This window comes from Mustela nigripes, chromosome 3 (assembly GCF_022355385.1).
Source record: "Mustela nigripes isolate SB6536 chromosome 3, MUSNIG.SB6536, whole genome shotgun sequence".
Taxonomy (NCBI): Eukaryota; Metazoa; Chordata; class Mammalia; order Carnivora; family Mustelidae; genus Mustela; species Mustela nigripes.
This window is the reverse complement of record NC_081559.1, coordinates 18,038,739-18,182,917: the sequence shown is the minus strand read 5'-3', so window position 1 is coordinate 18,182,917 and position 144,179 is coordinate 18,038,739. Positions and strand designations below refer to the sequence as shown.

Here is a 144,179-nt window from a genome sequence, read left to right as displayed (position 1 = left end):
GCTCAATCTACTGAGCCACCCAGGCTCCCCTTGAATGACTTCTTAAATAACTTTAGATATAATCCCTAAAATTAATCATTAGAAAAAAATGGAGTAACTGGCATGAAAGATCAGCATCAGAATAAGAAGAAGAGGTCCTGTTTACTCAAATATAACCCAAAATCATCAAGGAAGAATTCCAAAATAGACACCATTGAGAGCAATGACAATGCCCATAAAGGAGCAATATGAGATGGATATAGACTCCAGAATATAGTTAAATTAGATCTACGTCAAATCAAAATTATCTTAGAAACCTGGGTTCATTGCCCTATGACTCCCTTTATAGTCAGTAAATGCATGCTTATATATTCAAATCCTATACCTACCTATAACTACAGTTTGCAAGTTGTAAGTGAGTTATAAGATAACTGTTAGAATATTGTTAACTTCTTGGGGCCTCAGATTCCTCATTTTGCAGGAGAGTTGGTGCTCATCATCTGAATTTCAATCTTCCAGGTTTTAAAGGATATGTGGAGGTCCTCACATTCTTTCCAACTTCACACTTCCTAAGTGTTTTCTTTGTCCATGGCCTCATTTGTAATTCTGAAACCCCCCAAATTTGAAAAAAAAAAAAAAGTTTCCTTTGTTTTAAATTGGTTTCAGAACTCATATGGTGGCAAACCCAAACCTGAACAATATGAGGTTATTTATTGGTTCCATTTAATCCCATTTAGTGTGATCTGCTGAAGAAATATTAATGCATTATACTTAATTTAATTGGCATATCGAAAATAAAAAAATCTGAATTCCAGAATGCATCTAGGGCTAAAGGGTTTAGACAGGGGACTCTAGGTTTGTATAATGAGGATGAAGATGATAGTCCTAACAGTTTTGCTTCTTGTTAGCTATCTTCTTTCTCCTAGTTATGATAATTGGTTCTGGATTTTTGGCATCTTTATCTCCCAGAGACTTGCCTGTATTGTCTCTTTGCTGCCACTATGACTCAGTTTCTGAGAAGAACGTACTACACTTTCTGCTGGCTCCTGGTACTGCTCTGTACACTCTTGGTTTTGATTTTGTTCACCCTCTGGTGCTCTGGGCCAACTGTCAGTGCCTTCTGGGAATGAAAAATTTGGCTTTAGACTTGTCAAATGGATCGGACAAAGATTTTGTTGTTCAATCTGGCTGGGAAAAACAGATGGCTTGCTTAGTAAGGATCGAGGAAGGACATGGCGGGTGAGGACAATTCATCTCCTTATAAAATAGAATCCATTCACACACTGGTACCTTATCTATTTTTTATTTGTTATGATTCATTGTATACAAAAAAAGACTCCATTCAAACAATATGCTTTGTGGTATGAATTCCATTATCAAGAACAAGAGTACCATCCCTTGGATGTTGTCTAGGTTGGCGTTCCCTCCTTCTGGCCCCTCACCATGTGAGGTGGGCTATGGTTTTTTGGTCTCTGCTCCAAGAGGTGAAGATTCTACATCTATCCATTGACATATGGATGTAGCCCAAGAAACCTTTCCTTGTCTCAAGGGACTTACCTTGGGCATCTGGAGGGAAAACCTTCCTCTGTCTTGAAGAAGGGCTTCTCCCTCAAATAGTCACTGCTGACTTCACCTCAGCTACTACCAAGCAAGCATCGAGGATATTGAAATCTTCTTAGTCCTTTCCGGGTCCAAGTTTAAATGTTTAAAGGCATTTTCCTTCAAACTTTATCACCCTATGTCCCATGTATACATACATCTAAGATTTATATATTTTGGATTTCCAAAAGAAATTAGTTACTAAAAAGTCAAAGGGCTTAGTTCTAAGACAATTTTACCTGTAAGATGGTCCGTTAACTTGGAACTGAAAGATATTCTCATTTAATTACACAAATAGGACAGATATACACAAAAAAGGAGTTCAAGGTTGGCATTATATATTTTTCAACATAAATGACATAGGAAATAGGTGTCAACTACGGAGTTTGGTGAAGAAAGGAGACTTGTTTAGGGTGAAGTATCAAGAAGATATTCATGAAGGACGCTGGAGTTAAAGTAGACCCTGACATTGGGAGGATGGAGATGGGGTGGAGATGTAGGGGGAAAGAATGGTAGGACCTGTGAGCAGTAATGAACCACATGGGAAGGTAACTCAGGGTCTGGTAGTCAAAGGCCCTGAATGAGAGAGTATTTGTTTTATATGCTGGGGAATCTCTCTTTTGTTTGGGAACAGAAGTTGCCTTTGTTGCTGCTTTATTTTAGTAAGAGCAACTTGAAGTAGGTGGATAGAGTGAAATAAAGAGGAAAGAAACTGGTTATGCAAAACAGTTAAAAAATAACACAAGTACTTTGCTCACATCATCTTGATCATTACGGCAACCCTGGAGGTAGTTACTTATTGTTATCTCTGCTTTTCAGAGGAGGCCTGGAAATATTAAGTAACTCCTCCAAGGTCACACAGCTAGCAAGTGGCTGGTCCAGAAAGTGAACTTAGATTTGTTTGCCTCCAGAGGTGAATACTTATCTACTTTCTGACAAACCAATGAGTGCGATAATACAGTTGTGAAGTTATAATGACCTCTAATGAAGCGGTAGCAGTGGGGATGGAAATGAAGGTTGGAGGTGAGAGATAATGTAAAGGAAGCATCCACAGACCTAGTGACTATGGGTGAGTGGTAAAGTGAGGATAGGCAGAGGTTTAGTTTCACTGCTTTAAGCCTAGATATTTAGGAGAATTATGGTAATATTGGTGGAGAAAGGAAGTTAGGAGGAAGCCTTGGCAGATTATGAATTATTAACAAAGCTGCGTTCAACACTGGCTTCCAGTTCTTTCTTTTCCTATCTTTCTCGATCTTATCCCCACGATCTCTCTTTATTACCAGCATCAATGGAAGGCAGTAGGATGCTTGCTTCAGTCTTACACAGAGTTCTTTAAGATAAGGCTTATATAATACGTGAGAGGGTGGGGTGGGGGCAGGGGGGAGAGGGGAGAATTAGTATTTAATGAGGATCCTAAACAGAATTTATTCTCAGTCCTCAGGATTTATTGTAAGTAGATTTCACTGTAAAAATACTATTATACTTACTTTGCACTATTCTCTCAGTAATGGCACTGGGCCCACAGTGCAGTTACAGGACCAAATCACAGTAGGCATTTAAAATTCATGATCTTGCTGCTGCATGGCAGAACAATATAAATTGAAAGGCACAGCCTGGATACCATCTTGTGGTCTTTATAAGGGGAAAATTAGTGGCACTTTGATCCACGGAAGGCTTATGACAGGTCTGGGCCTGTGGTGGCACTAATATAGCCATCACTGGAATGCCAAGAGGTGGCCTGCTGTGTTAACAGCTGTCATTTTGTGCCAAACTCACATAACTAAAAGGTTATGGGCCAATAAAAAAAATTAAAGAAAAAAAATGCTGCTCTTCTCCTTTGGTTATGAGATGCAGGAGTGAGCACTTGGGAAAGCAAGCTACCTTGTTTCCTGCTAAAATATGCCTGTCAAAGTGGCCAGTATCCTGGTGAAAGACATTCTGTAAACATGTTTAGTTGAGGAGCCTCGCTAAAGTTTTGTCCTCAGAGCTGAGTCCTGGGCCTCGGGGGAAACTGATTTCAGATGGAGTTGCTTTAACATTTCAGTCGGGATGGTGGCTTGTATGGGGGCCAAAGAGACTCTGGCAGTCAGAGTAGTGCAGAACCTCTGAATTCCAGGGTCAGAGAGCCCTGGTTCTGCTACTTGCTAGCTCTTCCATTTGGTGCGAATCACGTGGCTGTTGACCCATACCATCTCTTTTGAAGCATTGTTTGAAAGGTCAGAAATAACATATATTAGATGCTTTAAAATAATAACAAACTTGAGTTCTTACTCTGCCAGACTCCATGCTAGGCAGTTCAATATTCATTTTATCATTTGATTCTCATAATTGCCCAAGGAGGTAAATCATAATTTAATTTCCTATTTGACAGATAAGGAAACTTAGTCTTAAAGAAATAATTTGCTGAAGCGATTTCCTTAGCTAGTAAATGGGAAAATAAGGATTTAAACTCTAAGTTGTTGGCCCAAGGTCCTGTATTACTAAAGACTAAGTTGTAAGAGTGAGTCAAATGGCAATCATGTTTGTGATTTAGATTTGGTCTCATGTTGTATCATTCTACTGTAAGGAATTATAGAAGAGTATATCTCATCTGTTACCTGTTTTCCTGTAGGTTTGATTGAATTTTTGTCATACTCTGGAGTTGTAGTTCTACTAGCCTGAATATTTATTTATTTAAGTAGTCATAGTTATTGGGAATAGAAAGCAGTTTTGAGAAGTGGGGCCAGGTATTGTGATTCCTTTTTCTTAGGAATAAAATAAACAAAAATGTATTATGTGTCTTATCTCAACAATTAGAAGTTCTATATTGGGGTTAGCCAACAGGAAAATGCAAATAATGGCTTCACCTAGGAAATGTTTCAAGGAATCAATTAAAGTACAAAATAGTCCCATTAATCTCCCTTCTGAGGTTGTGCTGGTGCCAATACAATGATCCTGAGGTGTTGAAGATTATTATACAATGTATGGTACGCAAAACACAAGGCATCTTTAATTTCCAACATGCTTCATCAGAGAGAAAACTTCATTTCCCTTCAGTGTAAATAGCTTCTAAGATGTTTTGCACTTTTTCCACCCTTGTGGAATCACCTAGTGATTATAGTGTTTGCAGAATGCATGGGTAACCTCTAAGAATTTATTGTTTAATAAAAATTCACTTCACTATTACAATGCCTATAGTTCTGAATTAAACTAACTTAGGCTGTAGAGGCTTCTTTGAAGTAGGTGATTGGATGGTTGAAGTCAAGATGGGGTTCTGTATCTATGAATACTTTCCAACATCAAAGTGGTAGACTATTTTCTTATAAAGGAATTTGGGTACTTATTCTGACTCTCATTGTAGTACTCAGTTTTGTCCTATGTCTTATGACAGGTCTGTGTGGCAGACACTGTATTTCTACATGTTATAGATAAGGAAACTGAGTTTCAGGAAAATTGAGATCACCAATTTGACAGGCATATGTCAAGACTGGACTTCAAATATCGTCTTGAAATTCCAAAGCACAAGCTACTACTAATCTTGTAGCCTCTTTTGAAGGTTTTCATTTCAGCTTTGACTAAGTATTGGCTCTACTCACAGGCAGTGAGGTGCTTTCTGGGAACCGGGTGTGATAACTATTGAGCAAAGTACTGGGGTTGAGAAGGGGCTCTGACTGCTTTGAATTGAGACTTGATTTTACTGTATAGCTATGTAAACTGGCAAATTACATACTTTCATTGTGCCTCATTCTTAGGAAGAAATACCTCGTAGAATTGGTGTAAAGGTTATTTAACTTCTCAAGGTTATTTAACCTTTCATGAGCCTGGTGGAAATATACCAGAGGTGCTTTGAACTCAGTTAAAAAAAAAAGCCTTTAAAAAAAATTACCTTTTCATAGTTCTCCACAGAAGGAGGGAAACAGTAGAAAAAGAAGAACCATCTCCTTTTTGAAGCTATTGGTTAATGTGAAAGAGAATCTCCATAATGTTTGTGATATAAATATGCTTTTCAGCTCTGGTTCCTAGCTTTGGATTTGGGCATGGGTTGGGATCTGAACTCTGTAATTTTTCATCTTTATGACCTTGGACAAGGTTAACTTCTATGAGCCTGAGCATACCTCATCTATGAGGTTAGTTATCATACAGACTTAAAAAGTTGTCACGAGGAGAATTAAATGAGATGATGTGACTAGAGTACTTAGTACAGGGCCTGAGAACAGGCACAGAGAAAGTTCTGATTAGGCAGTAGTCACAATTGTGGATCATGTTGATATTTTTTTCCCTATGGAAGGTCTGACTTAGCTATTTCTTGTGGAGTTACCACCCTAGTGTAGTTCCTGGATCTACTTTTGGTCTAATATCTTGTATTTTTTGTTTCCTTTTCATGCCCTACTTCATATAGCTCCTAGCTTTGTTAAATACTCTCCCAAACTGTCCTTTGGTCCTAATGTTTTATTTCTACATAAAATCTAGACCTTCTGATTTGTTTTTAAAAATCCTCATCATAAGGTTTCCCTTTGCCTCTTATACCTCTCCTTACTACTCCTTCCCAAGTGTACTTTTCCATAGGACCATCTCTGCTCTGTCCGTGGTCCTGACTTCTCAGGTTCACATTCTTGGCTTTCCCCCTCTTTTAGGCTATCCAAAACCTCCTCATGTTTCAAGGAACAGCTGCAGTGCCTTCTCTGATTATTCCAGTCCTCATTGCGTTACTATTTTGAGTTCCAACAATGCTTTTGAAACCTGTTAGGATAGTGTCTGATTTTCACTGCAATGGGTGTCCATCAACTATTACTGAAAGTAAATTGTGTAAAGTTGTAAGTGCAATGTTATATTTGATAGTTGTATGTGATCAAGAACTACACCAGATATAGTATTTTAATACTAATCTATCATATTGGCATAATATGTGTCAATTACACAGACCAGTAGTAAATATCTGCATTAATTTCTATAAAATAGCACAGATGAACCCCTGATGTTAATTTGCTAAAAGGAGATCAAGGTATTTAAAAAGGTACATTTTTCTTACTAAAATAATCATGTAAAGGGGCAAAAGGGTACAAAGATGTTTTTGGTTAGGATATGAAAAGATATTTGCTTAAGATATGAAAACATTGAAAACACTAAATATATATCAAAAAGGCTTCAAGTTATGATATATCAACACACAGAATACCACGCACTTACTGAAAAGAACAAAATAGATATATTGACAAGGAATGATATCCTTGGCACATTAATTATAAACAGCAAGCTGTAGACTAGTACATATGACTAAATTTTGGTAAAACAAATACATATTTCAAATATATTTTATCTCCCTCTATGGATTAAAAAAACTAGATACACAATAAACTGTTAAAGGTGCTTATCTCTGAGAAGTTAGATATTGGAAATGGATTGGGGGAGCTGGAAGAATAGTTACTATGTTTTTAAAGTATCCATATGACAAATAAAAATCTAAGGTTTCTGTATCATAAGTTTAGAACAAAGCACAAACCAATTATGTAGGTATTAAAATTTTATATAAAACATTGCATTTGTTTTCTAATAATCTTAAGGGCACTTAAAAACATATAAAGTGTATGACTAAAAGAATTGACTTTTTTCTCAGTATAAATTTTCTCCTAGCAATAAGTGTTACTCATGTCACCTTCTTCTAACCTTAGAGCTGCCTTCAAATTTGACACTACTCTTCTCAAAAACCAATATTCAGTGTCCTCAAATTTCAGGGACCCATTGAGTAGTTAGGGGAGATGATATTTAAAAAATATGTCACGTCCTCAGTGACTTTTGAACTGATGAGTTAGGATGGATGCTGGCTGTTCATGCAGGACTGAGGCATCTGGCAGAATACCAGCCCTGGGCATAGATTTGTGAATTGGCAGAAGGTAGTCTCTTGAATCTTTTTTTTCACTTTTGTCTTCTTGTGTTTGATCTCTCCTTTTTCCATTCCAACCCAGAATCAGCGACTGTTTTGAAGAAGATTATTTTCAGGTAAGGTGGAAGTGACAGTGGTTTTGGCGTGATTTGGTCAAGATGATAGAAGGTATGATAGGGATAGTGACAGACTGAAAAGAGTGTGAGTTTTGGAGGAGACAAATCTGGGTTTGAGTCCTGGTTCACTCATTTCCTGGTTGTGTGGCCTGGGGAAAAACAGGTAATCTCTCAGAGCTGATATTTCTTTATGTATAAAATGATGATGTTGATCTCTACTTTATAGAGCCCTTGTTAAGGGAAAATGCAGAACCTGTGAAGTATCTGGGGACATATTTAGTATTTATAAATGTTAGTAATTCTCTATTTATTCTCCCCAGTCCTCTTTCTCATATCCCTTAATTTACTCTAAGAATGTAAGGTTCAGATTTTTTCAGCATCTGCTGATAAATCTACTCTTTCTCCTGCTGGGTACTACCTGAGTTATTGTTCAGTGTCACTTGTAATGATGAGTGAAGTAGAGGTGTCTATCAGATGCAATTCAATAATAAGTAACTATCAAACAGTACAGAGCACAGACTACACCCTCCTAGCAATTTAGCCATAAATACACATGAGTTCACATGGGTCAGTTTCACCTCTTCTAACTCAATCAGAAGCTCCTTGAGGGCAGAAGTCAATTATTATCCTATATCTACAAAAATGCTTTGTATAATTAGCACCTTTACCAATGATTTGTTGAGTGACTGGGTAACAGGGTCTCTTTAGTGTGGACAAAGCAGTTTTCAACGTGGTTAACAGGGCTTGATAAGAAATAAGGCCCAAATCAGACTGTGGGAGCTTAATTACACTTGATAAGGACACACATCTACACCTACATCATTGTAAATTGGAGAAAATGTTCCATCTGTATCTAGTACCTTCTTTTTTTCATTGGCTTTGCAGCAGCTCATTAGTGTAATGGATGCCTTAAGGCAAGCTTCGATAGTCTTAGAGCACGGGCAGACATCCCTGAGCTCAGGAAAGTACCTGGACAGGCCCTGAAAGCATGAGGGAGAGCTTTGGAGAAGGCAATTGAGAAACCTCCCGGCGAGACATTGTCTGCAGATCACTGGCCCGATATCATATAAAGGCCCCATCTGAGCCATTACAGCCTATTGTGTCAATGTGTTTTCTGGGAGGCTGTCATCCATAGATCACAGTCGGCAGTAGAGGTAATGCCTCCGCGGGAACTGTTGCTATTTCCCATCGGTGAATTCTATTAGAGGTCCATGGGTTACTGCCACTGGAGTTCATATTAGCTCGGTCAAAGGGATGGTGATTGATTCTGGGGAATTTTGTGAATACACACAAAATACATTTCATACTGTCATCTGGGTTTTGTATTGCACTTCCATGATCCCTGCTACATGGTAAATTCAATATCATCTACTCCAATTGCTACAGAGAAAAAAAAAAAACAAATTTCCCATGCCATTTTAAAGCTAAAATACCTGCCCATTTCTTTTCTTCTCCAGTCAGAAAAGATTTAGAACGGACTATAAACCACTGACTTCTCTTCTGACTTAACAACTTGATCTGATGGGGAGGGCATTTAGAGAATGTCCACTGTGTGCCAACAAATAGCAGTGGGTACTACAGGATGATGTCAGAAAATGAATACAGCAGGTTTGTGCCCCAGGGAACTTACAGCATAGTTAGACAGAAAGCACTTATAAATTGATTAAAGAATATAATTATGAAAAAATAACAGGAAGGACCAGATGATTACACATTGTATCACAGACATAGGGCGATATCCGTATTCCTGAAAAGATGAATGGTACTGAATCTTGTAAAGCACTGAAACAAAAAATAGTTATTTATAGGGGTCCCTTCTGGTAAATAGTGATTTTTTTATAGTCTAAGTTATTGATATTAAAATTTCTAAAGTTCACGAAACTCTCTGTTCCTTGAAGTAGGTTATATATGTTGGACTCCTGGGCCAGGAAAAACATCAATTATAGGAATAACGTTAGGAAGTTTCCTGGATAAATTGAATTTTAGATGAGATATTAAAAGTGAAGGAAATGAATGGGTAGTGATTTGAGAGAGGACCCACCTTCCCACATGCTCAAAGCAGAAAACTGTAGAGCTTTCCTTCCTGAATGGAAGTTGCTCAACATAGAGAGCTATTGCTAAAATTCTCATGTTGAACATGCTCATTGAACATTTTATCAAGAACCAATGATGTACTATACCTTGGCTAACTGAATCTAACTAAATAATAAATAAATAAATAAATAAATAATAAATAAATAAAAGGCTCCTGTTTTGTACAATGGAGTTTTGTCACTGATGTGTGAGTCCTTTCTTTCATGAGCCTTCCCGAACTGCATTCTGACACTTTTTAAAAAAGATTTTACTCCTTTATTATTTGAGAGAGAGAGTGAGCAAGCATGAGCAGGGGAGGGGCAGAGCAGCAAGGGAGAGAATCTCAAGCAGACTCAACCCTAAGTGCAGAGCTGGATGCAGGGTTTGATGTCATGACCCAAATATCATGACCTAAGCCAAAACTGAGTGAGAGGATTACCTGACTGAGCCACCTAGGCATCCTGCATTCTGACATGTTCTGTGTTCAGTGCCTCAACAGTCTGAGACCTTGTATGTACATATAGATACTTGGTGGTCCTCTGACCCCATATCTGACTCCTAGAGGAGAAGCAGGTACTCTCAAGGAATCCCGAGTTACTGCTGTCAGTGTCACACTGAATGGAAGGGCCCAAGGGTCTCATTTATTATGGAAATTCTTTTGGTGGTGCGACTATCCTCTCTGAAGGTCTTCAGAAACAGCAGTAATGGTGGAAGCTTCATTAGATTGAGGTCTCCATTTGGAAGATGGAGCAATGATCTGGATGGATAAATTCCTGCAATGTCCCTTGAGTTTGTGTCTCCCTCTAATTCTCAAACTCTCCTGGTTGCTTGGGTTCTCTTTGCCATAGATAAGTAGATAGATAGATAGATGATAGATAGGCGGTAAGTCAGTGATAGGTAGGTGATAAGTGAAAGGTAGGTAGGTAGATAGGTAGATAGATAGCAACAGCTCTTAGATTATTCTCATTTTCATCTCTCCTTAGTCTAACCTATTCTAAAGCCAGCTGGAATGCAGCTGTCTTTGAGTTCAGAAACCACAATTTTATCCCTCTGATCAAGAATTCCCTATTGCTTACCTCCATTGGTCCAAGTTCTTCTATCTCCAAGGTCCCTCAGAAACTCCCTCTCAGTGCAACTAAACTCCTCTTTCTATCCCTCTCTTTAATCACCAACTTTTTTCCTTCCTTTCTACTCTCTGCTGCCTCCTGAGGAAAGTTGGTTCCTTCCTCTTCTGTTGTTTTCTGTGAGGTGTCCCACTGCTCAAAAGCCCCATCCACTTCTCCATTCCAAGCCACACCCTTTGAGGCACAGTTTTTTTTAGCTTATATACTGAGTGTGGTTTAAAGACCCATCTAGCATGTAGACACCTTAGTTCCATGGTACAATGGTTGCGAAGCCTGGTAAGGCTCACAAAGGACTGAGGAGCACTTGTGCAGGAGTCCCAGACTTGGCAAGCAGAGAGCCCAATATGCAAATGCCCCCTTTGCGGAGAGCCATCACTGGCTGAATGTATACATTCATTCGGCAGGGCTGAGAAGGAGTAGGGGATGCCTACCTCAGGCAAGATCAAAAGCTGAGAACCATGAGCAGAGGAACAATTTAAGTTTGAAAATTACAGGGAAAGCTGAGGTTGAAGCTCCAGACAGACAAAATCCCAACAACCAGTTCTGAGGTCAGAAGATCAGCGTCATACAGCTGAGAGTTTGGAGGCAAGAGGAAGTCAGCCACAGAGGGTCTCTGAGAGCTATGGCATCCTTCCGTGGTGATGGTGGGGCCAGGGAAGTGGAGTGTTGGCAGGTATGTGGTATGGCAGAACCCACCTCCTCTGTCCCTAGGGCAATGGCAAAGAACACAGTGATGGGAAGCTCTTTCTCATTTGCTTAGCCTCTGGGGCCTGGAATGCTCCCTTGACGTAGACAACATTTTTGTCCAGGGCAGGTAAGCATTTATAATAGGCAGCATTACATCTACCTGTATATACCTAAGGGAGCTTAGGTCCATGAGAGTAAGGATAGATCTGTTTTGTTCACCGAGTTCAGATAGCCTAGCAGACTGCCTGGCACCATTTCTAGGTAGTATATTGCTGTCGAGTGGGTAGGGTTGTTGAGAAAATTAGAAGAAATTACAAATGGAAAGCAATAGGCTGAATGTTTGTGTCCCCTCAAAATCCATACTTTGAAGCCCTAACCCCTGCAATGTGTTGTTATTTAGAGATGGGGCTTATGGGAGGTAATTAGGTATGGATAAGGTCATGGGGCTAGAGCTCCCACAGGGGGATTAGTGCCCTTATAAAAAGGAGAAGAGTCCAGATCGCCTCTCCTCCATGTCTTTCTGCCTCTCTCTCTCTCTTATTCTCTTTCTCTCTCCATCTTTCCCCTTCTCTCCCTCTGCCATGTGAGGATAAAATAAGAAGGCAGTTGTCTACAAACCAGGAATCAAATTCTTACCAGATACCAGATCTGCCATGATTGTTATAGCAGCATGAACCAAGTCCGGAGGGCTTAGCCAAAAGTGAATCACATATTGAAGGACTGGTTTAATGATACTGATTAATTGGTGAACAGATCTAACCTGAAGTCCTGCATTCATATTTCAACACGTGGTAGCACTTCTGCTATAACATGATATGTGTATTCCTAAAAAAACAAACAAAAAACACCCCTTGTGTTCTGCAAAAGGCTACACCAAAAATAGCAGCACTTTTGGGAAAAATAATATTGAGGACCAACTAACAGTGAGACATTGTAAACAGAATACCAATAAAAAAAAAATCATTTCAATTAAATTCTGTTTTGTTTAAATCAAAGCCATGCAAATTTCTTTTTTTTTTTTTTAAGATTTTATTTATTTGACAGAGAGAAATCACAAGCAGGCAAAGAGGCAGGCAGAGAGAGAGGAAGAAGCAGGCTCCCTGCCAAGCAGAGAGCCCGATGCAGGACTCGATCCGAGGACCCTGAGATCATGACCTGAGCCGAAGGAAGAGGCTTAACCCACTGAGCCATCCAGGCGCCCCATGCTAATTTCTTAATAAATAAATCCTATGGTATTATCTATAAGACTTGAAAATGCAGGTAGCTTGATAAAACGGTTGTTAAAGGATGGAAAAAATGCCAACATCCAAAAAAATTGGGGAAAACTGTGTAAACCATCACTTCTCAGACAGAACGGGGTGAACACAACCGTGAGGCATTCCTCTGTGACTTGCTGCATTGAGCTAGGCTAATGTGCTTTGGATCCAGCTGCCATTGCTACATGACACAAAGAATTAATGTGTTGGCAGAAAACTCTGTGTGAACCAACGTGTCATTTATGTTAACACAGTTCCCTTATTTTCCAATCATAGATTAGCTCTTTTACATTCTGGAAACATGTTTAGAAGCAAAACAGACTAGATTTCACATTCTGAATAAAGATGATCTGGAGAATTATTCCTCTTGAATATCCCGAGCTTTCTGTTGAAGAAGGTTCATCATAACTTATAGAAGTCTTCTGTGGGACTTACACAGTATTTTTTAAAGAATTTTGAATTGGTGTGTTCAAGATTTAAATGTTCGGAGGTTTTTAATAAAAAAATTGTGGATTTGCTGCTCCTTATTACCATGTGGCAATAATGTGGTGGCCTGGGTAGTGGCTGACTCCATTTCGAGAGTGGTTGTATTCATTGATGCTACCTGCATGATCCTGTAGGCCTTGGGGTTGGCAAGACTGGTTTTATTTTTCATTCGTCAGGGCTCTGCTCCTATACATGTGTATTCATGTTGGATATTTGTAGTTTAGGGAATGCCTGTATTTTATTTATATCCACAGTCCTTTTGTGGACTTCTCATTACCCTAAAATGCATATTCTTCAATTTAAAAGTGACCCAGATCCATATTAAACAGGTCACAGGTAAGTGAGATAAATGAATCCCAGAAATAGAATAAGAAATAATGAGTTTTATGGGCAAATCAAATATTACCCTCCTAATTATCACAGCTAGATGCTTAAGGAAGATCTGTTGATCACCTTTGAATAGTGAGTATTTTAGTGCATTCTTCTAAATTTAATTCGATTTGATTGCTGTGGTTCTTGTGGAAAGACAAGTGTATATAATGTCAATGTAATTTTATTAGCTGCCTCCCACATAATTGCTTTAAAATAAGATAATTTTTCATTGCTACACCTTGAGGTCCTATTATTATTATTATAAACATAAACAAAATGTAAAACCTTTAATTTTTGTGTGACAACTATCTATTTTTTTTACTGTTGATCTTATTATTGATATGAAATCAATACATATTTACATATTAGGTCTTTATTATTTCAAACAAGATGATGAATACTTCTTTATATTGATCTAGAAAATAAAACTGGTATCAGGCTACTCCTCAATATAATTCTTACATTTAGAATGTTTTACTTTGGAATTTGGGATTTCTTTACATCTGATTCCCATGGTATATAATCACTCCTCCATGTACACTCCAAAGAAGTGAGTGAATAATTAAGAGCTTTGTTCCTGAGTTTGACCATGGAAGCGTTTGTATTATGTATAAGTTTTACTTCAAACATCTCATGTTCTTTGACTTGCATTTAATGGATGTGTGTTCACTGCCTCAAATTTACCCTGTCCTGTTCCAACAATGATTGATAGCCCTGATTTAAGACCAACAAGTTAAAGGCACATTGTTCAAAAGATGGCCACCATTCCCTTTTAGGATGTGAATGGTCTACAGATGACATACAATCCACAACCTTAGAGCCTTTTTAAAAAAATTTTTAAAATTGTTTAATTAACATATAATGTATTATTAGCCCCAGGAGTACAGGTCTGTGAATTGCCAGATTTACACACTTCACAGCACTCACCATAGCACATACCTTCCCTAATGTTAGCTAGAGATTTTTAAACAAAGAGTGGGAATAGAGAGATCATAGAAATAGAAATGTATTAAAATATAAATGTAATAGGTTTTCTTCTCCTTGTGATTTTATTTGGTTAAAAGATTATTGACACCAATCATGAGCAGTCATCTAGTGTGAGATAATTAAGTGATCTATAACTGAACTTTTACAAGTCACTGTTAATTTCATATCCTACCAGACCTGGAAGCTCAACTTATTGCTCCTTTTGGTGTTATTGCTAATTAATTGATTTTTCAGGGTCAGAAATAGTCAATGTATTTTTTTCCCTGTCCTTCCACCACTCAAGTGTTATATAGAAAAAGAATTTTTTGGACTTTAGTAGTTGATTCTCGAATCAGTCAAAGACCTTGTGATTTTCTACCTTCCTGTCTTTCTGATATCACAGTGTATTTTCATGGAAAAGTGAAATGATGTCAAAAATAGAAGATCGGGCTTATGTCCCGGAAAAGAATCTCTCTTACCTCCTGTGCATCACCTAGTATATCTGCTGCTGTTGCTGTCTCAGACCATCTTTACAAATGTTTCTTTTTTAGCTTTTATCTCTGATTTTTTTAATCTCTGAATTTTTAAGTCAGTACAAAACTACTTTACACAAATTCCCCTTCCCCCAAATAGGGGCTTATTTTTCATTTTTTGAAGCTCCAAATCATCATGGTTCCTAAGAATAACTTCTACTCCCACTTTTGGTAATTTTATTCATGATTATTAAATAAGTTACTGAATAAATACAGGGATTGCCTCTATTCTTACCTACAAAAACATTTTAAAAATTCATCTTCAAGGAACTTCCAATTAGAAAGGAAGCCTGTACGTGTGCACAGCATGCTGCCTCACTACTGCCATTCTTCATGTCCCTGGGGACACGGCAGATATTGTCAATGACCGTGAAGTTGCAGTGAGCCTCCAGCTTCTGACACGCCACCTTCTTCAGAAAGAGCACTTGAATCAGAGGTTACAAGAGCTGTTCTGACGTTTATAGTATAAATATTTAGTCCCCCATCTATCCCTACAGATGGTTTAAGACTACTTACAACAATATTGCAACAATAATAAAGCCATGAGTGGAAGTAATAAGCCAGGATAAAGGAAAGGAGAACCAGAAATGTGCCAAGTCTAGAGTCACCAGAGTTGCTGCTGAGCTGAGAACCAGGATGTGGTTACAGTCCAGGGTCTGCCTCTAGCGTATTGGTGACCTTGAGCAAGATGCCACATCTCTCTAGGCTGTGACTTCTTCAACAGGAAAGTGCAGGAATTACATTATCAGGTGATCTCTGAAACATCATCCGTCTTTGAAATTCTAGGTTTCTCCGATTTGGGGCTTTCATGAATCATTCAGCTGAATATAAAGAAAAAAAAAAGATGGGGTTTAGGGCTGAGGGAGTATCTAACAACTCTAGCCAGTTTTCTTGGAGAGGAGGCTACTGTTGTGTCATATAACAGTGCAAGAGAATGCAGAAAAGAGCAGCCTGTCTCCGCAGCAGGGGTGGGAGAAGGTTCTGATGTTTTTATTTCCAAAGGGATGTTATATGCAGTTAACTCTCAAAGTACCGTATCTTCTGCTGTAATGTCCTCTGCAAAGTCTCCTTTCAGCTTTGGACACAACCAATTTTTCAGATTTATTCATTCTTTCACTTAGAGGTGAATCTGAGTTATCTCTTTTAAAAGAAAATTACTTTATAGTTTGTATGCAGGACAAAGATATTTTAAGTGATGCAGAAGAGTGAAGGCAGAAACAAAACAAAACAAAAAACAGCAAAGAAAAGCCAAACTAAATCCTACAGCCCAGAAATCATAATCACTGATTGCTCAGGTTAAGTTACTTTGAGAGAATAGGTAAATAGAAATGTTTTTATACTACCAGGTCGTATTATACTTATGATTTTAAACACTTAGAATTGATTTTAATTTAATTCAAATTTACTACAAATAAATGTAAACTAAAATGAAACATAAGGAATTAGTGAGCTTAAAATAAATGCTTGCTCCCCATCTGCTGTGGGAAGATGACTTTTACCCTAGTTTGTCCCACACGTTTAGGTTCACTTATAAGGAGGTACAGAGACCAAAACATTTAATGCTGAGCTCATTCCCATAACTTTTTATCATTTTTTTCTACTGTTATAGTTAAGCGCAACATATGTCTCTACCTTAGAGCGTAATTCCAGTTAAACTTGAGTATTTGGACCAATGGTTCCATGGGGATAGATATTGCCTAGTCAAAAGAAAAGAAAAAAGCCCATATGTTTGTGTTTAATGGCTAATCTGCAGGGAGTTTCTAGAAAGATGATGCTGTGGCCCTGAATATGTACTGCACGGCATGCACCCCTTCTCACGTATGAAAGTATATACTTTTTAAACTGGAGAGAGGAGGGATGAGCAGAGAGATGTATGGAAGGGAGCCCAGGGATCTGGCCTCTGCTCCCACATCGGTCAATAATCCAGTGTTTCCCAAAACAAGAGAGAAGACAGGCTGATCCACGACAAGAGAACGAATTTTAAACTCGTCCTTTGTGAATCTCTATTTTTGGTGTATGCTTTACAGTGTATCTAATGTATGACTGCAGTAGTACAAGTTTATCACTTACAAAGAAATGAATAAAAAGATGTACTTTGGGCGTGCATGCTTACAATTTTCTTAGGAGCACCAGGTAATGACTCTGAGACCCTGCATTAAATGAAAGTGGAGCCAGCCTCTGTCTCTCCATTTGTAGACTGCAACTCCTCTCCCTGTTCTTTCCGCCACTCCCTTCCAGAGAAGTTGGGAGGTCCAGAGAGAACTCTGTTGCCCTAACGAGCAAAAATTCCATAAACATTCTGCACTAACTGGGGTAATTTAATTCAGATTAAAAAATTGCTTTATAGCACTTATTTTAGTTCGTATGTTAATGGTCTCCACTTCCTATGTTTAATTCATGTTTGTGGGCATTCTCCCAAATATATATTCTGAATTAAATTAAGAAACCAAAAAAAGAAAAATGTCTGGAAGAAGCTTTTGACTATACCTGACAGATTCATATTAAATCCCTGTCTTAATATACCACTGAAGGGGAGTAAAGTGAGTAGACTTGGAATTTCTCCCCTGTAGCTCATTAGAAAGAGTACCTTGGCTGCTAAGAATCTGCCTCTTGTTGGCCATTAGAACACTTACTGGAATATTTATTAGTTATTAACATGGAAACTGTGTTTGCATGTGTGTGGGCACATGCTGAAAGAAACATAGCTCTCTAGCTGCTTATTGTTTGGGCTAGTTTAGATTGTAGTATGCTGTATGTGGCTTAAAAAAAAAAAAAAAAAAAAAAGCCAGATCCAAGAGGGAATGGACCTGAGACTCTGGAGTGGAGGGTGTTGAGCTGAAGGGGTCAGGAGCAGAGAGAGCCTCACTGCCTAATGTAGCTGGTATTTCTGGGATTCGGAGATGCAATCCCCTGTAAATCCAGGCTGCAGTGCCATTACCTAACCCTGTGGGTGGACCAGTCTTCCAGGACTGCCATACAAAGCACCACAGACTGGGTGGCTTAAACATCAGAAATTTATATCCTCAGGGTTCTGGAGGCTAAAGGCCTGAGATCGGGGTGTCGGTAGGATCACTTTCTTCCAAAGCCTCTCTCCTAAATTTGTAGATGGCTACCATCTTCCTGTTTCTGTGCATTATCTTTACACTGTGTGTATCTGTGTTCTAATCTATCTGTGTCTTCTGATAAGGACAGATATAAGGACATACCAGTCATGGGGGGTAGGGTCCACCTTACTGACTTTCTCTCTCATTTTATCTCATGAAAGGCCATCTCTCTAAATATAGTCATTCTGAGACAGTGGTTGAGTTGAGACTTCAACGTATGAACTTCAACCCACAAATAGTGACATTCTCTAAGGTGATGGCTGGCCAGTCATGTCAACATTCCAGCATTCCTGGTAAGTTACAGGTAAATGCACACTGGACAGTAGCTGCTTTTGGTTTGGATTGTCTTTATTCATTATTCTGGAATGTTTTATTGTGTAGTTGTTAAATAAATTTTGTTGCTTCCCATGCCAGAAGTGGCTTCATTCCAGATATGAATGAAATGTTCCCTGTGCTTTTTCTGTAATGAGAGGGTGAGAAAAGAAAATTGGGGATATTAGTACTGCCAATTACTTTTATAAGGTATTCAGGAGTACAAGTTTTAATCTTATTTGTAGGTTTCATTTTCACTGAAAGAATATGATTTATAAATCAACATAAATTTGGTTTATTTTCCCTTGATTCAATTTCACTTGAAGGACTTGAACTTGAATTTTTCAGAATATAGAGAAGAGGGTCAAAATGCAGTTGATTGCTTAGCTGCCACACAAGATTCTCTTGCTAACATTTGCAGTATTTCCCTTAGCTGACCAAGCACTTTTCTCCGTGGAAAGTAAACAGCAAACAGCTATTTATGAAATGGGTCAGAGCAAATATATTTGGTCAGGTACAGGATAAATAGATCATAGATTGACTAAAATAGTCCTAAGCAAAACAAACCTCTAAGCCACACAGATCTAACCTGAAGGCTTTCAAAGGCAAAATAAGCAAATGAAACATCTAATATATTCATAATTAGTTCATATTTCTATTAAAGGTATGTTTCTGAAAGCTTTATTCTGATATTATAGATGAGCAAAGCACCAACCAACCAACCAACCAAAAACCATAAGCTTGACAGAATTTTTGCAAACTATGGTATCTCATGATGTCGTAGACCAGAGACGTTGTCTAGAGATTCTGGAGTCCTCAAAATCATAGAGAATGGGATGATTACTGCCTCAAGAGATAGGAGAATATAAGAGGTTATAACCAAGTCTGATACACCAGATAAGGATGAATATTCTTTTAATCATCAGGAAAGAATATAAAAAACCACATAGACAGAATGTATAGAAAACTAAAATACTCAACTTGTAAAGCAAACTGAACAAAATTAACCACCTCCACCAAAAATCACACAAAACAATTCAGACAATGAGAAGCTTAACAAATCTATTAGTATCAACTTCTAAAGACTTGTAGATTTTCCCCAGTCTATTTCAAGTGTATCAGTCCCTCAGCAAACCCAGTATCATTACAACTTTCAGTGGGATCCTGGGATTCTGGTTTTCACTGGGAAGTTAGAGATATTCCTTCCTTGAAACTCACTTGGTTTTGACAATATTACTCTATCATGGCTTTTCTACTTTTCTAGTTTTTTTCTTAGTCTTCTGTGCAAACTCTTCATTCTCTGTCCATCCTCAGATATTGGTGGTTTTGTTTTTTGTGTTTTTCTCACTCCATCTTTGTGCTCTTATTCACTCTCATATGTTCAGCTGCCATCTATGTGCTGATGACACCCAGGGCATATCTCTTTTCTGCATCACAATTCACAAATGCAACTCTCTGCTGTCTACCTCCAGTCACCTTGATACTATATAAATACTTCATGTTCACACCTGAACATCCCAGACAGAAGCCTTCACCATCCCCTGTTGTGATAGCCAGCTGGCAGGATGACCCCCCCCCCCCACCATGAACCCTGCCTCTTGGTTTTTATGCCCTGTTTTATCCCTTCCCATATGAGATAGGGCTAACCTGTGTAACCAAGTCGGCATTGTGGAAATGATGAAGTGTGCATTTCAAGGCTTGCTTATAAAACTGTGGCTTCTTTATTGCTCTCTCCGGTCACTTGCTCTAGGGGAAGCCTGCTGCTATGTCATGAGGACACTCAACAACCCTATGAAGAGGACCGTGTGGCATAGAAGATGCCTCCTACCAACAATCAACACTAACTTACTAGGTCTCTGAGTAAGTCAAACTGGAAGCAATTCTCCAGCCCTAGTCATGCTTTTGGACAACTGCAGCCCCAGTCAGCATCTTCACAGACACCTCATGAGAGACCCTGAATCAGAACCATCTAGCTCAGTCGCTCTTGAACATTGCACCACAGAAATAGTGTGAAATAATGTGTACTGTTGTTTTGGCTGTTATGCAGCAAATGTATAACCAATATTACAACAAAACCTAAAACTCTTCCTGTGTTTTCTTCCTCGGACGTGTACACCACAATCCAATTTCAACAAATCATGCAGGAATAATGAGGATCTGGTTTAAGGTAGTGGGAACAGATGTGGCAAGAGCTGAGTGGACTACATAGACATTAAGGAAGCATTTGATAGACTTGGTGCACAAGGTAGAGAGTAAGAGAGTGAGAGGAGTTTAGGATGAGGGGTTTGTTCACTTGGTTTTATGTTTTGCTGAGCTCAGTTCCAAAAGGAATGGAAGAAAAATTCAGTCAAATAACATTTAATGAGTTAGGACTTTTTTCATCCATCAGTTTGTACAATTTCTTCATAAAAATCAGATTTTAAACATTGTGATTGAAGAGAAAAAATGGCCAGAGGAGGCTACCTTTATGGTAGATCAACAATAATCTTTTATGTTTTCATATTTGTTTATACTCTTGAAGTTTCCTTTATATGCATTAGCTCATTTGCTGTTTAAAGCAATATTATATATTAGCTCAGCCAGTGTTTATGCAAATATAAGCAGTGAGAAAAAAATGAGATAATATGCCAGTTAGTGCATTTCTTATTGAAATTGTGACAGAAGACTCAACTCAAACAGGTTTAAGCTAAAAAGGGATTTGGTTACTAGACATGTAGGCATAGGTACAGCTTCACATCAGTGAGATTCCATCCTCAACCAAACCACTAGCATCCAGTTTTGGGGCTCTACTTTATTTCTTCCTTTGGGCTGGCTCTTTCTTAGGCTCTATATGGTGTGGCTTGGTGGCTTAGGCTCCCAACACCTCAGAGGGATAGAGCTAGAACAAGTCTCTTCAGGTCACATCTGGTAAAGTCCTGAGATTCACTTGGATTTGTGTTTACCCTGAATCATCCTCATAATCCAGGGAAATAATGGGCCAGGCTTAGTGCACACGCTTCATGCCTAGAGCTGAAAAGGGATCGACCCCACTCTAAAGCTCAGAGGAAAACCAGAGTAGGGTTACCAAAGCAGGCAACTCAGGATGCTAGACCAGAAACCAATAACTGTTCAATAGTTGTATTGTAGGTAAAAGCAGGGAATACATTCCCAATGCACTGGGTCATTACTGGGAAAAAAAGCTGTTAGGTCTAAATGTGAAAATTGAAGCAAAGAATGTGCCTAAGTAAAACTGGAACCCAGCGAGCCCAAGTGTTAGATTGATTTGTGCCACTTGTACCGGGCTATGGCTAAGGTGAGTCGTTAGCTGTCTCTCACATTGTGCATAGTGGATGTCTGCCTTCAAGTCTGCAGTCCCCTCCACCTTCTCATTTCATGGCTGGGCTGAGTCATCCCATATTCTAAATGCTGACAGTGGAGGTCATGGCCATGCCCATATATTATCTCTGAGCCTCCTGTGACTACAAAGATCCCTGAGACTTGCAGAACAGAACCAAAGTTGGAGGTGGGGAGGGAGTTGGCTCCAATGAATCAAGCCACAAACTGGAGAGAGGGGGCCCCTCTACCTAGGGCAGTAATTTGGAATGGATGGCCAAGAAACAGTCATATCGTGCGTCCTTCATTAGCATGGAGACCACTTCCAGCTCGGAGTCCTGGGGAAGGGGAATTTGCCTCTAACCCCACAGCAGACAGCACAGTGTCAAGTGGGGACATTGCAGCGGCAGGGGGAACTGCGACAAAAACTCTGAAGTACTGTGGGAAAGTATGCTTCCAAGGAGGGGCCAGCGTGATTCCTCCTAAGCAAAGTGCTGGGAAAATGTGAGTAAGAGGTACATGAAGCAGTCAAGGCATGATCACTTAGTCATAGCATCATAAGAATTCTACTCAGAGTCCTTAAAAGGTTGTCCGGTAAATTCCCTGAATCAGGTGGGTCAGCTTTGAAACCATCTAAATACGCAGTCCTGTGTACTATATTTAAAGGCATTTGGAAAGGAAGATCGCTAGTTTGGAAATGTATTCTTATGCTGAAACCCTCTTTCAATTGAAAATTCTTTTTTCTATATTACTATACTCCATTTTCTATCTTTAAAGAGAGCGAAGTAATTTGAATCGAGGAAGTGAGTTAAAGGACGAATTTTTCATGACCGTTTGACCTTGCATTTTGTCATCTTGCTTTTCAGTGCCATAATTTTTAGATCTATAAATCAGAAATTATAAGTAACCTCCTTTATAGGAACATAATGAAGATGAGAAGATATAATACTAAAAAATATATTGAGCCAGAAATACAAAAAGCTCTATTTAAACAAGCCTATTATTATAAACTGAATTTCTACTAACAATGACAGTTGTTGTAATATGTCTATTTGAAGAAAAAAAGAGAATAGAGTAATTTCTGGTTTGAATAAAGAGATATACTTGAATTAAGAGAAGATGAGTAGTGACATTTGCCTATCACTTGATTTTCCATTTGTTATAAGAAAACAATTGAGAATTTCTATCTTTGAAAGAGAGAGGGAGAGAGACGGGGAGTGTGTGTATGTGTGTGTGTGTGTGTGTATGTGTCAACTGTACAAAGAATAAACAATATTTCGCATTTGAGGCCAAAACTGAAAATCAGTATGACTCCAAGTTTTGTTCATTAATTTTCATACCTTTCTACAATAGCCGCCAGATATGTTAAAATCAATTTTTTACTTTCTAATTTGGGGGCATTTTCTGGTGTGGATGGTCATAAATCTTGAAAGGAGTACTGTCTACTTCTTGTAAGAATTAATGGTAATTTCTAGGTGGGAGTATGCAGTCATGTATCATACCCATGAGCTTTGGGATTTTCCCAGCAGACATGCTCAATAGAAGTCTGGCAGCTTTTATGGTTGCCAGCAATTTCACGGTTACTGTCCGAAGCAGAAAGGGCTCATCATTGTATTCTTCCTTCTAATGCAATCTTCTCTTCCTGGAATTTGTAATATTTTTCTAATATGAATAGGGAATATTTTTTTGAGAGTGCACAGTCATGTTAAAGTAAATACCCTGGAGAAATACTTTCAATTAAAATTCAGAAGGTTTAAAAATCCAGGCTAGAAAGGATTTCCCTGACCTACAAAACCTAATAAGATTTTTCCTTTCCATTTTCTCCCTCCTCCTCCCCTCTAAAGTGTGTGGAGCCGTCCTGCTTTCTTACCTGGTGGCCCCATTTAGCTCTGCCCTCTAGACATTTAAGTCAGAAAATGGCTTTAAAGAATGTTTTGAGAAAACTTGACATACTGATCTACTCTCAAACTCAATGAATTTTTTTTTTTAAGCTGGAAAAGATCAAGAAACCGCAAAAGCAAAGCAATAATGATATCTTTTAGTTAAGTAAGAGAAATCTGACTGAGAGATGAAGAGGTAGAATTTGTGGGGATTGAGGGAATTAAAACAAGAAATGCTGAGAAAGCAGGGATTTCCCAGCCTCAAGGGAGGGCAGGATGCAGGCAGAGGGGATGGGAATGGAAAAGGTAGACACCTGTTAGCGTGGCCCTGTCTTCTGTGGGGCCAAGGGGCCAGCCACTGAATCTCTCTTGGTCTCAGCTACAAAGTGGGATCCAGACGGTGCCTACATTGCAGAATTTCTTAGTGTTACAGATAGTATAAATACAATATCTTTTAAGTTTCAGTGCATAGGTACTCGTTCATTTGAATTACCACTGTAAAAAGTTAAATGTCTGGGTATTTACCCCAAAGATACAGATATAGTGAAAAGAAGAGCCATCTGTACCCCAATGTTTATAGCAGCAATGGCCATGGTTGCCAAACTATGGAAAGAACCAAGATGCCCTTCAATGGACGAATGGATAAGGAAGATGTGGTCCATATACACTACCGAGTATTATGCCTCCATCAGAAAGGATGAATACCCAACTTTTGTAGCAACATGGCGGGACTGGAAGAGATTATGCTGAGTGAAATAAGTCAAGCAGAGAGAGTCAATTATCATATGGTTTCACTTATTTGTGGAGCATAACAAATAGCATGGAGGACATGGGGAGATGGAGAGGAGAAGGGAGTTGAGGGAAATTGGAAGGGGAGATGAATCATGAGAGACTGTGGACTCTGAAAAACAATCTGAGGGTTTTGAAAGGGCGGGGGTGGTTGGAGGTTGGGGGAGCCAGGTGCTGGGTATTAAGGAAGGTAAGTATTGCATGGAGTGCTGGATGTGGTGCATAAACAATGAATTCTGTGACACTGAAAAGAAATAAATAAAAAATAATAAAATAAAATCTTTTTTAAAAAAGTTAAATGTCTGGATATGAGGAAGAAAGATTCTCTTTTTTTCTGCGAATGTGTTTTTAGGAGTACAGTGATTCCACTGAAAGTAATAAAACATAAGAATGTCCCTTGGAGATCATTCTTACTTGAAGGCAGGAGAAAATGCCCAGGGTGAACATTAAGAAGTGCTGGCTATGTTCCATGCAGTGTTGAAAGTGAGCGCCTCCTTAAATTTTGCTTGTGAGATGCCTCTCCTGCCTTATCTGTTGGAGCCCCTGTCCTGTACAGAGGACATCCTGCCTGGCTCATTGGCAATGGACTTGTTTCTCCCCAGCACTTCCTCCTTACAATATCTGGAGTCATGACCACCACTAGTTGTCAGACTCCTTTAGCTCTGCAAAGAATCCCAAAAGAGATCATGACAGGGCACAGCATGTGAAAGGGAACAGAAGTTCATTTAAGACTGTAAATTGTAACTGCAGAGATGATCTCATGGGCAGTCGTCAAAGAAGTACTTGGAGCGACTTACTAAAATGTCCACTGTTGAGGGTAACAAGTCATGACCTCATCCTCTCACACCAGAGCCTTGGTATAAATGCTAAGAATAACAGGCAGGATCTTTTTTTATTGGCTTGTCGAGAACAACACTGGGGGATGGAAGATATCAGTCACCTTCAAGAACTAGCAACAAAGGTGAGTTTGAAGGCCATGGGTGGACAGCCTCCAAGGTACATATTTTTCATAAACATTGTTTTCAAAATGTCTGTCAAGGTATGATACTTTCATTATCCGGTTTCTTCAACCTCTTTCTCAATCTAAGTCATTTGTAAACATAGCCTGACCATAACTAGCTCTTTTACTCTGGATTACTGTATCATTTGATAAACTGCTATAAAGCCAGTTATTTGAGAATGGCAAAATATATTAGGAATGTGTTTGGCTATAAGTCATGGGAAACCTCATTGCGAGGACTTTTGCAAAAGCAGTAATTTTCCTCATGTAACAGATACAAAGAGTCAGGCATTTCTTCATGCTGGCTCAACTCCTTAACCCTTTTGGTCTTTCCTTCCTAATCCCAATAAAGCCAAGCGGGTCCAGCTATGGAGGCAGAATATAAAACACAAAGGAAGGACAGTGGGAGGACATCACACCATGGCTATCCTCTTTTGTGAGGAAAGCAAAAGCACACCCCAAAATCCGTACTCCTCTCATGTTATGGGTTGAATTGTGTCTCCCCATCCCTCCAAGAATATGTTGGAGTATTAATCCCCAGGACCTCAGAAAGTGATTTATTTGGAGATAGGATATTTACAGAGGTAATCAAGTTAAAATTTCATCACTCGTGTGGGTCCTAACCCAGTATGACTTGTGTCATACTGGACACATTTGGACACAGAAATGTGCAGACAGGGGGAACACCTTGTGAGCGGGGCACTCATCTGCAAGTCGAGATATTGGGAGCAGATTTTTCCCTCATAGTACTTGGAGGGAACAGACCTTGCTCACACCTTGATTTCAGACTTCTAGCCTCCTGAGCTGCGAGACAATACATTTCTGGTTTTTAAGCCATTGTCAATGGCACGTTGTTATGATAGCCCTAGCAAACTCATACAGCCCACGAAACTACCATTTACACCTCACTTGCCAGAATAGTGCCCTTGAACATCCCCTAACTACAAGAAGTAAATATGCAGGTAGCTGAACATACTCTAATGGAGGCATTAAGTTTCTGGTAGCAAATTTAAAAAGCAGTTGGCTGGAAAACTGAAAGCATTCTCCACAGGGGAGAGAGTGTTTGTGCTTGGTAAGTGGTGCTAGGGTGGGTAACTCTGCCTTCAACACTGCTCAGATGTTTGAAGCAATACTTTGGAGATACAGTTGTGCAGTGACAAGGAAGCAAGGGGTCTGGATATTTGCACTGATGTTGCCCCTACTTGCTATATGGTTTCAGAAGAACTGCTTTAACCTCTAAGCCTCAGCCTTCTTATCTGACAAATGGGAATAATTAGCAGCGCTCTGAACATTTTAAGACTAGCTACATCATAGGACTGCTGTGAGGACCAAGTACAATATCAGAGATGAAAATGTACTTGAATGTATGATTGTCTATTCAGATGTGAAAATATGATTAAAGAGGAGACATTTCAGCTTCCTCATCTTGGAAATAAAGGAGAGTTGGAACAAAATAGACTTCTCTTAGAAGTTTGGGGAAATGAAAGGGGAACAGTTGTTCCTCTGAATCTAAATCTTACTGGCAAGAAGACACCAACTGATAAAGTGGAAGTGCCACTAGAGGAGAAAAACCCATGATCTCAGAATAAATAGGAGGCAGGTTGGTGGGTGTGGCCCTAGGGAAATGGGTGCTTTAGGAAGTCATTTACCACAAGTTCAGAAAAAGAGAGGACATAAGTCCTTGACCTATAACAACACTTCTCAAACTTTGTGTGTACACAGATAACATGGGCATTTTGTTAAAATGTATATTGCAATTCGGTAGGTCTGGGGTGTGGTTTGCCAATGTGCAATTCTAACAAATGTCAGCTATGTCAATGCTGCTGGTCCAAGGATCATAATCCATCTTATTATTTTTTTAAAGGATTTTATTTATTTATTTATTTATTTGAGAGAGAGATTAAGAGTGAGAGCAGGGGGAGGAGCACAGGGAGAAAGACAAGAAGAATCCATGCTGAGTGCAGAGCCCAGTGTTGAGTCCAATTCAGGGTTCCAACTCATGACCCTGAGATTATGACCTGAGTGGAAATCAAGAGTCAGACACTTAACTGACTGAGTCACCCAGGTGTCCCAGGAACATACTGTTAGTAGCAAGGTCTCTATTATTGAAAGAGAAGCTGAACCCAAGAGGAATAGGACACTTTCAAAACTGAAATTCTGACAATATATCAATGAGTGACTCTACTGATGAGATTATGTAAAAATACCTAAAGATTCTGCCCTATCTTGGGGATATCTTCAATAAGCTCAGCTTCTAAAAGGATGTGTAGAAGTTGGAAGGAAAGACATATAACCAGGGACAATTACAGGCAGAGTGTAGACTTACCTAGAAGACATTAGAACTGAGTGAGCTATGATCTAAGAATTAACTAAATCTATAAAACAGTGTTAGGGGTACCCAGGAAGTAGACTCATGGCCAAGAATCCTTTTTTCTTAGTAACATGGGTATTCTTATAACAATCTATTTAGAGACCCACCAAAGTCCCCTCCTGGGTCAGATTATATTTTTCTTCTTCTTTTTTAAAATGAGTTATTATTTCTTTTAGAGAGAGCATCTGGGAGAGCATCCAGCCAGAGGGAGAAGGAGGAAGAATTTCAAGTCAAGTCCATGCTCAGTGTGGAGCCCAACTTGGAGCTCAATCTCGCCACTCTGAGATCATGACCAGAGCCAAAACCAAGAATCAGACGTTTTATCAACTGTGCCACCCAATGACCCCAGATTATATTTTGATTCTAGACATCATTTCTTGGCAAAATTTTGGAATCAGTTATTAAACTTATGGCTTCCATAGTCCCCAAAAAGGAAGCCATTATCTTCAGAAACTAGCATCTATGCCCCAAATGGAGTCAGGCCCAAATAGCACAATATCCCTATTTGAGGATGACCTAGTCAGGCATCAGGGTTGTGGACATGGTATATCTAAACAAAGTAGCCAGTGAAATCCTTCATTGTGCCCTCATACACAAGATGACAAGCTATAGAACGTGATAAATGGTCCATTGGCTTTATAGTTCCCCCCAGCAGAGTCTCAGTTTGGAGGATAGTCTTTAAAAGGGTTCAGCATTTTTGTCTTGTCTGTATAAGTTGCCCTCAGAGATCTGAGGGGGCAAAGCATAGGGTAGAGACTAAGCATGCAGGCTGTGGATTCAGCTCATACATAGAAACTATGTGGCCCACAGCTTCACTTCCCTGTGCCTCAGCTTTTAAATATGCATAATGGGTGTATGATTAGTACCTGACTCAGAGGGTTGTTGTGAGCATGATATAACACATGTAAACACTCAGAACAGTGCTTGGTACCTAGGAGTCTTTATATAGTTAGCTGCTATTATTAGGCCTATCCAATTTGTAGGTGACATGTAATTCTAAGTGTTATACTACAAAATCAAGAACCTAAAAAGATTTTTGACACAAAGGAAATTTGAACTGAAAGCAACAAAATTTCCCAGTGAATAACCATACACTCACCATCCATATTCTATCACTAGCATTTTACTATCCTTGCTTGCATATCTGTCTATATATCATGTTTAAGTAGTTCAAAAAAAATTTTTTTCTGTGATATTGTCTTTAACTCATAGGTTATTTAGTAGTGTATTTCCTAATTTCCAAATACATGAGGACTCTACAGTTATCTTTTTATTATTTATTTCTGGCTTAAATATCATTGTGGTGAGATCATCTATTCTGTATAGTTTTCACTCTTTGAAATTTGCTGAGACTTGTATATGGCACAATATATGGTCTATTTTGGTAACTTTTCTGCATGCAGTTGAAAGTGTTTTTTCTATGAGCATTAAGTGCCAGGTTCTATTTGGTAATTAGGTAGAGAGACATCTTTATGCTCAAGTATTTGTATCTTTACTGATTTTTGTCTGTTTGTTCTATCAGTTATCAAAAAAAAATTAAACTCTATCAGTGTGACTGTAGATTTTTCTATTTTTTCTCTACTTTTTCCAGTTTACTTAATCATTTTGAGTCTGTATCAATAGATCTAGAAATGCTGTATCTTTAAGTGGACTATTGTATTATAAGGTACCTTTCTATGTCTACTTTGTTTACTAACCTAAAATCTGATTTGCTGAATATTCTTAGAGCTAAGACAACCTTGTTTTAGTTAAATTTGCATGGTCTATCATTTTTCTTCCTTTCATTCTCAACCTTTCCCCTCATGTTTAACAAATATCTTTTATAAATAGCATCCATTTCTGATAGAAGTACTTAGAACTGTCAATATTAGACCATTTCAAACTACAAAAATGGAAATTTCATTATACTTGAGTTTTATTTTTTACTTAGTTAGACACTGTCTTTTAATTGGATATTTTAATCTATTTGCAATGATTGAAATAACTGAAATTTTGGGATTTAAATATACCATCTTCCTTTTTTTTTCTATTTTTACTACTTACCTTATTTCTTTTGGCCTCCTTTCCTGAATTAATCATTTTATTTCTTCCCTTTTATTAGCTTGTTATGTAAAATTCTTAAATTTTTTTTTAGGTTACCTTAGAAATTATAGCATTTCTCTTTGATTTGTTGAAGTCTAATACACATTAGTACTTTTTCTATGCCCTGAGATGACTGGGATGATGCAAGGGTATTAGACTATTTTAACTTCATTTACTCCTCTACTTTTGTGCTATTTTAATTTCATGTAATTTAAAACCTCATAGACCTAATTACTATTGTTTTAAACAAGCATTTACATTCCTCCCTCCCTCCCCCACAACCATTCATCATATCTTCATCTGGTACCTTATCCTTGTGATGAAGAACTGTCCTTAGTATTACTTTAGAGAAGATCTGCCCCCAGCAATTTTTGGAGGATGTTTTCCATTTTTAGTGGGTATAGAAATCTAAATTGGCAGCTATTTTCTTGTAGGACTTTGAATATGCCATTCCATTGTCTTTTCTTCCAATGCTTCTGTTGCGAGTGAAGAATGAAGTCCTATCTTTGTACTCTTGAAAATGAAGTGTCTCTTATGTAAATGCTTTTCAGATTTTCTCTTTGATAGAAATTTCCCCATGAATTGCTTAGCAATAGTTTAGTTGTATTATCCAACTTGGGGATGGATATCCATGGATTTAGATGTTTTTTGTTCAATATTGGAAAATTCTCAGTCTTTAAGCCCTCACATGTTGCTTGTCTCCCAGTCTTTCTATCCATTTTTATGGAATCCAGTGATATAGATGGGAGAATGTTTCACCTTGCCCCATTTACCTTTTGCACTTTTTTCCCTTTTCATCACCTTTTGCATCCCTATCCTTTTACCTGAATATTTCTTGCTTACCAACTTCCAATTATCTCACCTGTGTTTAATATATTGTTAAACTCTGTATTAGTCAGGGCTCTCTAGAGAAACAGCACCAATAGTTTGTATCTATATATCTATACATCTAGATACATACCGATGTATGTATCTAGATGTATAGATATCAATAGGAGCTTTATATGAAGAAATTTATTATAAAGAATTGGTTCACACAATTATGAAGGCTGAAAAGTCCCATAATTTGCCATCTCCAAGCTGGAGACCCAGGAAAGCCGGTAGTGTAATTCAGTTCAAGTCCAAAGGCCCGAGATGCAGGGAAACCAATGATGTAGATTCCAAGCTGGATCAATGTCCCAGCTCAAGCAGTCAGGCAGAAAAGGCCAAATTCTTTCTTTTTCTTTTTGTTCTCAGACCTTCAAGGGATTGGATAGTGCCCAATCCACACGGGACGGGCAAACTGCTTACCAGGTCCACTGATTCAAATGCTGAACTCATCCTGAATCACCTTCACAGACACATTCAGAAATACCTGGGCACAATGTGATCCAGTTAAGTTGAAACACCTCAAACCCTTCCATTAAATTTTTATTTCCAATTGTGATTTTTAGTTCCAGAAATTCATTTTTTGTTATAGTCTCCAATTCTAGGCTAAAATCCCCCTTCTTATCTTTCAATTTCTTGTTTATGTTAATGACAGTTGTTTCAAAGGGCAAGTCTAATAATAACAATATTTAGATTTCCTATGGGCCTGTTTTTATTAAATTTTTTAAATCTTGGTTTGGAGAATTTTTACCTTTTTATGTTTTTAAAGAGTATTGGACGTTGAGTATAAAAAATTGTAGAGTGAGTTCCAGTTCTGGATTAATTTTTAAAGAGAGGATTTATTTTCTTCTTCTGAAGGCAGCTTGATGAAAGGGGATTACTTTGCTCCAATCAGGTATTGTTATAGCTCAAAGTCAGACTTCATTCCTGGTAAGGGATAGTTTTTTTCTGCCCCTCACATTTCTTCAACCTCTTGGCTAAACTCTAATACTTATACCCCCAGACTTTTGGATTTCGTAAAACCTTTGCTTACCTTCCTTTTCACTATATTTTCTGCTCAGCTTCATAGCTCAACTTTCTCTTAGGCAATTACTGCAATGGCATAAAACCATGCTGATTTGGGGGCTTATCTCTTTGGCATCTTTTCTTTTCAGGATCTGGGCTTGGTGAGTTCATGCTCCATTGTTACTTCTACAGTACCATCACCATGTAATTTTTAAATTTTTTCTAGATTTCCCAGTTGCTTTTAGAAGTTGAGGATGGGGATTGGTGCTCAACCAACACTAGCTAGTACAAGTTTGCTAGAAGCCACATCACTCACTGGTATTTTTTAAGCTCTATTTAATATACAGCCAGGGCTTGTAATATTGAGTTTAAGAGTGTTCTATGCCAGAAACTATGTTGAATCTCACTTTCATTTAGATTTTAGCTCAATTATTCCTTATTATCTTGTCAGCTCATCAATGCTTATGTCCTAGAATTTTGGTTATTTTTACATAGAGAAAGTCTGTCCCAATTATCTAGTCTGCCATATTATCCATATTAGTTTTTATTTGTATCTTTCTTTGTTTAACACGTCAGTTCTGGAAAGGTAAGAATCATATCTCAGTCCTCATTATAGACCAACCACCAGTCTAGTGTTTGACAGAACAGGTGCTCAATAACTGTTGAGTAAATGAAATTATATGTCTTTAAATAAGACTACTTGGTCATCTCAGTGGAGTCAACAGAATTGAAAAATATGAAGCTCAGTTTTGCCAACTTATACCAAATAATTAACTTCATAGAGGTGAGACTCTGTGCTCTAGGGGTATGGGTTCACATTAGGCAAATTTACAAGGAAATAATTTATAAGTAACAACATAGCTTGGACAGTTTTAATAGGAGACACAGCTGAAATGGTAATGGATCCTTATCACTTTTCTTCTTCCCTCTCCCTTTAGTACTCGACTCCTGTCTTTTAGTTAATGCTAACGGTTTTTTGTATTATCATTTCAATGTTTTATTGTCTTTATTCATACTTCCTCTCTGAAAATAGAAAAATAATAAAATATGTATGTAAATAAAAATAGACACTACAAGTTTACAAAAGGCAATATCATATAAGTAAGTCCACTCAGAAGACCAAATTATAGGTCAGAAGGTTGCTATGGTAAAGACAAAACAAAGAGGAAATTCAGGGTTGTCAAATACTTATTTTCAAGTCTGCTAACATAGATCTCTTTATATTCTGTGTAAGTGATCTTTAAAGGCCATTTAGCATCAGGACATTCTTTATTCCAGGTCTGCGTGAAAAAAACTTAAATTTAACAAATTCTTGTTCTCTAGCTTTCCTTTTGCTGAACTTGTTACTAGTTACCAGAAAAGTCTGTTATTACACCACTTTGTGAAATGTTCTAATATTCAAGATTACAATCTCTCTTAAAATGTAACAAATGTAATAGCCACTGTTTCCTGATAGACTGGGACACACCTTATTTTAAAAAATATATCATCTCTGGGGCACCCCAGTGGTTCAGTTGGTTGAGCATCCAACTCTTGGTTTTGGCTCAGGTCATGGTCTCAGAGTTATGGGACTGAGCTCTGTGTTGGGCTCTGGGCTCAGCATGGAGTTTGCTTGTTCCTCTCCCTCTGCTCCTTCCCCACCCCTCGTGTGCTCTCTCTCTCTCTCAAATAAATAAATAAAAATAAATAAATAAAAATAAATAAATAAATAAAAATAAATAAATAAATAAATAAATAAATAAAATCTTAAATATATATATATATATATATATATATATATATATATATATTCTCCAAATCACTCTGTGAGGTGGGTTCTTTGACAGTGTGTCTCATGTACTTTATGCAGATGTTGGTAATTTTAATTACAGCCATTTTTGCTAAGTGCCTTAGATCTTCTATTTTCTTTTAACCACATTTGACATCATTTGAGGTAAAGCCATTTCCTCCTATTTAGGCTAACTTAACAGAAGCCAGCACAAACAACACAGTGTCCAAACAGTACTAGAGAAAGAGGAATATTATTTTAAAATTTTATTAACAACATTTTGTGTGATCTCTTTTAAGTTGGGTTTTAAAAAGTTTATGTGTACTATAACAGATATTAGATTCTCTGTAGGGTGAGCAAACAAATGTTCCCTAGAAATGTTTCTTCTCGGGGCACCTGGGTGGCTTAGTGGGTTAAGCCTCTGCCTTCGACTCAGGTCATGATCTCAGGGTCCTGGGATTGAGCCCGAATTGGACTTTCTGCAAAGCAGGGAGCCTGCTTCCCCCCCCGCCCCGCCTGCCTCTCTGCCTACTTGTGATCTCTCTCTCTCTCTCTCTCTCTCTCTGTTAAATAAATAAATAAAATCTTAAAAGAAAAGAAAAGAAAAGAAATGTCTCATTTCTAAAGAGATCAATGCTCATGAACATGTGGAAAGGACATTTACACTCGGCATCAATTTAACACAGACAAACCTCAACACTCAAGAATCGGTATTACAGAAAGACCATGGACAGATTAATGTGTGGCACAGAGAGAGCTGGGTAGAATTTCACATTTGGACACACAGGGTGGAGGGAGAGAACCTCTTGGAGTTATGCTGCCTTTTGGTCTTCATCAGTAGGACTGCCCTACCTTCTCAAGTAATGATCAACCACTGAAGCAAAGCAAAGACCCAGCCTGCTTGAGAGGCCAAGATGAAGTGACTCTCTGTAAAACATGACCACATTTGCTTAGGACGGTCTGTGAGCATTGCAGAGCAGTAGGGAGAGCTGAGAGCTGACAGAGGGACGTGGAGCTATGGTGGACATTGAAGCAAACCTCCCAACCCCCCATTTAGATCACCTAAGTGGAAGGCCAGGGCATTCGCCTTGCTAACTCCTGGAAAGAGCAGTAACCAATATTAAACACTGTGACTCAGCGGACTGTTCTAACCATTCAAATGAGCATCCTTCTGGTAAAGAAAATTCAGGGAAATTCAAATCAGCAACCAGTCAGCAAAAAACTGCTGCTGACATTATTAATCTTTCCAACTACCCAGATCTATCATACACATAAAAACTCATCATTGGGCACTTGTGGAATAGGTATCTCTCACTTAAAGGAATGGCCACTGTCAGCAAAGTTTGCGGCACAGAGACTTTCTATCAAATCAATCCTATTCCCCCATTGATTTCTATTACAAAATCTGAGATACTTGCTGTTAAATCCCATTAAGTGTGTACTAAACCTTTGGAAATGGCATGTTCAAAAGAAAAATGATAATACTCTGATAAAATATTGACAGTGATATATAACATATTAATAGCAATGCTGGGTTGTATTCAACATGTCTCAACAACAAAAAAATACCCAGGATGAAATATCACACAATTGTACAAACTGTGCCTCACATGCTGCAAAGGGTTATTACTAATCCCGAAAACATTAGCAACTTAATTTCTCACTAGCTCCACAACTGTCTTGGCATTTCTATCATTACATAGCCAAAGGAATTCTTTTTATTATTTAAAAATCTTTTCTCATCTTCTACTGGCCTTTTTCCCTAAATCTTTGTCCAGAGCCCCCTGAGTAGCTTGTGAGGCTATTCTTAGAGGAAGAAAATGAGCTAGGGTTAGTCATAGTGGTTTATCCCAGTGCCTGCTGGGATTTCCCCATCTTTGGAGCAACTGGGCATCTCCTGGAAGGAATGTTGCAGAAGGAAGTAGTGGTCTGTGAAAGTTGGACTAGATATTTCCAATGCTTTTTCAAACTTCCGAGATATAATACCACTAATGTTGGTAATGTGTCTTTGCTTATACCTCTGCTTTCAATGTATGCATTCTGCAGCATGTTAAATGACCGAATGTTTTGGATAATATGAATGTTTTACATAATATATATTGAATAACTCATTGAATTTAGATGATGATTTTGTCTTTCATTAGAGGATACTGACACTTCTAAGTCCTGGTGGCTCAAGCTGGAAAAGTGACTACAGATATTGCTCTCCATAGGAATTATGCACCACAGGTCATAATGACATTAACTGTCGAGGTCTAAGCTCTGGGCAGAGCATTTCTGACAATAAACTTTTAAAGAAATTCCTGCTTTCCTTACCTTTATCACTATAGTGAGTCAATTTTTGCTAAGCAACAGACAACTTGAATCAGAGCAACATGCCATCACCAGCAGTGCACCTTAGGTCCTCTCTTTACCCCATTAGTGTGATCCAATATGATGAAGAATTCAACATTCAAGGTTGGCTTTAATATTCCATTAAAATTTTTTTAAATTAAGCTATAATATACCTAAAGAATTCTGAAAAGCCAATAGCCACAGTAACAACAATAAACTATCTGCCAAGAAATTTTGGTTAATTCATTAAGACCAAGATTTTCCTCCCACTCTCCATTTCTCCCCCTCCCTTCTTCCTTCCTTTCCTTCTTTCCTTCTTCCCTCTCTCTTTCTTTCTGCCCATCATGTCCAGAAACCTCAACATGTCAGAGTCTCAATATTGAACACATCCAGGGAGCCAGACCCATGCTAACTACACTCACAAAAAATACAATTATAACTAAAATGTCTTTGTATTGACAAAACAACTGAAACTGTCACAACGAGCACCAGGCTCCTCTGGTTGTAGCCAGTACATTCTTTCCCTGCAGGCAGAACAAGTGGGGAAACCAAATTATGAGCAGAAAGTGAGTACAGAATAAAAACAAAAGGAGAGATCTATCCTTGAGGAATATTTTATCTAAGATATGAAAGGCCTGAAGAAGATGCCATCTTTTTTTTTCAAGCATGAAACAACTCTCTGGTTATATGTACATATGTACATCATTTATTGTATGGCACATTTGCACATACTTTTTCTTCCAGACTCAAACTGTTTCTCTCAGTCTTGTTTACTAACCTCCACCTCTTTGACAGTCAGGCTCCCTAAGTTCACACTTTCTTTCACTGTAGTGAGATTGTAAAGGGAAGCAAAAGTCATAAGTAGATCAAAATATTTATTAATGATATGGCGAACTATAAATTAGTTCCCTGTCCAAAAATCTTTTAAACATTAGACTCCCCTCCTTCACTCCCCATTGTGGTAACCATTTATGACTCAATGCAAATATTCAGTTCTATTGTGAAGTGAAATTGCAAATCTTGCAAAAGGTGTAAGGTTTCATGGTATCAATGGAAGTGAGGTTGGTGAAGGAACTGGCAAACAAGGTTCTACGGAGTAAAACAAACAAGTGAAGGTAAAGTCAACAGGGATGATGACTATATTGATGTTTCCGAAGAAATGAAGAGAATATTGCGAATATCAAAAAATTAAGTGAGATCCCTGGGAAAACGGATGAAGCCCTCAAACATTTTCACAAAACAACCCTCTTTTTTATTATGGCCTAAAAGTCAAATATGAAATAAAGCATGTTGTAAGGTGATTCATATCTGTTAGAAAAAAATTAAGCCAGCAATAATCTTCTTGATTTATTGTTTACTCATTCCATAATTAGCACATAGTTGTACTTACAACATAAATTTTGTTCCATAGAAGATAGGTTAAATATATTTTAATAACACTGAGTTTTATTTTCAAATAAAGTCCACTTTTCACCAATTTCTCTGAAATTTAGTCCCTGTTTTAAATAGAATTATTTTAAAGAGGCTTTACCAATGCTAATCACACAATGCTAATAAGGACTTCCTGTACTAATGAATCAGACTTTTCTAGTAGAAATAGTCTGATATCTTGGTTGTGCTTATTTACATACTACATTTTTACTGTGTTGTTCATAAAATAGTTTCATTTCTTAGTTTTGCTGGGGGAGACAGGTTAATATTATTTACTCTTAACTGTTTCCTATGGGATAACTTCCAGAAGGTGATATTATTAAAAGTAGTATTAGTGTCTTGTAAGATAACATATGCAGAGGACACAGACTTTGGAGTCATCTTGGATTCAGACCTTTATTTGAATCTTCTTCTGTCACTTAACAGACTTACAGTAATGGGCAAATTGTGTGCCCTCTCTGAACTTTGAGATGTTCATCTGTGAAAATCAAGCAATGACCACTCCATCACAAGATTGTGGTGAACACCAGATGAGAAGAACATGTATAATATGCCAGGTACAGAGAAAGCATTCAGTATGTGGTACTTATAGACATGCTGTTCATTACTGGTTTGTTTGACTGCCAAAGTTCCCTTGTGATCTTAATTTGTTGATTATTTTATACATTCAGATTCTTTGCATGTGTTTTACAATGTGAACCTAGGGTCTCAAGGCCATAAAAGTAGATAAATATGACTGATATTAAAAATGTGACTTTAGGAGTGCCTCATTGCATAAATCTCTTAGAATGCATTCTAAAATATTCTATAAAGCTTTGAAAAAAGTCATAATGAGGTCTTCAGAATTTTTAAGATTTTGGTTGAGTTCTTCTGTCTACTGGATGACTGATATTTACATGGAGAAAAAAACCTCAAAGGAAGCCCCCCTTCTCTATGCCCAAGCATTTTAATAAACAAATCTTGACTTGAAACAAGACACTTAAAGGCTTTCCCCACCCAGAGATCCCCATAAAGTACAGCCTTGAAAGTTAGATGCTTCTGGATTTGAATCCCTGCTCAGTCGCTTCCTAGCTGTGTGACCTTGACCAACTTGATATTTCTAAGCCTGGGTATTCTCATTCATAAAGCTGGAGATAAAAAAAAAAAGTATCTACCTCACGTTGTCCTGAGGATGAAATGAGACATTGCATGTAAAAAACGTTTATGCTTTTTAAACAGCCTGGCACACTGGAAGTGTTTAGCTAACTATTATCTGTAAAATCTTCAAACTTAAAAGTTAAGAAGAATATCATATTTTGTTAAAAATGGTAATGGTGTAATACGAAAAACAGAAATTAAGTTCACTTGAGTTCAAACATCAAATTACATGCTTTGGTTTTGCCTTGCCTTCTGCCTCTTGAGTTCCCTATGTCTAAATTCCTTTCCTTCCCCTATTCACTGAAGAACTTGTTTTCTACCCCAGCATTTTTCAGTGGCCTCTTCCCCATCCCCCCACACAACAGGAACATTACATTTGTAATACTTATAACAACTGACAAGGGGCTTCTACCTCTCCTCTTTCTCTAAGACTCTGGTATGTCCCCGCATGGGTCTGATTAGTTCAGATATATTATTTAGTTTATTTAGCTAAAACCAGGAGATAATGATAGCTAACATTTAGAATCTACCCAAAAGCCCCATATACAATGCTAGGTGAGTTACAAATGTTACTTTGATTCTTCCTAACAACCAGGCAAGGCAGATACCACCCTCTAGATTTCTGAGATGGGTAATTAGAGCCGGTAAGCTCAAAGTCACATGGCTAGCAAGCAGCACCAGTGACCATAAGGATCAAGTTAATGCATTAATTGGGATGTGATGGCTCTAAGTGGTTTTCTACTTCTGGGAAGGGCCCATCTGGCCTTTCAAAGAGAGGCCTTCTCATACTGGTGCTAACACATATGTATGCTAGCATGATATCACCCTATTCATGTATGGCGTTTAACCTTTTTATGCCATTTATGCCCTAGCACCACAAATGCGTATATATCATATTAAATGCGCTAACATCTTTGCACATCCCATGCACATAAACTCCAGCAAATATGCCGATTAAATTCCTACAATAGATGCTGTAGATCTGACCAACAGAATTCCAGACATCACAAAGTAAATAAACTAGACTTTCCTCAAATCCAGTAATTCCTGTTTGATTTTCCCTGGCAAGTACTGAATTTCGAATTGTGCTAATTCTATAAAGCAGAGTTTCGTAAATATTATGATATGGAGTCCCACATATTCAGAAGGAGGGAAAGCCGAGAAGGGCGATTAAAGTGGACGTGTTTCTTTCCTTACGTGCAGAATTAAGTTTCTCATCTGAGTAAGTACCGAATTCTGCAGTCATTCCAAAAATGTAAGCTCAGCTCACAGAGCATTTTGGGGGAAACCTGAATGACACTAACCACATAAGGTCAAACAACTAGTCGACCCTTAAAAAAAAAAAAAAAAAAAGTGTGTTGTGCAAAGTTTTCATGTAAGAGATAAAAGTATCTCCATCTATATATTTCTATCCGCCAGCTCCAGAGTCCGATCCGGTTCCGCCTGTCACCACCGCAGCTCGGCAGACACTTCTCCCGAAGCCACTTCGGGGAGCTTCAGGTTTGAACACCATCCCCCCATCCCCAAGCGGCCGGCTCCTGCGAGCGCTCCGCGTCTACCCGGGCGTCTTCCATTCTCTGTGACTCACACTCCAGCGAAACGTCCCCTTTCGATCAACCCTAACTGGGAGACTGGCTCCCGGCGCGGAACCCCCGCGGGGTCCCAGCGCAGTGCCGGCGGGCGGGGGGCGGCGGCGGCGCGCACCGTGGCGCGGGTGGGGCGGGGCGGGGCGGGGCGGGGCGGGGCGGGGACTGCGCGCTGCGCGCGGGGGGCGGGCGCAGGTTGCTCGCTCGACGCTGTTCCCCTTTGTTCGGTTCCATTGTGTGCCACTTCCTCCTCGGGCGCTTTTTCCAGCGTCCGGGCAGGTTGTGGGCAATTTGTGAGGGGGCTTTTGGTGCCTTTTGCTTTTTTTTCCCCCCTCGGTTTGTTTTCTATTAAGTGAGGCCCTCCTTTGCACGCCACTCCCTCGCGGCTCTCCGCCCCCGGGCCCCGGAGGGAGGCAGAGTAGGAAGTGTCAGGGCCTCCTCCCCCACCCCCGACGGCGGCTCCGCCGGGCTCCCGCCCCGCTCCTCCTCCAGGAGGCATCCTAACCCCGCATTCTGGACTTTCACCTCCTGACCGGCCGCGTCACCGCCAGGACGGCGACACGCGACCCCACCCCTCCGAGAGGCGCAGGCTCCGGGCGCCCAGGGCTCCGCCAGGCACCGGAGCGAGGGTCGGAGGCCGCCGCGTGGCCCCAGCCCGGCCGCCTCGGCGTCCCGGGAGCCGGCGTGAGTGTCGCCGCGGCCCTCCCCGTCCCTCGCGCTCGCGCTCCCGGGCCGCCGCGCAGCCGCCTCAGCCCCCTTATATAGCCCTCTAAAAATAGCTCGCCTCGCACCGCCTTGTAAGGCAGCAGGGAGATCCGCAGTCTGCCAATCGGCGCTCGCCGCCCGAGCCAAGCCCCGCCCCGGACCCCGCTCCGCGCTCCCCATTGGTCCTCAGTGACTTCATGAGCCCCCTGTTTACCTTACATGGTCACACGCGGCCTAATGGACGCCCTCCTCCGAGATCCCACGGCTGCGCGGAGCGCCGGGCGGAGGGGGGGGGTAGTTTGGGGAGGGGGAAGAGCAGGAGGAGGAGAAAAGGAGGGGGGGGGGAGAGACTACAAACTAGCAAGGAGGGGGGGGGGGGGGGGGGGGGAGGGGGGGAAGGGGGGGGGGGGGGGGAAGAAGAGGGGAGGGGAGGGGGGGAAGAGAAGCGATCGCGAGAAAAAAAAAAAAATGCAACCTCCCAAAATAAAGAGCAAAGATTGCATTAGGAGCGAACAGCGCTGCAGAAATAGATGGCAGCTTCGTGTCAGTGAGTTTGCATCCCCCTTCCTGATCCACGAGCTGGAGTGATTAGAGCCCTGGAAGGGAATTGTTACTCCCGTGGAGAAGTCCCCTTTTCCTGGCAGCCGTCTGCACTTGTACATGCTGGATGCCTCTCTCCATCCACCCCACTCACTCTCTCCTCTCTCACCTCCTCTCTTCCTCTCTCCTGCATTGATTTTTTTTTTTTCCTTTTTAGTTGACTGAAACAAAACAAAACAAAAGGGCCACTGGATGTCTGCCTTCTTGGGGGGTGAGCCAGACAGACTGACAAACAAACAGACCCAACTGTGTTCGGGGGAGGGTTTCTCCTCCCGTTTTGCCCGGCAGCAGCAGCATGGACGTGTTGGCTAGTTATAGTATATTCCAGGAGCTACAACTTGTCCACGACACCGGCTACTTCTCAGCTTTGCCATCCCTGGAGGAGACCTGGCAGCAGGTGAATGATTTAAATTACTTGTGTAAATCGTGTGGTGGCGGCGGAGACGCAGGGGCTGCGTTGGTGTGGGCTTGGGGTTGAATTTTTTTTTTGTTTGTTTGTTTGTTTTATTTTTTACCCCCTTTTTTGGCTGTTTGTTGTCTGAAATGTTTTCGGAAACAGTCCTCTGCGCTTACCTCTCCACCCACCCTCTAACCCCTTAGTGTGCTGAGCTGAGCAGCCGGTCTGAGCTGCCTGCGTTTCAGTCACCAACACACATCCTTGCGCACACGTTGTCGGGCTCACTGTCCCCAGCACAGACCTGCGTAACTTCTGGGGTTCGGAGGAACCGGGTGGGAAGCTGGTCTGGGGCTTTATGGGCCATGGATGACAGGATACTGCGTCCCTACATGGCTGGAGCTCTACCTGCTTGGTACCTTAAGTCAGGTTCAGTTCTTTCAGCTGGTGCTGACGACCGTCAGATGGGGGTCAGGAGGTAGGAGCCTAGCGGAGTGTTTTCCCAGTAATGAGCGAGTGTCAATAAAAGATAGAAACTGATTTTGAGATGAGAAGGTGGGCAGAAGGGAGAGGAGCCCAGTGACAAAAGATACTCAAGGATATCTAGGAGGACGATGGGAAGATGTATCTCTCTAATGCTGACCATGCACTGTAGATTTCCCCAGTGCAATGCCTCCATATGTATCCTTGTTTTCTCTTTTTTGTTTGGGGGGGTTGTCCCTCCCTGGTTAGAAGGCACAGCCTCTGACAAAGGGTGGTGTGTGCTTCCACGCCTCTGACTTTGTCTTAGAGGACTAGTTAAGAAACTCCTAAGATGCTGAAGGGCACTGATGCCAAGTTGGCTAGGCATCCCACTGAGGGCAAAGTGGGTCTGGTGACAAGTTCCCTGGGCTTTGTGAAGTGGAATAAAGAAAGTGCTGGTCAGTGGAAAGTGCTAGATGGGCTGCGGAAACAGTCGTTTTCTCAGCAAGGATTAGGAAGTGCTGAAGGGACACTCTGCAGGAAAGATGGTGGGTGGGGGGCGGGGGGGGGGCATGGGTATTCTTTAAAAATACTCCAGTGTGCACCATGGAACGTCCAAGTAGACAGTCTGGATTTGCACATTGGAAGTGTGAACTCGCACAGTCCGTCTTGAAGAAACCAGCCTGCCCTTGGGGAGGACTGCGAGAGGCTTGGTGTGTGGCTGTTCATGTAACTTCACCCAGTGACAGCAGCTTGTTAAGGCTAATGAACGGCTGAATTTCCTCTGCCAGGATCCGAAGCGGGATTTGCCCGCTTGAGGCGGGGATGTAACAGTTGCTGCTTTAGCGAGTGAGGTTTGGGTTTGCGTATAGGGAGCGGAGAGGCAAAGCCGATCCTCTGACTGTACCTTTGTTACTAGTTGCTCTTCTGCCCTTATTAGAGGCGGTGAGTTTTCCTCCAGGTGCTGGCCTCTGCTGTCTGTGTGGCCACAATCCATTGCTGTCCAAGGATGCCGGCAGAGACCCTCGACTTTGTCTCTGAGTGCACACATAGTTCACGCATTCATAGCGCAAGGCGTTCCTTCAGTGCATCCTTTCCCTCATCCCTAATGAGACTAGCTCAGGAAGGGTCTGATCTTGTCCTCCTTTTATTTCACATGCTCAGGAAGCCAAAATGTGGCCAGAGTTTCATTTTCTGAAATAGCTTTCCTTTCACGTTGTCAGCCCACTGGTGTCAAACCGGTTGCATATTAACAACTGTCTAGACAGGTTAGGGTAGGGAATCTGTTGATTTAGTCAGCCTGCCCAAGGCAGCCCTTGTTTGTGACTAACTGTTAAGCAGTGTTGGAGGGAAAAAAAAGTTGGCTTTATTTGTTACAGCGTTCCCTCCTGATGAATCACACAACTTTGTTTTGGTTCAAGTTTTCACAGTAGTAAAGCCTGCTTTGGGGGAAGGCCTCTCCAGAGGAAACCTGCTTTTCTAGATCTGGTTAGACCATCCAGGAGAGAGTCTGGATCTGTAAAGAAACATCACTGGTTGGATAATTAGGGGATGCATTAGATCTCTTGTTTCCTCGGAAGCCTTCTTCTGTGCTTTCCTTCCCCCTCCTCTCCATAACCCTTTCTACTTGCCTCTGTCAAGGAACCTCTAGCTCAGTTTCTATCTGCAGGCCAAGGAATCTCATCCCCCCACTCAACCCCCAATACACACACCTCCCTCCTTCTTGACTTAACCCTCCCCAACCAGCAACTACTCTTACCTTTAAAACCCTTTGCCAAGCTATTTGAGAGGCAGGCTCATAGGCCACACTGAAATATAACTTGTGGGGAAGCTCTGCTAAAGAAGATATCGCTCTAAGGAGCTCTCTGCTCTGGTCCCTGTAGTCACAACTGCTCTCTTGAAAGGTGACTGTGACTCTAAGTTCATGCTGATGACAAAACCTCCAACCTCCATCTCTTCCTTCCTCCCTCTCCTGCCCCCGCCCCTGCCGGCCTGTCTCCCTCTTGCTGCTTCTGTGTAAGGAGGGGGGATGGTTATATGCAACTGTCGGGGCCAAGTCAACCATCACATGGTGAAATTTTGAGACTCCTTTGCTCAAAATGGCTTAAGAAGATTGCTACAAAGAACCCCCAGGCAGGAGGAAGTTTCCTGATGCTCTGGGGTAATCAGATTTTAGAGGTCAGATGAGGAGCAATTATTAGATGTTCTCTGAAAGTGAACAGTGTACCTGGCCTTGAGGAGATGAGCGAAATACAGAGATTCCAATAATCTGATTTGGTTTGTAGAGAAAGAGTGGCTTGGATAATAAACCCAAGAACATCTGGGCATTTGAAAATTAAGGATGGACTCTTTAGGGATTTTATTTTAAACTGTGGCCTGGAATAATTGTCCTGCTTAACAGTCAGTGAGCTTGGGATGGTCCTCCTGTCACGGGGGTTGTCATTTTGACATTGGGCTTTCAAGCAGTGATGTCTTTAGCAACCTACAGCTCCAACTCTGAAAATCATTGCCGGTGTAATTTTAAAATCCAGATGCACATCCTGCATTAACAGCTCTCCATTCCTGGGCTCTGACTGCATACTTAAGCACTCGGCCCAAGTAACATCATCTCTGCCTGTCATATAACTGTAAATTACACTGTGCTTATGTGGTCTGTTATTTTATGGAATTCAGCTGACGCACAACTCTTAAGGCTACCAGCCTTCGGTTCTTTGGAAACCTGCAGGAAATTTTCCAAGAGCCATCTGAGCAAAAGTAGGAAAAAGTCAAAGGTAGGACAGAAGCCGGAATAGCTTATAGGGTGCCACTTGATGATTCACGAGTTTTGTTGCCTGTAGAAGTCGTGATTTTTCTGGACTTACTGCTGACTTGGAAAATAAAAAGGATTTGGTATGATACTCTTGGTTATTTTTTCCCAAGAAGCTACAAAGACTTGTAGAATTTGGATAGATTTTGTAAACCTAGTCTGCTCTTTCACGAGTGCAGGTCAAGTAATGAAGTTCTGAGTCCTATTTGCACTTAGCTTTGCTCCATGCCATTGAGGAGCATGGTATGTTTACTTGAAAACTCTTATGGAATTATGCTTGTTGTTAATGCTGATTCATAATTGGCAGATGGGGTCAGTTTCAGGCCTCCTTTTTGCTCAGAGAAAAATTTTCCACTGCTACTGGAAACAAATAAATAAATCATAGAACATTCCTCCCTCCTCCCCCATTCCCCCATTGTTTTAAACTAATGGCATACTTGGCTACTGTACGAACTAAAGTGTCCCCATAACACTGCAATTTCATCTTGGTTTCAGGCACTGTGGAACGCTTTTTACAAGGGCCTTTGATATGAGGCATCTCTAGGGGACAACCTACAAAAATGGTTGCCTTCCAAGAACAGCCTCATGATACAAGGGATGGGGTTTGTTCTGTGAGCTACATTGCTTCTTCCTCTTTATGGTGATCTTGCCTTTGCACTGACTTCTACAGGCCTGAGCAGCCAGGTGCTGTCTCAGCCAGAAAGACAAAGCCAACTATAGGGTCTCTGCATCTGCAGGTTTGCCTCTGTCCCCAATTTGCAGAAAACCTTGTCATGAATTAGAATTTCTTGGCAACAGCACCACCCAGGGAAATTTGTAGACACAAAGGAGCCTTGCTAACCACACTGAAAGGATAAAATAGCTGGCTTTTTTTTTTTTTTTCTTTTTGTATGTTATTTGTGTGCTCTTCAGTTACCATAAATCTTTTTTTTTAATTTGAAACAGTGATGAAAAAAAAAATATGAAAACTGTCCCGTTGTTCAGATTTTCTATATAAGGTTGCAACCACTAAATGTAGCTTTACAAATGAGAGCACATGTAAGTGCAATCAATCACACACTTAGCCTTTCTTTAATAGACTGGTTTCTATGTTCTTTTTAGTAGATACATCTTTGTGTAGATTTAGGGGCTCACAAACATTATCATTCGGTCTACCTGTTTGCAGTTCAGTATTTTAAAGTGAGTGGATGTTACACTGCAGATATTTTTACTACATCTGTCTTTCGTGGGAGGATAAAGGAAGTGGTGACTTCTTTGTTCTCCATGAAACTCCCACCCCCCACTCCCTACCCCGAGGAGAATGTGATGTTGGGGTCCAATCCATTTAAAGGGCAGAGCAGAAGATGCACGGTGACAGCCTTACCCTGAAATGATTTATGTCATGGGTATGTCAGAGACCTTCAGATGTGGGCTCTTCCTCTCTTCCAGCCCATTCTAAATATAAATGCCAGTGGGGGCTATTTGCCTCTCCGCTTAAATGGGAAGAGTTTAGAGAGGGTCCTAATGGGGCTTTTAGTAGCCCCTCTTATAAATCTTCAGATTCTTGTCCCTTCAGAGGATTCCTGATTTTAACTTTCTGAGTACAAGAAGGCATTGCAGTCTTCTTGAATCACTCCGTGCCCATTGCGCGAAGAAGAGTACCGTTTACTCTGGCCTGCCCCCACTGGCTCATGTTGTTGGAATAGCTGATGCCCCCTATCTCTGCAGTTTGTAGTAGTGTGCAAGGGTCTCTGCAGTTTGTAGTAGTGTGCAAGGGTTTTCTTTTCTTTTCTTCGCCTATGCTGGACCCTGTCACTGGCCAATGCAGAGAACGCCTTTGTGATTCTGGTGCACTCAGTATATCCGTGAGCATGTGTATTGGAATCGGGATTTGCTGAAAGTTTAGGACAGCTCCACAATTTAACCTGAGTGGTGCCAGAAGGGAGGGGTGGAGAGTTAGTCTCTATACGGAACAAGTCCCTTTGTTTTCCTGAATCATCTGAATGCTTACTTAGCGTAAACAAGTAGAAGCCTTTTAACCCAGACTCCTGGATCTTCACAAGTACAGTGATTAGGACGTTTTACAACTACTAATGGTTTTAGCCAGTGGAACAGTACAGTGTCTCATCATTGATGTCACATGTAACCTGGGCAGGCCGGCCCAAGGCGCTCCGCCACCCCGTTCTGTTGTGTGCTCACCCTAGAACATCCACTTGAGAAACCACCCTTTTTCAATTTAGTTTAAGAGTTCCCAAAATAAATGAAGTCTTGCCATTACCAGCACATGCTTTTACCTAAAAATGGTCATGATCTTGGGTTGCCTTTATCTGCAGCTGCTGATTTGGAGAATGAGTTCTACTGCCTTGAGTCCTTTTTGTTTTCCTCACTTGGCATTTTGGTGTGACAGAGGACTTGCTAAGTGTCCTGTTATTGTGGTCATTTCTGCCTCCATTAGAGCAACTTCTAGTAGCCCTATCCACCACACATGTGGTCGATTGGTATTACAGCCAAGGGTCAGCTGCAGCCTTGGAATATGGGCCTGGTGTCAGCCTGCTTGAGGTGTGGGGGACTTCTGATTTCATAGTGATACCATTCCTGATTGAGCTGGTGGGTGCAGTCAGTCACACCTTGTGAGATTTCCTTTGTTTATGTTAAAATATAGAAAATATCTCACAGTAAATCCTTCATTCCTTAGTTGTGATTATTACCAAAATACTCTTTGGGTGACAATGCACGTATAGAGTCTGGCCTATAAGCTTGACTCCAATAGGGGAGAGTAAGAATGTTCAAAAATAAGTGATACAGAATCAGAACGTAATTGCCAAAAAAGGAAATTTTAAGTCCTGTGAGTTTTTGAACACTAACCTGTGCTCGTCTGTATTTACCCACTTTTGCCACAACCTTGTTTATAAAACATGCTTGAGATTTACTAAGTCCTGTTGCTCTTTTAGCTAATGGCACGTTGGGGCTGGCGGCGTTTTTTAGGGCAGATGAATATACAGTGTGAATACACATGTCTGTAATGGCCAGGAAACAGCATCCATGTCATTCGGAAATGATTAGATGTAATTAAAATAATGAATGTAGAGCCACATGTGATATCTATTTCTGAATATGGGTTTATTGACATTTCCTGAGGGTCATATTGAAAGTCAGGCCCCAGGCCTGGTATAAACCTAGGAACATAGAATCTTGGAATTTCAAATCATGAAAGGGGTCTGGGTTTCTTCAGTTCTAAGATGCTAGTGTTGGACCAAGTGGTTGTTAAAGCAGGTGAAACATTGAACCCTCCAAGAGGTCATAGCTGTTGTTAACACTGATGGCTCTTCCAGGACTCAGGACCCTTTTCGGATGCCCACATCAGTTTGCTTGCTTTTGGTTACACTGTCTGGGTGTACTTGGAGTCACTTCTCATTTTTACCTCCTCTCTCTCTCCCTCCCTCCCCTTAAAGGGAACAAGAAAATCCCCCTTTGTTACTTAGAACACGGGTACATGGGATCCTGGAATTGTCTGGGACTTAAACCAAGCTACTGAGTATCCTGGTGAAGGCTTATGAGTCTGACTGAATCCCTTTTCCACTTTTATAATAATGTGTGGTAATCTGGAAAATGTACACTGTCCTGGAAAAAAAAAAAAAAAAGCCCCCAATTACATCTCTAGTTTTGCTTTAAAAAAAGTCTGTCACTTCAGTGATAACAGGTAGAGTGGGAGTAAAGAGTGTGCAGGATGTTATGGTAGGGCTTTGGGATGGACAGTAGAACTGGGGTTTTAATGAAAAAGCATCCAATGTGAAATGGCTTTTTCTCTGACAGCTTGCCAACAAAGAGACCGCACAAAATGGTAACAGCAGTCATGTGCCAATTCAGGAAAAATTTTTTTTGAAGTTTTTAAAAATTACTAGAGTAGGCTGGATGGGCGTTGAGGTTGTAATATTTTACAAATTTGAACCCCCCAAAATGCGACATATTGAGATAAGCAGTTGGGAAGAAAGTCAGCTTCTGCGCACTTTTCAAAATGTCCCTTTGGGGCTAGTAGATGAAGTGGGCCTAAGTCCACAGTATACCTCTGAAGGAAGGGAAACCTAGGGTGCTCTTCACCCCTTTTGCCTGGTGATTTTTTGACCTTGTCTACCCAATCTTGGGGACTTACTCTCTGTGGTAACTCATCTCGCTCATCCGTTTCATCTCTACAATCTTAGAAACTGCAGTTTCCTCTCCAAATGGAGACTTCTTCATTTCTTCAGAGCTGTATCCTGAATCTCCAAATGCAGATATTTTCCTGACTTTCAGGTCCCCAATGTGGGGATGGATTGCAAACATGGTATGGATATTAAAAGGCTTTCGGGGTTGTCACATAATCACCTCAGCTGACTGTGTCACAAAGCTTGAACTCAGCAACATCTTTCCTCCTTTCCTGGCTGCCTAGTCTATTTTATTGAGATGATCTTTCTTCTTGTGATCTATGTTTGAAGCTCTAGTCATCTTTGGCTACGCTCTTCCCTTGCATCCAGTCAGATGAGAAGCCCACTGCACTACCTCACCGTGGCCTTCACCTTCCTGCTCCTTCTCCCATTCTGCAGGGTAGCCCTGACCACCCCTGACTGGGTTTCTACCTCATCACCATGTTTTCAAGCTCTTGATGTCTCCCTGTTGCACATAGAATGAGGCCAAACTTCTAAGAGTCAGGATGTTCTAGGATGTTCAGCTTGGCCTGGGTAATCATCACGTTTCCCTCTTTTATGTGCAGTAAGTGCCATCCAAACTGGATCACTGTACTTTTTCCTGCCCTGGTCTTTATTTCTGTCATTTCCTTCAGCTTTTTATTTCTTTTTGCCTTTTCCCCTCTGATTCTGTTTGTCCAAATTCTACGCATCCTTTAACTTTCAGATGGTTGCCACATCTTCCAGGAAACTCCTTTCCCTTCCCTTGGCCGATAGTAACTATTACTATTTCTACACTCTTGTGTAAACTCTTTAATTTTTCATGATGCCTTTTAGTTTTGTTTCGTAGTAGACTTTTTCCTTATTGCCCTCCTTCCCTCTTTTTTTCTTTCTCCCTGTCTTTATTTCTTCCTTCCTTCTTCCCTCCATCTATTTCCTTCCTCCTTCCTTCCTTCTCTTGTCTTTTTTTCCTGTTCACTTGTTTTTCCAGTTAGGTTGTCTGACGTAGAGCAGAGTTAATGCCTTGCTTATAATTTTGATAATCAGCTTTTAATGTACAACCCTTTAGGTTCATAGAGAGCCTTATACACAGTAGGCATTCAGTTGATATGTAGGGATTATGATATGATGGTGTGTTAAAATTGGAGTACGTCTGCAGCAATGGTTTTCAAGCATGGCTGCACCCCAGACCAATCAAGTCAGTATCCCTTTAGGTAGAATCCAGGCATCAGTGTTTTTTTTAAAGCTTCCAGGTTATTCCAATATGCCACCAAGGCTTTGGGCCATTAAGCTATGGAGAATTAATGTCAGATATGTCAGAGTTGCAGGTGCCTGCTGCTTATATGGAAATTCCTGCTTTCTAGTGTAACTTGGAGTCCAAGTGTAATAATGGAGGTTTAGAATAAAGCAGGACAGTGCTGGTGGATGTACTTCGTCCGGCGCAGTGGTTAATAGTGATGGCCCAAGCGTTGTTTCACCCTCCTTGTTTTGCTTTCCCTTGCCTTAAAGTGTCAAATGCAGTCCCATTTGGCTCACATTCCTGTGACCCAGTAGAGGTTTGCTTAACCTGGTCACATTCCGTTTCTGGTACCTTTGTGGTGTTGGGCATTCAGCTACAGCCATGCCGTGCTTCAAATAATTCATTCTCGGCAGGCCCTCGACCATGAGTTTCCACTTACCTCAGCCTGCTCTGTGGTTTTAAAGGGATGGGTGCATGCATGGACTTCTGTGGGTTCTGCCAGGTAGGCATCAGGTAGCAGCTCTCCATATTTCTTACTGACCTCACTGTTTGGAAGTAGACTCTGTTTCTAAAGGATTTCAAAGGACCCATGTTTCTAGTAAGAGGAGCAAAAATAAACTGTGGAAGAATTGCCACTGAGGACATTCAGGCAAGGAGGCTGCCTCCTTGTCCGTGGAAGGCTTAGCTCTTGTGGTAATGACCATGGCATGTGGTGATCTTCACAAAGAAGCCTTAGAAATGCCTCTGTTTCACACTGTGATGTTTGCAAAAATGTATGTACTATAGCTACCTCCTTTTATCTATAAACTGTCTTTGATGGGGGTATGGTTGGCAAGAAAGAACATCATGAGAGGAGCTCAGAGCTTAGGGTTGAAGGATGCCTTTTGGAAAGCTCAACCCAGCTGTGAAAACGGCAATTAGCTCTGGAGCAGTTGCTGTGCAAGGGAGTGCCTACCTGCTCCTGACCCTGCTCACAGGCTCACCTTCCGGAGCGGTTCGCTGGAATTCAATGGAGTGGTCAGAGCGCTGGCTCTTATTTTTGGAGAGGCGGCAAATTTGTCAACGTACAAAGGAGTGGAAATAGATTCCCCCTACCCACACCTTTTGAGCTTTCGGTGTTTGTACAGATGGCCACTATAGACCCTGTTCATAGACCCCAGTTCCTGCCTATGGTGGGAGGAGGAGGCTGCTACGAGGAGGCCCTACTTGGGGCTGGTTCTCCTGTGAGCCACCGGGCATGCTGCTCAACGGCAAACCGAGTTGCTGTTCTGAGATTATTCAGCCCTTACCTGTGCATTTGCCTCTCTACATCAAGGTTCCTGGGTTTCTGTTTGTTTGTTCGTTTGTTTTTGTTTTTGTTTTTGTTTTTAGTAGAGACCAAAAGATCATTTCCTCCGTGATGGGGATTTTGCTATTTACTTGGAGAGTCTAACAAGCATCTGTATTAAGGGTTCAGTCAGAAGGGCTCCGAGTGTGTTGCTCATGGTCTCTTGTCATTAGCACATTCTTTCTGTAACTAAGGAGCAGGGAGATATTACAGAATTTCCCATTCGGAGGTGAGAAAATTGAAGCAGAGGAAGATTTAAGCAAGTTGTCTTTTTCGCAGTTGCAAAGCAACTGCAAAACCAGTGTCCATGGAATGTACTTTCCTCTTCCCGCTTTCCTCTTGGTGACTCTTCCTGTCGTCATAATGAGCATTATTATGATATTAGGCATTAGATATTATTATAATATCTAATATATATCAACTATTCCCTGAAAATGATCTCATTTGAACTCATCATATGCAGCATTTTATTTAATCCTCCCAACTCTGTGAGATACAGATTCTGCATCTCTCCATTTTACAGATGGTGACTTTGAGGTTGGAGGTATTAAATGACTCGCCTGAGGTCACACAACTTGGAAGTGAGGATCCAACCAGGCAGTGTGCTCAATACTCTGAATTTTTAACATTTATCCTGATGCTTGTTGAGATAGGAGACACCAGGACAGAAGCTTTAAGGTCATGGCCTGGCAACTGACGGACCTGTAGGGATTTGAATAATTCTCTGGTCTGTCTTATTCCTGGGGCTTGGTTTTTTCATCTGTAAAAGGAGTGGACTATGCTATATCTCCTTCAGGTCACAGTGTTTGGTGATAGTCAAATTACATGGAGGTTTTGGAATAAGGCAGAGCTGCAACCTTGAAACAGTATCTCTGAGCCTCATTCTGTCATCTGTGGAATGGAGTTAATACTGCTTCCATAAGGGTAGGCATGTTGACTCTCTGGCCCAATGTCTGGCATTAGCATCCACTTAACAACCGCTCATTTCTTCTCCATTTTCAACTATCTTTCCTCTCCTCAATAGCAGTGCAAAGTGGCACGGGCTCTTTTTCTAAATGGTATCACTGATCTATGACACCAGTGATCCTGGAGTGTCTAAGAGAAGGTGAATGATGGAAAGCAGGGCAAGAGAGAGGTCTGGGCATTGTGCACGGTATTCCTTTATCCATCCCACAGGGAAACTCTTATGAAGTCACTCGTACTTAGAACTGGGGAAAGACCAGCATACCCATTGTCCCCTGAAACTGGGCCTATGTGACATGTTGAAATTTGGCTGGCCTGCTCATGCACATTTCCAAACCCATTCCCCTTTTTTTTAAATCTCCAGTCTTACTTACGACTTACTTCCCTTAAGTTTTTCCAACATGTGGGGTTATTTTTTTTAAGAGCCAGAATTAGGCATATATAACATAATACAGTGCTGGTTACTACACCTGCCATTTCTGCCTTACCTGATGACTGAGCTTACAGCAGCTTATGAGAGTGAATCAGGTTTTATGAGATCTATAAATATCTCAGATAGGATTTTTATTTCATTTTCCTCCTTCAAATAAGACATAATGGAAGCACTCACATACACAAGGAATATTCTTTCTGTGATAAAGTAGGGCGTTTTTGAATTGGCCTCTGAAAAGCAATAATTTGATGTGGTTGTTCATGTTGGGAGTTTTATGGGGGAGGGGGAAGAATCATGCATATGCTGCCATAAAACTCAAAGATTATTTCCTCATATTGAAGGTTTAGCCCAGCACCTATGGAGAGATTTATTTCAGAGATGCCAGCCGGGTGCACAGACTGCATTTCCTCTTTCTGAGGAGTGTGTGTATTTGTGTTTTCTTTGATACATAGAAACCGGGGAAGGCGGGCCCCATGGCAGGCAGGAGGGGGGCTCCTGGAAAGAACATTTCTAGTTCTTTCTCTAGCCTGCTTCCAGCTATCCCAAGGGAGAATGTCCTCATCCTTCTCCCCACTTCAAAGATTTCCTGGGAAGTCTTCACACCACTTAATAGATCAATGAGATCTTTTTTCCTGGAATTTCATTAAAAAAAAAAAAAATCCTAAACTCTTTTTCTTTTTTTACATCTGATTTTTTTTTTTTTAAACTATACATCAACCAATACCAGGAATGGAAAGGATTTTTCTTATCTTGCTATTGAGAAGTATCTAGAAGGAAACTTGAACATGTAACTTTAAAAAACGTATTTTAAAAAACAAGCCATAAGCGTTCTAAGTACCCCACTCCATTTGCCATATCTAATCCAGGGCCATTGTGACAAATTTAACTACAGATTTAACTGTCTGACTTTCTGATTACTTAGGTGTTTTTCTTTTGTTTTGTTTTGAACAGCCTCTCTCTACATATATCTTCCCCAGAGTTCAGTAGCTTTGTGTTTAACTAGATGGTAATTTGTTCTCACGTGAACTTAGTATACCTGAACCAAAGACATGCAGAGGATTTTTGCTTTAGTATCATTTAATTTTTTTTCTATTTAACATCATCTCAGTGTGGAACATAATCCTACCATTTTGGCTCTGCCACATATACCCACTGTTTTGTGCTTATCTTCAAATGATGTGATCTCTTTCCTTCTGGCTAGAACTTAGTTTAGGGTAGAGCTAGGAAGAGTTAGATTATCAGGGACACAAACAGGAAGCTCCTAGGCTGAACTGGCTTAAAGACGTGTTTTATTTGGCCAGCATACATATTTCAATTTTCTTTTTAATTTGAATGTTTTTAGACAGATTGTGTGCTCATCAGTTAACCTTATCTCCATTATTTCTACCTAACTTCATTTCTGATCTCTGGCCTGGACAGCATACGTTTGGATTTGTGAGTCCTAGTCTGGCAGCTCTCTGAGACACCTCCTCCCCCTCAAAATTCTATGATTTGGGAACAACCTTTATTTGTCCACCCCAGTCTCAAGCGGGATTGCCTTATACTCTCCCCCAGAATTCATTTTCATTGTGTCTTAGATTTCTCTGCCTTCCTGAATGTCTTTGTTTGGGATTCTATTTTATAGAGCAGCTTCCAAATTGCATCTGAATTTCTCCTAGTCATCCAGGTTCTGTTGTAGATCTTTGAAATCTGGGATGGAAAAGGCCATCTGGTTTACCCCTCTCCCTGCCTGGGCTGAGCAGTTGCTCCAGAGCATGTTCCTTCCTTATTGTTATTTGCAACATTTTCCAATTTGGAAACTGAGTTTCCTGAGCTTGCATCCATCCCCCTTCTTGGTCTAAGTGAGAGCAAAATGGGACGATACCAAACAAAAAGTATTTTTTGGTCGGATAGCCCTCATTACCAAATGGCTGCTATTGTCAGAGTTTCTTTTGTCACTCCTGGAGACCCAGTTGGTCAGTGGTGGGAAAAAGTCCTTTTTGAGGAAGAGAAACACATAACGGGTTTCTCAGCCTGACATAGAGGCATGTTGTACAGAATCCCATTAATTGCTTTAACTGCTTATTTTTTGTTGAGGTGGATTTTATATGACTTGTTTCACGGAGGAAATGATGCTTTTTGTGTGAAGAAGTCCAGGACATTATAATAAAGTACTTTCCTGAGAATCAAGTAATTTGCTTTCTTCCTACCCTTGGCACGCAAATACTGCCAGCAAGGCACTTGGCCTTCATTTTCTAATGCTTTCAGGATGCTGTTCTACATTAGAGGTATTTAAAAAAATTTATTATTTTATATTGGCTCCCTTATATTACTAAGGATATCACTTAGGTTGACCAGATGGTGAATTTCAGGGTCGTACTTTTCCTGTTTAAAAAAGCCATTTCTTTGAAATACTTGATGCTGAGGGTTCCTCCTTCCTTTCTCCAATCTCCCAATGCCTTTTCCTTTTTTTTTTTTTCCTTTTTAAAAACTTGAGTGCTAAGTAAAGGCCCAGCATCATTATCCTGTTACTATACATATTAAATACTTTTAAAACTAATAGCTATTTTACTGTGTGAATTAGCTTACCATTAAAATATTTCCAAAAAAAAATATTTCAAAGAAGGAAGGAAAAGAAAAGGGGGAAAAAAAAAACAAACAAAAAACAGGCATGTGGACTTAAAATGTCCTTGCACAGTTTTCCTATGAAAGAGAAGCAGAATGCAAACAAAACAAAACAAAACAAAAACAAAAACAAAAACAAAAACACCTTTGTTTTCCTACCTAAGATGTGTCTGCCTACTTTTTCCTCCTGCTTTTACTTCCATGATCTCCTCTTTGTGCTCCCTCTTCGTAGAGGCTAGATTTTTTATTTTATTTTATTTTATTTTATTTTATTTTATTTTATTTTATTTATTTGAGAGAGAATGAGTGAGAGAGAGCATGAGAGAGGAGAAGGTCAGAGGGAGAAGCAGACTCCTCAAGGAGCTGGGAGCCCGAGGCGGGACTCGATCCTGGAAGTCCAGGATCATGACCTGAGCCGAAGGCAGTCGCCCAACCAACTGAGCCACCCATTAGATATTAGAATTTAGAATATAGAATATGAAGAATATTAGAATTTGAAGAGCATGAGACACCTCATTACAATCTCTCTTCCCCCTCCTCAGTTTACAGGTAACCTCCCTGAGCCTTAGAGATCATTATTTCAGTCTGAGCCAATATTGGACCTTCAAGAATTGGGAGCCCCTTTTCAATAGTTTAAATATATTCTCATGTTAACACAGCGTGTGGTGCAGCATGGTTCAAGGCAATGCCTCTCCAAGGGTGGGTTGCACTGCTTAAGTTTCAAGAGCGCAGTGTTAAATAACAACAAATTACCATGGGAAGCAGTATTTTTTCCCTTTTCAGATTTTTTTTTCCAATCCTTGTGACTAACTCAAGTAGAAAGACTCAACTTTGTGATAGCACCAAAGGCTTGATAATCTTTCTTTCTTCTCTTCCTCCTTCTCCATTTTCTCTTTTTGCTTTTTTGCTTTCTCACTTTCTCTCTCCCCTCCTCCTCCTCCTCCTCTTCCTTGTCTTCTTCCTCTTCCTTCTTCTTCTTCCTCTTTTCCTTTTTCATCTTCCTCTTCTCATAAAGAGAGAACAGATCTCAGAACCAGAGCTTCTGGCAGACAAACATCCAGCTATAAGTTAATAATACCATTTTGGTTTGTTGTTTTTAATTTTATGGTTATCTTTTATGAATAAACATTTACAGGAAAAGTATTTTAAGATATATGCAACCTTAATACATAACATCTTAGGCAATTAAAAAAGAAAATGATAGGGAAATGATTGTACAGATGGAATATTGATTTGGTAAAAATGCATAGAGGTGGAATGAAAATTAAATTTGAGAAATACTGGTGTGGTAGAAAATTCAAGAGATTTGGAGTCAGAAAACCTGGAATTTTGTCCTGACTTTGGAAGTATAGACCAGGCAAATTGCTAAACTGCATTTTCCCATCTGCAATATGGGGATTATAATAATAGGATTGTCATAATCAAATGATATATGGATGTGAAAGTGACTTGTAAACTGTCACATGCTATACAACGTTATTGTTTTCTATTCTGTGGTAGGAAAGGCTTTTGTTTCAACCTTTAAACTAGCACTTCTTGTTGGCTTTCTTCCTCTCTATGATTTCTGTTCAGTTTTCTGAGGAGTAGCTTTTTATTTGTTCAAATAAGGCTATAACTTGTGACATACAGCACTTGGAAAAACTTTTCCTACTGGTTGTCTAAAAGTGGGGACATTTCTGTGTGTGTGCGTGTGTGTGCGCACGTGCGCACACACACACGTGCACTAGTTTTTACATAAACTTTGAAAAAGTAAATTTGGTTTATAATCTATGGCATGCCAAAACTTCTGGATAAATATAACAAATTTGCTTAATTTTTAGGTGCATTTTTAAAAATTAGAGCATTTTACCATGCATGAAACAGTGTGTGTGTGTGTGTGTGTGTGTGTGTGTGTGTGTGTGTGTATTAGTACCCAAGGATAAAGATTGGTTTGGGGTTTGTGTAGAAGTGAGAATTCTGGGGAGAGTTTGCTTCTGAAAGTGGAAGTCTGTGTGGCTAAAATGACTCATTAACAATGTACTGTCACATGTTGTTAGATGATAAGAAGATGGGGACTTACCTGAGTAGGAAGTCCAAGACTTACCATGACTTCTTAGCTTGACTTCCAAGGAAACCCAGCTTATGTCACATAGGTACTGGAGTGACAGATCACCATGCGTGCTGTCTGGAACATGAACTCTTATCCCAGCCTAGGGCAACCCTAGTAAGAGGTAACTTTAGATAGGTTGATCTCTCCGATAAGGACCACACTGACTCCACTAAGGATGCTGAGATCTCTGCACCACTTCAGAGAGGCACCATACTGATGAGGATTTAGGAGACCAGAATGTTAGGTCAAAGGTCTGCTCAATACTGCCTCACCTGAAGCACTGGTGGAAATGATCTCTGCCTGCGAGGGGCCACCAGAGTTTAGTCCATCTCTTCTGGGGTGGAGTGGCTCTGTTGTTTTTATCCCCATGAGAAGTAGAAGTTTGCACCTGGGATGGCCCTGGGGAGCAGCCTATATGGTAGCTTGGCATAGGCCTCTCTTGCTCTGTCTGTTGGGTCAGATCTCAGACACAGCTATCCCCTGACAGCAGGTAGGGTGGGTTGAGGTCCCTGAAGCTCATAGCTTCCAGGTCGCTCTAGCTCCAGACTTTCAAGGAAAAGTGAAGATGAAGAGGGTCAACCCACTTCTCTAGGGACTTGTCAGGACATCCCTTTGGCTCAACCTGCCACGTGAGAAATTTGATTCTGGGGTCAGGAATGTGACAAAACACTTGAGTATGCAGCTGGGTTTTTGCCCGTCAGTGTGATTTGCAGGGAAGTGTGGCCATAAAATGCTTGAGATCACGAATTGGACGACTCCCCATCTGGAGAGCCATACCTTTCTCTGCAAAATTAAATATTTATGTACTTTTAAGGTTTAGTTTTGATTTTTTTAAAGAGGATAGAAACACACTCAACTATTAAAAAAAAAAAAAAGACAGCATAAAATGTTTTAGATCTAGTGGTAACATTTCCAAGTTCATAACAAAGAGCTTTATTGGAAAACATTGTTTTGTTCTTTAAAGAAAAGCAAACCAGTCCTAAAACAGTTCAAGAGCTGGCTGATCTGCAGCCCTGGCCAGAGAACACTGTGCAGGGAGCAGAGGCCAGGGGCTGACATTGGTCTTCAGCACATTATGTTATCAGAGAACTTGGTCATTGTTGTTTCCTCCTCCTCCTCCTCTCCTGCTTTAGGGTTCCTCTGCTGTGGCTTTCTCCATGAAGCACTGACTTATTTTCCCTTTTAAAAACACTTTTTATTTTGAAATGATTATAGACTCAACAGTGAGTTGCAAAAATAATTCAGACTCCCATTCACCTTCTACCCAGCTTCTCCCAGTGGTGACATGTGATTAGATAGTTATCCAGTGATGGCTTGGTTTCTTCTGAGGCACTTAGCTCTAAGGGAATGGGGTGAGTGTGGGAGGAGGAATCACCTAGAAAAGGTGGGTGTGGAGGGAGCTATGAGTGGGTGTAGAGTGGCAAGCTAGAAGGAATCCAGGCCTCCCCCACCCCAGCCTCATTGCAACTGGGGTCTCTTGGCTGTTAAAATGAAAAGCCAATTATCTTCTGCAAAGGAGGAAAAAAGAGAATAAAAATGTCTATTATACATGCTGATATGCTTAGCATTTCAAATAGAAGAATATACATAAGTACTTGTTGCCAGTTTGGGGGAGAAGGAGGGAGAGGGTACTGGGGGGTGAAGAAAGGGACTTTTTTTTTAAAAAAAGATTTTATTTATTTATTTGACAGAGAGACATAGTGAGAGGGGAAACACAAGCAGGGGGAGTGGGAGAGGGAGAGGCAGGGTTCCTGCAGAGCAGGGATCCTGATGCAGTATTGATCCCAGGACTCTGGGATCATGACCTGAGCCAAAGGCAGATGCTTAATGACTGAGCCACCAGGTACCCCCATTTTTACGTTTTATATCCTTTCTGTTCCATTGAAATGTCTTTGCTTTTGCGTATGTTCATTACTTTCTTTTTTTTTTTTTTTTTTTTAAAGAGCAGTCCAGGTGATGGAATAATGGGCCTCTTATGTTTTTCTTGTTATATGGTTTTTTGTTTTCTTTTTTTTTTTTTTTTTAAGTCTTATATGTTACTTTAAAAACTACCAAGCTTCTTGGAAAGATCGATAATTTGGAATGTTAAAAATTACCTATAATTATAGCACAATTGCTGTTCTTTCATGCAATCAGTAAATGAAGTCTGCTTCTCCCCTCCCTAACCTATTTTAGAAAATAGATACAAGAACCATAGAGAAAGAGAGGTTAAATATCAGGTTTATCATTGATAAAATTGGATTTAGACCCAGTTGGGAAGGGCCATTTCATTCTGGCTTCCCAGTATTTACCCTGTCCCCACATCCTGCTAGCTTAGGGGCGGACCCATCCAGGAAGGTGTGTGGTCCACCAAACAGCAGTTCACCAGGATTCCCCAGGCCTACCTGTTCCCAAGGTGCTTCCCACATGGCATCTGATAGAATCAAGCCCTCCAGGAAGGGGTCAGGTTGAACAGAGGTGAGTGAGCACTGCACTGTTTTTCCTTTCTTTCTCTTTCTCCTTCTCCTCCTCCTACTCCTCTTCTTCTTCGTCTCCTCCTTCTCCTCCTCCCCCTCCTTCTCCCCTTCCTCCTCTTCCTCCCCCTCCCACTCCTCCTCCTCCTCCTTCTTCTTCTTCTCCTCCTCCTCCCCCTCCCCCCCTCCTCCCCCCACTTTCTCCTCCTCCTCCTCCTTCTTTCTCTTCTCCTTTCCTTTCCTTTCCCCCTACTTTCCCCTTTCCTTACCTTACCTTTCCTTTCAATCACCAGTTACTTTCGTACCTGAGCAGGAGTGAATAAAGGAAGTAAAAGGAAAGAGAAGCTTTGCTTCTAGAATATTCTGAAAAGCAGTTATTTCTGGGGGAGGAGAGCCCTCAGGGAAACAAAGTGCAAGGGAAGGGCTTCCCCCTACCCAAAATGAAGTCTGACGAAGAGGGAGCAGCATGCCTCTAGAGGAGGGGAGGAAGGAGCCTCACAAAGCAAGGGGAAGGGCTCAGGGTGCAGGAGAGAAGACAGGAGGTCTCAGAGATGGTTTTACATTGGTTTGTCTGACTCAGGGAAAAGGAGCAAGGGTCCCCTATCCTTGGCCCTGGTACGTAGGAAGCCCCTGCCAGAGAGAGACTGGGAGTAGTGAGGGAAGGGGAGTGACCCAAAGTGTATTTGGTTCTAGTGGGTTTTGAATTCTACCAACCTCACCTGTAACTGAAAATGGGAAGAAATTGAGGACTATAGAGAGCAGAAGTCTTAATGGAAGAGTGGTATAGGTGGAGAGAATAGAACAGAAGAAGCCCATGTCTCTAAAACGCTCTGGCTATGGGGACAACTTTGTCCCTGACCTGTCCATCTGTCCACCTGCCTTTTCTTGGCTATTTCACATCAGAACAGAACTCAGCCCTAGTCCCTGAAGTCAACTGGCCTTGATGATCAGAGTATGTCATCCATTAACAGGGGATGAACATATTAGGATAATCATACTGGGACATAGTAAACCTTTGAGATTATTGGGAACGAAGTAGAGAGTGCTTAATTTTGTAGAGGCGCTTCATTTTTCTTTTGTGATTTTTTTTTTGGTGGGGGGGGGTTCTCTTTCTTTAGGAGTTTCTCAGTGGTGTCTTGTTTATCAATAGTTGTTAGTTGCTCCTCTTATGACAGGAGTGAAGTCAAGAACAACCCATGACGCTTTCTTGATGGCATCACTCTCCTGGTTCTTTTTAATTCATACATTCAATTCCTCCCTCTCTTTCTCTTTCCCTTCCTATTTTCTGAGGGCTTTCTATGTGCTAAGCACTGAACTAGGTGCTCAGGATACAGTAGTGACGCAGGTAGACATTGTCCCTGCTCTTGTGGAGTTTAGAGTCTAGCAGTGGGCCCAGAAGATAAATACACCCAGAAGTATATATCATGACGGGATATAAGGAAAAGAACAGGATGCCAAGAGAGAATATTTCTTTAGTGACTTTCTCAGTTGCATCAGAAATAGTCAAGGAATTTTCCTGTTCATCTCACAGCTCTTTTATATACTTCCCCCAAATGTTCTCAAAATGTTTTCCTGGAAGTTTACAGTTACCACTCAAAAGGAATCTAAAATGGAACAGACATTTGGGGTTGACAAAACTTAGAACCTTTAGATACTTTTATTTCATTTACTACAAGTCTCTTGGGTTTCTAACTTCCCTGCTATGTCTGTGGCTGGAGTTTTAGTCTTGATAAGTAAAGAAGTCCTTACATTCCATATTCTAGAGATATTGTTGGCATTGAGTAAGTGTATTACTGGTTAAAGGTTTTGTTTGTAACCTTCTTTTTTAATACATTTATGTTATTCTTTACACAGATAAGAAAATGAGGGAAGTAAAGGAAAGGAAGAGTTAAGAGTCTTTCCATGTTACATAGCAAATAGCAGCAGGCAAGAGATTATGACTACGCGTGTCAGCGGAGGCCTTTATGATATCTTTTTGCACATCCTTTGTAACAAAGTCTGTATTCATAAACTCAAGAGGTAGCTTATGGTCAGCAGTTGGTGACAGTTTTTTTTTTAAATATATATATTATGAGCATTTCTTTCCTCAGGTTCTTCCCCAGGAGTGATTGGCAAGTTGTCATTGTCCCTGTTGAGTGATGTGAATAGTATCAATAAATGTATCAAGCTGTATTTGTCTGATTTTGGCTTGGTATGTGGTTAAAAGGAAAAAACTTTCTGACAAGTGTGATACTTCTTTAGCAGCCAGTGGATTGAATTGATGTAGGTATGATTTGCAATAGGGGATACTTAACCTACTATCTAGATGGAGAAGCTGAAGGCAATAATGACTCTACAAAGATAAGACATTTGCTTGATCTGTATGATTGGACGAAGGACTTTGGAATGAAGCTATAGCTGCAAATTTAGTTTACCTTTAATGTCTGCCAATTTGCAGCCTGGCAATGCTAGTTACTATCACTGTTGAGGGATGGTGGCAGGATAAAGGAGAGACTAACGTGTATGTGGTATTAAGGGAAAGATGAAATGAACCCCTCCCTGGTCATTGGGTGTGCACAGGTTTGTTGGTGACACTGACTCAGTGGTGGAAGCAGTGGAACTGGGGCGTTTGACCTGTGAGTGGGCAGTGGTCTCCCAGCTGAGTGGGAGTCCTCAGCAAATTAGAGGTGACACGAGTATAGAGTTGGTGCTTTCATTTCCATTCAGGTTTAACAATAGCTCTGTATTTTCTTTTGGTGGAAACACTTAACATGTTTATTTTGGTACTTGTAGGTAACCCAGGAAAACTGAGTGAAAAATTAGCAACAATGGGATGCTTTAAAATCTGGGACGGCAGATGAAAGACTGTCACATCTGAATGATGTATTTACAATGTTATCTTTGGTTAGTCCCCTGGCATTACCTTGTAAAAGTTGGTACCACACAGAAACTCTTTGCCATGCAGACCTTGCTTTGTCCAGCTGTACTTTCTTTCACTCTAACTCCTGACCAAGGGCAACATTGTTATGGGAGGCCGTCAACACCAGATTCATCTGTTGAACTAACATGGCAGCTGCCTCCCCAGAGTTAAGACTTTAATGAAGCATCCTTTTCCTTGAAGCCAGCCCTTTTCTCCCTGTCTTCTCTCTCTACCCGGGCAGAGAATGAAGCCTTCCTTCTCTTATGATATTGCAAAGTTAATAATGCTGCTCTATTGATTTTATGAGCCTCTCAGTCACTGGGGGATATGTGGGGGATGGGCCCAGCACTCACAGAGCGCTTCCTCCAACTCTTTATCCAGCCCTGGAGCTTTTGTTTTGAATCTGGAAGCTTCCAACCAGGGCTGGATTTCCAAAGGTCAAATGTGCCTGCACATTTTGTACTTAATGAGTTAGCTCTGCCCTGAAGCCCTCACGGAGCTCGCCAGTGTTCAACCTGAGAGGTAGGAGAAGTAGCTTCAGAAACAGATCCAGTTGCTGATGCTCCACCCTTGAGAAGTGCCTCAAGGAGCCACAGAGGGTTACTGGCCAGGAGAATGTGGTCATAAATGCATGTCTACAGGAATGGGTGAGGTTTCCTCTTTGCTTAGAAAGCCAGAAAAACATCAACAGAGAGAGACTACAAAGGAGAAAAACATATCCAGGCACTGAACCTTTGGTCCCCCTCACCACCAAAACATTTGATGGTTTTTAATGAGGGAATTTTACGTCTTTAAAAAAAAAAAAGGTGGTGGGAGATATGTTTTTAAATTATCCCCTTTATTCCTTTGTTCTTTCTTCCTCATTTTTCACATTTTCTTGTCCTCTTCTGTTGCTTTAAACCTGGTGTGCACAGATCAAGTGATCTCCGACGAACTGATGTTTCTTTTACTTGATGATGAGAATTTCTTAACATGTTGTGGACCTTTTTGCCTTGGCCTCCAGGATACTCAGGGCTGAATTTAAATCTGTGCTTGATTCAGTAGCTTTTTTTTTTTAAACTAAGATTGGGGGGGGTGTGTAATATTTATTTCTGTCTTCTTTTTTTCTCATTTTAAGGAGTGTTATATGTGTGCTTTAAATTAGGAGTATAAATCTGAAAAGGAAAGTGCCTTAGATGATCGTTTCAATCATTTAGGTTCAGGAATATTACTGGGCAACATTAATATGACCACTGGGCTTCACTGCTGTCTTTTGAGCTCTTAGTCTTTCCCTGAACTACTGAGCAGCTAGAGAAACAGCCGCTGCTATTTGTAAGTATAAAGGCTGAAGCCAGAGCCAACAGGGGTGACAAGGGAGAGGGAAGGCCCTGAGGCCAGAGCATTATCAGCCAGAAATATTTGGCATTTTCTAGGCCCTGGAGATGCATTTCTTGCTGCCCTATCACATGCACCCCATGCATCGGAACCCCTAGACTGCTCATCCTTTTCCAAATACACAGGGGTGCTTTCCTGTGTCTGCACTATTGCTCATGTCCTATGTGCTTTCTGGAATGCCATTGCTCCCTTTCTCTACTTGACAAAAGCTCACTCATTTTGCAAGGTCTAGCTCAAGTGTGATTTCTTCGTATGGCCTTCACTGACCTCTCCAGGAGAGTGAATTGTTCCTTCCTTATATTGCCATAACACTTTGTTTATTTATTAGACGCTCATATACCTTGTTATCTTTAATTGTTTGCATTTCTATCCCTCTTTTCCTACTATACCATGGGCCCTTTGCCAGCAGATATTGAACTCCAGGATTCCCTGAAGTCTCTAGCAAAGCGTTTGGTATAAAGTGGCAAGCTCAGTAAATAACTGTTAAATTTATTTAAAAGAAATAGAAGATATACTACCTTCTCCGTGAAAGGCCAGCAAAGTTCTAGTGGGTGTAACCTGCTTATCCTAGAAGAGTTCTTTCTCCTTGGTCATTATCCTGTTGGACAATCTACCAGTCTGATCAAGTCACTCCAGAGAAGAGCACGCAGTGAGAGGTAATAGTGGCTCTTAATTAAGATTTTAAAACAGTCATTTAAGAAGTATTTATTAAGCAGCTGATTATGCCAAACGCTGTGTGTTAACCCAAGGGAAGTTTAAAACTTGGTGCCAGACCTCCAGGCTCTTAGGGATTTGTCATAGTTCTTACTGTCTCCTGCATGACATTTCATGGTGCCGCCTCTGCAGATTTCCATTCTTGTGACAGGATTCTTGTTAAGAGCAGAGATTTAGGCTGAGTGGTGCCAGGCAAGAGTGGCTGAGTAGAAGACTGCTCTGGGTTTCTCCTTAAATAAGGGATTGGATGGAAAACTGGGGGGAATGTTCACCATAGTTCCCACCCGTCCCTATAGTCATATTCCTTGCCAATTTTCTAAGGGGTGTGATCCTCTAGGTCCCTGTAGGTATTTGAGTTTGTGAATCTTGACCTAGATTTAACAGAAAGGGCATTGTTAACTTCTGGAGGAAAGCATCTGTAGAAACAACACGTATCTACTTCAGCACCTCAAGGGCAACCATGTGGCCTTGTATCATGGGACCTTTTATTCTAAGAGACGGGGCAGAAACTGCAGTCCAGAGTCTGAAATTGAGATAGTTGGACACATGGCACCCCTACAGACAGAGGGATCAGAGTAGTATATCCCATCTTCCTCATGCCTTGTTTCCCTTAGGCAAGCAAGATTTGATCATGAGAAGCCAAAGACCAAAGAGGAGCTGACTTGAGGAAGGCCAAAGGTAATTACAGAGGACGAGCTGGTTAAAGTCTTCCCAACTTTGGTCTATACTCTCTCCATGACAGTGCACTGCCTTTGACCTTCTGTATTTATTTTTTAAAAAAATCCCAAAGTTGAAGGAACCAATCAGATTGATTAGGTATGGGATCCCAATATAATATTAAATTAACCTGATTTTTTTTAAACAAAGATGGTTTTCTACCAGCACACATTTCTGAATCACAGTAATGTTCTTCACCCACTGACCATCTTCTTTTCTAGTTTATTACTACCAGATGATTGTAAACAAAACCCACTTTAAAATTAATGTTCAGGTTTCATGTAGGGAACAGGGCCAAATGTCAGTTTTGCCCTTGAGCTGATATGTCCAAAGTTTGATGGATTCCCTTGGTTAGAGATGTGTAACCTGATAAGAGCTATTGGCGTCCAGGATTTTTACATAGGAATGAGGTGCTTGCTGTTCATCTATTTTCCACTGCTGCTATTTTTTCTCCTCTTCTTGCTGCTTCTATTCCTTTCATGTCCTTTTTAAAGCTGTGTTTTCTGTTTGACTCTTGAACAAAAGAGAAGAGTGATTGATAATGATGGTGTTAAAAAATGGTCCAAGAACCACTGTACCGAAGGACACTGGGTGAGACAAATATTGAATCTGGTTTACTTAAACTTGTATTTTTATATTTATTACAATTAGGATGTTTTCTACTAAATGTTGGATAACAGGCTTGAATTCCCCTTTAAAAAATGTATGACTTCTAGTTTTTATTTATTTGATATTATCGAATAAACAAATAAAATTAGGTCCTCAGTAAACAATTATGATAAGTTCTCTCAATTCTCAAAAAAAAAAATGATACAAGTTTCATTTCTTTCTTTCTCAACAATGACACTTGATATGGATGGGTTGGAATGATTGAAATCCTATTTACTTGTAACAATCCAAGCAAGATATAGAGCCATCAGAGAAACCTCGGGAATCTCTTAATAAAGGGTGGTGTCAAAACCAAGGCTCTTCTTCCAGTCTTACTGGGGAGAAATTACACAGAGATATGTAGTTGAGAAGCTTGTGATAAAGTGTTGTGTCTCCAGTTTGGGGAGATCTGAACCTTGGTCAAGGATCCTATTCCTTCAGGGTTACTGAGGGATGATGGTTCATTGAATTTCTAGAATGTTTTGGGTCCTGGTAGAGGGTTTAGAGTTGGACCAGAAAAAGCCAGAAAGTCACCAAGAAACTTCTGGTTCTGTTTCTGGCCTTATTGATAGTATGGCTACAGAACTGTGGAAAACCCAGTTTTCTTTACTAGGTTAGGCTCCCCATAAATAGGATAGGGATTTTAGTCTGTGCTGCCTGGGTGGTCTCACCCAGGGGACTCACCTGGGGACTCCAAGGTTACATGATCAATGTTGATAAGCATTTTCAGAAGTTATATAGGCATTCTCTATAAAAAAATAGATGTCATTTCATGTGGAATGGATTAGAAAAGTTCCTGTTTCATCTGGCTGCTGGCTTCTTTACTAGGTTAGGCTCCCCATAAATAGGATGGGGATTTTAGTCTGTGCTGCCTGGGTGGTCTCACCCAGGGGACTCACTTGGGGACTCCAAGGTTACATGACCAATGTTGATAAGCATTTTCAGAAGTTATATAGGCATTCTCTGTAAAAAAATAGATGTCATTTCATGTGGATTGGATTAGAAAAGTTCCTGTTTCATCTGGCTGCTATAGTTATGACTCTGTTCCTGATTCTGTCAGCCTGTTTTCTAGAGAAAATGGAAGGTTTCTATAGATCTCTGATTCAGTGGATTGTGGGTTGAGAGCTCAGATTGTGCTTTTAAGGACTGCATAGATAAAGCACCCCTACCTTATCGAAAGTGATCCTTTCATTCACATAGTTGTTTGTACATCCTGATAGTGTGGATGTCATTTTCATTTTCTTTTTCCAAAAAGCACATTCAAGAACTCAAGTTATTGAAGATCCAGCCAAATATGACCAAATTTCAGGTAGAGAAGCAACATCAAAGTATCTTCTTAATTAAGGCAGTGTCTCTGCTGGGGCCCACATTCCAGGATTCTCAGTAGAGAAAACATGTTTTCTTTATAGGGGAGTTTTATTAGCAGCAATGTTCCGGTATGTGGTTCAAGTTAATTAATGATGTAGTCACACTGGTGTCTTGCCATGAATTTTATTCCAGCAAGTAGGGTACTAGGAAATTGTATTGGCATAGCCTGTCATGCCAAAAAGGAATCCTTAATTTGGACCATCTCAGTGTTTAGAATACGTCTTGGTGAGTTCTGTCAACAAGGTAGTTTAAGAATTCTTAATGTGGGTACTGCTTTGACTGAGAATTCATTTACCATCAAGTCTGTTGGTTTCAGTGAATATATCCTGTTCTAAAATATTTTGTTGGTTGAGATGATTGAGATCTCAAAGACACAGACCACCCACAAGCTCTGGGTAGAGTTGACCCTCATTGTATAAGGAGATTTGTACCAAGAACCACCTTTTCCCCCATGAGAGTTTTTGTTAATTTTGAATCACGGTGGTGTTTTAAAACTTAATTTATGTTGTGCATATGTAGGAACCTTCCTTAGAGGTTGAAACAACAAAGCAACTGGATTGGAAATTAGATTTCCCCCCTTATGCTGCTAATGTAGTTCTTGTTCCTTTGGGATTTCCCCTTTGCATGGGCTGATGATTTCTTTGAAACTGTATGGAAATTGGTTCAGACAGGAACAATGGGGAGAGGGGATGGCAGTGATGATTCAAATTAGTGTCTCTTCTGCAGTGAGGATCTGGTGTGCCTGAGAGTGCGTGTCACCCGATATCAGCTGAGCCACCTGAGGTTAAGCAAGGGGCCCGAGCTACTGGAATCCAAATGTCAAGGCCCCAGCACTCGATTCTTCCCTGTCAAGTTGGGTTGAATTGTTCATTTGAAACCTGCAACATTGTTATGCGGCTCCAAAATGGGCCAAGCACAGTTATACTTTTCTTTCCATGATGGAAAACATTCTCTTCATTTCCCCCCACCTTTGTCCAGCCAGCAGTGAAAGATTCCTATTGCCTAACATAATGAACAAGAAAAGGACCAGCTTTGTGGCTCTGGGAACAATGATAGGTTTAGAGAAAGGCATTCGGAAATACATGAAAAAGAATCTACATTTCATTGTCAGTGACACACGTGTGCATGCACACACACAAACCCTGTACAGCTATATTCAACATTCTCACCCTTAGTTCTTGCCTAGTTCAAACGCCATACCCTCTTAATTGGATTTTGGCTCACTTCCAGGTTTAGTGTTTGAGGGCTCCGTATCTGTGAAATAATGATCCCGAAATAAATAGCACCTCTCAGTAGAGATATCTTTTTATGTAAAATTCTTAAAGGGAATGGAGAGGAATGAAATTCTTCTGTGTTAAGGAATTTGTGGGAAAGTCACCAGAATGTGCCCAAACGGGAATTTCTGGGGACCTCACCTATGTAAGTGGTGTGTGACACTATTTAGGGTGACAGAAAACACAAGTTCTTGATGACTGCTAGATTTGAATGAACCTCTTCTTTTAAGGACTGCTGGTAATACGGATGCCAGTGTTGGGGACCAAACTGATGTGACCACTAATGTGCTTTGGAGACCAGTGGCCAGAGTTGCTTTTCTTAGGGAGGCCTTTTCAGGTGATAGAAATGGGAATACATGATATAAAGTGGATTGAGCCTCGACCTTTAGTCTATTCCCTCAAGGCACCAGTTAATAAGCACCTGGTGCAGAGGCCAGGCGAGGGGTGGGTTTTGTTCATCTGAGTGAGAGTGACACTTGGAGCATATGATGCAACTTGGACTGCTGGGAAGAAATGTCCTTTTGGCATCTGTTTGAAATGGGCAGATTTAAGGACCCAAGATTGATCTCTTTGTCTTGAGAAGAGGCTCCATTTTACTCCCTTTTGATGAATGCACATCAGGGAGTGACATCTCAGTGCTGAACGTTGAGCTGAGGAGGAGAAATGATGATGAAGCCTTCGTCCCAATAAAGTAGACATTGTAGGACAGATTTAGGATAGACCAGCTAGTCTTCCTTGGAATTCCAAGATCAATTAATGGCTTGGCTGGTTCACTTGTTCATTCATTCGGCTAGTATGTTTTGGGTGTCTTTTCCAGGTATTATACTAGATTCCTTGACACATGAGACTAACTCTCTACTCTCTTGGTACCTCCATCCCAGTAGAGAAAGATAGAGAATAAACATGCAAATAAATAATTTGGATCTTTCCAGGGCTTCGTGAAAAGCAAATAAAACAAGGTAGTGTGATGGAGAGCAAAGAGGCTGTTTGGGCTACTTTAGGCAGATCAAAGAAGGATGCTGAATAGGTGGCAATTAAGCCCAAACGTAACAGATTTAAAAGGAAGCAGGTATGCAATGACCTGTGGAACAGTGGCACTGTGGCTCTGAGAAAGGTATGGGCCTGGTCTGTTTGTGTGAGTGAGAGAGGGCTCAGAGATGAGGAGAACAGGGCCAGATCCTGTAGAATCTTAAAGGGAATGGAGAGGAATGGGCCACGGCAAGGAGTATGTGTGATGGCAGGCTACGGAAGGGGTGTCAGCAAGTAGTTTGAGCTAGAAGTGGTCTATGAGAGTATGGTTCACTCATTTTGCAGAGAAGAAAGTGAACACCCTCTTCAGGTTCAGTAGTTTAGTGAGTGGAGAGGGTAGAGACAGTGTGGGGAAAGTGGAGATCAAGCCTGATTCCTAGGTCAGGTTCTTTTCATCAATAAAGAATGAGAGTTGAAAATTGCATCTTATCTATTTGTCTTCATCGCTTCTCTTCCTGGTGGTTTCTGGAGGTCAGATGAGAAAAAAAGGACACAGCAGAAGAGAGGGAGATACTCTCTTAGGTGAGGAAATGGTTTTTACTTTCTACCCCGGTACATATTCCCAGGGTTGCCCTATAGCATTTTAAGAACTTAAATGTGCCTCTAAGTTGAGAATACTGGATGTATCCCAGACAGTAAACATTTAAAGATTTCTTTACTCAAACGAAAACACCAAGGAGACAAGTAAATATCACCTATAGTTGGATCTTAAAATACTGCTATATCCTACAAGAAATGTTGGTAATAAATGCATATACTTTGTTTCTGATGTCCTTTATTTTAAGAAGGAAGGATTTTTGGCTTTCATCATACTCTGGTACTCTTGCCTGCCCAGGATTGTGACCACTGTTGACTTTTGACCACCTTGTTTAGGAGTTTTTCCATTGATTCATTCATTCATTCACTCATTCGATAAGTCCTTGAGACAGGCCATGATTCAGTAGTATTCCAGGTGTCCGAGGAACCTCCATTCCAGTGAAGTTTATGTTTAAATGCTGGTGAGGCTGATCTCCTTGGGGAACCAGAGAATTAGTTCCACTGTGTCCTGGCCAAGAACCATCTTCTAGAGTCTCCAACCTCCTTCCTTTCACCACACGACTGGGCAGCCGAGCCTGTGTTCATTCCTTTGAGCCTGTTCTAAATGAGCCATTCTCACTTTTGGTCTCTACCTTCTATTGTTATTTCACAGCAACGTAGAACTCTGGACTAGTAAGTTCCTTAGAAGTCCAGTCCATTTGCCTGGGAGAAGAGAAAACTGAACCCTCAGTGAGATATGTCACCCAGCCAGAGTCCCCTATTATATACAATGGGTTTATTTTACTTTGATAATTATTTGGTATTTTTTTTAATCTTCCCTTTCTGTGTCATTGTTACATTTGATTATATTTACTGTCTTCTTGGAAGTGCAGTGAATTAACACTAGCTAGGTAACAGCCACAGGAGACATAGTATGGGTTTTAGGTGCTATTATAAGCACTTGACATGTATCAAATGATTGGACTCTCACACACTCTTATATGACAGGTGAGGAAGCTGAGGCACAGAGGGGTTAAGTAACTTGCCCAACAGCATTGCAAGCTGGTAAATAGTGTCACCTAATTTTGGATCCAGGCAGTGTGGCTCCAAGGCCAATACTCCTAACCCCTTGTCTTCTATCCCTTCTTGCGCACAGGGCGCTCTGTTTCCTTACCTGGAATCAGCAGCACAATGGAACATACACAGTCGCCTTAAATATTTGGGGAAGTTGATTCTAAGTACCTCAAATTAAGTAAATGTACAACCATCCATGGCAGGAAAAGCAGTTTAGGGCTTGGTTTCATTGTATTTTGGGCTGCCGTTTTACACAGTCTGAGGAGTAGAGCAAATATCCCTCCTAGTGAGTGCTCCCACATCAGCTTTACCTTTCCACAGTGGGAGTTTCTGAAAACTCTCTTGGATTTGAAAATATCCTCTATGATCACCAGCCACTGAATTGCGAATCCCCAAGGGATTTGAACCTGTTGGTTTTGGGAAATTCACACTTGGAGTGTGTGTGTGTGTGTGAGAGAGAGAGACACACACACACACACACACGTGTCTGTACATTGTACATGTGTGCAGCTGTGCTTTGGGGTAAAAGAAGCGGTCATGTATGTATTTGTATGGGGGGTTAAGGGAAAAGTGTATTTAATTAATCCAACTGAGAAGGATATAGCAGTATTCCAGAAGAAAGTCAATGAAATGAGTTTTGCTTTAAAAAAAAAAAAAACTTCCCAGTAGCCTGAGTCAGCCTGTGCAAGTGATTTGGGAGAGGCAGGGGAGATGATGTAATGGGTTCGGCATGTTCCCATCTTGGCCACTCAGTGCAAAGGGGCCCCTGGAGTTTGGGGAGGGTGTGTGCATGTGTGTGCAAAGTTAACGGGAGCAGGCGGGGTTGAGTAAGAGTGGGTTGTAAAACAGGATTAATAACCCCTTGTCAGACCTTTCCCTGTTAACTGTGTTTTTCAGTAATTCTGGTTTGAATGAAGGCTCTCTAGCCAATTAATGTTTATTTGTTTCTTTTGGCAAGACCCGTTGGGGGAAGGGATGAGACTGGTGAGTTTAAATTTTTTGTTTTGTTTTTGCATTTTGGAAGAAGAGACAAGTAATGTGAGTTTGGGTTTTCAATGAAGGCTCTCGTACCCCCACCCCCACCCCACCCCCTTAAGAGGCAGGAGGCAAGACATGACCAGCTGGTGCCTTGAACTGACACAGGTGCAGAGGCTGTGGGGGGTGGGGAGCCAAGAATAATTACAGGTTTCTGAAGCATCAGGCCCTGCCTGACACAAGCGCTCATCGAGAAAACTGCTCTTTATGGAAAATTAATGGTGGAGCTGAAAAACTGTCAGGGCCATTGTTGTTCTTGGGAAGCCATCACTTCTCAGAGGGGAGGCCTTCTCCCAAGGCCTTGGGCTTTCAGGAGGTGTGGGGATAGCGTGCCTCCCTTCCTGAGCAAGGACTGGTTGGCACTCTCATGTATGATGATGGGTTTTCCTTTGGGAGTGCCTCTTCTGTATTTGTTTCTTCCTCAGACCTCATTGGAAGCCCGCATCTAGGGCTTTGTTCCAGTGTAGGGTGATTTCTTTTCATTGACTCTTAAGGCGTGAATTTCATTTCCTCCGTGAAAGCATAATGACCAAAGCACGGGCATCTCTTGAAACTAATTTTCAAGCTGTAATGTAACGTGGGGTTTTCTTCAGTGTGTGTCAAACCAAGTAGAGGGTTGGTATGATAACAGACCCAAGCATCCCATGTGATTCCGCTGTACAGGAGCGCTCCCAAGTTGGAATTTAGTTCTAGTCCAGCGGCCTGGTAATCGTGAGGGACCCTTCTAAAGGGCTGATGGAGGGTAGGCGCAGCCGTTGTGGGTAGAGGCTAATATGACAGACTCGGAATTGGTATGCTGTAACAGGTAGCATCTGGGGAAACAACCCTGAACCGAGGTAAGAAGCCATCTCAGGGCACGGGCCATCCTGTTCCTGATGGACACTTAATTTTGAGGATCACAGGCTTTCTGAAGGAGGAAGTGCTTTTTCAAGTTGTTGGAGGTATGGGGGACACCAGTGCCTTTCTTCAAGGAGCTTGAAACCTGGGACCCAGCTCTGCAGAGGCTCCGTGATTGTAGAATGCACCTCAATATTTAATTTAGATTGGAGTTGGTTTGGGGATTTCTTTTATGCGTGGTATGTAAGGAGCCCTTGGAAGATGAAAGGGGTATTTGAGGCCGCTTGTTTCAAAGACAGCGCCCACTCCCAGGCCTTTCATCTTCTCTCCTTCCTCCCCTTGCCTCCCCAAAGAAAAAATATACAAACAAATATTTTCTTTGAATGTTAAAAATAGTTCAGAGAGGAGAGATGCTGAAGAGGTTTTGGGAGAAATTTCCCAACTTTCATGTTTGTTTAGAATTCAATTAATTGTCACAGCATTGTCTCTCATAATTTACAAAGGACGAGAGGGAAATATTTAATTTGGTTTCATCCCCAGCAACCAGTTGATGTGAGAAACAGAGGGAAGGCATACGATCTGATGTGGGTTACAGTCCTGGGGTTATTTTTGTGGAGTTGGGCAGTGCTGGCAGTGATGCGTAATGCTGTTGCACCTCTGGGGTGTGCTATTGATGTGGGATTGGGGTATTTTTTTTTTTTTAGCCTAATAGCTGAAACATGCAAGAAGAGATAGATTCTCACTTCTTATCCTATATAATTATTTACCTGTATTTTCTAGACAAAATCATTCTGTCCTAGCCTTCCACTCTAATATTTCTTGGCAATGAAAGTCAAGAAAAAGTAAATATTTGTTTAAAAGGACTCATTTTTTGACACTTACATAGTTTATTCTTGTCACTGGCTCTAAAGAGACTCTGCCATGAGTTAGTATTATATTCTCCTCCTCAAACTCACTTTGAAATGTTGAAACTCAGGAAGATGGGCAATAAAGTTCAGCTACTTGGTGTCTGTGGTTCTCCCATGGGCTTAACTGAACTTATTAATCATAACCTTGCTGCTGCTTATCTCTTCTCTCACTCCTGAGAAAAATGGCACTAGAACTCTCTGACCATGCTGTCTGCTTCCTTTCCCATCTTTCAACTCTGACCTAATTTTAAAAGACTAGAAATGTATCAGAGCCATTGCATCATATCGTCTTTAAAAGGGGGGGAAAAAAAAATCACAGAATTCTCATAAATACCAGTCTTTGCAATCCTACAGAGTTGGTTTCAGGAGTCAGAGGAATAAAGATTTTGTTAATAAGTGTGCAGTATACAGATATCTAATAAGGCGTTAGAAAAAAATTGGCGTATTTTAGATCACTTAAAAGGAAGCTCAGATTTTCCTGTTATCCAGTAGCTTGTTTTGTGTCACTTTGTATTTCCATTCTGGGATGTGTGCGAAGATTTCAAACTACAAAAAAGTAATTAAGCATTGGGCCAATCCCAGGAGGAAAGTAAGGGATTCATCTCCCTGTTTCTGTACTTCATGCTCTCTCGGGATGGTGGCACCATGGTTAATAGCACGTGATAAAACCACACATAATAAATGTCAGGAAGGGGCTCCCATAGGCAGCCAAGTGCAGTCACCTGCTTGTGCAATTACCTTGGTCTGCATTCTTTCTGGGAACTAGAGTTCACCCCTTCCTTGCTAGAAGCAATCACCGTCATCACTGTCATCTTTGTCATCATCATCATCATTAGGTCCAGGTCTGATCTCAAAAGGACGTGACTTTGCAAGTTTCTATTGTGTTAAACTATATTTCTTCTTATTTTTGTATTTATATTCTTTCCCCAATTTGCTTTATATTTTCCCATTTTAACTCTTGGATATTTTAGGTAAATAATATAGGTAGAATGATAGGGATTAAAAGTAGCTGGTTAAAAGGACCACAGGTGACTAATTGAGTATAAACATAGGTAGTAGTAGGTGGCTTTTTATTTCATTGACTCTATATTATTCCAGAAAAAAAAAAATTCACAAAATGCAATTTCTTTTTTCTTTATTGATTCATCAACTTGAGTATTCATGGATCCAAAGATGCCAAGTAATTAATCATCATGACACAGTAATGAGTGATGGCAAAAATATTGGACAAATGACTTTTCTTATGTTCAGATTAAAAGACAGAAATGAAAACAAGAACTTTTTATGTTCTAAACACTTGGTTTGTAAAGGGATGACATTGAGACTGGACTAGAGTGTGCCCATGTGGACATGGATGTAGATATGGTGAGGGTTGTGCATGGGAGTTGTGAGGTGGTTATGGATGGGGGCTATTGCTCATTCTTTTGGAAAGTTCTAACTCTTACAACTTTATACCACTTTTAACACTGAAGCGTCTTTGCCATCTGAGATAGCAGAGGTAGAAATTTTGTTCTAAAAGATTATTTTTATTGTTTGAGTACCCATGTGCATAAGGAATATGATCATCATTTTTAAGAAGATTGTCATTTTTAAAAATTTGTTAAATTTTTTTTCTTCTTATTGAGAAATAATTGGTATATATCACTATGTAAATTTAAGGCGTACACCATGGTGGTTTGACTTACATATATTGTGAAACGATTACCACAAGAGGTTCACCCAACATCCATCTTCTCATATAGATAAAATAAGAAAAAAGAAAAAAAAAAAACAAGGAAAAATTGTCCTTATGATGAGAATCTTTAGGATGTACTCTCTTAACAACTTTTCTTATTATCACACAGCAGTGTTAGCTGTAGTCATCATGTTGTACATTTTATTTCTAGTTCTTATGTATCTTAAAACCTTAAAACCACCTTTTCCAATATCCTCTCCTCCCACCCCTCCGCCACCTCTGGTAACAAGTTTGATCACTTTTTCTATGAGTTTGTTTTTGTTTTTGTTTGTTTTTATATTCCACATGTAAGTGAGATCATACAACATATTGCTTCCTCTGTCTGACTTATTTCACTAAGCATAATTCTTTTATGGTCCACCCATGTTGTCACAAATGGTAGGGTTTCCTTGTCTTTTTTTAATGGCTAAATAATATTCCATTGTATATGCATTCTACAACTTTATCCATTCATCTAATAGTGGACACTTAGATTGTTTCCATGCCTCAGCTATTATAAATAATGCTGCTATGAACATGGGGGTGCAGATATCTTTTTGACTTAGTGTTTTTGTTTCCTTTGGATATATTCCCAGAAATGGAATTGCTGGATCATATGGTAGTTCTATTTTTAATTTTTTGAGGCTCCTCCGTACTGTTTTTTATAGTGGCTGCACCAATTTACAATCCACCAGCAGTGCACAAGGGTTCCCTTTTCTCTGCATCCATGCCAGCATTTGATATCTCTTGTCTTTTGGTGATGACCATTCTAGAAGGAAACATAGGAATTAAACTCCTTGACCTGGGTCTTGGTAATGATTTTTAGGGATATGACACCTAGAGCAGAAGCAACAAAATAAAAAATAAACAAGTGGGACTACGTCAAACTAAAAAGCAAAAGAATCATCAACAAAGTGAAAAGAAAACTGGTGGTGGGGGGGAGTAGTTGCCAACGGTGTATCTGATAAGGAGTTAATTCCCCAGATGCATAAAGAACTCATAACTCAATAGCAAGGAAACAAATGACCCAGTTAAAAAATGAGCAAAGGACTTGAGTAGGTGAACAGGTACATGAAAAGATGCTCAACATCACTAGTTATTAGGAAAATGCTACTAAAACCACAAGGAGATTATAATCTTAATAAACCATGCATACCACCAATCTATGGACTGATAGATTCATTTTGGAGACACTGTTTAGTTGTGTCCAGGATTGAGGTGGTGTGTCTTTCAACACTTGGCAGTCAGCATATTTTCTTAACTCCATTTTTTTCCTAGACTTCCTAAAGCAAATAGACTTTATGTTGAACTCTGAATGAAACAATGATTAGTGGGAGGGAAATTGAAAGATTGTGTGAAGCATATGAATGTGAAGGAAAGTAAAGAGTAGAAAAATAGGTAAAGGAAACCTTTAGGAGAGAGTTGTGGGGGAAATGGCAAAAGTGACTGGAGATGTTTGCAGTCGTGAATGGCACATTTAATCTAATTTATGAAGAGAGAAGAACAAGTTTAATGAAAACCATTTGGTAAACTTGGCATCATCATGCCCATATATGGCCAAATTTCTTGTTATTTTTTGATCCCATGAAAGTAACTACCTCTTGCCAACAATGTGGGGGATTTTGGTGATCTTAATTTGTGCTACGAGACTTGGGTTATCCTGTTCTCTGTCAATTTCTGCCTTTGGAGCCTGTCACAGAAGTAGTAGGCATGGCAGTAAGAGGATTGAGTATTTTTAATTTTCTAACTAGGTCTTAGATTATCACTTTTTTTTTTTGAGTTTTTAAATATTTTTAAAAAGATAAATAAATAAAATAAATAAATTTGTCAAAGAGGGAGAGAGAGAGAGAGCACAAGCAGGGGAGAGTCCAAGTGGAGGGAGAAGCAGGCTCTCTGCTGAGCATGGAGGCCAACGTGGGACTCGATCCCCCGACTCTGGGATCATGACCTGAGCCAAAAGCAGACGCTTAACCAGCTGAGCCACCCAGGCATCCCATATTGTCACTTTTAATAAGCATGTTCCAAGAAGTAATATGAACAAAATAGAGAGAGTATTAAAAAAGATTGTAGGATGATCATTTCAAAACCAATTTCAAGTGAAAACTTCTTAGGTAACTAGGAGAATAAGCCACATTCAAAGTTGAGATGTTGGAGAGTCTTCACAAAGCTCTTATGTACCTTATAAATAGTAAGAAAATTACTTTGCAGTTGGGCACATTTCCTTCCTGTTGTTGACTGTAGTGGATGTTTGAGGGGATGGAGGTTGCTCCAGTGGCTGATCCGTCAAGTCTTAAGTTGTATTGTTAGGTCAGGTCGAGGGAAGCCTTGTATCTCCAAGGTGAAGAAGTATTGGCAAGGCGTAGTTTATGTAATTAAATTGACATCCATGGACTCCTGACTTGGAGTTTGCTGGTTAGAGTGTCATTGGGACAGAGTAAATCTCTGGTTCTCGTACATAAACAAATAGTTGAATTTTACATGCAAATATACAATCTGGAGACACTCCTATTTTGCTAATGGTTGTTTCTTCTTCTTTTTCTTCTCTCTCTCTCTCTCAAAATTATTTGGACTTACAAAAAAGTTGCAAAAATTGTACATAGAGTTCCTGTATACACTTTGCCCAGTTTCCCTTAATGTTATGTGACCATAATACAATGATCAGAACCAGGAAATTAATATTGACACAACACTATTAATTAATCTGTACACTTTATTTGTATTAAATTATTTTTTCCATCAATGTCTTTTTTCTCTTCAAAATCAGTTGCATTTAGTTATCATATCTCCTTAGTCTCCTCTGATCTGGGAAAGCTTTTTAATGTCTTCTGTACAATCTCCTTTGTTATACATGATCTTGGTATTTGTTTTCAAAGATTTATTTATTTTTAGGGAGAGAGAGAGAGAGAGAGAGACAGTACACAAGTAGGAGGGACGGAAGGAGAACGAGAGAGAATCTCAGGCAGACTCCACACTGAGCACGGAGCCCAGTGTAGGGCTTGATCTCATGATCCTGAGGTTATGACCTGAGCTGAAACCAAGAGTCAGATGTTTAACTGACTGTGCCACCCTGTTGCCCCCATGATCTTGATATTTTTAAAGAATAATAGCCCGTTATTTTGTACAATGGCCCTCCATTTGGATGGTTCTGTTTTCTCATGATTACATTGAGGTTATGTATTTTGGACAGGAATGGTGTAGAATAATTTTGCTCCCTTTTGAGCCTTCATACCAGGTTACATGATATCAGTATACCTTATTATGGGTGCTACTAACTTTGATCATATATCTAAAGTGGTGCATGCTAGGCTTCTTCACTGTAAAATTATTATTTTTGTCTTTGTAGTTAACTAATATTTTGCTGAGAGGGATGGTTTGAGACTAGTCAAATATCTTGTTTTTCATTATATGCTCCTGTACTAATTTTAGCATCCATTGGTGTTTCTTGCCTGTAGTCATTGTTATTTTTTGTTTGCCTAATGGTGATTTTCTATTTCCATTATCCCTTCTATGTTTATTAATTATAATTTCACTGTAAGGAGAAGCTAACCATCTCCAATTGTTTATTGATTCAATATTTATTTATATCACCATGGATTTATAGATATTAACTTTATTCCATGTATTAAAATCCCATCATCACTATTCATTTCTGTTGCTCATATTGTCCAGATTTGGTTATTAAGGGCTCCTTCAAATTGGCTTCTGAGGTTTTTTATTTATTTATTTTTTTTTTGACATAGCTCTATCTCTTTATGAACACTTTTTACCTTCTAGTACCAGAAGATATTCTAGACTCATCTTATATTTTCTTTGAACCAGACTTCGAATCAACTATTTCTCCAAGGTGCCCTGGTTTCCCTTTATCCTTTTATTACCATTATGCTTTGTATAATGACATAAGAAACCAAGATCTGTATATTAGGTGTGCTTACTGCTATTGGGGTGTCTTTCCTGTAGACTTTTTGTAAAGACAGAGCTAGGAAATATATGTATATATACTCATAGATAGATAGACACATTTATTTCTATATATACCTCTCTGCATGTATGTATTAATATCTATGAGTAAATACCTCAGATTTTAATTAAACATTATAGGCATTTCTTAATGAAGTCCTTTGTATTCATTAAAGAAAAACATTGGGGGAAACTTTCTCTTTGGCTTAGAAATAATCTAACATGAAAATTCTCTTCATTCTTGACATTTTAATTTCCACCACTTCTGATGAGTTTCTGGTTCACAAAATCTTCTCATCTAAGTAGAATATTATAAGAAGTGGATTTCTCAAGACAAAAATCATTTCGAAATGATTTCATAGGGCTATCCAGTCCATTCTGATGGGTACTCATACCTCTCTTTCTCAGATAGAATAAGAATGCTCTGTATTAGGGTTGCAAGTGATAGCTGCTCTTATGTGGTCCAGCATTTTCCACATTTTAGTAGATTGTCTCTATCTTTAGATCATTATTGTGACCTGTGTGCTCCTGGGATTTAAACTAGGACATACTGGGTAGATTATTTTTTAACCTTACCAGAAAAGTATGTAAATGTGTTTAGAATCTGTTTCCCAGAACTCTGAATATGAAGAGATCTAAGCTTCTTAACCATCACAACAATTTCTCAGTGGCTTTCAAATCTTTGAGCTAGAAAGTATGTAAGAAGACATGACATACAAAAACTATTGAAAGACAGTGGTGACTAGGTTGTGAAATAGTCTTTGCGTGTGAGGCAGGGAACTGCCTCAAGGACAACTTATAACCCAGGATTCAGCTGATTTTTACCTGAAACATATCCATGTCTCAAAAAATCTGGTTGGACAAAGCTAAAGAAGGATTACAGTTGTGTTCCAGAAGACATTTATTAGTGGTCATTTCTAAGATTGCTAGCCTCAGCATCATCCAGATTAGGGAGTCAGGAGATGATTTTCATGGAATGGAGGAGTTAAAGTAATCAAAGTAATAATATAAAGTTGATTTTATCTTTGTTTGATAGATATATGTATCTGTTGGGTGCCAGGTACTGTGCTTGGTAGGTGAGGGTTTTAAAAAGGAAAGGAAGCTTTAATGGAGGTTTTAGGAGTAAGATCTCATCATTCAGAAGTGAATTGACTGGAGCTAAGCCCGAGGGTTTCAGTATTGGAGAGAAGTAAATGACAATTTCTAGCAATGAGATGGAAAAAGGAAAGGGAAAATTTTTGAGCCATGGAATTCAGAAAGGGGCAACTGAGGATAATGTAAATTTCTAAACCTAAGAATTCAGTAGTATTGGTTTCGTATATGAAGTGGTGGGAAGCTACTCAGCCAGAGCTGTTATTTAATCAATACATAAAATAGAATCAAAACTGACTTTTCCAATAAGCTTTCCTTGATGAATGCCTTCATATTATAGAGTGTAGACCTCCTTTCCCACTCATCCCCTAAGAATTTATCAACATACTTTATAGTATTTTATTTGGTATCACTTTGCTTTGTAAATCCATGTCATTTTAGGCTTCTAATTATTTATCCTGCACTTACATCACATGGATCTATTAATATGGTCTCCTTCCAACACACAGAAAACTTTTCACTTTGCTGTGGACACAGTAGTTGAACAAAAACATATGCCATGAGTGTTGAATGAAGATTAGAATCATTCTTTGGTTTATGCTATTAAAAGTCAAAGATGTAACCCAAAGTTGATTCATAGTTAAAAATCTGTTTTTCTTATTCTTAATGCAGAGTTTTATCATAAGGCTGATTAAAAACCAGTCTTCTGGTAACGAGACTTACTGTGGTGATCCTTTCGAAGTGTATACAAATATGGAATCATTATGTCATACACCTGAAATGAATATAATTTTATAGGTCAATTATACCTCAATAAAAAATAACAACAAAAAATAAACAGAAGACATAAGACAAATATATAACCAGTGGAAGAATATAAGCAATAATTTAAAGATTTTGAAGGTCAAAGTATATAAGGTGTTGGATACTTTGGCAAATAGGAAAGAACTTGGCATGTAAAGTTTGAGTTATTCAGAGAACAGGAGTGGAGTGAGACAAGCAGGGTGGGAGGAGGTGGGCCCTTGATGTCATAAGGATACAGGTGGGGTTTGGTAGCCAGGAAGGGCAAGCTGGCAGAGGATACCAAAGGCGGTGACCATCAATGGATTCTGGCCTCGAGGTTAAATGCTAACCCTAGGTAGGCAGCTAGAATCTTATCAAAGTAGTGAGCATGGAATGGCTATCACATGCAGTCTGAGAAAAACAGGTAAAATGCTGACATGTGAACATGTTCGAGAAGCACCATCTACATAAAATCTAGACAAACAGCTCTGAAGCTCCATGGTTCTATGATTCTATATCTGGGAAATTGTAAGCCCCATTGCTAGTGCATCTCCTAATGGAGAAATTTATGGAAGAATAAATGGGATAAGAAAGAGAAGACAAAAACAACCTTTTGAAATGTCCCCAAACTACAATCTTTAACAGATCCAACACAACTAGGTATATCATTAAAATATATTCTTAACAGAATAAAAGCCCAAGATCCAAGCACTGGTTGAAATCAAAGATGCTCTACTAGGGAGGCAGTAAAGAAGGAGCTAGTCTCATTCTAAATTTGCCATCAGTGTTTCTTTGTTGAAGCCCAGAAGCCAGAGCAAATTGAGCTGATGGTGCAAGTTAGCACCGTGGTTTTATACAAGGTTCTGGAAAAGCAGGATTCTTAAGTGAGGAGAGCTTTTCAAGTATAAACTTAAATACCCACTTTTGCCTTAAGAGCACTTCCACCATGTTACAAAGACTACCATGGCTGAACTTTTCAGTTCTTTTTCTCTATTTCTTTACCAGGTGAAGGCTTTATGTTGAAATATATTGGGTCCTATCTTTAGCAAGTCAGATAGCTGTGTTTGAACTTATTTTTATCACATAGAGATGCTAAACCATTGTAACTGGACTTACATCAGCTCCTAGCCACAAACCAGGTAGCAATTGTATTTTGAATAACTGGCTGTAAACAATGGGAGTTTTGTCTTGCATATCAGAGGTGCTGTGAGAGGCATTCTTTAGAACAGTATCCATTCCAGCTGGTTAGGGAATCCAAGGCAGGGCTTGCTCTTGGCTGACTGTGACTGAGGTCACCTCGTAGCTGGGGCGGGTATGGTTTGTCCTTTTGAGCAAGCTAGAAAATTGATTTTTGAGACTTGCTCAAGTCTATTTAAAAATTAAGTTGGACTATGGGAAGTCTTGTTTTGGTTAGAAGACTCTGTGATTCTTGGTTACATGGAACTCCTAGCAATGCTTGGAGCATCTCACCTGCTGACTTGGGTTGTGGAGCAAGAGGCCATTTTATCATTGAACGTCCTCTGGGATCTTGATGGTGTGAGATAGCCCTTCTGGGCCTCCAGTTCCCCTTCATTAAACTTGAATGATGTGACCCTTATGAACCCTTCGGAAGAATTCAGGGACTAAATAACAAGGTCAGACCTTTCACCAGGAGAATTTCAGATTCCAGCCACAAAACCATTCCTTTTGTCTCTTACTGCTCTGCCTGTCAACATGTGGCCTCGTGGTGTTCTTTGCCTCTGATGGCTGTTTCTTTCCCTCCCTCCTTGCCCTCTGCAGACATGCCTTGAATTGGAACGCTACCTACAGACGGAGCCTAGGAGGATCTCGGAGACCTTCGGTGAGGACTTGGACTGTTTCCTCCATGCTTCTCCACCCCCGTGCATAGAGGAAAGCTTCCGGCGCTTGGACCCGCTGCTGCTCCCTGTGGAAGCCACCATCTGTGAGAAGAGCTCGGCAGTGGACATTCTACTCTCTCGGGACAAGTTGCTATCTGAGACCTGCCTCAGCCTCCAGCCAACCAGCTCTTCTCTCGACAGCTACACAGCCGTCAACCAGGCCCAGCTCAACGCAGTGACCTCATTAACGCCCCCATCGTCCCCTGAGCTCAGCCGCCATCTGGTCAAAACCTCACAGACTCTCTCAGCCGTGGATGGCACGGTGACGTTGAAACTGGTGGCCAAGAAGGCTGCGCTCGGCTCGGTCAAGGTGGGAGGGGTGGCAACAGCAGCGGCGGCTGTGGCGGCAGCTGGGACAGTTAAAAGCGGACAGAGCGACAGTGAGCAAGGAGGGGTGGGGGCCGAGGCATGCCCCGAAAACAAGAAGAGGGTTCACCGCTGTCAGTTTAACGGGTGCCGGAAAGTTTATACAAAAAGCTCCCACCTAAAGGCCCACCAGAGGACTCACACAGGTAGTGGTACAAGTTGGCCGCACGTGGTTTCTTCTTCTCCTTCCTCCCTTAGCCTCTCGGTGGGACGGGCTCCCGCGTCCCGTGTCCCGAGGAGTGGCACTGTGCTGACTTGGAGGTGGCAGCCAAGCGGGAGGGCTGGGGCGGGGCAGCAGAGTGACGCATGTGACCTTGAGCTCTGCAGATGTCCTGGCACAGGCCATGGGCTTGTCGCTCGCTGGCTGTGTGATCCTTTCAGAGGCAAGACCAGCCACCGGGTCGGAGCACGCAGTTGCAGAGAGGCCTGAATGGGGCTCTGGCAGTGTGACTCACAGCCATACACCGTACACACACACTTGTCACCTCCCTGACACTTTCCATTGTTTTAGGAGTGTAGCTCTGCAGTTTTGAGCAGCCCTGGAATCTGAGGAGGCACATTTGAAAGAGCTCACAGTTAAACAAGGTAGTTGGGGCGTCCCCATTCACTGTTCTCCCAGCATCCCTGATTTTTCATCAAAGTCACCAACAGCAGGAGGGTTTCAGAGTTCATTAGATGTGATCATTCTATAATTAATTGGCATCTCCTCTCTTGCATTGTTCTCTGGCGCGTGCTTTATGGAGAGATGGCAGAATTGCTTTTTAATGAGCTTGTTACTGAGAAGTTGCTAAAGTGATTACACTGCTATGTGTGTGGTAAGGGAGAGTGAGGACCGACGGGGACTGTACATTTTCCTCAGGCCTTCGGCAGTGATTCCCTGGGATCGTACTGATCGTTGGAGCAATGGGGTAATCTGGAAGAGTGGGGTTTATAGAGAAAAGAGCGAGGTTGACATTTTCCTTGGAACTGGTCTTTGTTCTGTGCTCTGAGATACAAGCTTAGGGCTGGTGTTCCTTCTTGGTGTTAGCATCCTAGGAGCAATTACTGCCATTGGTGGGTTTTAAATGGGTCCCGGCTGTGTCGCCTGTATGGTTTCGCATACTGCTTGCGCAGGACAGCTGAGTTAAGGAAGAGCTCCAAAAGTAGGAGCAGCAGAGTAAGAGGACAGTCGGGAAAAAACGGGTGATTGGGTTTGAGCCCGGAGAAGTGGTTGGTGGGAGTTGTGGTCTCGAGGCTGGTCTTCCTGGTGCTCTGTGGTGAGTTGCGGTCTGTGCCAACCAAGGAGATGTGCAGTGCAAAGTTCATTGCCTGGAAAAGCAGAAGAACCTGGGTTCTAATTCTAACGCTGCCGCTAACTAGCTCTGACCTTGAGGGTGTCCCTTTATCTCACTGGGCCTCATTTTCTAGATCTATCAAACGGACTAGCTTAAGGTCCCTCTCACCTCTAATGCTCTGGGTTGTGGGAGCATGTAGTATCTCTGTGCAGTACAGAAGCACTTTCCTAAAGTCAGGTGTGTAGTATGTGTCTGGAAGAAATCACTGTTTCGAACCTCAGAGTCAGTGCCACCCATGGGAGGACGAGAACACACTGCTTCCCTGCTACACAGGACTCGGGCAGGTACTCCAGTTCTGCACTTAACTTCCTGTTTGGGCCTTGCTTGGTTCATGGGAAGGTCTCCTAACACGACTTTTGAACCCTGTGGCTCAAGTGCAGAGTCCCAGTTAGGGTTTCCCAAGAGTCTGACTGCTCCACTCCACAGACAGACTAACGCATCCTGCTCAAGTCAGCTTTTTTTCCTTTCTGACATTTGTCCTGGAGGACATTTTTTTATTTATATTTCTTTCTTTCTCAAGTCAGTGAGGAAAGACATGACAAGACATTGCAGTGTGCCCAGGCTTTGATGGTGACTCACTTCCCGGTCTTCCCAGGAAACCAGAGAAAGCGGAATGAGGCAAGAATGTTGAGCTTTGTTGGGGGCATGGAAGTCAGGCTACATCCTGTCTAGTAGGAAGGCTGGACAGCTCTGGGGAAGCAAGATTCTTTTTTTCAAGGGGGAGTCCGGAGCATTTTTCTTTTTTCCTATCTCCTTCTCCCAACAGATGTGTCAGAAAGAGACCTCCTTAGGAGGGATGCCTTATTTGGTGCTTTGTTTTTTGGGCATTGTCTACTCAGAGTGATTATCAAGGTGGAGCTCATTATGTTCCCCAGCACCTGCAACCACTTGCCCTATGGTGGACTGATGTGGAAAGACTCCTCCCCATGGGGAATATATTCAAGGAGGCACCCTGCCTTATTGAAAGGCAGAATGCAGAGTGGTTAAGAGTGGGGGCTTTGTTGTAGGTGGATTTGGGTCTGAGTTCTGGCTCTTTTTTGTGTGACCTGGTTAAAAGATTTATCTTCCCTGAGTCTCAGCTTAGTCATTTGTAAAATATAGGGATAATTTTATCTATATCCTAGATTGTTTTGAAGACTAAATGAATCAATATATGTAAAATACTTGGCAGATCTTAAGAGCTCATTGAAGATAGTAGTGGAGTTGGTTGTAGTTATTACGATAGCTGTTGATATTGATTAGTGACGATTGTGTGAAAAAACAGCTCTACATAAATGAGAAATAAGGCAGTTAGCCAAAGTTAAATACCATCAAAAAGCGACAAGCTTTTTCCTCTCTCTATGTGGAGGTTATGATGCTCAGGGACACCAGCTGTAGAGTGCAAATGGACATGCAGACATTGGCTCATTGAAGGTGGCAGCGCTGTAGACCTTGGCTTTCCTAAAACAATACAGAAAGCAATCATCGTGCATCCTCCAGAAGCATTTTGCCTGTAAAACCTTGCTCAGAGATCAGTATGGAAGGAAACGTAGGTGCTATAAGAAGGAGAAACAGGAGGGGAGCTAGAGGTGAGCATGGAGGATGGGCAGAGGGAATATGAATTAATTTGGATTAAATGGATGAGGATCAGAAGTATTTATTTGGAATTGGTGTGAATGGGGCACATGGGGAACTGAAAACAAAGGTGATAATTTATGTGGTGTGGATGAACTAAGAATAATGAAAAAAGCATGAAGGATGGAATCAAATTAAGTGCAAACATATAAAGGCAATGGACTAGTAAAAGCTTGAGGGCAAAGGTATATGGCGATGGGAATTCTGGTAGGGGGAGAGGCTGATATAAGCGAGTGGAGGGGCAGAGCTGCCCACCAAATGCGGAAATGGAGTTTTAAAAAATGGGCTCTGGTTGGATCTGGACAAGCTATTTTAACACCGGGCTCACTTTAATTCAGAGGAAATATTTCTTTATCTTTTAGCTGGGGAAGTGTTTGGGGCGGGGAGGGGGGAGACTAAGAAGAGAAAACCGTCGGGTAAAAAGAGGGAAAATATTGGCATTCTTTTCTCCAGAGTCATATATATGCTGTATCTCTTCTATATGGTAATATGTTGAAAAGGAGACACAGTTGCAAAAGTGAAATAAAATAAAATGTGTGGGTCTTCCTCTATGCATAAGAAAGACAATACATTCTTGGTAACATGGAATTTGCTTGCATGGAAGAATTTTTAAAATGTTATTCATTTAATCTTTATATAGATAGAATTTACTGAGCTAGAAAATATATGCCTTTTGTTTTTTCCCCCTTCTGTGGCTGTTCTTTTGAGGATGCTGAATCCTTCAAACTTTTTGCCCTGGAGGATGTGAGGCAATGAGGTGATTTTTTTTTTTTTTTTTTAAGGTAGCAGATGTTCAAGTTGGTAGCTAGGGCACAAATACTGTTTGCCCAAGGAGGTGAAGTTGGGGATGGGGGAGCTGAAGGAGGAGGAAGACAAGGCAGGGAGTGGGACAAAGGGAATATTGTGAAATCGCAGGATCTTAGTGAAAGGAAGCATATAAAAATGGACATATGGTTTATTCATTGCGAAGAGCACTTAGTGCTGGCATGTGTGTAAAAATGTCCTTTAGCAGCCAAACCATTACAGACCTTTCTTTCCCTCTCTGTTTTCTGGTCTTTCTGTAACATATTTTTCTTGCTGGATAATTCAATCATTATTATCACAGGTGTATTCATCTTCTTTGAGTCAGCTAAAAAATCCTTATATTTTGATGCAAAGGAAATCTTCACTTTTAATTTTTAAAAAATCACTTTAATATGCTCATGTTCAGCAAAAGTCAATTTATTGAAATGTTAGAAAAAGAAGTGTTTTCCACATTTCTTCTTGATCACTTCTAAGAAGAAAAAAAAAGCCTGCGATTAAAATGGCACTTTTCGTTAATTGAGCCGATTTTTCTAATATGGAAATTCATATAAAGCCATGTCCATATTTATACTTTTCAGCGTGAGTCGTGTTGATAAAGTCAGGACAAAGGCCAGCAATGAAATCATTGGTCATTGGTCACAGAGGAGGGAGAAAAAAAGGCCATGTTCTCACATGTTCTCCTTGGAGGAGTCTTTTTATGGACAAGGGTAGCTGTTAGCATAATCCGTGGGTTTGGATGAGGACATTCTGGATTTTGTACCAATGAATGTAAAGGGGAGCTTTTTAGGTGGGAAGATAACACAAGGGTGCAGTTTAACAGTTTATGCTGCTGTGGGGCAGGTCTTAAGGTGCTACCATTTTTAAGTTTAACTCGGATTTAGGGAAATAGTTTGTTTTCAAATGAAAAACGTAGCTAAAAATATTATAAATAAAAAGATGAGTGTCATGTTTAAAAGACAAACAGAAGTATTTATTGTATGCATATAATGAAAGTTCTTTAAAGTTTAGAATATAATTGATTTATTCAACAAAGATGAAGCAGTTGTTACATGCTAGGCATTGTTCTAAGTCTTTTACAAATACTAACTTTTTTAATCTAATGACGTAAGTACTATTCTTATTTTATAGTTGTGAAGGAATAAGGCCCAGAGAGGTCAAGTAACTTGTCCAATGTCACACAGCTCCTAGGTGGCTGGCCCAGGATTCAAACCAAAGAATATTCCTCAAGTCTGAGCTCTTAATGTCTATGCTAACGAGCAAGGGGAAAAGAAATCAAGTAGTTATTCTCTTAATAACTCATTATTAGGAGGAAATGAGAAACATAGTTTAAATACAAATTGGCAATGAAAACCACTTTGAGTGTCTTCTAAACAGAATAAAGATGGGAGGGTCCTTAAACATACTGCCTCATCAAGTGACTAAGAACCAGAGCAAGGAAGTTACAAAGGGATGGTCTTCCGTTTCTAGGCCCATTATTGTTACGGTTATAGTTATTGTTATTATGGTCATTACTATTAAACCATTTTTTTTTTTACCTTAGAATTAAAGAGAGACTTTGGTGTAACTGTCCCAATTCACTCATTAAAATGACAAATGCTAATACTCCATCCCTTTGAAATTAGGGCAAGCATTATCACATATGGGGGAAACTGAGAACCAGCAGTGTCAAAATGCCTTAGCTCAGGTTCTCTGACCTGCCCTTGGCAGAATGAAAATTTGACCCAGGCCTCCTGTCCCTTGGGCTTGCATCCTATTCGATAGATCATCATCTTATTCACTTTGTTCTCTCGGTCATTCCCCAAATGGGTAATAAGTAAGCGTAGATGTCAGGTGCTGTGCCACTGAGTAAGCAGTCCCTGGGAAAGGGACAGCCCTTCCAAGAAAGAGTGCAGAGGGAGGCAGCGCTCAATGAGAGAGAGTAGGGGTGCCTATCAGAGGTCAGAAGCAGTGGGGACGATTCAGAAAAAGTTGCTTTTCTCCTTTTGGACAGGGTGTTTATTCACACTATTCTTCGTTTCAAATGATGCCAATGTGATAATACACTAATTTATATAAATAGAAGCCCTAATTCAAGGTCAGGCATACCAGCAGGATAAAATTAAATACCTCAGTCTGGAACTGTAGGGGGCCCGTCGAACACTTTCAACCTCCTCAGCCCCATAGATAAGAATTCTTTGAATTTATACAATAGCAACTGAAACAGGGCAATTTTAAGGCATTAAAAGGCCTTTAATATGCTGAGACACATGGCTGCTAATGAAGTTTATCCATGTGTTGAGGCAGAAACTCATTAAAGCCCTATTATGGGATGGAAACTAGAATAAGGGTTAACTGTTCAGTTCAGAAGGTGGAGAGAGTTTAACAGAAGGGTGTGATAGTTTGGATTTAGCATATTGGAGAGCTTAAGAGAAAGAGTTTGAAAAGAACCGGTGTAAATGAGATGAGGGAAAACAATTGACAGGAGAATTTTATGATTCAAAAAATTCTTAGAGCTTCACCACATGATAATCTAGCGATATGCTAGCTCCTAACATTTATGAAGATAAATTTCGGTAAACCTATATTGGATGGAATGGGGTAAACTCAGCATATACACAGCAAGAACCTTTATTTTATTATTATAATATGGTAATAAATGTAGGCTTCGCGGGATGCCTATTTCAGATGTCCTTTTAATGGGTAATTGGTAGTCATAGTAAATAAACATGTTAAAATGAGAATGGAAGGAAAAGAAAAAAGCATGAAATTACTAAGTATTTCATCATAAACAATATTTCTTGAACACCCATTACACTACACACTGTTCCTTCCCCCATCTCCGAGGACCTTACTTTCTGATGCAGAAACCTGAAAACGGTTTTATAAAGTCACTATATTTGGAACCTGATCTCAAAAGAGAAGAGAGCGTGGATTGGGGGTGGGAAGTAGGAATGAGGGAAGAGAAAAGAGGAGTCTCCCTTCAGAAAAGGCAGTGGAAGTAATAGAATTTTATAAATTCTAAGATTTAAAGGTTAGGCCAGCTCTGTTTGATGGAGAAGACGAAAAGAAGGTCGTGGATAGTCTGTGCAAATCAAAGAGTGACATTGGGAAGGCCAAGTGTGAACTTAAAACCAAAACTGTTCTCTTTAATAAATAGATAATGTACAGAAGCTGTTTCTATTATAATAAGAATGTTAATGATGGTGATGATCACGGTTCTCCTGTACATATTGGGAGGTTTGAGGAGATTAAGTGGACTTTTTAAAAGAGTACAGGCTAAGTGACATTATAAGAATTAGCTGGGGGTAGACAATACTTATGTCTCTTGAAATTAAAACAATGATGAGATTCTGTTTGAATCAGACAACAAAGGAGTTTAAGAAGGTCATGTGTAATGAAAAAAAAAACCAGTTTTTAAACTGGAATGATCCTTTAAAAAGGCTTAGATAAAATATAAGGAGAGAGGAAAATATATTTGCAAAATGATTGTCTGTTTTTGAAAAATAGCCAGTTTGATTTTAGTAGAAATTATAGTTGAAACCTCGAAAATGGATCAAGAGAATACAGGTATTGCAGGTAAGGAGGCTAGTTCCAATAAGCAAATGGAACTCTTTGGGAATCCAGGCTACTGTGGGCATGATGTGTAGTGGGACTCAAAGCTGCCAGGTGACTCAGGTATTAAATTGTGAGAACTCGGCTCCTTCCAACCAGACAATTTCTATTTATCCCCACCCTGATGGAGGTGAACTGGAGGGCCTGGGGCAAACCTGTTTGCCCAAATCTCAGTTCCTTCTTCTTCGGGCCCCACCTAAGAACCTTACACCTGATTCCTGCCTGCACTGACTCACCTCCTGCCTATGAAGCCTTCCTTTATTACCTGTCTTTATGTCGGAATGAAATTCCTTATTGTTGTTATTTTTTTTAATGTTCGATTATGGGAGATTGTTAGTGGAATTTCAGGAATGTCCAAGAAGTAGCGAGGGAAGGTGGCGTGGTTGATTCCCTCCCCTTCTCTCTTCTGCTACTGGATTTTCTACATTTTCTAAGAGAAACGTCTTTTCAACCATTTTTAAAAGTCATATATTGACATGACAATTATTAAGCTTAATGGGAGTAGAAGCAAGACCATTCAAAGTAATGAAAAGTTAGTGACCTTTTATTGTGCTGGTTATTTGGCCAACCAGTGACAGAATTGTTCCTCGTTCCTGTGGTGTCTCCATGTTTGGTTGCCAGTGTTAGAATCTGACTGGCTTATATAATGGAGGTCAACCCACTTAAATTATTTAAGAGTGTCTGCAGAGAGAATAAGCTTTTCATGGTTTGTCCCATATTTCTGTTCACCTTTCCTTCTCCTTCACCATCTGTGCTTATTGAGGTAGGAGAGTCAGGGACTGATCCAGGACTGGACCCCAGAAGCTTTTAGGGATGGAAGACCAGGACACCCCATTACCAGTTCTTTAGAGAGCGTAGGCCCAGCTTTGTCCTGAGCTAGGCCTAGTTGGCAGAATCCTCCCGGTCCCCGGTTTTTGTTTTGGGGGTTTTTTTTTGACCTTGCATCTTTTTCCTTTCTTCCCTTCAAAAGTTACCTGCATTCAGGCTAGACCCCTTTTATTTTGTTTGTAAGATAAAGTGCATTTATAATTTAAAACTCATTTTATCTTGTAAGCCATTCATCTGATACCATAAAACATAAGAGTTAGGCTTCTTTTGTTATTTCTGCCTTCAGAATGCATCCTCTTTTCATTACTATAATTGACATTTAATTTATGGAATTCAGTAAAGTAAAACTGTCAGGTATATTGTTTTCAGGCAAGTGAGATATGGTTTTGTAAAATCCCAACTTTGTTGGGATAGGGTAATTTCAACTGTTTCACTAGGTTAGCTAAAGTTGGTAGAAGCCATCGATCCTTTTGTTTTAGGGAAGGAAGCCAGAAACCCTTCAGCTGAGAAAGCCCTCTCCTTTCATGGTAGATTATTGCCCAGTTAAGTGTGATATGGTATATAATGTCTTCCTCTGGATCCCTGGCTATTTTCGTATGAGGGAATGCTTTGTAAGAAGGACTATAAATGGTTTCACAATTGAAGGCACTGTTAAGTGAGAGAGGTTCTAGGAGTCTAATGGATGCCCTAAAAAAAAAAAAAAAAAAAAAAAGTAGAATTATATAATCTATGCCCTGATGAATAGAACCCACAGAAAAGCTTGACTGGTACATATTCTGTATGTCTGCTGCTCTAAGAGCAGCAAGGTGCGGTAGGAATGCTTGAGAACAGCGGTGCATAGTCGCTTCTAAAAGTTTTCTATCTTCATTTTGTATGTTCTTGGGGTTTAATGTCACCTCACCGGAGGCGACATTACTGGAATTCATTACTGGGATTATTAATTTGCCACGTTTGAATATCCTAACTGTCGGCCAAACACACTGTTTACTTGTACTCAAGTCCTCTTGTAGAGAGGAAATAATGATTGTTCGTACTGAATTCTCAATTGGTCATGAACTTGTTGAAACTAGTATTGGTATTTTTAAAAGAACAACAAAAGATACATCTCCCTTCTCTGATGTAGGTAATAAGACATTTTATGTTCCTAGCGTTCAGGAGAGAGTGTCAGAAAATCAATATGAATAAACTCAAGCACACAGAGGATTCAGCCTCTTCGGAAATGTAGTGTATGGCAAAATGACAGTATGCATTATTAAATTTTTTTTTTTTTTTTTTTTTTTGCTTCACCTACATGTAAATATCAGCATATAGAAAAGGTCCCATAGGCTACTTACAAATTTAGGCACAAGGCGATTTGCTGGTATTTTTTTTTTCATTCTTTGTTGTTGTTGTTGTTTAGTGTCTCAAGGCTTACAGCTAATCTAAATTTGAAACTAAATACTGTCATTACGGAAGATTTTTTTTCTGAGTTCTTCCAATTTCTCTGGGGACAAAATAATGGCCGCTCGAAGCAGTGGAGAAACAGTAATTAGGGCAAATAGTAATACTGTGCATGATTGAGGAAAATGTGAGGAAGGGAGGGAGAAAACGCAACAGACAGACTTGTACAGCCTGTTACTAGGAAACCACATCAGCATTAAATACAGTGTGCTAATTGGCTATCCTGTTTCTGCCTGGGTACCAGCCTAGGCCTGCTACACAGCTGTTTCTGCTCTTTCTGGTTGCTAGGTAACTGCATCATTTTTTTTCCCCCCTCTTTGTATTCTGGAGGCTAATTGGCTACTTCTGCTCCTGGTGTTGCTGCTGGGTACCAGTCTGGGCCTGCTGCTCTGCTGTTTTCCAAAGGGATTTAAAGGGGGGAGAGGAGGAAAAAGGAAAAGGAAGATATGCTGGCAATTAATGGAGCATAAGTGCAAATTCTACACAATGTCTGGCACCTGCGTCCCCTCATCCTGCTTTCTCAACTAAATCTTTAGCTATGAAAACACGTTCGAATCTTGGAGTCTTTTCTTTTCTCTGCATACCTTTTCAATGTAACTTAAAAGAAATAAGATATTTGAAGACTACTTAAATGATGGATTTAGGCTTCTTTTGAACTAGCAAGTTGTTACACATTTATATTTGACACAGGCATTGATAGTATTTGCACAAATATTAAAATTACTAACTTAATAACAAAGCAGCATCTTTAACATCATAGAGGCAGTGCCACTTTATCACTTAAATGGACCAGATTCTTTTGTAGCCATTCTTCTTGATATCATACAGAGTATAAAGTAAGAAATAAAGTGGACTAAAAGCAATTATCAGGTTTTCCCAACTGTTTTATTCATTAAGAAGGAGTAAAAGGAGACTTCTAGATCCATGACTTTTCATTATGGCTTTCATTCCTCTGTTGTGCACAGTAAATGTCTCAAATGCTTTTTGGTGATATGTGCCTTTACCCAAAAGTAATGCATGCTTTGCACACCTTATTTTCTTTCCTTATAGCAAACGAACAAAATGTGGTGCAAAATAAACCTAAAATCAGTCTTGTGGTCTTAAAAAAAGAAGTATAATTCCTTTCTATCTATCGTTTCTCCTATTTAAGTAGAGGTTTCCATTTCTCACTGGAAGAGTGGGGAGAATTCTTCAGAAGTGCAGCGATGCTTCATGAAGGATTCACTTTAAATGGTCCAGAAGGGGTATGCAAATTGAGGCCCCTTGAAGAGGCAGCTTCATTGCCCTGCAGAAGAGCTATCTTATTGAGAAAACTCTGAGCATGTTGTGTGACTGTGCTCAGAAATAGTTAGCAAAGGCAACTCTTATTTGACGCTGATGGCTGGTACTGGTTCTCCATACTAATGAGGTCTACGATCCCCTGTGGAAAGTGAGGCAGGGGGACTTCTATTCAGAGCAACAAGCCCAGCCACTATCAGACCAGATTAGGCTCTGTGGAATCATTTCTGCTTAAGTATCCTTAACATAGGTAGGAGACCTCAAACTAGGCTAGGATGATGAAGAGAGTTATTGTAGTGTTCTACAGACCTTAAACCAGCTAATCACTAGTAGCTTTCCAACTGCAAAGAAAACCTTATATCAGAGTAAAACTACAGAGCAGGAAAATTTTACTTCTGCTACCAGTTAATAATCACTCAGAAGTGCTTCCTAAGTCCTTACTAAGTAAGTCCTAAGAAGGACTTAGCCATTTGACTATGGGAGCCATCAAGTGTCAGAACATTCCTCCATCGCTTGACGGGTTTTATATTCTGACTTTGGGAGGGGGTGGTTTTGGTTGTTCGAGCATTTAGTTTTTGTTGAGGGTGGATTGTCAGAGTAACTTCCCATATGTGGGTATATGATCGTCCCTAGTCCCCCGAAGCAGGAGCTGGAGTGAAAAGTCCAAAGATCTCGGGGTGTGTGTCTTTTCCACCACTCTTCTCCCATCCGTTGGATGTGGTTTCATATCCGCACTCCAGCTCCAGTAAGACCTGACACACAGGGGATTTCGAAGGCTGAAGTAGTCATGGAAAGCCCCAGCCATGAATGAACTCCAGTACCCACTTCTGAACCTCCTGTCTTCCTGCTCTTCTGGGTGAGCTATCTTTATTTTTTGGGTGAAAGTAATTGTGGGAGTGCAGGCACGCTTTGGGGGTTGAGGAGAGGAGGCATTCCACCTACCTTTCAGTTCTGGGTTCAGTCGCATGCTTTCCTAATTCTCATCTCTACGTAATACTGCTGCCTCTTATATGAGGTAAATCAGTTGACAGACCTGGAAGAGAGGAACCTGATGGCTGCCGTCTGCCCAGCAGGGCTGTTGCTAACCCACATCATGCCTTTGTGTGAATCAGAAGCAGGTGCCCCTTCCGTGGGGCAGATTCAACCCTGTGCTCGAGGGGCGGCGCTGGAGTCTGTCCTTAGCCCTTCAGGGACACCTTGTACTCACATCTCACATGGCTGCTTGCCTCCCCCCAGGAGCTGAGCCACTCCAGCGGGCCTTCCCTGACCCTTCAGGAACTTGTGAGGCTAATGAGGGTCCAGCAGGAACATGAAAGTCGCACAACTGTTTAAGGGTGGTGGTGGTGGAGGGGTGTTCCTGAGGCCTCCTCTCAATGGTTCAAGAGGCCATTATATGTGAGAGCAACCCTAAAAGCCCAGCCATTCTCCCAAATGTGACATCATTAGTTGCCTAATACAGTGATTCTCAACTTGGGCTGATTTTTCCCCCTAGGGGATGTTTGGCAATGTCTGGAGATAGTTTTGGTTGCCCATCTTGGAAGGGGCTGCTTCTCTTGGCATCTGGTAAATGGAAGTCAGGGATGCTGCTGAATCTCCTCTAGTGCATGGGACACCCCCCACCAAGAATCATCACACCCTGAACATCAGTGGTGCCAAGGTTGGGAAACCCTGGCTTCACATCACCTTCGCTGTCCTTTGCTTGTCTTTGTGTTCCTCTGAACCACGTGCAAAATATTTCCTCATCCTTTTAAGACCACCCACCAGGTGTTGGTTCCCTTTTATGATCTTTTAAATGTTGACTAGGTATAACTATTGTATAATGTATTATTTTTGTCAGGACTTAGATGTGCTAGTCCTCCCCGCTTATGACATGAGGGGCATCTCTCCACCTCTGCTAGATGCTTAGCTTTCTAAATTTCACATTTGTGATTGGAACTCTTCACAAGAAACGTTCCCCCCCCCTCCGACTTTGCAGAAGGCTCCTGACCTGTAATAATTTGAGATTTTGCTGAGGCAGGGATTTGAGTCACATGAGCTGCCAGGCCAGTGTGTGGGAGGGCAGCTTTGGACAAGTGGGCTTAGCCGACCGGGCGCTAACAATCATCTTCTACCTGTCCTCGGACGTATAGCAACCTCCCTGAATTAACAACGATTGTTTCCTTGTTACCAGAAAGAAAGTTGACTGTTAGTGCAGAAATAAGTGTTTTCAGTCAGAAAAGAGAACTTTGATTAGGAAGACGGCATTGCATTCAGATGGGCTCCTGGGTTTCCTACCGTTCATGATTCCGGTTTACACCAACACCAGACAGAAAGTACTGAGAAGCCTTCTGAGTTCTCAGGGAGAAAGGTTCTATCGAAGTTAAAGAGATTTAAATGGCATTATCTAATGGATACATACTTTATGCTTACATTTTGTCAGGAGATGTGAATTATGCATTGACCCTTTCAGCTACATTCACATGCATAGAAAATAACATTGTCAGACGTGTCACCCCCACATACAATGGACAATATGCTATTATAATTGTACGGCATTGTCCTTGCTGTTTGGAGATAATACTGCTGACATTATTCCTCTCATACATGTGGATGTGGCTGGAGGGAGTACGTGACATCTGTGTCTTTCACACAGATTAGCTTATCCCTTGCCTCTTGGAGGGATTGCGATTAGCGAGCTGGCCTCCTGGGGTCATGGTAAGTGCCATGTTTTGGATCACAGTTGTTATGGGACCTCAGTTTTAGGCCCAGTAGGGAATTAGGAATATTTAGCTTGATGACCTGAAGAGGCAGTTGTTACTGAGACCACTCCCCAGAGCAGATGGGCTAAAGAAAGGGTAGGCTGAGGCATTCCCACTCAGATTGGCCTTGGGACTGAGAAGGCAATTGGGTACCAGACTGGGAGTGGCTGCCTCCATGTTATTGCTTTGCCCAAGTAAATGGGCCCTAATATCACTTGCATTAGTCTTTATAGTTTACTAAGTGCTTTCACATACCGCGTGTCAGTTCACCGTCACTCACCTGTGGTGTAAATATTCTCATTGTCCCCATTTTATAGACGAGGAAGTGGAGGCTCAGAGGATGATCTTTCACGGGTTTCTCTGCTGCGCTGTAGAGCCAACCTTACGGTGTTTTTCCTTTAGAAACCTTTTTTTTTTTTTTTTTTGGCAAGTGTGCCTGAGTTAAAATAGGATATAAATGAATTTAGGTATATTGTTATAGTTCAGCAAAATAAATGGTCTAATATTTGTCATTCTACTTATTGCACACATATCCTAAGTAACACATGAGTTATTTTCTTAGTTGTCCAATATGACAGCAAGTTCAGAAGAGCTAAGAAAAGGGAATCATATAATGCATAGGAATATTGTATACTCCTATATCCTGTCTATTTTGATTGAACTTAGAAATCCTTGATCTTAGTTGGTTTTTTCTTTTTTCCATTTTAAGAAAGAAAGCTCATTTCAAAGATGCAAACATATGCAAGGGATTGATTCTTGAAGTAATACCTTAATACCAGTGTATTTGCATATTGTAGAAAATTTGTGGAAAGATGTCATTAGCAGAAGCTTCACCCTGACCCCTTAAAAGAATGTACCTTAAAACTCCTCGTTTATTACTATACTGGAAAATCCAAATGAAGGTGCCTTCAGGAAGTTGGAAGAAGCTATGAATGGATGAATCTTGGTGTACAAGTTGCCCATTGCTGTCTCGGCTATCTCAGAGCTTCGCTGGGGGGTGGAGTGTGAACAAACAATTTGTGCTTTTACTTTTATTTGTATGATAAATGTAGGGTTAAAGATAATCGTGTTTTATCCCTTTTTCGCCCCACTTTTTGGAGGATATTAAATATATTATGGAGAAAAATACTTGCTCCATAAAGGAATTATAAATCCCCTAATGGTCAAAGACCCTAAACTCAGGTTTAGATTCTGCTGCTGTGTGTAAGAGTCTGTCCTCTGTGTTCACAAAAGCACACAGTGAGGGAGAAGAGCGATTTTTCTAACATTGTCACAAGGATCTATAGGAACCTCCAGGCAACGGGCACTTCCATTGTCTTCCAGAGATCTGCAGAAAGAGAAGGTTTTTTAACCCTGAAAGACAGATCCCTGGAAGGTGGAAGGAAAGGCACATATGACCCCTGTGGGCTCTACTTTTTTAGGGTTGTTTGCCTTTAGATATTTATTTTTTCCCTCTGATCCTGTGTTCTTATATATCCTTGTATTTTCAAATTTACTTTTCTCTTTTATTTATTCTACCTGCTAAAGAAATAACCATCCTAAATCGTTAGAGGTGGCAGGGCCGCCATCCCCCTTTGATATTGTTGCCTTTTGGTTGCGAAGTTTGCTGCTGCTGATGCGGAAGGCTTCCTTAACCCCTCTGTGTGCCTTCCTCTCACCACACTCAGGTCTCCAGCCTGTTTTGTCGTCGTCTTTGGTGTCCATCTTCTCCACAAAGAGTGTTTAATAAGCAAAGGCAGGTATTGGAAAGTATCCTTTCGGCTAAGGAAACCTTGCATACTTTCTTCCCACAACTGGCATTGCTCCAGCTGGAAAGACCATACGCACAAAGCTTATGAGATCAGTTACCATCGGCTCACTGTTAACCATTTAAAAAAAATTTTTTTTTTACTCTGTTGTGGGAAGAATAAAGCAATAATTAAAATTAACTGAACAGCTTTTGCTCTATTGAGGCGTTAAATCTTTGTGTAAACACAATCACATTGTGCAAACATAGGTCTTTTCAGCTGGCTGATTTAGACCGTGAGGCCACTGAAGTTTTGAGGTCTCTGGGTCAAGAGCCCATTTTGACACGGTTTGAAAGGTCACCTGCTCATTTGTGTCTCTGCTGTGCCGCACAGAGTGCCCTGAGCGGGTATGATCACTTTACCCAGTGCTGTGACACAAAGAAGAGCCGGTTGGCATTTGGTAGAGAGGGGGCTGAGCCGAGGGGGCAGGAAACCTGCACACAAAGCAAGACTGTGGTGCACAGGGCATGTGGGGGAGAGCTTGCGAGCCCCCGGGGCCCAGGCAGTGAGACAGCTCAAATGTGAAGAAAACAGCAGTTATAAAATATAAATGTGTTTATTATTACACTGGGCCCATGCTGTATAACTTTACACACGCTCATATTTGTGATTTACAGCCGCAGCTCCATACGGAGGAGAAGCGTGCTAATTTACCCAAATTGATAGGGAGGCCTCTGAAGATGATCAAATTAGAAGCAGCAGTAACTGAGAATAAAGGGCCTCCTGAAACAACAACAACAAAAAGTGGCTGATGTGTCAGTGGCATCCTTTGTTCATTTAGTTTGATAAGCAGAGCTTTGCTTTAATTATTCATGATAACGCTTGCCCTGAAAGTAGCGTGCCTCTTATGTGACGTGGTGGTTGGTTCTTGGTGCGATGAACAGTGAACCAGCCTGCCCAGCTCTCCTGCAGTTTTATTGTGCTTTCGCCTCTGAGAGGTGAGCTGGCTTAAGGTTGGAAGGTCCCGATGCACCTGTCACCCCTTTCTGTGGGCGGGTGGGGAGGGTACTGCAGCCAGCGAGGAGGAAGGTCACGTGGTCCCAGGTCTGGTTTGGGGCAAGGGTGCTGGTGCCCTACCTGTGTCCTTGTCCTGAACCCTCCCAAGGTAGGCGGGGCTTTTTCCAAGGAGATGTCAACCTTTTTCCAAGGAGGAGGAGATGTCAACCGGGAAGAGCCCAGGGGTACCCGGCTTGCCAGGCGCTGACCTGACTTCTGAAGCCGGTCTGCCTCCAGAGCCCATTCCCCTGCTGCAGTCTCCTGGAATTTCCTAGGAAGGAAGCCAGGAAGAGGCCTGGGGAGCAAAGACCCCACCCTGCTTCCACTGTAGCCTGTCCCAGTTGTTGGGCTTTTAGCTTACTTCTTGGTCTCAGCAGCAGGGGCCCTCAGCATTTCCAGCAGCTTTCCAAAGTATGCGTTGTCTTGGCAAAATCTCGAGTTACTTGTTCTGGGAGCTCTTCAGAAGGGAAGCACTTTGGAGCAGCATGCGCTGGTTCCAGAGCCCCCCAGAGCATCCCTGACTCCTGCCCCTTGCAAGGGAGCTTCATGCAGACAGCCTGCTGCCGTCCCAGGGTAACTTGATGGGCCACTGTTACCCAATGCGTGCTTATTAGGGTGTGGAAGCTGAATGGCCACCCAGTCTTCACCGTAGAAACCCGGGGACATCCCTGATCTGTACCCTTTCCTTTCCCCCTTATGCAGTCAATATCCTTGTCTTGTTGGCACTACTTTCTATTAGTCCACTTCTCTCCATCTCTGCTGCTAGAGACAATGCCATCAAGTTTGGCCGCCATCTTGTGTCACCCAGCCTGTGTAGAGCCTCCTTGACTCATTTCCCTCTGCAACCCATTCTCCATTTTGTAGCCAGGGTGATATTTTGAGAAGTCACGTCCGATCGCATTATGCCTCAGCTTAACGGTTCACAATGGCCACCATTGTTCTTAGGATAAAGTCCAAATTCTTAAATGTGTCTTACATGATCACTGTCCAATAGAAATATGTAATGCAAGCCATGTGTATGCTTACATATAAGTTTTCTGGCAACTTTTAAGATTTTCATTAGTTTATTCATTATTAATTTATTAACTAGCTGTGCTAATTAATTACTTTAATCCTAGACTTTAACTCAATATATCCAGCCTTACCATTTCAATACCCAGTCAGTATAAACAATTGTTAATGGCCAATTTTACATTCTTTTTTTTCATACTAAGTCTTTGAAATTCAGTGTGTATTTTACATTTAAAGTACATGTCAATTCAGTTTGCTCATATGTTAAGTGTCAAGGGCTCAAGAGCCACCTCCAGCTGGTGGCAACCAGATTGGACCACGCACATCTTTTTTTTTTTTTTTTTAGAAGGAGAGAGAAAGAGAGCATGCTCAAGAGCAGGTTGGGGAGGTACAGAGGGAGAGGGACAGAGAGAATCCCAAGAAGTCTCCATGCCCAGCACAGAGCCCGACATGGGGCTCAGTCTCACTACCCTAAGATCAAGACCTGAGCTGAAATTAAGGGTCAGATGCTTAGCTGACTGAGCTACCCAGGCACTCCTGGACCGAGCACATGTTTAAGCCTTGTGGTCTTAAAGCACATCTTGAGGCCCTGCTTGGTTCTCCAGCCCTAGTGTGACTTTTGTCCCTGCACGACACACACTGCAGATCCTCTGTGCCAGGCAACTGGGCTAGGCATGGGAGAGGATGTGGCACAGGGGCAGACAAACTCACCTCTGCTAAGGGGTTGGAGGTAATACCCCAACAACGGGCCATCTTCATTTTATGCTTCTACTCTGCAGGGCTCTCAGGCACTCCTAGGTATGGGTTAAGAATGAAGCCCTTGCTTAACTATTGGCCTGGCGGGGGTTCCATTTTTGGTTTATCTAGGGGTATGTCAGGCTAAACAGATGTTCTTTGAGAAAGTAGGGGGAGTTAAATGGAGAAAACACTGATAGAGTTGGTATGTGGTATTTTCTGAGGGAAATTGACTGCGTATCCCACATCCAGGTTCCGTAGCAAGGGGCACTGTTCTGTGAACTGAGGATGGGCCTAGGGGAGTGGGCCTGAGTTGTAGTTCACACTCCTGGCTTCTTGTCACAATAGATTACTTATTTACTTATCCACTTTCAAAAAGTTGGAACAGCTACTGTAGGGGTACATCTAAATATTTCTGACATCCTTTCCAGTTGAAAGATTTGCTTTATCAGAAAATATTTCCAAAGGGAATGTAAACATTTATTCTATTTTAATTGTTGGCATTTCAGTAAGAGTCAGAATAAGGTAGTGGACTGAAGGCAAAGCTGTTTAAATCTTGACTGTACCACTTGTGAGCTGGAGAACTTGGTGAGTGGCTTTATTTCTCTGACCCTCAGTTTTCTCTTCTGTAAAATGGGGAAGATACTAGCTTGTGTCTCACAGAGCTATTGAGAGGATTAAAAGGAAAGAATGTACATAAAGACCTTGGGTGCCTATAGTGCCCAGGACGTAAGGAGAGCTCACTAAATATTATCCCAGGATTTGTAAAACACTACCATTAATTGAGAATAGATGGTTGGGTGCACAGTCTTTGGTTCAGGATGGTCATTCAGAGTGCTTTCTCCGAAAAGATACATTTATTATCCCATTTGTGTATAACATTTTGTCTTTCTCTCACACTTAGTTTTGTACTCTATGTATATATCTGTGAGGAAGGAAAATATAGACATCTCATCATGGTTTGAGTCTGCCAGTAGGAAAAGCCAAACATATTTCAGTGCCTGGTATAGGAGGCATGGTGAGATATACACCATGTTTTATTGGTACACAGGCTTTGGGCTTCCTTTCTATATGCGGTGTTGGGTTTGTACTGTTTGGTCTAAACTCTTTGGCTTTCTAATCAAAGACATGGGGCTGGGGGTATTGAGTTAAATGAAAGGCAGTTTGCTCCTAAGACCATAGCACTGATCTTTAACCATTTAGCTAAAAACAGTAACTGCAGGCCCTTTATTCATGGGGAAAGTATGTCCAGCCACTAGGTGTTGATATGAGCCACCTTGCATAAAGGGGAGGATTTTTGTTTGGAATATTTTAATAACCACCTTGCCTGTAAGTGCTTTACACTATACAAAACCCTTGCACAGATAATCATTTTTCTTCAGACTTCACAATAGTCCTGAAAGGCCAACATCCAAGAGGGGGTTAGGCCCACTTTGCAGGAAGGAAGGTGAGACTCAGAGAGTATGTAACTTTCCTAAAATCACAAAGTAAGTAGAAAGAATTGGGATTAGAGCCCAGCTGTCCTGATTGTGAGTCCTGTGTATATGTTCAGCTAAACTGTACTTGCACACACAGGACACCATTTACAGAAGCTCTGGTAACCTTCCTGGGTTTAAAAAAAAAAAAAAAAAAAGTGTGACTGAGATGTGAAATAATGCTTATACTGTAAGTGTGGGCCATTTAGGCATGTATCATTTTCATTCATCAGTTTCTGTTACCCTTTGAATTATTAATAGCATAGATGAAGCTGTTTGTAACAGAGATGCAAGCTCGCAGAGGCTTTAAAAATATATAAGATTTTTTTTTTCTGTTTCACGTAAAAATCCAGAATCTCAGACAGCAGTGCTCTGGGAAGTTGTCAGAAGCTCAGACTCCTTCTGTCCTGTTTGTCCCCAGTCCTTAGGGGCTCTGTCCTTCAGGAAGTGCCCGTGTCCACACAATTCAAGATGGCTGCCACCAAGCCCACTTTCCAGGAACCTACTTTTCATGCAGCTATTTTGAAAGTGGGAAGGGGAGAGGATGTCCCAATCTTTTAAAGTACAGCTTGAAATTGCACTTGTCACTTCCACTCACATCTCGTCAGCCAGAACTTAGTCATATGTTAACACACTACTGCAAAGGAGCTGGGAAATAGTCTTAATTTTGGGTGGCAATGAGCCCAACTAAAATTGGGGGGTTCTCTTACAGAAAAAGGGCAAATGCATATATAAAGTCAACTGGCAGTTGCACTATGCTCTTCATCTTAAGAATAATTTCTTTTTAGCCTGCAATGCAGACATTTGAACATGAAACACTTGAGTTCTGAAATTCTAAATGTATAACATGGCAAAGGAAAAATTTTAGTATCATTTGTGGCACAGTGCAAAATCAAAATAACTGCATGAAAACCAGGTTCCTGTGGAATGCCAGAAGTTCTGAATGGAAGCATAATTTACATTTTGCATTTTATGAGAATAGTACATTACTGGAATAATATGAAGTGCATGGGGAATTAATAACTTGGGAAAGCAAGCTTATAGGATCAAAATAACCATATCTTAATATCGTTTGCATGTTTTCCCTCAACAAAGTAAAAAGTCACATTGCCTTGACACTTTTGTCCCAGGATGAAAATTAAGTAGAAGAATAAGGAGAAAGTATTCTGTAGCTGTGAGTTTAGCACAGACAAAATTAAGGCTGTTTAAGGTTAGAGGTATACAGCTGACAGATTGTGTAGGGGCGTTTCTATATATGTGGGTGTCAATATGTTTGTGCTGAAATGTTTGCAGATTTGGGGGGGATGTCGTGTGTGTGTGTGTGTGTGTGTGTGTGTGTGTGTGTGTGTCTGAGTGTGAGTGTTAATGTAGATTCCATGGGTGGCTTCAATCATTGTGTTTTCTCCCTAATTATGCATATTCTGGAGCAGCAAAAAGAGGATGTAGGAGGATCTAGGTTACAGTGTTGAAAGAAGGTTTGAGAAGAGCTCGTCATGTATGTGTGTGTTCATTTAGTTAAGTTCATCAGGGATCTTTGACATGACTTCAGCATCCTGAGTCTTGGAAATACTAGAGTGAATAAACCTGGTTTCTGCTCCTGAAGGGACCATTGGGTTTTGTGAGGCTACAGCATGTAAAAAGTGACTCAAGCAGTATGATAAGACTCTTCTAAAGGAAGTTATAGGAACAGAGAGGAAGCAGCACCCAACTCTATCAGAGTTGGTCTAGAATCACTTCCCAGGGGATATGCTTTTTAAAGTACTAGTATCGCACACTGGACTAGGCCCCGAGGATATAAATATGCAGAAGCATGGGTTCTGACCTCAAGGCAATCAGTGTCCTGGGGAGAATAACTTGTCATGGAGGCTCCATAGGGTAATGGCTCTTACAACCTCTCCAGCCGTTCTTGAAATACCTCCTTATACACTCATCCTTTACCTCAGCTCTAACAAACCACTGTCTCTCATCTCTGGGTCTTTGCACGTGCTGTGGCCTCATGCTGTTTATATGCACGCATGGGGCTTCCCTGCCTGGGAACTGCTCTGACGCAGAGATCCTTTGCTTTTAGCCTTTATCTCCGGCACTCTTGTTGCTCAGTACGTATTAGACTAATAATTAATGTAGATTGACTCTGCTTGTCACATTAAAGAGGCTGTATTTTCACCATGAGTGAATGAGACCAGAAGTCTAGACTTTTGACTTTGCCTGCTCTCCCATGGACAGAGATGAGGTATTTCAGAGATAATGCATGCTAGGGCTTTTGAATCTGGAAGACAAAGTAGTCACAAAGCTTTCTGTACTGTTAATTTTTGATTGATCACCAATCTGCTAATTAGTGAGCGTCACGTGGAATACATATGACGTGCCTAAGCCTGTGCTAGACATTGTGGTTGATGACAAAGAAGCAAATGAGAATCATCTAGCCCTGTGCCTGGACACACACTGGGTTCTTAATCACAGTTGTTGAATTGGTGCTTTTAAGCGTCCCGGTGTTAAAAGCACTTCTTGTGTTGTGGTGGGGCAAGCCGGGCAAGGGCTCAAGGCATAAGAAATTAAATATCTCACAAAACATAGTAAATAAGTCGCCAAAGACTGTAAACTCTGACAAGACTGTAGATTTCTAAGGAGGAGAAACACTAGGCTGGGGTGACATGTGGTAGATGGATACATTCTAGTAGAGGACATTCGAGAAAGTGGGACAGGGTATGGGGGCTCCGTGAGGATGCTGGAGAGCGAGGGGTTTATGTAAGGTAGATTAGGGTAGAAAAATAAGTGAGATGGTTTTGTGGACATCTGTTTTTAAGTGCATAGGCAGTGGTATGTGAAGAGCAACTGTCTTAGGTTATTATTTGTGACACCTAAGTTTCCCTTCTGAGTTACCCTTTTCTTAGACTTCATCATCGGGTAAGGTACATATTTGGATTGCTTTAGCTAATGAGGAAATTCAGTCTCTGAAAAACAGTGTTTGATCATCTTGGAAGAGAGTTATGCAGACAAATTGATGTTTAAAGCTTGGCTGATTTAATATTTGCCTCTGAAAATCTCTAGAGAATTAGATCCATATCTACTCAACTTGAATAGTAGCTGGTCCAGGGGAGAGCCCATCTCTTTATCATCTCTGTGTAAATTATCCAATTTGGGCTTCTTGGGGATTGATAAAGTTACTTTTTCCCTCCCTCCCTTTCTTTCTTTCTTTCCTTTTTTCTTTCTCTTTTTTTCCTCCTCCTTCTTCTTCTTCTTCTTCTTCTTCTTCTTCTTCTTCTTCTTCTTCTTCTTCTTCTTCTTCTTCTTCTTCTTCTTCTTCTTCTTCTTCATCTTCCTCCTCCTCCTCCTCCTCCTCCTTCTTTTTTGCTTTTTAATTTTAGGGCAAATTGCCTATAAAATAATCATGTGCTTGGTTCACTTTTTCTCCACCGTCTGCATTTATATAATCAGGGAATAACAACTAATATTAGCTTTAGCCTAATCAGAACACATTCAGGATGCTGAAGCCAATCATTTGATAGCTTCCAAAATCATATCTGTGATGGTTTTTGGATTATCCACTCCCATGGGTTTTCTATACCACTGATGCATCTCTTTTCACATTTATCAAACATGTAGCAAAAAGTTAACTTTCATCCTCATTGTAAATGATTTATATTTTCTCATTTTTAGTTAGTGAAAAGTTCAGTATGCCTAGGACAATAGATTAGGCATCATCTACTACTGTGATATGTTCAACTGATGACACCCATGGGTTCTGGACCCTGGGTCTGGTGAGGTTTGTTTCAGCCTCCCCTCCATTCACCCACTGTTTCCATGACTCTCAGGTACCAGTCCTCTCACACTGCCCTCAGGCCCCCTCCAGTCCTCTCTAGGAGATAGCAGGTAAGCCCGTCTTCCCTCAAAGCTGTGTGCTGCACATTTGTTCTTTTCCTTATACTACTACCCACCATGCAGAAGAATCTGTTTCTTGTGATACACACTCAAAGTCATACACCTGAGTTGCCAACCTCTGCAGTGAATTGGATCTTTGGGAAAGGGTTCTTGTTCTGGGTTGGTTTACCACTGAGCGGTGCCGGCCTGCATTAGAGATGTCACTTTCTGCGTGACTTGTTGATAACTTCTGATATTAACTAAGTTTGGAACATGTGTGGAGATAAGGTAACGTGTCTTTCTCTTAATTCTTAAAATTTAATTTATAAAAGTGATTCAAAGATTAATAGTTGGTCATTGTGGTAGTCATAGCCTGTGCCTGCATACATCCTCTGCAGTATGGCTGTCTTTATATTTGAATGCAAAAGACCAAAGATTGGCCATAAGTTTAAAATTCATATTTTGAAATAATCAAGTTCCTATCTAAATACATCAAATTGAATTGTGGGAATAATATCTTTACTACTAAGTGAAAGAAGTGTCCTATAAATTTGTTTACAACAAATTTACATGGTATCGTCGTTGTCATCTTGACAGGAAAAAAGATGAAAGTTTTAAAAACTTTTTTCTTCAAATTTAGTTTATATCTAGATTTGACTTTATCATAGCTTTGGTCATCACCAAAATACACTGAAGTTTCCAAATTGACATTAAACCTTCTGTGGAGTGATCTCTGAAAAAGATGATAAAAATGATTTTAAAACATTAATCTTGAGGGGCGCCTGGGTAGCTCAGTTAGTTGAGTGTCCAGCTCTTGGTTTCAGTTCAGGTCATGATCTCAGGGTCATTGGATTAAGCCCCGCATTGGGCTCTGTGCTGGGCGAGGAGCCTGCTTGCGATTCTCTCTTTCCCTCTCTCTCTGTCCCTCCCCTGTTATGCATGCATGCACATTTGTGCTTGCTCCAAATAAATAAATAAATAAATAAAATTTTCTTTAAAAATTCAAAAAAATATTAATCTTGAATAGCAACAGTAAAGACAAAAAGGATAAAACCAGCATAAGAAAAAATGCAAAAAAAGAAAGAAAGAAAGAAACAGAAAAAAATAAATTAACCTCAGTGCCAGAACAGTAGGTAGTTTCCCTACGTGGTCATGCTTACCTGTTTCACAGCTTGAGAACATATCACTTTAGGTATGAGTGTTGAAGTCTACATTTTTAAGGGAGTTTACAGTCTTTTGAGAATTACAATAAATACCCCTAAGACTTGGGGTATTTTGTTTTGTTTTTTTGGGGGGGATGGTATGGGTTATACCTCACCCAGCCCACTAAAAATATTAGAACACTGACATTTTTAATTAAATAAAGATTCAGTTTGACTTTGAGAATAGTATGAGATCCCGTGGCCTGGTAGAAACATGCTGTGGTTTCTGAAATATGCATTGGGACCAGTGGTTGCACACGAAAAGAGCTCCAGTTGCCAACAGCTATACTTAATTCCAGCTTCTGGGGTAGTTGCAGGTTTTTATGACCAACCCAGTCTTCCTCCAGCATTTCAAACCAATTCACCAAGAATCTAATACCTCACTTCCAAAGAAACCTTTTGGTAGAAGTGAACACTCATTAAAAATGGAAGCTGGCACCCAAAGATTTGTTTAATCTTGTGTATTTCCTGGCTGTGCATCGCAAAGTAAGGTAGATTTGAGAAGTGACGCTTGGGCTCTTTAAGTCTCGCGGAGAAGCCCTTGTGCCCTTGTCCTGCTGCACGATCTCTGTGCCGTTAGCCTTCTCTGGCCTCTGCATGCCTGCATACCCTCTTCTGATATCACCGTCATCATGATGACACCCTTCATGAGTTTGGTCACTTCCATTTACGAGATTCCATTGAATCATCATAACGAGGAGGGAAGTAGGACAGACTTTTTTCTATTCCTTCCGCACACAGTTAAGAACAGTAAGGCCTAAGGAGAAGTTTACTGACTTTGCAAGGCCACACTGCTATTGGGCAGCAAAGGCGGAACGAGAAGAATCTAGCTTTCAATGACGATTCCTTTTTTTGATAATGAGTCCATTTTTCTCCAATAGAGTAACGATTCAAGTTTCATCGAAGCATAGGGCTGGCAATCCTAGTTCCTACAAAGTCTTGGGGAATTCCTCCTCTACATGTCATGCACGTGCCTTTATTAAACACATGGGCCTTGTGTAGTTGGTATGCACTCATTGGCATCCCCTACCGGGGAACTCCTCTACTACAGAGACCCTTTGCTTTTAGCTTTAATCTTGAGCAGTGTTATCGCATGGTAGGGACTTGAGCCAACAATTAGTGTAGACTGAATCCAACTTGACACTGAAGAGGCTGTATTTTCATCATCAGTGATGAAGTCTATGTATTTGACTCTGCCTCCTCAGCCATGGAACCAGATGAGGTGTTTTGGAGAGCTGCATATCAGAGTTTGGGGATCTGGAAGGCAAGGTGATAACAAGTTTTTGGGCTGGGCGGGGGAGAAAGTTTATGCTCGAGGTGATGGTGGCATTTCCATATAGAAAATATATTTTAAAACAGTGCTGTCTAAAATAGAAAGCAAGTTGTATATGTAATTTAAAATTTTCTAGTAGCCACATTGTTTAAAAAGTGAAAAAGAATAGATAAAATTAATTTTAATAATAATATTTTACCTAAACCAATATATCTGGGCTATGATCATTTTAACATAAAGCCAATATGAAAAAAAATAATGAGATCTATCTCACATTCTTTTCTGAAACCAAGTCTTTGAAATCCAGTGTGTTTTATGTACTTACAGCATATTTAAATCCATATGCTAAATTTTCAGTGGTTAAAGTTAAATGTAGTCCTATCAAAACAAGAGTATAAAATGTTCTTTATAATGCTTCAGTTTTAATTTTAATTAAAATTAATTAGAAGTTCAGTTCTTTGGTCACCTTAGCCACATTTCAAGTGGTCATAGCCACATTTCAAGTGGTCATAGCCACATGTGGCAAGTGGCTACTGTCCTAGACACCACAGATGTCAGTAGTTGTGGGATTATGTCAAAATTCTTTCCTGCCCCTCTCCATATTCTGAAGTAGGAACTATCCCTTATTGAGGGTATGGTTTAACTTTTGGGTTATACATTTTAAACCACCACTTTAAGGTGGTGACCCAGACTGTAAAGATTTAACCTGATCTAGGCTGGTTATTGTTTTATTAGTTGTTTTATGAATAAAAGAAAAGAGAGGAAGTGTGTGCTTAGTGCCGTGACTGCTGCTTTATGCAAATTCAGCCACTCAGGGGTCCCAGCACCTTGGAACTTTTGGGTGAGCGAGTAATGATTGAATGAAAAAATCAACATGGAACGTAAATAAATGAGTACACATTTTGATTTATGTAGTTATTGTAAATGCTCTTGAAGCTCTGGAATAGAAAGCCTTTGTCTCCTTTTCCAACAATCACCTCATCTAAAATACCGTGTAAAAAAGAAAATCGTGAAGATTCAGCTGGAATCCGGGAGGAACCCTGAGCCAGCTTTCCAAAGCAGAGTTAATAATTTAGGGTATTTTTTACTTGCAACTGCTATACCCTGAGAAGGGATTGCCAAGCTGTGGAGTGATGTTTACTGCTTACTCTTTTTCCAGCGTTAAGAAAGCTTAGTGACATTTTCTCTCAGTGTCTTTATTCCCCAGGTGGCTTAAATTCTCTAGTGCTGCTGAGTGTGATGTGAGAGCAATCGCTGGGTCTTTGCTGATTTCCTCTAGATGTACTCAGAGGCAATACAAACTCATTATGAAGTATTCTTCCTTCTTTCCATTTTATTTTTTCATTTCCTGATCTGACAAATTTCAGGTTCCTAATCCCAATCCTAAAAGAGACCAGGCCCTTGACATACCCAGATAACAGAAATCTAGTAACATTTTTTAAAAAGTAAAAAGCAATAGATAAAACTAATTTTAACAGAAATCTGGACAGGTCAAGGTATTAGTCTCTCTAGGAATTGGATTAGAAACTTGAAAATTGGCAGATCAGGAAATGAATGCAGAAGATTTGCATTAACGATGTTTATTTTCAAAGGACTTTTAGACCTGGAATGCACGATTTTTTCACATTCATATTTTATTCCACAATCTATATCTTAAAGCCAAATTTATGGTGCGGTACATTTGACGTATCACTCATGCTTTCCCAAACACATATTCAGCGAGAACCTTTACAAATGAGTTCCATAAAATGACGCACTTGGTTTCCCAGAGGGGATGTTGCTCAGGTGACTGTGGTCCCAGATGTGAGCTGAATATTACGGGAAGATTTTCAGGATATGCCTTTCTTTAGGCTTGGGTAGATCGAAAAGAAGTTGAAGTGCCCTTTGATGGTGAAGAAATATATAATCCATCGTAGTTCCATACTTCATTCCCTGGAGTAGAGGATTGGCCAGCAGATAAACATTTTCTACTTGTAAGCCATTTCAATACATAGAAAGCCAGGGGCTGAAATCACACAGGCTGCCCTGCCCTCTGTGTCACTTGGTTCTTTGTTGCAAACCAGGATGCTTTATTCACTCACTGTATTCTACAGGACTGAGCCAGGCCCTGCTTTAGTGCTGGTATCACAGTGAACAAAAATACCTGCAGAAAACTTATGTTCTGGTGGGGGAAGCAGACAATAATGCAAACAACATGCTGTCTAATTTCAAAGTGATTAAGTGGTGGGGCGCCTGGGTGGCTCAGTGGGTTGAAGCCTCTGCCTTCGGCTCAGGTCATGATCCCAGGGTCCTGGGATCGAGTCCCACATCGGGCTCTCTGTTTGGTGGGGAGCCTTCTTCCTCCTCTCTCTCTCTCTCTGCCTCTCTACCTACTTCTGATCTCTCTCTGTCAAAAAAAAAAAAAAAAAAAAAGTGGTGTGGGGAAGGTGACAGAATCACCCCCCCCATGGGGGATGGGTGGGGGCAGGGCTCTCGAGCAGGGACCTGAACGAGGTGAGGGAGCAAGGATTCCAGGCAGAGGGGTTAGTAAGTGAAAAGGCCCTGAGACAGGAGTAGGAGATAAGATGAGAAAGGGGCCAGATCGTATTGACTCTATACCGCAGGGCTGCATAGGCTTTTGACTTGAATTCTGAGAATGACAGGAAGCCACGGCAACACTCACACTGTAATTTCTTCCTAACCTTGTTTGGGTCATGAACTTCTCTGGCAGAATGGTGAGGTCTGTGGAACGCTTTGTAGAATTATTTCAAATGCACAAAATAGAATCCAGGGGATGTCAGAAAAACCAATCATATGGAAGTATAGAGACTAAAGTCCCCCATGAAGGACCCACCTGCACAGATTATATTTTCAAAGGATTCCTCGTACTGCTTTAGGGAGAATGGACAGTGGGGACCAAGTCTGGAAGCACCAAGACTAGTGGGCTTGGAGCCAAGCTGTTTCTATTTATCCTATGGGGCAGCAGTCTCTAAAGTAGGGTGTACAACACAGTCTTTTTGAGTGTAGGAAAAAAAAAATGTAAACCTTCTATTTGTATTTAATTTACTCTCATTCCTCTTAATTTCTGTATTGAGAGCATATTTTATAATATCCTAACATATTAGGACATCAGTACATTTATACAATTCATGAATAAATCTTTTTTTATTGGAGGTGCATGTTCAAAGGTATTTGTGTGCATTTTGGCCAATCAGATTTAATGATCGTGATGTAGAGAGAGTTACTCTGGAAGAAACTAAAAAAAATGCCATTCTGGTTTAGCCCGCATTCCATTTCAGAGGCCATTCTGTGGGAGAGCATGAATTCTTGCCATGATTCAACCTTGCTAAATGTCAAGTCCTGTTTCTCAAGCATCCTTAGCTCTCCTTAAGAACCCTCGGATGGCTATAAATGTATTTCCACCTGATTAGACCTACTATCACCTCTGAGGGACACACATCTCCTGGGGTTAATTTCCAGATAGCAAAAGTGATTTTGATATTCCCCTTGCAGTTCAGGGGGTTTCTGACAGGGTCTGCATTTCTGGCCCCGTGAACTATGCAGGCACTAGCATGCTACCCGTCCATCCGGTTTGTGCCGTGCCCGCCTTCCTCCGCCTTCCAGACTTGCATCCTGATGTCTTAAGCCTCTATCCCATCTGCCTGTCTCCTACAGATCTCTCCTAAACATTTCTGATCATTACTGAGTTGCCATAAGCTGAAAGGCAGGCATTATCCCAGGTGCCATACAGTACAGCATTGGGCAAGGGTAAGCCATTTTCTGTTTTCTACCCAGTTATAGTGCCTGGAGCGGAGCAAGGAGAGAAGCAGGGTGGAAGAGAGGGCAGACTGAAGGAAATAAGCTGATTTTGCATGAAGTTTGCTCCAGTTACAACCGACTGCCCTCCTCCCTTTCTTCCTCCTTCCCTCCCTCCCTCTGTCCCCTTTCTAGTCCCTTCTTCCCTTCTTTTAGAAAGAAGGCTATTCTTCTATAAAGAGAGAAACCCAAGCTCTTTATGACATACACAGAAATCTTTAGGTAGGCTGTTCAGAGGAAAACTGTGGATATAGGTGGTTCTGCCCCCAAGCAGTGGGTGCTGGTGTCTAGGGAGGCGTGATCTTGGCCATGCAAACTACTGCCAGAGGATTTTCACTGCTGCCTTTGAAGTAGACACTGGTTTACAGAAGCAGACATGGAACCTGGAAATGAGGCCAACCTAACGCTACCATTTCTGAGCCCTAAATATGAAGTCTTCGTCCCAATTTTTCTATATATTTTCTTGCTCCTCTGATTTCTGCACTCTGCCTGCATCAGGTACTGCTCCTTCATGTGGTCAAGTTCGTTCCTGGTTATTTTAAGGTCATATTAGTGAGTTTTTGCAGAAATGGCAATTTATAGGTAAATGAATCAGACACTGGAAAAGAGCTTGATGAAGCACCATAATATATCTTGGTAAACTATCAGGGCACAAAGGAGCTGCTTCTGCTAGCAGGAAACAATGTTAGGTGATACAACTCAAAGCCAAGTCAAACTATCTGTAGTCTCTGTCTATACCCTGGCAAAAGGGATACTGAAATAGCCACGGGATAGGTAATTGGTTTGTTCCATAAGTGAGTCCACATGATTTTCTGGGAAGCAAATAAATCCTTAATATTAATTGTCAAAACAAAACAAAGCAAAACTATTTTTTTTTTTAAATTCACCAAGGGGAAAACCAAACAGTTTGAAATAATAATTTTTCAAAAATACCGGAAGACATCCTCTTGAACCTCCATTTTCTCTTTGTCCTTCCTCTGTCCTTCAAAATGTGGTTGCATGTGATGGACGGATTAGTTCGATTGTGGGATTGATTCTGGGGACTAGATGTCTCTGCTTGTTGCTGTAGAATGTCGTGGGTTTTCCAGATGCCTTGTTGCATTTGAGGTGTGTTGGGTCCCCCAGGTTCCAGGAACCTCCAGTGTGACTTGCCTTTGAAAACCTCAGGGTGTTGGAAGGTATTGTGAATTTCTAAAGTGCCTCATTCTCCTTTTTTGTTTGTTTGTTTGTTTGTGCCAGATTTCCTTGAAGTAATGGAGCCTGTTGGGCAATCAATCACTTTAAGTAAATGTTGCCAACACACCTCTCAGGGAGGGCACACGTCTCTCCGACTGGGGTCTCTGCAACCCCTTCCTTCAGAGCAGATTGAAAGAGCACTGGGTTTTTCTGGCACATTCTCCATCAGTATACTGAGAAAATACTTAAAACTTAAGAACACTGTTATTTTAATATTTAGGTTGCCCAGAGTGATTCCAGACTCAGCTGTCGGGAGCCTGAGCTCCAGAAGTTTGGGGGGACAACCTTTAGACAGCTTCTGAGAATATAGGTGTACGTGGGAAGAAGAGAACTTGAAATTAATAGAATATTTACCTTGTATCTGGCTCAGGATATGTGTCCTCTACATAACAACATATTTAAACCTCACAGCAAACACGAGACACTCAGCCCCATTTAACAGAGAAGGACACTGAGGCCGATTCTGTAATGAACTCTTAATGAATTGCGATCCCAGGCGTGTTAACTCCAAAGTTGATTTGACAACCCCCCTTCTGCTACTTCTCTTCAGCACGTGTAATTTTCTAAAATTTTGGCTTTAAGGATCCAGAAGGTGAACTTTTAACACTGCTCAGTGATTCTTTTTTTTTTTTTTTTCCTGGTTTCCAAAACTGAATGGGTTTCCTCCTGTGCTTCTAGCCCTCCTTCCTGTCCCCTTGGTTCCTTTTAAAAGCAATACCTGTATTTCTCATTCCTCTTCTCTATGGGCCTTATAGAGCAGTGGCTCACTAGGGCATCGATTTAATGAAATAAAATTTTCAATCATGTTTGGTTCAATTCTAGGTGATACAAATAAAGAATTGTGAGCACTTTGTAGTCAGGTTTAAAGGGAAGGAAAAAGGTGGAAAGAAGAAAGTGGGTCAAGTATAGTACCTGTGCAGTGTCTCCTTAAGCCCTGCCTCATGAAGGTCTGGCTATTAAAAATAGAGCAATAATGGGGCAGCCATAGCACTACTTGGACACCTGTGTGCCCTGGAATTTGGGGTTTGGCAATTTATAGCATTTACCAGGGATGTGAATCTTAAGTGAGCCAGCCAGCGTTCTGATTGATATGTAATACCTGTGGATATTAAGTTACGCTCTCCGAACACTTTGAGTTATGTACTGGTATTATCTCTAGAAGAACAGAGACACAGACAGGTTTGTTAACTTGCCCGGGGTTAGACAGTTAAGGGCAGCACCAAAAAGCTGGGTCCCAGACGGAGGTCTTCAGAGCTCACGACCACTGCGCTAACCTGCCTCTCAGTTATGAAGGCTCAGTAACTCTCACGATCTCGTGGGGTTTTTAGGATTCTTTTTCTTCTTAATCAGAACCAGCCCACCATACAGTTGGAATGGTAAATATTTGCCATGTTTGGTGACAGACGTTGATGGGTCAAAGGAAAAGGTCTAAGGAAAAATCGTGTACTTTCTCTCACATACCCGTCCGTCTGGATTTACTGTGCAAAAAGGTCACTTGAGCACAAGAGCTTGAATTTCGTACTTACAAGCAGCTTCACTGTGGCTAAAACCTTGCTTTACAAGTTGGCTTTAAAAATATTTTATAATCCTCTGTTTCTCTCTCTCTAATATGACTGGTCTGCAGCCGTTAAGTTAGGGGCTTCTTAAATAGGACTTTGTGACTGCTTTTTACATAAAGGCCAGGAATCTCAGGTGATTTTTGTTTTACTCCTGAGTCGTAGCCCTCTCTCCAGACTGTCCATCCACTCGCATTTACTGGAAGAACAGTGGTTCTGGGAGACCTGAGCTGTCAGCTCCCTGGCTCCAGTCTGTGGTAGGAGAGAGAAGGCTAAAAAAGGCTGAAATGGTAAATTACTGTAGGTTCTGGGGAAAAATAGAATTAGAAGCATTTGTGGTTCCGATGAAAATAGCACATTTCCTTTCTGCTTGGACAGTGGGGGTCAAAGTGCTCCAGGGAATAGAAAATAAATAAAAATTGATCCCTCACCCGTTGAAGGAAATGCTCTGACTCTGGGAACCGAAGTGACAGCTCCAGGTTAGAGGATCCTGTGAAACCACTTCTGAAGGTTAAAACAACAGCAGTCACAGCAACAACAGAATACCAGGAGCCTAAAGAAAATGGGACCGGCTGTACTGGGAAATGTAGTCTTTCACGAATGATTTATACCGCCTCTTTCCCAGACGATGGATAGGTGGCAGAACCAGATCAGGCGTGGGGCCCTTTTGTTCCCTTTGTTGATCATGGTCGTTCCGTCTCTTCTTGCAGGTGAGAAGCCTTATAAGTGCTCCTGGGAAGGGTGTGAATGGCGTTTTGCACGAAGTGACGAGCTCACGAGGCACTACAGGAAACACACAGGTGCAAAGCCCTTTAAATGCAACCACTGCGACAGGTAAAGAAACACAGAAGCTGCTGGGATGGGGAGGGGAGAAGGTGAGGTGGGTTGGGGTGGGGGTGGGGGCTGTCTGTGAGCTCCCGGGGCTATCCCAAGCCTCTGCCTCAGACACTCAGGACCGCGCATTCCTTTTCGTTCTCCAGAGAAAACCCATGAGGTAAGGGTGCCTTCTTGCGTATAATCCAGAGATGATGTGAATTGTTGGTTCAGGCACACAAGTATTTACTGAACACCGGCATTGGGTCAGGAATCATGTGAGCCACTCAGTGGCAATAAGACACAGTTCTACCCTCGAGGAGATGATGTGACAGATGATTTTACTACAATAGGAAAAGTAATAGGACAGAGAGTGGTCACCTGTAGCTGTTTCTTCTGATCTTTTTATTAACATCAATACCATTTTTCCTGATTCTTAATAACGTGAAAGAGTAGAAAGCCTGCTTAACAGAAAGAAGGTTACTCATAAGGCTTTCCTCCAGAGTGTTATTAGAAATGAATTTACTGGAGAGGGTACCCATTCTTTGGGGGCCTGAATCATTCTTTTTCCTTTGAAAGTAAGTACAAAGGTCTAAAAGATGGCGAGCCTTTGAGAACTTATCCTATAATTCAATTTCCAACCTTCAGCATTTGATAGTGGAAGAAAGAGCACGTAGCAACAGATACTACACAAGTAATAGTATCTGACAGCCCTGGCATTATCAACCAATAAACCCCAAAATGGAGACTCTGCAGGCCAAGGTGAAGGCAGGATTAGGTTTAGACATAATCAAATAATGGGCTTGCATCTGAGCATGTTATCCTTCTAATCCTATTTCTGTGTTTAAAAGGAAGCTTAAGAAAATTAACCATCTTTTTAATGCAATACTAAAGGTCTCAGTTATGATGAGAAAAATGCTTCTAATACGATAAAAGCCCTGAAAGCCTCAGGGTTCCCCAGCTTGCAGGATGGCAGGAGGGGTGTGCAGGATGTCCATAGAGGCCTGGCTCTCCGTGGGAGGAAATGGGATGGCTTTCCCATCCTGCCTCCCAGTCCCTGCGCCGGCCACTCCCTGCACTAGGCCTTCCTCTGTCCTGGGTGTGTGTGTGTGTGTGTGTGTGTGTGTGTGTGTGTGTGTGTAGAGCAATAGTGGCCAGATCTCATGGGTGGCCAGTTGGCTTGGTGCTCCTTTAAGATGCTTATGAAGGAACATTCATGTTTTTCCTCCTTTTTTTCCTGCTTCCTGAAGAGGCTATTTTCCTCTTATCTTCATTCTTTAAGAACTAAATAAAGCTCCCACGCCTCCTGGAGTCCAGAGATAACCTCCCGCCCCAGAGCTGAGGAAGTCCACGTTAGGAAGCTATTGTCTCTCATTCCCTTGGAGCTCTCTCCTCTGCTCCCCAAGATCACAACCTGTTTTTTGTTTTTTTGTTTTTTAATTTCTACCTGCAAGGCCCCCTGAATTGATGTGAATCAGTGGCTGTTTTGCTTCTGGGTAATATTTCTCCTTATTTGACATCTTTCCTCGGTTGCCACCTCAAGTTCATTTCTCTTTAGCCCCAGCCACTAATAAAGAAGCTGAATAGAGGGTAACTCTTTGCCCACAGTTCTTTGAAGAAGAGCATTATATCAACTGGGATGAAGATGAATCCCCTGTGAATTGGCGAAGTATGGCAGTAGTAGGCATACACAAAAGTCACCCATCCCTGAAGGGTGATAAGGCTATTGTGTGGAGAGTGTGTGTTATGGACTACATTCATCCTTAGAAATGGACAAAGAATTCTTATTGGGAAATTGCCAGAGTTCGTCTTCCTCTCTGCAGATCAACTGCCTTATTGAGGAGTTTACAACTGTCCAGCAGTTGATGTACTAGGATTAAATCTGACCATTTGTATGATTTGTATGGAGACCTATTTCAAGCCAACTGGGTATTTCTGGGAAGGACTTGTCAGAGATGGTAATTTGGTTAGCCTTTTGCTTTATTTTTCTTCACCAAATTCTATAGTTCCCAGAGCTAGAAATTTGCTGAGCAAATGGTACAAATTCTAAGACATGGTATTTGGGGGAGATTGTGATTTGGGGGGGGGATGTGGGTCAAAGTCCTGTGGGCTTTGGCCAAGAGTAAGTGCATTTTCAACACTGTCAGAAAAAGGGGTTGGATCTTCATTAGTGTCTCACGACCAGCAGCACCTTACGTTTCAACTGCAGTGACTGTGCTAAGAATAGAGCAGGTCCGGGAGGTGGCGTGGGGAATTGGAGTGGTCCCAAAGCAGATGAAAGGAAAGCCTGGCGTGACTGGGAGCTGGCATTCCTTAGAGGACTTTTACCTTCAGAAAAGAGGGCATCTGTAGCCCTTAGCAGGACTCTAAATCCTGTAGGTGATACAGTGTGTATAAGCCCAAGAAACCTCCCTCTTCTTATAATTCGAGAAATCAGACCACTCTAGAGGCTAAGCTGGGAGTGGGACTTACTATCTTTAAAGCATGTACCAAGTCAATTTATACTTTTATTTTGCCTATGGTGTAGACTGAAAAAGAAAATAAAAGAGTTTTTCTTTATTTGTTTGCTTTACTTATATTTAAAATTACTAGATGCCACAAAAATGTCTGTATCTCTGGCTTTGTCTGAAAAAAAATCAGAAGATCTGGTAATACTGGGCTTACATTCCCATGTGGCCATAATTTTCTGAAGCTAAATAGTAATCACTCTCCCTTTGTGATGGCCATGTGATCAGTAATTTTTCACCGTTCCCACCACTCCGTGTGGTCTCCCCAATATGAAGCCAGACCATCCATTGCCATGTATCATCACGCTTGCCCAGTTGTGTCCTCTTACAGAAGAGGAATATTTCTTCGTTTCTGAAGGTATGTGCTATGGTGAGTGCTGTGAAGTGTAAACCTGGCAGTTCACACACCTGTACCCCTGGGGCTAATAATACATTATATGTTAGTTAAATAAATAAATAAATAAAAAGGGGAAAAAAAAAAAAAAGATAGACTCTGACAGTCCTTGACCCACTGTACTCATTTACTTTGTGGCCCAGCCTCTGAGCACATTGGGTTTTGTGATCTCTTGCTTCAGGTTTGGTTTGGGGGAGAAAACAGTGAGACTCTGCCACTTCCTCGCCATCAGGTTCAACCATATAGCCCAAGGTCTGACCAGCTGCTGGAAGGATGAGGCTTGTTTCCCAGCCCATACAGCATGGGGTTGGTGGTGGTGGTCCACAGGGCTGTTTCTACTGGTGGTGATACACGGGCCATTGTTCTGCCAACTCAGCGAAGTTGCCATTTAGGGAGACTGCTTATCAGGGTAGTACCTTCAAGATGTTGGGCTGCTGAGAGGACACATTTTGATCTTTGAGTCAACCCACTTATAGGTGGTGCCCTGGAGGGTTGCTGTTGGCTTAATGCCCACGTGACTTAATTGTGCCTTTTTCAGAAGTCAAGGGAAGTGACAATAGTGGTTTGCCTAGTTCTCTGTAATGAACAAATTTCAATCATTAAGGACCTTCTAATTTAAGGTCATCTGACTACTACATAGTCATAAATACTCTCTGGGGCTGTATTACCCTTAGAATCATTTGATTCCACATTTCTAGATGTGAGTTTATCTGTTACCTTTACTATTCCTATGTGGAGTTCAGTACATGTAAATTAATAAGTATAAATTAATCATGGCTAAGTATCTTGCTGGTATATTGAATTTAAATAAAACCCCCATGGTGAGGGACCTAGTCGAAATTCTAAGCACCATATATGTATGAGAATTTGAAGAAATAACAATGCTGGTTCGATTCAGGAGGAATGCGATTAGATTTCATACCATGTTAAATACTTGTTGTTGTTGTTTTTAACTTTTCTTTTTTCCTGCAAGATCTCAAAGCATAAATATAGATGCTTGTACATATATTGCTACATGCCCAGCACACGGTGGGCAATTGGGAAAGGCAGAATAGAAGGCTGGAATGCATTGGTCACCGAAAGGTGTCTGCAGATGAAATTCTGTATCAAGAGTGCTGTTTCCCTTAGGTTTCCAGGACATAGAAAGGAAAGAGGTTTGGACCCCAGGCCAAAGCCTGTCCTTCCCCACTACCATCTGCAATCCCTCTCTTCCTCCCTCAGAGAGGCAGGATTCCTGGCGCCTGCTTTGTTACTTTCTCACAGGTGTTCACAGCTCAGGCCCAACCATACTGACTTCTGGATTCATTTTCTAGTTGCTGCCATTAAAAATCACCACAAATTTAGTATCATCTTTATTTAACTTTACAACTGATTTATCTTCTAAGTACCTTCTTATAGGTAACCTATAGGTTAGAAGGTCACTCTGGACTACAGTTAAGTTATTGGCAGGGATGTGTTCTCTTTTCTAGAAGCTCTAGGGAAAACCCATTTCCTCATCTTTTCCAGCTTCCGGAGGCTTCCGGAGGTGGCCTATATCTCTTGCCTGCTCACCCCATCCCTCCATCATCCAAGCTGTTGAGTCCTCCTATGCTGCTCTCTGTGTTCTCTTTGAATTCCCTCTTCCATTTTTAAAGATATTCTAAATGACATTGACCCAGCCCAGATAATCAGGAATAATCTCCTGATTAGCAAATTAATTTCATCCACAGCCCTAATTCTCCTTTGCCATGTAACCTAACATATGTACAGTTTCCGGGGATTAGGTGTAGACATTAAGTTGGGGGGAACCCATTATTCTGCTTGCGATAATCTCCTGAAATTGACAGCTCAGTCTCCCTTCTCAGTCTATAGAGTACATGTGGCTAGAACATGGGCTCTGGGGTCACAGTGCTTAAGTTCAGATTTTGGCTCTGCCTCTTTTTAATGACTATCTCAGCTGGTAGAAGAGATAAGAATGGCATCTTTATAGAGTTCTTGTTAAGGATGTTAACTTTAAAAAGGAAATGCCTACAAAAAGAACTTCCCAACTTAGATCATCTTTCTCTGGGCTGTTTGGATGAAGGAAGGAAGAAGGGAGGGCAGCAAGGAGACGGAGAGGGAGGGAGGGAAGAAAGAGAACGGGCAGTGGGCAATACTGATGTGCCCTCAGGACCGGAGAGGTCAGGGGAGTTAATGGCTGAATTCCCTAAAGGCTGTATTGCTCTTCTGCATACTAGTGACATCAAGCACTTATTGTTAAAGAATATTTGTCACTGTTTTAGGATAAATTAAATCCCCTTTTGATGGCATCCTAAGGGATTATCCAAATATCTTGCTTATATTAAATTAGGGCCTGAAATAAGTGGGTAATAATTAGAATTATAATTATTTAATATTATTAGATTACATTATTTCCTACTGTACCTTCCCATTCTTATGTGTTTCTCATTTTGCCTTGGTTCTGTGTTAGTTCATTTCCTTGGGGTTCTATCCTGTACATGTGCCTATTTAAAAAATCAACACAGAGTGGGTGGAGAATGTAGGGGTCACAAGATAGGGTGGGTTTTTTGTTTGTTTTAAGAGAACAAACATGGGGAAATCCTGCATGGAACAGGAAATCTTCTAACATGAACAGGGCAGCTTGCTGACATCCTAACGAGAAACTGGACTGTGAGCATGTCTTGGGCCTTGGGAGAGTCTGGGAATATCTTCACAGGTAATAGTTGGCCAGTTTCAAGAGAAGAACCCAGAGGGAGAGCACACACTCAGAGTTAGGAATGATTGCTGTCTCGTGTGCTGATTTTACTGTGATTCTAGCCAGAGCCTTAGACTGTAAGCTGCAGGGATGTGGAAATGCCCACTCCATTAATTATACAGATGCAGAAACTTGACTCAGGCTGGTGTTAGCTTTGAAGGGTATTTATTAGCTCAACTGACTAACGAGACCAAAATTAGATTGGTCTTTAGGTTTGGCTGGATCTAGGGTCTCAGATGTTGTCATCAAGCCTCTTTCTCTCTCTTTCTATCTTACTGCCCATTTTTCTCTGTTGACTTCATTCTCAAGCAGGCTCTTTCCCACATGGCCATATGGACACCAGCAGCTTTAGCCTTCAGTCTTAATAGCACAGCAGCCCCAGTGGGAAAAGAGCTTCTCTTTTTGAATAGTTTCAGCAAGTGTTCCAGGACTGGCTCTCATGAACCTTGATGGCTCACATGACTGTCGCTTAATGACCACCATGGCCATAGCTTTAGCCTTAGGAGGAGGGTCAGCCCCATACAACTGGGGGCACAGAAGCACAGCTACCCAAGAGAAGATCAAGTTTCTGCTGCCAAAGGAAAGGGGGAGGAGTGAAGATAACCACTACCTTTGCTCTGAGGCTGAGGAAGGCACTCAGTGTTGGCCTCCAGGGATCAAGAAAACTGGGTGTTTGAAAGGGTGGGCATTCAAAAGAGGGGCTTGCATATCTGACTGGGTTTTAATCCCAAATCTTCCACTAACAAGCTACGTGACCCTCGCCTCAGCTTCATTACCACGCGTACACACAAGTGTGAAGGGTGAACACTCAGCATGGAAGGTTGCCAAGAATGGTACTAGGTCATGTTGGGGAAATGCCTAGCGCTTGCTTGCATGTTATCTTATTCTCAATAAAGGTGAGCTCACTTCTCCGTTCTTTTTCTTGACTTGGCATAAAAGAGACCTGAAGGCACCATTGGATGAAACAATTTCATCATTTTCTACCATTCTTCCGGTATACGGGCATGTCCTATGTTCCTGAAGCACGTCCCAAGTATTAGGTTCTTCTTTAGTAATGACCACTATGATAATAGTTAACATTCACTGACATTTACCATGTGACAGGCAATATTCTAAACACATTATGTAGATCATCTCATTTAATCCTCAGAACCAGTCTATGAGGTGAGTGATTGTCCCCATTTTACTGAGGAGGAATGAAGGCACAGAGAGGTCAATATACTCAGGGTCACACAAGGATTGGAAGAGCTGGGGCTTGAATCCACGCAGTCTGACCTTGAGCTCACCTTCCCCAAACAGTGCCTAGTTTCTCAGTACATATGTACTGCCTTTCTTTGAGGTAGGGTTAATCATTTTCTAAGGGGTTCTGGAAGTTGAGTTTGTTGCCTGGACACCTCTTATATCCTTGTTGTTGTTTATATTTCCTAGGTGTTTTTCCAGGTCTGACCATCTTGCCCTCCATATGAAGAGACATATCTAAAACCCCTAAAGGCCAGAGTTGCCATGGCGTCGGCCGTTGTCTGAAGGAAATGCCGTGAGGCCGGGGGCTGGACTTCAGGCGGGGATCCATTGCCTCGCAGAAGAAAGTTCTCACTCATAAACCTCTGTGTACACACACACACACACGCAGACACACACACACAGACACGCACACACACACACACACACGCACTCACATAGACCCACACACACGCACTGTCATGCACTCAGCTATATTTAAAATATATACGTCTATTCTTTATGCCTTGCCCTTGCCAGATGGTAGAAGACGAAGAAGGAGGAAACCAGGTGAACTCAGCAAGGCAGACTGGCTGCTTACTTCAGCACTATTGGAATTATTTCCCGCTGTTGCCAATGGAAATCAAAGAAAATGGATGTGACGTCTCTGCAGGTGGACAGCAGTAAGAGGGGCTTATTTAACTTGCTTCTCAGTGCAACTTGATAGGAGAATACAACGTCGTAAAGTTGCATATGTGTAGCACTAATGTTTCTTTTTAAATAGTTGGGGGAAAATGACCTAGAAAACCAAATTGCAGTTTGGTAGCCAAAATTAACTCTTGGTTTATTTGTCCTTTGTGTGTGAAAAGTCCTACTATTCCGTGCGTCCGACTTCCTCACAGAACTGTTGATCGGTTTTGGTTCTTCTTAGTACTATTGAGATCTTTCGAGTCGATACCAACGGCCTTAGCGGCGGCAGACTCTGGAATAACACCTTACACCTTTCTGGCCTGCATTTCTCTAGACTTCACTCTCAAGGGAGGAGTTTTCTTTTCTTACTTTTTGACTCTTGCACACCATATGCACTAGGGATTCTGGAAACTTCTAGCATGACTGCAAAGTGGCCAAGAGAATAAAGTCCTTGATGATAAATCACAGTATATCCCTTGAGCCTCACCTTATTGCCAGTGCTAGATTTTTTCTTTTTAATCTCTCTGTTTTTGCTAACGAAAACTTGAAAAGCTTATTTGGAAGCTTAAATGTTTTATCTTTTCTCCATGGACTAAACCTCTCCAGGACTCTCTCGGCACCTGGATGTCCAGCTCTCGAAGCAGCCAATCAGATGGGACATCTGATCACAGTTCTGTCATCCCCCTTGAGGCATCATGACCTCAGCGCATAGTGATCAACCCCGTGCTGTGAGTCATTGCTACCCTATAACCAGTTTCAGCATAGATGTCGCTAGTCTCAAAGGGCAGCTGCATATTTAACCTAACTCTGGGTTATGACCTGACAAAAAGCCAAAAATATCACTCTTTCCAGGAGTGGGGAAAATGGAGGATGCCTCCCGAGTCTAGTGGCTTCAGAAAACATCATCCTGTCTTCTTCCTCTCTCATGCCCACTGAGCTCATGCGCCCCCACTTGTTAAAACACACAATTCAAAATGCCATTGTGGGAATGAAGGGTGGACATTTAAGGAAAGGGTTGAGAAGTTTCTCTCGTGGTCTGAAAGGAGAGACACGTTTCTAATTCTTTTTGGCTAGACCCATCATGACCTGTGACCTAGAGCACCCAGGATCAACAGAGGCCTCCCATTTACTCTGCAAGCTGACTCCGAGGGGGTTCACATTCCTCACTTTCCATCCCACACACATCCAATATCGGTGTCTTCTCTACCCGCATTCTTAGCTAGCTGGCACTGGCCTCAACTCCAAAGACTGCCTTTAGGACCATTAAATGGCCTATGCAAGCAAGCGGGGTGGTTATTAGGACAGATTGTATATTTTGTATATTCTGGGACCATCCCTTCAAGACACGTCTAAAAAACAAAAAATGGCATTTGGTCCGCACATGGTTGCTGCTCCTTCCTACCAGCTGGCTCCCCTTCTGCCCTCCTTTGACTGTTTGACTCATTGACTGTTAAAATGCCACCCCATACCTATTTGGGATGCAAAACTGAAGTCTTTAAAAGGAAATAATAATATAAGAAACACAAATACATGTATGACAGCAACCTTCAAGATCCTTGGCATTTGGTTTCTCAGCTCTCTGCAACCTTTGATTTCCCTGAAATGTTGACAAGTGCCCATCAAAGGGTAAAGGAGCCTCCTGATCACAAACACGGTAGCTACCGATGGGACACCTGGGCATTCTGAGGTCCGGCCCTTAAAGTTTTCTTTCTCTTTTCCCCTTTTGCAATGTAGACCAAAAAACAAAACAACAGCAACAACAACAGCAACAACAACAACAACAAGAACAAAAACCAACAACAGCAACAACAACAACAAAACAAAAAGAAAAACCACCCTAACACACACACACATATTAATCTGCCCATTTGCTGGAGGCAATTCTGTATATGTTAGTTGGAGGGTATTTAAAAAAAAAAAAAAATCAGTTTTATTCCAAAGATTTAAAACTAGACATGACTTAGAAACATTTTCTGGAGCACTGCTTGCTGACAATCTCGTAGTTCTCTACTGCGTTTGAGTGCGTTTTGTGGCCAGTCCATCAGGGCGTATCATGGGATTATATTTGAATGTGTGGTACATCCTTTCTGGATGGAGGATGTGTGAGGGACCTTAAACCTCAGCTGTATTAAACTGTAGCACCTCCAGTCAGTGCACTAGATGAAACTTTAGACACCCCAGATTTTGTTGGTTCGTTGATTTCCCTTTCTGTAGCAGCCTCCGGCATGAATGCGCGCACGTACCAGTGATGGCATTAGCCGTGGCTGCCACGATTTACAAACGTTCTCTCCCCAGCTGGAGCTGCTCTTGCCTCTCGAAATGCTATTATTAAGGGTTTATAATACTGAATTTAATTTTTGAACTGACCAATGCAAGGCTCTATTAAAAAGAAAGTTTAAAAAAAAAAAACAACAAAAAGAATGCAAAAGAGTAATCATTGCTTGTTTGCTCCCTGTTGTCATCTGTGGTCTTGAAAAGTTCTCATTTGAATGTGGCAGAACAAAGGCCCTTTGGTCCTCATCAGTGTCTGAAATGTTCAGTGATTCCTCTCTCTTTTGTATCAGTGAGGTCCTTTGTACTGTGCTCCTGACCTTCCTCAGAGCGGGGCGCGCTGAACCATGATGGTGGGGCTTGCTTCAGAGTCACTTGTGGACTGTGAGAATTGGCCTGAAATTTGGTGGGTGCTAAGTTTATGGCTTTGAAACTGTTCTTCTCTAGCCTGATTGACACCTGTGAACGATTACTTATCCATAAAAGCGAGGGTAGCACCAATCATTTTGGAAGTGGATTTGCGATAAAATGTCCATCATCTCTGAAATGGCAGAGGTGGTTGGCAAGAGCCTGCGAGAGTGAAAAGGCTCTCCAAGAAATAACCGTCGGATGATACTTGGCTCCCAGGAGGACAGGTTATTTAAAACAGTGCTTTACTGGACGTTTAAAACACACTAAACCGTTGCTTTCTCATTTAAATCGTTACCTCTTGACATTCCTGGGGATCCCAAATTTGGAAGGAAAAACCTGGCGTGGTGTTTCGTGTGGTGGTTCTCTCAAGCACATTTGATCCAGGGTTCAGAGTTTGCTGTATAGAGAAAGCATGTTTCTAAGCCATTGACAATTTTCTTTATTTCAAGTTGTGCTTCTTTCTCCTGCCACATGGCTGTAAGTCAAAGACGTGGAAACATGAAATTATAATGCTTCTCCTAGCTACTGGCCTCCTGCCCCACTCATGGTTAATTGGCCCAGGTTAAAGCCTGGTGGTGACGAGTCCTGTGTCCAGAAAAAGAAATGTTCAGATTCCGTGACAAAGCTGCATTTTATAAAAATATAGGAAACCCCAAGATGAACTTCATGCTGACCATTTCCTTCTCTCTGCGTGCTTTCCCTTGCAAAGCTCTTCAAGTCCCCCCTTCTCCTCCCCTCCTGTGCCCCTTGTGCCCTTTATACATCTTAGGTCGCCTGATTATAACAGGGTAAAAAGATAGTCAACCTCACGCACGATTAGCAGAACTGATTCCTATTTTTTAAAAAATCTTCTTTGAATCTAGAAGCCAGAGAAGATTTTTTAAGGACTGTAGTTGGGGATAAGCTTCCAGATTAGCCATGTGCATTTGCATCAAAGGGGGAAATAATGGGACTTTCAGGGCAGCTCACTGAGTGCATTCAGAACATTCCGGCCCGGGCCCGTAGCCCCCATGCCTGAATTCAATGGCAAAGTCATCAGAAAGTCAAAGAAGTCAAAGGAAACGAACTCCACTGGCAAGGATGGCAACATCTAGTGATCAGTTTCATTGGTTCAAAATGGTTTCCTCCGTGGAAGTCGCTTTGTAAAATGTAAAATTCGGTGCAAAGTGCTTTTGTCTTCTCTTTTGCATGAGTTGGTTTTAGGAGAAGGAAGAAGGTAGGGAAAGTCGGAGAGGTGCAACACAGTTAACTGCAAAAATCAGGTTCATCGTTTCTTTCCTTTTTAAAAAAAAAAAAAAAAGATCTTACGAGGGCCGGCATTTCTGGCCATAATTTTGCACCCGGGTCTTTGCCAAAGTGAAAATTTGTGAAGTAGAACCTGTTTGAAATGTACTTGTGGAAGCTTTCCCTGGCCTCTTCCGGAAGTGGCCACCTGCCAAGCGTGGGGTAGGGGCAGGAGGAGGGAGTTCGAATTCTGAGTCTGGGTTGCATTTCGGTAAACATGGTGATATCTCAGTTTGGAAACCAGAGGGGCTGGCCTGAGGGTACATCAATGCCTCTTTGATGGCCTACTTTCCTCAGTGAGGATCTTTGGGAATACTTGACATGGAACAACCAAAATGTGTCCAAGGAAACGAAAACTGCTTGTCAGTGTGAGATCCCGTGACCCATGGCCTGAGGCTTCAGGGTTTTCTCTTGTTTTTAACACTCTTCAGTCCCCTCTGCTGGTTCCTCATAGATCCCGGAAAAGGGGGGAAAGTAAAGCTGCAATTCACTTTCTTCTGCGCGCCCTTCCGATAGAGTACTGTATTCTTCAGGTGTTTTGCATTTGCGTTTGTAAGTCCTCGGGAAACAGGTATCCAAAATGGCAGAGCGAACTCCTAGGCCGTCACTGCACTCATATCCCAAACCAGATACTCTTTTCAAACAGGGCTCCCTCTCAGCGGTCGTGAGGGAAGGGTGATAACGTTCTTTGTTGGGGACTGTTTATACAATTTTTTTCCACTGTAAGCTTTGGAATCGTAAATTGCTTTGACTCCAGCTTCTGTCTACTGCCATAAAATGGACCCCACGTCAGAATAATGAGGGTGGTATGTGTGCACACGCCTGGAGACGTGGGCAGATGTACCTATTGTACCTTCGCAGAAGGAAAACAGGCTACTGACGTTTAAGAGGAGTAGCCACCAGTGCCTAATATCTTTTGGGGGGGATGGATGCTTATAATGCCAGTATATTGAAACCACACTGGGAGTTCCACATGGAGGGGAGGGGCGGAGGGGGGGTGTGGGGACATTTGAATCCTAGGCCTTTGGACTGGAGGCGGAATGATTTCTGCAAATCTAGGTCCTGAAAGGCTTTGGGGCTCATTGGCTGGTTCTCAACCCTTTTGTTTTTTCTTTTCCAGCATGCATTTCCTATCTAAACCCAGACTTGGTTTAACTTCCTTATCTTTCACTTCTGCTTCATTCCAGGGAGGAAAAATACACCTATTATGGCCAAGATCTCCTTGCTAACACAGAGGCAAAAATAAATGTTTAATGTTTTTGCAGCCTCCCCTTCCTTTCCATAAATCTCCGCCCCCCCCCCCACCAAAACCCTTCTCTCTCATCACCCTGTCCCCACTCCCACCACACAACTCCCTAGTCTCCACGACTTTGCTTTCCAGTCTCTGTTATCCTCTTAACAGTTGCTTGAAGAAATTTGTTTTTGCACTATACATTTTCTTTTTGCCAGATGTGTCTAACAAGTGTGTTCGGAGAGACCTCCTCCCAGCCCCCTCCCCTCCCCCACCTCCCCCCGGTCACATTCTCTCAGGCCTTCTCTGGTATTTATAATATATCACAGAAGTACCCAGTCTTATAGCCCTCGGTTATGCCTTTTTTTGACATTTTATTTTTTTTAAGCTTTTTATATATATATATAAATATATTACTTTGTCAAGTTTTTTTGCTGTACAAAAGTCTTAAGATTTAAAACTATTATTTGTATTATATGATGGTGGTATGTTAATGTTACAAAATTATTAATGAAGAAAAAATTTATTTTTGTTACTGGTCTGTTTCATAATTCTTTTTTAAATTGGTATATTGTAAGATATCTATGCAAAAAATGTTATGTGACGCATTTTTATTTAAGAATGTAATATGTGTAATAAACAGTAGAATGTGTTTGGCCTTGGAATGCCTTCCTGTATTTCTCCGTAGCTTATTTTGAAAATCCTCAAAGAGACACAAATGGGTCCTTATATACCCCATGAGAGTTTTCATTCTCAGAGAGAGAAAGGGAAGACCGGATTATATTGGGTCATTTTTCTTGGTTGCGGAGGTTGTCAGTCATGTGTGTGTGTGTGTGTGTGTTTTATGGTTTCACTGAGGTAGCTCAATGCCCAAATAAAATGGAACTGTGAAGACAGTTCATTTCTTTGAGGGGAGGGGAGCAAATGGTTGCAGGTTATGAAAGCAATATTTTAGAATGAGGTGGATTATGGGATGTTGTTTGTTTCATGGGTTAGGAGAGGCTTATTGAAAGCAGTTTATTTGGTGAGAGACGGGGCAAGTTTGTTCTGGGACAGTGTTCAATAGGAGCATGTTTAGAAAGGATAACTGGAAGCCATCTGTGGAGGAGGGAAGAAGGGCCAAGGCCTGGGGGGCATAGGTGAGGTGAGGGGAGGAGGGAGTCTGCGTGCAGGAGATGGCTGGGAACAAAGTGAGGAAGAGAAGGCTGACCAGAGGTGGAGAACTTCCTCAGTAGCCCCATGGAGGGCAGAAAGGTGGATGCAAAAATAAGCAGCCTCAAACAGGAAAAGAGGCAGTTGAAAGCCTTAGGGGAAGCGCTCAGACCCAGAGAAGGACACTCACTAAAGTCTTCTCTTCCACGCACAACCTCCAGGCAAGAACATCGAAGTAAGGAGAAAGGTCGAGAACCTAACTGATGTTATTATCCCAGCATCCCTTGCAGGGCGATTCCCCAGGAGAAGTGGTGTCGGTAACTGGAAACAACACTAAACACCTCTTTCACTTCCCGGGGACACCGCACTCCTCAAGCTTTTCTTCTCACGCTTCGGATTTGGAAACTGATACAATGGTGAGTAACTTGAGTTCCCTCATCAAATGAATCTGACAAGAAACTCTTCCTTAAATTTTCACACACACACACAAAAAAACCTGTGGTGGCAGTGACCGAACTTACTACCTTGGCACCGAGATGTCCCAGTCTCTGAACAGGAAAGCAGGTGTAAGGCCGGTTGCAGTGGGTGTGGAAGGGGTGCTGAGCGATTGTGTCCTCACCCTAATAAAACTTAAGCTACAAGGAACAGTAGGTGCTGCAGGGGCCAGGAAATTTTTGAAAATTGTAAATACCAGCTGCCACATCTCCCGAGCCAACAAGTGAACCGGGCAACAGGGCAACCTAAGGTTGACTGAAGAGAAACTCGGGGATCCAGGAGAAGAGTGCTGGCCCAGAGTCCACAGGCCAGTCCCCTGGTGCTTGGTCATACAGATACTCCATAACTAGATGAGTAACTTAATTCTCATAGCCAAAGTCATTAGCCTAGAAATTTCTTTGCAGGAGGAAGGATAAGATAGCTTTGCAGTATTAGAACAAGCATTATGGGGCACCTGGGTGGCTCAATTGGTATGAGTGACCGGCTCTTGATTTCAGCTCAGGTCATGAAGGCAGGGCCCTGGGATCTAGCTCCATGTTGGGCTCCATGCTCAGGGGGGGAGTCTGCTTGAGGATTCTCCCTCTCCCTCTGCCCCTGCCCCCACTTGTGCACTCTCTCTCTCCCTCTCTTTCTAAAATAAATAAATAAATCTTAAAAGAAAGAACAAGGGTTATTATTCTGTAATAATGAGCTGACTTACAAGAGGATAGCAAATTGGACATTTTAAGTGGAGGACAACCAGCCCTGTGCTGGAATGAGGAGAGGGTAGTAAGTCCAGTCACTTCATATAAGGAAATGAGATGCTTTACATAAGGGGTTATTCTAGACAACTGAAGCTTCCACATTTAGAGACTTAACTTTTGCTTAAAGTATGTCTAAAAATACACTACCCACTTTACAACCTCTTTGAGCATCCATTTCTGCAATGCGATATAAGTTCAGGGAGGACTCCAGGCTTTGGGATGACTGACCTCACACTAAATGACTGCACACTTTACACTCAGTGCCTCTACCTTCTCTGCTGTGCCCTCCCTATTAGAAGTTAAGTGCTCTTTGGGTCAACTTCTAGCAATATTTACCTCCTTGTCAACTAGCAGATCAGAGAAACAAGCTTGGTGTAACTTAGTAAGGGCAAAAATAACTAGAATCCCAATTCAGGCTGTCATCTGAAAGTGTAGACTGGCTATCCTAGGGGTGTGAAGTGCATAAACCTTGTGACAGTTGTAGTCTGAGGTTGCATATCCAGTTGAGGGTACTCAGAGCTAATGAAGAGGAAACTCAGAAAAAGCAGAGCTCCGTGAAGTTGATAAATAATTGAGCATATCTAGCTTATCTTGCACTCTGATTTTAGAGTTAGAAGAGGAGAAGCAAAATTTCGAGGTGACTACTAGGTGATGGTTTTCTGGGGTTCCATGATGAGCCAATTCATGATTCCTTCTCCAACATTAAACATTTTATCTGAGCTATTATAAATGATCAGCATTGACTGTCTTGAACTTAACCTATTACTATTTTTTTTTTTTTTTAATATAGGCTCCATGCCCAGCATGGAGCCTGAAGCAGGTCTTGAACTCACAACCCTGAGATCAAGACCTGAGCTGAGATCAAGAGTTGGATGATTAACTGACTGAACCACCCAGGTGCCCCTTAACCTTTTACTTTTTAAACAGTCCTGTCTGATCACAATATAGTTATACATACCACCATACTATTTTAAAATAACGAAATGGCAACGACATTTGTTGTCAAATGTCAACAAATGTCGACAACTACGACATTTACAGAAAGGAGGTAGAACAAGGTTTAGGTTTGTATAGAATTTTCACTTCACAATCACTGCATTTGGGCCAATAAGACTGCATAGTCATGGAATAGGTGTCATTCACCACCTGACCCTTTGTCCTCACAAATACAGAACTCAGGGCTCAAGAGGGCACATGACTTTGTGAAGGCTTAGGGAGCAGAGTAAATGGCAAAGCTGGCTTCTAGGTGCCCTCTCAGTCCAGTGGACTCAACTGTATAACTCACTGCTTTTGGATAACCCAGGAGCTAACTTTATGTTTATTTGTGTCTAGCCATGCCATCACCATTGACCACATTGACTTTATTTCCCCATTTCCTCACCATTATTTACAGAACATAACCCTTAATATGGATAAATCATCATGCACAGAGTTCGCAGGGAAGTTAGAGATGTCTTTCAAAAATACTGTTGTACTTGAGTAAACTGTGGCTCAGAGAGGTTGCAACTTGCCCAAGGCTGTCTAGCACATCTTTGCAGAACAAAGGTCAACCCAGGATTGTTGATATGCAATAATGCTCTACTAATATTGGCAGCATTTCTCAAAATTTCTTAAATTTTTGTCACTTGAGTATGACATTCAGGATTCTTGGGATGCCTTTGCACTATTACTTCCTTAATATATATATTTTAAATCAACTTACTCTTTGAAACCTTAAATACTGTTTTAAACTTTTCAACTTAAGTTTGAAAACTTAAATACTGCTTTAAACTTACTGTTTTAGTTTCTCCTAAGCAAAAATATACCTGAAAGCACTGATTCGACTATTTTCGCTTTCAATACAAATGAAAATAAGTGTATAACTCAAGATAAAAATGTTCCTCATTGTGTCACATTAAAAGACAATGACTACTGGTGGTAGTAGAGACACTGTTCTGTGCCATAGTCTAAAATCTATTCTGTTCCATTTCTCTTTAGCTAATTATTTAGTCCATATGATGCTCCTTGGAGCACATTTCAAATTGAATCTAAAACTAAGTGCATGTGAAAATTTAATAAAGACTGATTTGATGACTGGGAAGTTACTTAAGGACCCAGAGGTCTCTTAGGAGGAAGCAGATAATGTGACCGTGAGTGAAGTGAGCAAGCATTCTCTGCCATGTTTTTCCCATCCTCAGAACACCCATCTTCCCTCAGGGAAAAGCACTCTCAGTGGATGGGCTCAGGGCCAATTCATGCCATTATCCAGGGAATGGAGGCCAGGACGTTAGGCATTGACTCTATCAAGGAAATCACCTATTCCTTGTGCCCCGTCCCCCCAATCAATAGTCAGTGCCTAGAAACAAATGTCTGTGCTATAAAATATGATTTCAAAAATGTGCTCACCTTCATGGTATGTTTCTTGGAATCCCCAGGCCACCATCGGTACATGTGTGCGCATGCATGCGCACATGCACAGACACACACACACACACACACACACACACACACACACTGCAGTCCCCAAATTATTCTTCCAGCTATCTTCCAGACACTTGATAATCTACTCCTAAATATTTATTTTTTGCCTTGTAGCTTTCCTGTTTTTAAACTACAAGAAGCCAGAAAGAAGTAACACTTTTTGCCTTATCCATTGTGTGTACCTTAATGTGCATGAGTTTATTTTCTCCTTTTACTAGAAAAAACTTCAAGTGCAAGGCAGATGAGAGGTAGGGGGATTACAGATAGGAAAAAAATGTAGAAGCAGGTAGCTAACTCTGGGAACTGGAGGTAGAACACAGTAAGCAGTCAGGTGGGCAGCTCTTTGACATCTCCACAAAACACCACAGGACAGTCAAATGACCTCATAAAGGGACTGAAGCAATATTTTGTTGCCGGCAAAGTCTGCTGTAGGATCAAAATAAGAGTTTACAGGAAACTGGTCTGTAGAGCTTATCACAGGAAACAGCTACCAGCAAATGGGTGGCCTCTGGTTTGATAATAATGACAATGATGGACCCCCGGCTGCTGGGCTGGGTTCTCCTCTTGAAGCACCAGCTTCCTGGGTGGTGGTCTTGTGAGTAGAAAATTCAAGTTCCCTTCATAAAAATGGGAATGTGCTTGAGTCTCTGGGGTAATGTTTAAAGGATCATCACTGATGGACTGTAAAGAATATGAAAGACGAGCAAGCCGATGTATTTTCTGCAGTTCCACAACTCTCTTCTTTGGGTTAAGTTTGCAGATGGTTCTGAGAAGTACATGACCTGGAATTATGGGATCGCCAGTCAAAAGATCCAGGCTATAAGAAATAAACACCCTGATCTTATTTATATGCTCTGGAGAACTCACAGAAACAAAGATACAGATATGCCACCCGAAACCTTAAAGGAGTCACTCGTGTCAAATCTTTAACAAAATCATTTTCCATCCCTGCTTAGAAATAACTAATCACACCCTAATGTATATCATATACAAGGACAATATTAATGACTGTCTATAATTTGAATCTTGTCTTTGGCTCTGGGAACTTTTAATACCTTTCTGTTCCCAACCTTCTCTTTCTTTTTTTTTTTTTTTTCATTTTTGTTCCCATTTATTCTCTTTTCTTTCTCGGTCCTCTCTCCCTCCTGGTGTCTTCAGAAAATCCTATATTCGTTCTCCCTCTCCAGCGTTGTCCCAGTGACCTGGCCTCATCTTTCCAGGTGCCCCTTGTTCCTCCTCCCCGCTTCCTCTTTATCTTTATAGCATCACTGTGTCCCAGTTGAAGGGTGTATATTTTTCAGCATCACTTAAATGGTGCTACTAAGAGAATGGTTTGGATCGTTCTCCTGGTTTCTCTAGGTATGGTTAGAAAACTGCAGGATGACATGGAGGATTCCAACACGTCTTCATTTGCTCAACACTGTGATGTCCAGGCAGTGGGTCAGTCACTCAGGATATGCGTGCTGTACAAGTCGTGTCCGCCACAGGCATACCCATTTGCACATTTCTACAAAGACACGTAAACCATCATGATATAATAATAAAGCAAATCTCAGAGTCGGGATTGTAAAATACCAAATGTAAATATTCTCTCTTAGCTCACAGTCTTGTCCATCACATCATGGAGGGCGTGGTTGGTTTTTGCAACATCATTGTCCTCCAAATAGAAATTGAGAAATTGACTTCTGTTTAAATGCATACAGAAGCCAACTGTGTGTGGTGTTTTTCAGAGTGTGAACCAATGGCCACCCACCTCAGAATTATCAAAGGTTCTTTTCAAAAATGCAATTTTCTGAGTCTCATCCCAAACCTGAATTGGATTTTTGGGGGCGTAGGACCTAGACATCCACATTTTAACATGTTCTCTCAGGGTCCTTTTCAGAACACCTCAGAGTCTGTGGAACACTTACATGTAAAGCAAGGCAACATTTATAATTTTATGTAAGTGTTTTCTGGTTTTAATTCTGTAAAAATATGGATTTTCATATGTACTTATGATTTGCTCAGAGTATGTTCATCAGACCTCATTGGTTTAGGGTCTGACACAGGCAAATTGCCCTCCCACCAGTTACTACTGGGGGACCTCTAACAATGTAGCTGATCAGCTAAAGTCCCAGGGACCCTATCATGAATGTGTGTTGAAACAGACTTTCTCTGGGAATTTTCTTAGAAAACAACTCTGGCTGTAACTCTTTGGGGATTGGCAGGTTCCTCTTGGCTGGTTTTGATTCGATCTTCTTATCTGGCCTTGACAGCTCATGACCTGTGCTGAGATGATCTCTAGGAGAGTCCTAACCTAAGCATAGGAATGCCAGCCTATTACCAGGCCCAAATGATTCACCCCCTCAGGTTATAAGATCAAAATCTGGCCCCCATCCTTGGTTTCTGAGACACCAACACCCTCTCTGTGTCAAGCTCTTTTTGTTTTTTAAAACTTTACCTCCTTTAATACCGCCCCTTGATGCCATTGACATTCATCTTTTAAACAGAAGTCATCTGGGATTAAAAGCTTGAGGACCCCAGAGGACTCTGCTGTCTCACAGCCCTTGAGCTAAGCCCAGTTTTACATCCAGGTTTTATCAACTGAACTAGAAGAAGAAATTCATGTCACAGTTGGAGAATATGGGTTTTTCTATATTCTGAGAAAGTTATTCTAAAAATAGGCCAGTGGAAGACCTAACAGGGAAAACTAGGAGGAAAAGGGAATTTTCAAAATGATTGCAAAAACTCTCCTTGAAAATATGGACACAGCTTCCTGCTTATCTCCTTCCTCTGACCCGTAGCACCCCAGAGATGAGGTGGTTGGCTCTGGGAACAGGAAGGGAATTGCCATAAATCTGAGCTCATTTGGAAAGGGAAGGATGAAGCAGATACTCAGCAATCAATAGAGCGTCGTCTGGTTTTGTGGTAAATGTTTATGACTCTGTTGCTGGAATGTAATCCCGCTGCATCAGAACATGGGCCATTAGAGGTGAAATGAGTTCACCTAATGCCCCCCTGTGTAATTGGTATGCATCATTCTTCAATGTACAGCATCCAGAATCCATTGCTTCCAACTAGAGAAAAGGTTTTAGATGATTCTCCGCATCCTCTTTACCTTTTATTACTTCATGATTCCCAAGAAAGAGAGAAAAATGACCCATTTCTCTTTCTCTTCATTCCTCATCTTTGCAGGATGGGATGCACAAACACCACGTAACGTTTCCTTCCACTCCTGAAAGTGCTTTTGGGAACAAGCGAGGAACTGAAAACCACAAGAGAACAGGGACTAGATTGTTCCCTCTCTGAGTAAGCTCAAGGAGGGATGCATTGCTCAGCCGCCAAAGCATGTGTTTCCTTGTCATGGAAAGGAAAGGGTATAAAAAATGCTTTGACTGAAAAGCGAGTTCACTAATTGGTTGTTAATGACTATGCAGCCCTAAATGTCTGGAATTTGGTTTAGATTCAATGTAATTTGACATTTGCCAACCATTATTAAATCCCTCTGATGCTCCCCCTGCGCAGCGGCGATGAGCAGCTGATTGGCTCTTGGGGATGGAAAATGAGGCAGGCTGGGCACGGAGTCAATGGGGGATCTGGAAGGCGGCCATCTTCACCCAGCGCCCCTCGGCTGTACCAGGCACTGGTCTTCCCTGACCCCCTGATCCCCTTCCCTGTTTCTGGAGGCTCTTTTGCTTCCCCTCATTCTCAAAGTGCTCTTCCCTGTCCAGCACTCGTTCACCTGCCCTTTTGCTCTCCCAGTTCTTCTAGCTCAGAAGTCAACCCCTCTTTGCAAAGAACAAAATTTACTACAATTGTATCAAGATAAAAAGATTCATAAAAAGCTGCAGGGGAATTTCATGACAACTCACTGTGGGTCAATTGTCCCTGAGGGAATTTGAGAGTCATCGGGCTTCCCACCCCCACCTCCATATTTTATTTCTGTTATGCTCTGTCGTCCTTCCACGAACGAGTTTTCTTTGCTGCTTCAACCAGTGCATATGGTCCTGCATTCCTTCCCCACTAGCTGCCCCCAATAAGTTCCTTCATCCCAGCCTCTACAGGACCTGTCACCTGGCTACCCACAGGAACAGATGGTCTCTGGGCCCCAATTCTAATTTCCCATGAGGAAAAATGTAAATGGCCAAGTTCAGGTCTAGGGCTCATCACTGGCTGTGAGCTATTGCAAGGGGAAGTGGGGCAAAGAGGCAAGGCACATAGTGTCTACCTTTCCAAAGCTGTGAGTGGCCACAGGCAAGAAGGAACAGACTAGCATGTCTGTCTGGTGTACTTCTTCAGGGTACTGCACAAGGGTCTACCTCTTCATTTGTCAAGTGTCTCAGAATATCCAACACAGCCTTGCAAATAGTCCTGTTTTTTTATGTTTTTAATTTATAATATACTCCCAAACTTGCATTGACCCACTCACTTTACCAGAAGCTCCAATTCCTCCTCATTCACATTTCTGCTACATCTCCTTTAAGAAGATTGAGGAATGAAGAGAGAGAGAGAGAGGGGGGAAAAAAATCAAAGCACCAGAAGAACCAAGAGAAAAGCTGCAACAGTGGGGAAAAACACAAAATTCTACTAAAGACAAAGATGAGTTTCCCTATTCATGTGTGAGGCCGTGCACACAGAAAGAAGAGTGGAGGAGGCGTCAGAAAACATTTTCCCAGTTCTCTAACTAGGCCTCTGGTAGGCTGTGCGACCCGAGGCAAATAAATCATTTAGACTTTCTGGACCTCTTTTTCTTTTCCTAAAAAATAAAGAGACTAGATTAGATGAATCAGTAAGTCCTTTCTTATTCTTCAATTCTGTGATGATTTCAAGAAACATTTGATACAGAAATTATAGAAAAACCATGTAGAATGGTCCCAGAGAATGGATCCTCTTTTCATTCTTTCTTTTCATTTCTTAAACAAAAATTTATCAAGAATGCTTTATTGCTAGGTAATCTCTGCACAAGGCTCTGGGTTTGCAGATGGCAACAGCTATGATCCCTACACTCCCTACACTCAATTTAACACACTAAGGAAAACCATGACCATCGACATCGCTGGATTTCTGAGGCAAACCTTCCTTTCAGGTTTAATGCTATGTTGTGCGAGACAGCTCTGCAAGCACTAATGATGCCTGGCTTCCTTTTCTGCCACATGGGGAATGCAGCCTTCCTTCTCTCCGTGAAACCCTTAGAAAGCCTAACATTTAGGCACTACGGAAAAACACGGACATGGCTGCATAGAGAAGTTGGTCCACTTTTCCATCTCCTTCTGTGTCAGATCTTTCTAACAGAGCTTCCTTTCTGGGTTTGAAATAAGTCCTAAGACTATTGGAAGCCTTTATGTCCAAAGATAAATATCAAAGCATTGTGAAACAGAATGAGACATCAATTACGGATGGTCCCCCATGTTGACCGTCTGAGCCTCTGTTAACAACTGGAAGATGGTTTTAAGAATGATGTGAGTTGTTACATGGACATGATGGGACTGGCACCTGTTACATGCTCATGTACCTGCTGCATGCTACATGTTACATATTAAAAACATGGAAACAATGCGACTGACATATGCTACATCTCTAGCACAGGCCATAGGCTCCGTTAAGTGCTGGCTCTCATCATCACTAATGGTAAGCTTAAACATTTCAGGGGACAGTTTCCTGAATCTGAATCTAATCATAGTCTTTGAGAAACTGGACACGTTGCTTACACTCACGCCAAATCTTGGACTGGCAGCCTCTGCTTTGGGGTCAGGGAAGAAAGACCATGAGAGGAGCTCCAGTCACGGCACGCAGTCTCTCTCTTTTCTCTCCTCTCTCATAGCCACCCACGTGTTGTGGCTCCCCCACCTTGCCTTGGATCACATTCTCCTTAACTTTGAAATTGCCAGAGAGTCTGGGGGGTGGCAGTAGCTAGGGGGGTTGAGTGTTTTCCAAGTTCAGTCTTTTGCTTTCTCAAGAGACTTCAGCCCCAAAAAGCCAATCAGCGTGTTCTCAGAAAACTCTACCCCGGTGTAAGTGTTTGCCATTTTCTTTGCTAAGTGTTATTTTTTCCATATGAGAGGTCCAATTTCCTGCAATTCTTAGAGAGTACCAGGAGGAAGAAGGGTCAGGAAACTCGGCACAGAGGGGGGCAGTGATTAAGTGCCCACTCATTTCCATCATGACGGCAGGAAAGGATTTTGAGATGTTCCTGCATTGGTTATTTTTGTACAGAAAGAACAGGGCCTTTGTTAATGGGCCCCAGATGATATGAGAGAAGATTCGGCACTTTCCCTGTGGTTTTGTCACTTACCAGCAGTGACTTTCCAAGAGTCTCATCACACAGGGCTAGTTTCTTCAGCCCCTAAATGGGGACAATATTTGTTTGATAAATGATTTGGATTTCCTTCAAAATAAGATGTCAAGCAAGTCTAACTTACCATTTTTATTGTAAAAGGCTTCTGTCTTGGGAAGGAGCACTCAGTGAGTGGTGAGGAAAAGAAAGGAAACTTTCAAAAGGCAAGAAGCACCAAAGAGAGTCACAGAAAAATATGCTGAGATATTCTCCACATGCCCCACCTCTCTTTAAAAGGAACTTTATAGTGGTTTTCACCAGCCAATCACAGGTGGCAGTGCTCAGAGTAGGAAACTGTGATAGGCTTGTAGGACTGGTTGGTTTGACTTGATTATTTAGACCTTTAATGGCAGCTCTCCATAGGTACAACATGAAGAAACATGACTTATCCAAGTATTCACTAGTGACATAATAGGATAATAACAGAGGTTATACCTCTTTTGGTTATTGTTTTAATGGCTTGTCCATAGCTTTTAACATTATCTCATTTAATATTCACAATACACTTGTGCATTCAAGAAGATAGATATTGTGTAAGCCTAACTCTCTACCCTTTCTTTGTCTTTTGAATGAGGAAACTGAAACCCAGGGAGGTTGGGTGACTTGCCCAGAGTCACAAATGGGCTAAGCAGTAGAGCTGAGGTGATCACATCACTCTTAATTGTCTTCCCCATCTATTCTGGGCCGATCAGAGCTTCCTGAAGCTCAGTGTTACCTACTGTGATGCAATGCCCAGAGGTTCAGTTCATTTCATAGATGTTATTCTATTGTGGAAGTTGGTTCAAAACAATCAATTTTGTTATATTTTTATGAGAGTAACTAGTCCTTATTTAAAAGGTAAAACCACAACTGCATTATTGGTTCAGTCATTTATAAGATTTTTATTTAGTATTGTGAAAAGTATATGACACAGGGATTGGGATAAGGATTAATTAATTTATTATCTTATCTGATGACTACAATAAGCTAAGGACTATGTTCTATGTTGAGGATTTGAAGATGTCTAGGCAAATATATTAATTAGAATTGTATTTTTATGTTTAATTATTTATCTTTGTCGGTGACAGAAATTCAACTTGAAGTGGTCTATGCACAAGGGGGAGTTCATTATAAATAATTCATTATGAGGGGTACAATTCACGATAGGGATCTTGGAATACATTTGTGGAAGCCCTAGATGCAGGACATGACTTCTAGAAAAACTAGAATTGGGGGATTCCAGAGCTCAGGACCCTCCATCTCAGCTCTATTCCTCTCAGCTCATTTATTTCATTCTTCTCTTTCTAAACACTTCCACTTCTTTTGTGCTCATGTCAGATAACATGGCTGCCAATAACTCTGGAGTTTATTGCTTTAAAACCAAGAGAGACTGGGCTCCTTTTCTCAGTCCAGTTTGCAAATTGGACCAGAAGCTTACCTTAGGCCAAATGACTCTGCCCTTTGGGTTGGGATACTCGGCTTTGGTCAAGTACTTGCTCCTAACCAGCCAGTGGGACAAGGGGTGATGTTACACTGGATCAGCATGGTGGGTCCTATGATCACCATGTGGACAAAGGTAGAAATGAGCTACTAGTAGAGGAAGGGTGTGGAGAAGACAATCCTGTGAAGGATGGACAATCCTAACTCTCATGAGACTCCCAATGTCTATTTGCTATAAACAGATAATGACACTATAATTTCAGGAGTTCAATAAAAGAAATATATCAGATCACTCTAAAAAATACAGAAGGAGCAATGATTCTGCCTAAGAAGATATCAGGAACAGGGAAAGTAAGGTTCTAGCCGAGCCTTGAAATATGACCCCCCCCCCCCCAAAAAAAAAATCATCAATAGGGAAAGGACACTCCAGGCAGAGGGAACTGCATGTCTACAGGCTCAGTGGTGCAGAACCAAGACATGGAAGAGTGAAAGATGAGGCTATAGAGGGGAACAGAACTCTGTGTCCCCTTGTACCTATGACCCACTCACCATCCCCATCCTCTACGGAGCAGGAGACATCCTGGAATGAGAGGAAGGACATTGTAAAGCACTTTTGGTTTCTTAGAACATTTTTTTAAAAAGATATGTTTATTTATTTTTGAGAGAGAAAGAGAGAGAGCACGTGGTGGGGAGAGGGAGGGCTGGAGAGGGAGAGAGAGTCCCAAGCCCACTCCGCATTTAGTGCCAAGCCTGACTTGAGGCTCCATCACATGACCCTGAGATCACAAATTGCGCTGAAGCCAAGAGTTGGCCGCTTCCCAGACTGCACCACCAAGGTGCACCTTATTAGAGCACTTTACACAAACTTTTTCACTGGATTCACACAATTTTGACATCATGTAGACAGGACATACATTTCCCACTCCCTTTTATTGATGAAGAGAAATTATTAGAGGACGGTGACTCAGCTAAGTGTAGTTCAGGAGAAGAACTATGTCTAGACTTTGGTTTTTAGGTCCCAACGCAGGGTTCCCTCTGCCCCTCTT

The 144,179-nt window shown here is 41.2% G+C and overlaps 1 protein-coding gene and 1 long non-coding RNA gene across 2 annotated transcripts; one reads left to right on the top strand and one right to left on the bottom strand.

Annotated features, from left to right (window-relative positions):
• The first annotated feature begins 41,176 nt into the window (after positions 1-41,176).
• KLF7 (KLF transcription factor 7) lies at positions 41,177-131,203 on the top strand. Its single transcript, XM_059393316.1, has 5 exons — positions 41,177-41,281; positions 41,492-41,731; positions 83,963-84,593; positions 117,709-117,832; positions 124,875-131,203. The coding sequence occupies exons 2-5, from the start codon at positions 41,630-41,632 to the stop codon at positions 124,924-124,926; spliced, it is 909 nt and encodes a 302-aa protein (XP_059249299.1). The 5' UTR covers positions 41,177-41,281; positions 41,492-41,629; the 3' UTR covers positions 124,927-131,203.
• LOC132013494 (uncharacterized) lies at positions 75,770-84,688 on the bottom strand. The gene is made up of 3 exons (XR_009403020.1): positions 84,590-84,688; positions 82,124-82,175; positions 75,770-77,120 (listed from the first exon to the last, which is right to left on the bottom strand). It is a non-coding gene; the product is annotated as an uncharacterized LOC132013494 (long non-coding RNA).
• Positions 131,204-144,179: the final 12,976 nt, after the last annotated feature.

Excerpts from the sequence above, each read along its gene's own strand:
- KLF7 (XM_059393316.1), top strand. The coding sequence starts at position 41,630 with ATGGACGTGTTGGCTAGTTATAGTATATTCCAGGAGCTACAACTTGTC. Across the intron at positions 41,732-83,962 it reads TGGAGGAGACCTGGCAGCAG|ACATGCCTTGAATTGGAACG; the intron begins GTGAATGATTTA and ends TGCCCTCTGCAG. Across the intron at positions 117,833-124,874 it reads AAATGCAACCACTGCGACAG|GTGTTTTTCCAGGTCTGACC; the intron begins GTAAAGAAACAC and ends TATATTTCCTAG.